Here is a 115,147-nt window from a genome sequence, read left to right on the forward strand (position 1 = left end):
TAAAGAATTTAAAATGTATGTGCCATTATCAATATCAGCAAAGCAAAACATTTACTATCAAGTTCATATAGGAAACTGTAGATTTGTTGAGCAGACCAAAGCAAAAGAGTTGGTTATTAAACCGCCCTGAATAAACGACTTTAGACGTTGCAGAGTCACTCACCTGTTTTTTGTTTTAGCGGGTCAGCAAGGATGTCATCGGCATAATCTGTGCAAGACAGAAAATTTAATTTATTTTTTAAACCCCAACTTAAACACTGCCTTACAAGAAAACCGAAATGTTTTGAGATTGATTAAGACAAGAAATGCTTACTCAATGCTGAAGCAGCATGTCTCTTTCCCAAAAGACCCACAAAGTTGTCATAGTCAGTGGGATAAAATCTCTTGAGTATTTTGTTTTCACTTCTCTGAAAGCGAAGAGGAAAAGTGCTGAGTGAGGTAAAACATTTTGAGGGAACAGCTTAGGAAGGAAATAATACATTTACCTCTCTTTGTGGTTTATATGTGTCTCCTGTACTCAAACACGTCACAGGAAATATAAGAAAGACCAACACAACCAGGGAAGCAAGATTTACCTCCATTTCTCTGAAAATAAATCATACAATTTTAAATGGTAGCAAACAATCAAGGGATTTATCATAATTGCTTTAATTTTAAAACAAACTATATATTTAAAATATTTGTCAATCAAGAATGAGAATATTATTACATTTGATTTGGTGTTTCAGGAAAGATGCATTAAAATGTTTTAAATTGTTTAAAATTTAAATAAAATATCTAAAGGAATTGTCCAGTTTACTTCTAAAAATACAAAAAATAATCTTGATTGTTATGTTAATAGCTACAACCTGATGAAATAAGTTTAATATTTGTGTTTGAGCTCAAAGGCGATAATGCTAATGCTAACCCATTTCCTATATTTTTAATGGTTCTAGGTTCTAGATTCAAGAACTTAGCCCGAAAAATCTGGTTCTGGTTCAGTTTTTCCCAGGAGTAACATGAGTATTTAAAATAAACCCCTTTCACAGAAACCATCATGAGAATATTGAACTACTTTGGAAAACATAAAAGCTGTTGAATTAATATTTTATGTATGAGGACATCAATTATTTGTCTGAAAGATAAATTTTATGGTTGAAGAAAGTAAAAACAAAGCGCCTGCTTGGATATTTAATTTCTAACCAATAAGCAGTCTGGCTTTGTAACATGAAATAATTCATATGTTTGAGATGGGCATGTAATTAATTGATTGATTTATATCTTAGGTTTTCCACAGAAACTATTATTAAAGATTTTCTCTAATATCTGAAACATGACAAAACCCTATGGTTGAACCTTCAAAAAAAAAAAAAAAAACTCATTTAAAAATCTATTTTAAGTTATAAAATGCATCTTAAGAGTTTGATCAATTATTCAGCTTTTAGTCATTCATTATTTGTTATCTTTTCTGTAAATGACTCCCACAAGAATGACAACAAGAGCTACAGAGCACACAGTATATGACTTTTGCTTGAGACACAAAATAATCACAATTAAAATACCAAACTATTCTAATATGTGCAAGAACTTGTTATATTATTATAAAAATATTACACTAGTTGTGTGATTCATTGAAGCAATAAACCAAAACAGCTACAGGATTTTTCTCTCTCCATATTATGAAAATGTGGAAAATGTGTTGATATTGTTCTAAAATAATAGAATAAAAAATATATAATGTTTACCTTGTTGGAGTTCTCCAGCATAAACCGATCAGCTTTGCTTCTCTTGAGTTCAAGCTAAGCGACTCTTTGGGTTGAGGATCTCAGTTAATATAGTTCTTCTGAGCTCACAAGTAATCCGATTAACACTCCACCCCCTCCCAAAGAAATGCTGCGCTTCTCTGTCATCAGACATGTTTAATTAAATAACTTACTTCATGCGACATTTTGATGGAGTATTATTATCTTTCAAAATGTGTGTCAGTCATTAGTACTTATTTGAATTATATGAAATACATTGAAATTATACACTGATTATTATCGATCATCTCTGTGAACCCATTACTGGCGACCTCGTGAGGATGTCTATTAAGTTAATATGAAAACAGGGAGCCGCCCAAACAAAGCTGCCACTGCACCAACATCAGCAGGTCAGGCAAAGATCACAACAATGATAGGTCACTGTGTTATTTTCTCATTTGTCTTTCGGGGTATTTGTTTGAAAAATATTCAAACTTCCTCGTTGTTTCACATTTTCATGAAAAATTATTGTAGTCGTATTGTGATTTGCTTAACCAACAACTTGAGGTTTACAGTAATTCATTGCTTAGAAGAGGCCATACATTCACCAAATGTTATTTCATTATCTTATTAAGTGGTTTTAAGCAGCATGTTCACAGTTGCCTTTAAAATGTTATTTCTGGTCTAACAACCCAGAACATGAAATGTTTTTGTCTAAACTTACCCAGTACATAGCTGAAATATTTCAAAAATGTAGTGTTGTATTATTGTGAGGGAGAAATAAAAATATATATGGTTTTCATATATATTTTATGTTCCACCTCCGTTTGAGGAAAGCACTTTGAAATGTTTGCTTTGATACGTCAACCTGCTTTTTGTATTTTAAAACCAATTCTGACACGGATTTCAAAGTCTAACTTTGCCTGAATTTCAGTAATCTCATCAGATAGTGTCAAGCTGAATTTAAGTTAGCATTTGTCCACACAGACAAACCAAATACATTTAAGAGAAAGTTTTAGGGTTATTCATACCAGAATCACCCCAGAACCCTGATAATGTCTGCAAAAGATTTATTCAATGTACAATTTGTAAAGGAACATTTATCCAAATAACAGTGAGGCTGTATGTATATACCTTCCCCATTGTTTATTATTCTGACCATTTGTGGATCAGAGAAAACCCACACTGCAGTATGACGTTATGTGGAGCAGCTATTTAAACTACAGTCAAGATTTTTTCCTTTATTGCAACTGTAAAGTATATTAAATGATTAAATAATAGTGGGTGTTGGTTACAGGAAATGGAGCTTGTAATGTGGTTGACTGCAGCTGACCGTACGCCCTGCAGGCGGATGTTTGCTCTTCAGTCTACGCTCTCATTGACTGGTGCGTAAGAGTCCAAATAACTCCCACGCTCTCTGTCCTAATGAAAGGACAAGTGGACACACTTTGACTGGCTTTCTATGAACAAAAACTGAAAACTTTGATTAATCCTCCCTGCCAGTGGTTTATCAGTTTTGAATCATTCTGAATCACAAACAAACATGAATTGCTGCAGCAATATTTCACTTGTTTTAATTTGGTTTGATTCTTGACGATGAACGTAATCTAGAGATCGATCCTTGGTGACTGGCATGAAAGTTTAAGCTTGAAAAACATAAAATAAATCTGGTGACGGCAACTTTTACTGTAATATGGAATTAAAATGACCATAAATTCACTCATTTATTTACTGTGGAAAACACACTCTAAAATGCAAAACCTATTCTTACTTAAATTAGGTTTGTATGCTTTACTTAAGTCTCACTAAAATGTTAATTCAACTCAAGTAATGTGAGTAATGTACATGTTTGGCCTGAGAAAGGTACAAGACTAAGTTATTTTGAGTAAACTGGATTTGAATATTTTTGTTACTGGAGTGAATGCTTCGGACCAGCAGTGCGCATGCGTAGTAAAGTGCGGGAAGCTTCCTGATCGTTCCTGACCAGGAAACTTTTTAACGGTTTTGTTTCTGTGCGTTGATACCCGTCTGCTTCTGAGAGAGCAATTAGAAAAAATACACACAGCGTGAGGCAAATAAAGCTGCAGAAACTGAAGAACTCTTGTCTGTTTCTAGAGTGCAGCATTTAGTAGCAGTGTTAAAATGCTGCTAATGAATTAAAGAGAAATATTTCTCTATTGTGTCTCAAGATAACTTGTCCGGTATTCCCCAGAAGTCCATGGTGAGACCATTGAATGTTTAATGGATGAGGACACTGCAACATAAACTGTATGTCTAAAAGAGGATTTTAATCTTTAGAGAAAGTAAAAAGAAAATGCAGGACAAATAAAAACAACACACATACAGTAGGTGCTTAATGTTACTCTCCTAACATTAAGCAGTAGTTCATTGTAAGCATCTGTGTTAACACTGCCATGGTTATACAAAATCATTCTCCCAATATAAGACGAAACATTTGTCTTGTGATCAAACCAACTTGATAGAGACATTTACTGCAGTTTGCGACCAGTATTTGTTTTACATTAAATCAATGTTTTGCTAGTTTCTCTCAACATGTGACTGCAGCCACATTATTGTTGTTATTTTGCTATTTAAAACTGTAATTTATTCTGCACATTTTACTAGGGGACTAATTGTTAAAAACATAAAGTTTTTGAGTTTTACCTAATGTTTCAAATGTAAGACATGGTTAGAGCAAACAGTGTTGACCTGCATTCAGGGAAGCTCCTAAAATCTCCAACAGCCTCAAGATGACAAGTAGAAAACAAAACATTTTCAGGACATTCAAGAGTTTGAAGGAATTCAGATAGGATCCTGGCTGCTATTGGTTTATGTCCACAGCATGCCAACCCAGCCTAGAACTTAAATGTTTTCCTTTGTATGTATAAAGAATACTTAACGTTCTAATTACAGTGCTTTTAATCAAGTACAACGGTGCTCATAAAGTGCTGGACAAATTACTAGCAGTAAAAGTTGCCAGGAAGGAAGATGACACCCATGTCTTGAGTTTAACATGGGTTCTTGTTACACTTGAACAAGAGGGTAACAAGGAGCTTCTTGTTACTTTTAAAGACAAAGAGGCTTTTAAGATTATTTAACAGTTCTCCCATCAGTTCTTTGAGGAATCCCAGTTAACTAAATTTAGTGGCTCCATTTAAAGAACCAATCAAACCTGGCATAGATGTTTGTGCTCAGGTGGTTTTGACATGCAACATGTTCACAGTCTCATTGCGTCTGGCTATTTGGATAAACCTCAAGCCCTGATTGGCCTCTGGAGAGGAGGGCCGTGTGAACAGCAGTCACCTTTCCTCTGGTTTCTGATTGGACTACTGAGGTTGTTTCTCTTCTACTAACAGGTGTCAACTCACAGCTCCTTACAGAAATAATTGCGTAAGCAGGCCCTCTAGTTAACTTATATTTTTTAGATATTACACAACAAGGAGGTGCTTGATTTTCCACATTAACAGCTGAAACCCATGAGGCTGCTTTCCTGTGCAAAGTCTTGCTGAATTTTAATATTTTTTCCCTTTGTTTCTGCTTTTAAATAAAAAAAATTATTTGCTCTGTTGTGCGTTATTCCAAAGTGATCACTAAATGAAGTGCATGAAAATCATTATTTGGATAAATCTGCTTGCTGATTGAAGTGAAATGCACCTATTTCCTTAAGGGCTGGAAGAAGGTCACAAAGGGTCAATGTAATCATGTTCATTGTCACAATTTTATCTGTATTTACCTGTAATCTTTTGACATTTTCTTTAGGGAGACAAGTAAAGTCTTTTCAGTGAGTAACTACCATTTAAACAGAGAGCTAACACCAAGAATTAGACTTTATAAAAACATTTGTGAGGAAATACTCTCTCTTTTAAATGTGTTTTTATGCCTTAGACCCATTTGTGACAGCATCTATTATCATAGCTATAACTGGCTCTTGTTTAGAAACAGATCGATCACTTCGGGACAAATCAGAACCAGGATTTCACAGAAAACAATCTCAAGTTTTCTTTTGGAGACACATCGCCCCCTAGTGTTGATAATCGAAATAGCTGCTAAACCAAAAATAAATTAGCAAAATTAAAACAAAGCAAATAAACAGAGTAAACAGGCAAAGATACTTAAGATAAATAGAGACATAAATGCACAGGAACAGCTTTGATTCGTGTGAAATCAAACTTGAACCCAGAAGCTGCATCTGTTTTTTTTTTTTTTTTCAAAACAAGAGGGATTTATGTAATTTAATATCTTCTGCACAAGCATAAATTAATAACTTGACAAAATAAAATTTTTTTAGAGCCTGAAAAAGTTATTCAGTATGTGGGTAGAATCAGCTCTCGCTTAATTTAAGCCGCCTCTCAAAAAAAGAAAAAGTTTTAGAAAACTGTGAAAAAGTAAATCTGTATTTTTGTGCCTGAAAATCCCTGAGTAAAAGGAAGATTACAAAGACGAAGGAGGAGAACGACTGAATGTTTTCTATCTAAACAAAGCTGAGGTGGTGTAAAGCAGTAGTTGGTAACAAAGCAAAAGATACAAATAAATAAAACCTTAAAATAGTTTCTGAGAATTAGAGTTGGAGTCCATATGAATTTGATATCATCACAACAAGACTGACATTTTCCAAAATATAGATATTCTTCATTATATTTAGCACAAATCCTATGAAGTCAGTTTATCTCACCGGGAAAATCTGGGTGTTACTTGTGATGTAATTACCAATATTGTGCACAAATGGCATTGTTTATTTTTGCCACACATTTTTACCACTGATAAGTTCTGGGAAAAGTGTTCAAGCTAAATTTATCTTTAGCATCTTTAAAATTGAAAGTAATTTGTAAAAACCTAACTTTTTGCACTGAAACCATCTCATGTCCTAAATTAATTATGGATGATAAAATCACTGCTGAAAACATTGGAGAACATTTAGACTTTTTCTGGAGGTAGGGTGTTGAAGTAGACAAACTTTGCTCTCTGCTTTTTATTTCACCACAGGCTTTTCTTATGATTCTGGTCTGGGGAGCGAGATGGTCCAGTAAGAAGGGTTGATTATGTGTCTCTCATGAACTATTAAAAGTACCTTAAAGCATTTCATGGGAACACTGCAAAAGCATAAGGCACAGAGGATGTTTTTAATTTGGTCTTTACAACCCAAGCAGGAGAAAGGCCTGCATTCTTGGCACAAAGTTGAGCTTGTTCCCCGTGAGGCTGCAGTCAACCAAGGCTGCTCTAGTCAGGTTTTTGGAGTTCATGGAAGGATTTCAGGGTGTAGCTGTGAGGAAGATGGTGATGATGGCGTTCTGCTTACTAATTCAGGCCACAACATTCACTGCAGCGACCGAGATGAAAAGCAGCTAAACTCGAAGTCTGAGCTCAAAACAGAGAAATTGTAGTATTTCACTCATAACTGATGGTAGGATGAAGTAAACTGTTTTACACACTATAAAAAACATAATACAGTAATAAGTTATGAAACAGCAATATTATCTACAAAATCATCAAGGAAATAAATACCAAATATATTGATCAGTGTTAAAATGATTATGAATCAAAGGTGAATCTAAAAAGGTTTTAGTCTTGATTTAAAAGAACTCAGTCTTTCAGCAGTTTTGCAGTTTTCTGGAAGTTTTTTCCAGAGTACAGGAGAATAGAAGCCAAATGCTGCTTCTCTATGTTTGGTTCTGGTTCTGTGGAATACCTGAAGGTCTGGAAGGTTGATACAACAGCAGCAAGTCTTTAATATATTGTGGTGCAAGCATGAATGAGTTTCTCTAGATCAGTCCTCTAATCAGAGAAATATTCTGATAGAAGGCCAACTTTGCAACTGTCTTTATGTGGCTCTGAAGGTTCAGAGTCCAACACTACATCCAGATTTCAGGACTGATCTCTAATTTCAGGCCCGAATGTGACTAAAGTGGGATATAAATGGATGGATAGAGAAATGTAGGTGCAGCCCTTGTCTGTTATGTTGAAGAACAAACTGTGCCTAAGTGTGAGTTCCTAGATTTGGTCTGTCTACATTTTCACCCTCATCTATGGTCATGAGGGATAACCGAATGAGATCACACAAGCAGCTGCAGTGCAAGATGGACTAGAAATGAGAGACAAGTCAAGTAATCAAGTCATCTGAAGGGACCTCAGAGTAGAGCTGCCGCTCTGCCTCAAAAGAAAATCACTTGCTCTGGTTCAGGCATCTGATCTGGATGGAACCTCCCTTTGAATGTTTTCAATTTACTACATTCTTATTTAAAATCTTGCGTCATTCTAAACATTGGGCATGTGGTGCCTTTCCATGGCCAGATCGACCTGAAGCTTATGTTTCAACTAAGCTCAATCTCATCTGACCAAAGCACACTGTTCCAGTTAAAATCCCAGCAGAGCAAACACAACATGTTTGCTTTTGTGATGGAAGGACAGCAAACTCTGTTTCAAACATACAGACTGAGGATTTGGTGACCCTAAATTATGCTCTTTCATTGAACATGTAAGACTTTTTCCATCCTGCTTGCTTTGCCTGGTGGAAAAATAAATATTAATCCTCATCCAGACCTCATTATTAAACCCAAAAGAAACAGAAATGCATGGATTACTTGTCAAGACTGTCTAGAAACTAGTCAACCTGAAAAAGTATAAATTACAGAAACAGTTTTTCTAGATTAAGTTTATATGAATTGTTTGAGGTTGTGGTACCAGTGGTTTTGTAAAATGGTTTACCAGTGAATAAAATATAATGCAATTTCTAAAATTTCTAAAAGGGCTTTTTCGACATTTATACAAAGAGTGGCGACAGATGCTACCACTGCAGACCCCAAGCGATTAAATCGAATGAAGGCAGAAATTAGATCCAAATAGATGCCACTATGTGAAGAAATCCCGTTTTTACTTTCAAAACAAGCTCACTTTCTTTACTCCTCTTGTTGGCAGTGAAAGAGAGAAATTCACTCACAGTGTGAGGAGTGGGGTGGAGTGGGGCATTTTCTTTCAACTATGTGGGTCATAAACAAAACCGAGCGGCTGCGTGAGAGTGAGCAGAAGAACTGTGGGGGATGAGTGGATAACAGGACACACAAACAAAACTGCTTTAGACCACATGGACTTTCCCCACGTGAATCAATATTCAAGCCCTGCGCTCCCTGTTGAGCAATGAGGCCAAATAGAAAAGGCGGCTGAAAGACGGCTGGCAGAGAGGGAGGGCTCTGAGATGCCGTGTTAGAGAAGCAGATTCTCATTGGAGGCAGAAAAAAAGCTGCTGAGAGAACGAGAAGAAACAGCCTCCCACGTCCTGAAGCCATCTGACACGCTGCAGTCTGCAAGACGTGGTTATTGTTAAGGTAGGTGGGATAAAATTATCTAAGATTAAGCAAAAACTTAATTTCATAGCTGTCAGGAACAGGATGAATAATGTAAGTTGTGAGCGAGATGAAATAAGAACCACACATTTAATGTTTTCATTTATTGCCCTGCTGCTGCTTTTGCATTGTAATTTTTTGTAATTTTGTTTTACTGATCTGATTTACTGTTCACCATTAAAAACCCCCATCTTTGTTCATGATGTTCTTACTGTCTGAACAGAACGACGTTTTAAGATGAATAGTTGCTGTGGCCACAAATACAAGCAGGAGGCAGGCAGGTGACAGAATTAGAGGTTGAAGATAATGATAAAAAAAAACCTAATAAATAAATTAATTAAATAAAAAAAAAATAAGATAAACTCAGTTTACAAAGTCACAAAGAGATCAGAAAACAGAAATTCTGACAGTGAACTACTGAATTAAATATTTCATCACACCGTGCTGAAGTATTTGGCACACCGGTGTGCAGTATGCAAAACAACGTAATTAAAAAGTCCAAAAAACTAAGACATAATAAAAATCTAACTTTTGCCACAACAGTATTTACGAATGTGTTACTGGAGCGAGTTGAGTCTGATTGCACACCATAATTAATAAACATAAAAACAGAATTATCCTTTATTTTACTTTGGTAAACACAGCATCCTTGCTGTGTGCAGGACTGCTTGCCGTTCACAGAGGTGTGATTGCAAGTGAACTAAAGCTATAATGGGTACATCAACACACACAAAAAAGGTGGCTAGCGTGAATTGAGTTGGCCTAATTGACATGGAATGAATAAACATAAAGAGAAATTAGACCAGGGAGAAACTGGAGCAAAAATACTAACCATAACAAAACACAAAGGTATATCCATCATTTGTACTGAACCATCAGGAGTCCACTGAATCCTGACAGGTACAGCCACTATAATGGCAAGTCTACAAGATAAACCTGATTAAGAATCACTTAAGATTATTATTTAGGAAATTATAACTTGTTTCTTTAACAACAATATCTGCAAACTTTATTCACTGACAGCTTGCTATGTTTTTTTGAGTATGTATTGTCTTGATCCTGTACTAGTGGCTTTGAGGAAGATCCCTGTGAAGAGAGGGAGGATGTTCTCCAAGTTGAAGTGGCTGTTTCTGATCCAGCTCCTGCTGACCGAACAGAGCCTATGCAGAGTCCCGCCTCCTCCACCCAAAACGGACAACCTGCTCCAAACAACTCCAGCCAGTGAAGATGCTGAGCAGAAACAGGACATTCAGGTTCTCCTTGGTTCCAGTCCACAACCAGACAAATCTGAACCTACGTCGACTCGTTCTCAAAACGTGGAGAAGATCCGATCTGCTCAACTTGCGACATGGTCTATTTCGGCGAAGCTTCAGGGTCAGATTCGAGATCACCTCCAGATTCGAGGAAATGTCAGCTGTGAGGAGCTGCTGTATGCCAGTGCGGTGGATGATCCCTTATCCTCTGTGTTCCCTCAGGAGCTGATGGGACTCTCGTTGGTGCCTGTCCTGGTGGCGTCAGGCTGCCCACAGGAGGCTCAGCTCCTGGTTCTGAAGCTGTACGACCTGCTGGGGAAGGCTGACACTGAGGAGCTGCTGATGGATTTGGTGGCTCTTATAGAGAGGAAGATGAGCAGGTCTACATCAGCATCGACTTCAGCAGCACTGCTTTCCGAGGGAGAAGAAGCAAGTCAGCATATAGATGGAGTGATGTTCAACATTCAGCAGCTGGCTTTAGTGAAAGATGGTGGCCTTGCATCACAGGAGGGACATTGTGATGGTTGGAGCCGAGTGAATGGGACCATGCTACTGGGAACGGCTGTAAGAGGAGCTGCAGGCCGAGTGGAGGACGCTGTCAGAAGCTGTGAAAGACTCGGAGTCCTGTGTGCCGGTGTGACCAGCGGTGGACCTCTCATGCCTGGAATGTACCAAGCTGTGTTAAAGAAAGGTAGCCGCATCTTTCCATCCACATCCCTGGAGTCTGAGTGCTGGATCCGCCAGTGCAACCCCCAGGAAGAGCTTTTTCAATCCTCAGGTCAGCGGATGAAGCGCAGTCCTCAGAGGAGCTGCATCAACAAGGATGAGGAGCGCGTGTACAATGTGGTGGAGTGGATCCCCGCGGTCAGCACCCTCTACAGCCTCGGCACGGCGGTCTACTACGCCTCCATCAATTGCTCGGCAACGGCCAAGGAGAGAGCCATCCTCAGCGCCGTGGACCTGGGTACAGACGCCCTGATGGTGGCCACAGGCGGGACTGTTGGGGTGGCAGGGTACGCTGTGGGGGCAGGAGTGAAGACCGGTGTGAAAGCCGGAGTCAAGTACCTGATGAACTCCATGAAGGCAGAGGACGATGTGCTGGTGAACCAGTCCAGCTTGGAGAGGGGAACCTTTACTGCCGAGTGAACAAGTACACTTCAGGCAATTTTTAATGTAGGAATACCTAATTGTTAAGTTTATTTGGGGGTGAAAAATCCCATGTGTAGAAATAAATATTTTAAACAAAAACATAGGTAGATAAATGATTGGTAGTCATACTGCCGATCTTCTGTTCAACACTATTTCGCCTTTAAAGCTGCATTAGGTAACTTTTATAAAAGAAAAAAGTTTTATAACATATTTTCTCAAACTTTCACTATGTCCTGACATCTGAACAAATCCAACTGCTTGGCCTTCTTTCTGTGGTCCTACTGTCGTCTGCAGAAATACATCACTCAGAAACAACCAATCAAAGCCAGGAGGAAGGCCTTAGCGCTGTCAATCACCTTTATCTCTGCTACTCTATAGCTCCTTCACCACAATGGAGCCTACAGTGAACATAGATAAAAAGATTTCCTGTAGGTTGTTTCTTCAGCATTGGCGCATTGAGCAGCACATACACAAGCTTGATTGGTAGTGCTAAGACCTTCCTCCTGGCTCTGACTGGTTGTTTTTGACTGGGAGGATGTGGAGGGGCTTGAGTTTTTTCACAAGTTGTCTGTTTCATATTAAATTGTCAAGACATTGTGAAAGTTTAAAGAGATATTTAAAAAAACATATTTTTTTATAAAGGTTATTGTCATTAAAAAGAAAAGTGTAAATACTGCTGTAGCTAAGTTTATTTTAAACTCATCAGGAATTTCTTACAGTGGGATTGTTTTCCTTAGGAATAAATGTACTAAAATTAAAGGTTGGAATTTTCAAAACGTTTCACTAATAAAAGAAAAATGAATAATTGAAAGTTTTTCAAGCTTTTGACTTGACAACATTTGAAAATTAAATGTATTAGAAACTAGACTACTTCACATAAAGAAATAAATGTTTTTATTAATAATTGACTCATTTAGTTATAGCAAACTGTGAATATTCATTCTAACTGATGTAATGACAAACTAGACTTCTTAGAGTTATCACCATTTTTTATAAAGTGGATATCAGTTTGAATTATCTGTACATTTTGCAGCAGCACTGAAAGACTGATCTCAGGAAAATAAACCTGCAACTCCTCAAACTTTGATCTTGACTTTCTGTCCTGTTTCCTTAATGTCCCCAATGTGACGTACATGGAGGGAAAGTAAACTGATATGTTGATATTCCTATAATTTGTATGTTTTTTTCTCTTAATAAGTTGTATATTAAGTTCATATTCAGTGTTCTTCATTTTAGTTTAGTTTTATATCCATTTGTTTATTCTAGAGAACTTGCAAACAGGGCATCAGGTCTATGATAACAAAAAAAGATGCTAAAAAAAGCTAACTAATCATCAGTATTAGCTACAAAGCATTCAACTAGTCCCTTGTTGATTCTTCCTAAACAGAAAGCAGACACTGGTGCTCAGCATCTGCTCTAACTAGACAAAAGGAGTCACTACCTCTGCACCTCACAGTAACTCGGTAATCGCCAGCCTTGCTCTGGTGAGCAGGATTGTAACTCTTCAGATAAAATGTTGACCGAAACTAAAACTTGAAGTTTAGGGAGAGCTCTGTCCTTATCTGCATGTGCTGCTTCCTGGCACCTCTGAGCCCTCCCTAAGGCCCAGCAGAGAGAAATACAATGAGCTCAAACATAAATCTGACTCTGCAGCTGCAATAGACGGAGTAAATATTTTTATCAAGTTATTTAAGTGTTAGAGAGAATTTACTTTCTAAAATTCAGCTAGCAGTTTCTCAGAGCAAAACACATGGCATAGCATGTTTTGCTGTTTGTCTGAGCCATACTTTATGACAAGAAATAAAAGTGTGTTGTGTTTGACTTCAGGTGCTGCAGCTTGTAGAAGTTTTCATGCTTCATGAACATTACATTTTGTCTCGTTGCTCCAACAAAATTCTAACATGTTTTGTATAAAGTACAGAAAACATGTTGAAAAAGGTTTCCTGGTCAAATGAGACCAAAACTAAAATCTCTGGGCAACATTTAACACTCTGGGTAAGTTTAAAATCTAAACACCACCCACACCGTTAAACATGGTGGTGGCAGCAAGGAAAAAGAAGTTGACATCAAAAAATCTACTTTGGGTGTTACTTTGGTCAATTCTTTGTCTCCACAATTATGTATTTCTTTGTGTTGGTCTATTGCATAAACACCCATCAAAACACACTGAACTTTTTTGTTGTAAATAAAAGCCACACAAACTGTGGAAAATGTCAATAGAAGGTTGTTCATGATCAGGTATGCACCAAAACAACTTTATGGTCTTTTATTTAATAACAGGATTGGCTTCAGTGTAGGAACACTGAAGATTTCTTTTCCCAGAAATGTTCTTTCACAATCCTCTGAAATGGAAGAACAAAGCAGAGTTCTATTACTCAGCTCCATTACTGCTTTCCTGTAATGGAGCTGACGCACTGCCATACCCAACTGAGATATGTTTAAAACAGCAAGCATTTCCTTATCCAGGAAGAGATATGGCAAATACTTTAAAGAATTTGCCTTTTTGTCTCTTCAAAATGCAAAAAGGTAAAAAAAAAGGGCTAAATAAATAAATAAAAACTAATAAAAATATAGATATTTATTAGAAAACAAGCAAAAACTTAAAGAGGTTTTTAGATGATTGAGAAATGAAAATCGTTATAAAGGAAAATCCAAAGCAAACAAACAAAAACAGAAGCGGAACAGTAAGCAGCCTCATTGTTGTAATCACTTCAAAAACGGGATGCTTGATGAAAGTATTTCCCCACATCATAATGGAGCTGGAAACCATAAACATTAAATGTTTTTCATGTCAGTGAATAACACCTTCTAACCCCTGGAGGTCATTGCAGAGCAAAAAGGATGAAGAGAAGGAGACGACATGGGTTCTCAAGACATTTTTGGCTCTGTACATCATTCGCTTACAGATGCCCTCCTGTGATTAGTTAACTGGAGCCAACATAAGAAGCTTAATTTGGATCAAGGATCAACCTCTGTCTTCCTGGACGTCCTGACGGATCCTTTGCGTCAGTGCAGGTTGATTGTTTTGTCCCACAACCACCAGGATCTTCAATGAAATATAAGATGATGGTCTGGGCTGCACAGTGTGGTTCTACCAACTGCGCCAATAATAATAATAATAATAATAATATTTACTTTATTCATCCCAGCAGAGAACTTATTTCGCAGTTACAGCACACGACAGGAGCTGTGTCTGCAGGCAGCCAGCTGAGCCGGCACCATTTTTTGAAGGAGGACATGCGGCAGAGGTCGTCGGGACCGGGACGTCCGCGGGTCTAAGGCCTCCAAACGTGGGGCGTGCTAACCCGCTGCGCCACCACAGCACGCCCCAAGGTTCTGGGTTCAAATCACAGCCTGGGACACAGAAGGAAAAGTCAAATTTGAATTAACTCTGGTGTGCAGATACCAGTACTCAATAACTAAACAATTTGTTTGCACATCTAAGAGAGGTGCCAGATGTCAAGAGCTGCATAATAAGAGAACCAGAAGTGTTATCAGGCTGTTTGTCTTTGAATGTGGAGATTTGACATGAAGATTCCTTTGAGATGACAGAAAGAGACAATATTAAACATCATCGACAATGTTATCCCCAATGTTTAAAGTTGTCCAGGATGTTTAACGTTGTCCCCAATTTTTTACTTTATCTCCAGTGCTTAACATTGTCCTTGATGTTTAAGGTTATATAAGGTTAAATTGTCATTATTGCTGTGTTTACTGTATCTGGAAGGTTTTACTTTATCTCCAATGTTTAACGCAAAAGGAAACTTTTCTGGAGATGAAATTTTACATCTGATAAACATTGGCAATAATGTTAAACATCAAGGATAACGTTAAGCATTATCCTTGATTAAATAAAAAAGTTGGGGACCATGTTAAATATCCTGGATTTTAAATGCTAAACATCAGAGATAAAGTTAAACATCCCTGATGGCATTAAATGGCCACGATAACACCGAATGTTAAACATCAGACATAAAGAGAACCATTGGTGACAAACGTTTAACACTGAGGACAATGTTAAACTTTGTAGATAAACATTAGGGGCAACTTTATTTTCACACAATTTATTAGTTTGATTTCAAGTCTGCAAATCTTGGAACCTTAAAGTGTTTTTAATTTAAAAAATCTACTTAAGTTCAGTAACAAAGTTCTACTTTTTTCCTTCCTCCATCCATTCCTGAAAATTAGTAATTCATTTATAGTAAGGTATGTATTGTAGTCAGATTCAAGTTACTGTTTCAAAGTAACTATGCCATCACTGATGGCTACATGAGAACACCCAAACATTCTGTGTTTTGTTACACAAGACAGAACACACAGGTGAGATGTGTCTTATTGAATGTCCCTACAAATCAATACAGAATCCCCAAGCTCTCATACATGTCAGGACTTGATTTCTCTTCCATTGTCTCCACCTTAAGGTTCTGTCATAATGTCCATTTGTTGCTAATTTAAACCCAACTACAGAGACCTTTCTACAATTTGCATGATTTAACACCATTCGTTATCAACTTTTTCCATGTAAATTATGTGGTTAGTCCATTTTGACCCTAGCTGTGTTACACCAGTGAAAATGACTCCTGGTGTTCCCTGCCTCTCTGATAACACAAAGATGATAATGTGTATAAAGAAGTATCTTTTCAGATCTGTTTAACAAGTCATTCATGCATATTTTAAGTTTTGTGTCAACATCTCAAGTGAGCAACAGATCTACGTAGGTTACAGACCTGACACTGTAGCGTGAGTTGTTCTGTGATCTTTGCTCTATGTACATGTTTACCAATGTAATAAATCTATGAGCTATAAACCCAAAGGTTTTGTATCTTTTTATGTAAATATGTGAACTTGACACTTTGACAATTACAGCTAAAAGCATGCAAACAATTTATGCTGTTGGAGACAAAGAGAAGGGTTAACCTACCTATGTAAAGAAAACAGACTACATGTGTACACTCTGTAATAGTGCATTTGTGGATTAGAAAGTTTGCTTTCCTTACATCATTTTCAACAAGAAAACATCTAGTGCCATGATACCAACTAAATGTATTGTTCTAAAATAATATCCACTATATGCTAAGAATCATCAAGGAGCAGAAATGCAACAGGAATAAACCAAGAGACGCACCATTTACTTTTCTTTTTCTGTCTAATACAGATTAACGATTTTTTATTTTTTTTTTTTTTAGATCTGACGTGTCTTGGCACTACCCGAGAGTAATTAATATCAGATTTTTACTTTCACAAAAGTAAGAAATAATTTTTAATTAAAAAAAAATCGAAATTATGTAAAATATTGTTGCTTGATTGCTTTAACTTGAACTTTTTTTATATGCACCTATTTCACATAGTAATACCTTACTTTAACGTTATTATGTTATAAATTACATGCAATAGTAAATCAAATAAAAAGGAATGCTGTTTCAACATTCCACTTAAAGTTAATTACGGTTCACAATGCATTTACAACATAAAAGTCACGTATTTACTCTGTTTGTGGTCACATATAAAGCAGCTGAAAGGGAAGCAAGGTGCTGCTTAATTAAATGTTTTTAGTTACCGTTGCATAAATAATCTGGTTTGTGATTTCTGGTGCGTCACATGCTCCGGTTTGGTTAGTCACTTTCTCGACGTAATTTCTGAGAAACGATAATGGCAACAACATCGCCGTAAGTTTCTATTTTGCTGTCTCCTAGCCTCTCTACTGATTGACGTAGAGAATTGACCAATTGAATGCAGCGCTCTCTGAACGATTCGACCAATCAGGTCCTCGCTCTGAGCTGGAACGGAAACTGTGTGACGGCTAACGGCATTTCGGCTCTTGAGTTTCATCCAACGTCTGATACTCATGAGCCAAAATGGCGCCCGAGGGTCTCTCTCGAAAACACACTGGGAGGGGAAAATGCTGTCCAATTAGAGACAGAACGAGAGGAAAAGAAAGAGGAAATGTCATTTTCACGCCTTCTCCGACTCGGCAGTTATTTTAGTAACATACAGCAGCAGTTGTGGCTCTTTGCGAAGCCTAAAGCGTTTGCTAGCTATGCATTTGTCCTAACTTGGCTCATAGTCACTTAGATAATTACGTGGACTGCGACAACTTAACTAAAGGTGAGTAAACATATTGCTACTGCGGTGCTTAACGCGGTTAATGGTGTTGACATGTCCTCGAAAATCCTGCAACTCGGGAAATAAACTGTAGCCAGTATTAGTGGTTTTGTAGCTTGTAGTTGCGGTCATTATATGTTACTGTAAAAAGAAGTTGCAGTCAAGTGTTACTTATTTTGTGTAATATTTGTATTGTGTGAACCTACATGCCTCCCTGCCTTGACACTTTGCTACTGGCACTCTTGAATTTCCGTACTGTGGGACAAATAAGTGAAATAAACTCGCCAGATTGTTCAATACTTTATTCCCTCGCATGTAACTTACAATTTGTCAGGTCTGTCTGAAAGCCATTGCTGACAGTAATAGATCAGTTGCTTGTTTTTCTCAGCATGTGTGTTTCTGTGCATGTTGTTGTAACTCCCAGTGAATCTCAGGATGGCCCAGTGGGACAGACTGAGGCAGCTCTCTGCTATTTACTGGCAGCAGCTTCATGAGCTTTATGACAGGGATGGTTTGCCTATGGATGTTCGCCACTACCTGTCGGCTTGGATAGAGAAGCAGGAGTGGTAAGACACTAATGCCTGTAATGTTATATGGTTATTACTAAACTGCATCTTGCACATAACTTACTCCCCATCTGTATGGTGTGTTAATTCTTAGGCAACGAGCAGCTAGGGACTACGGCCTTGCAATGGTGCTGTACCAGGTTCTGCTGGAGAATCTGGATATCCAGCACAGCCGCTTTGTTCAGGAGGAGTCATTCTTGCAGCAGCACAACATCAGACGCTATAAACAGAGCTTTCAGGTGTGTAAAAATAAACACCACTCAGGTATTTGTTTTTCTTCTGAATTGCTCTCTGTGTCTTTTTAAACATGTTTGCATTATGTTCAAAGGGAACATTGAGTTCCCATTGACGTCACCTCAGGTGTATTTGGTTGTAAAGATAAGCATTAGAAAAGTAATTAACATTGCAGCTCTAATCACATTCATTATGTTGTTTGCGGTAACAGTTCCTCATTCTTTTTTTTTTAAATCCTCACCTGATATGTGGTTCTGATAGAGGTATCAAGATGAGCCCTGTGTTTTGGCAAGCACAATCGAGTGGTTTCTGGAAAAAGAGAAGGAAATCCTGAACAGTGCTGAGCTGAATGAACAGGTTTGGGCAACTCTTATTTTGCTAATGTACTGTACATGCATTGTAAAGGGGACATACAACACCCTGCTGCACATCACAATAATAGAAGCGGCATTCACTGTTTATGTTTCTTTTGATATATGCATGACTGCTCTGTCAGCCTGGTGCTGCACAATACATTAAATTTCAATACCAATATGCACAACATTGCAATCTTGAATTCAAAGACTTTTGATTGCTGCTATTTTTTTTGTACTTTTTAAGGGGACTTTTGTTTATTGATATATTTTTTTACATTAATACTTTAATATACGCAACTGTCTCTCTGTAACTTAATCAACAGAAGAATCACATTGCTGTAGGTTTTCCCAGCCTTTAAATTCCCCGCTCCTTTGTTTCAGGTGCAGCTTTTGCAAGTTGAGCAGGAAGCCATGGAGACGACCTGTCAGCAGGAGCTTCAACGCAAAATGGCTGGACTGAGGAACGATGTGCAGGTGAAGATAGTGTTATTTTGTTTTGTGACTGATTTGCTCTGAATTGATAAACTGTATCATGCTCACCGATTTTTTTCTCATTTTCTGTCTTGTGCTGAATGTTGTGGCACATAGTGTTTGGAACATGCAATTATATGCCTGGAGGAGCAGCAAGATGAGTTTGATTTTAAATATCAAACCCACAAGATGGAAGGTTAGGACTTTAAAGGCTCCTAATTCTATTTTCATTCACTGATACTGAGTAATACTGTGGTCTGAATCACAGCTTCATGCTCTTTTGTCTTACATGGAAACTTTCAACCCACAATGGAAATTCTCATGCAGCTGTGACAGATGAGGCAAAGAAGAATGAACGGAAGAAAATGTTTCAGTCACTAATCAACAAACTGAATGACTATAGAAAGGTACGAAGCTATTACTATTTACTAATTGTGAACTAATTATTAAAAGCACATTAATAAAACACATTAAATGCATCCAAAGTAAGAATTCCTAATGTTTTCAGTCAGTCACTTATACTTTGATGCACTGTTCTTGAATTCATTAAAGTCAGATAAAGGTTAATGGATATGTGGGGTTTATCTTATCATGTTCAATTAAGAGCTATTGCTGATAAGAAATCTACAGCATACGTTTTAGGTTTTAGTTCTGGTGGAATCAGCTGCTAAGACCTCAATAAAAACTTCAATTTGATATCAAACGTCAAAAGCCAGATCAGTGTATCTCTGTTTTTCCCTACATATTGTGTAATTCTTTTTATTTATCTTCTATATTTAATATTTAGAGCACCCTAGCAGACTTGAACAAGCTTTTGGACCGGGCTGAAGACCTGATCAATCTGTTGGTGCGGAAAGAGCTGGTGGACTGGCAGAGGAGGCAGCAGAAATCCTGCATCGGTGCTCCAGACAATGTTTGCCTAGATCAGTTGGAAAAATGGTATACTTATATACTCCCCTTATAAATTAAGTTTTAGAAATGAACTATTTCCACTTACAGCTTTTAAATCTCGATTCTCTTTGTCTTCTAGGTTCACCTGCGTGGCAGTGTGCCTGTTCCAGGTCCGGGAGTTTCTCAATAAGCTGGACGAGTTAGTGGGAAAAATGTCCTATGAAAACGACCCTATAAAGGCCCAAAAACCTGCACTAAATAAGAGAGTTGATGCTCTTCTTAAAGACTTACTCAAGAGGTATGCCATTACAAGGCAGTTTGGTTTGTTCTGCTGATGTTTGGGGTTGTTTTTTGTGAAAATGCACTGATACTTAGTTTTTTTTATGATACTTCCAAGTTCGTTTGTGGTCGAGGCTCAGCCATCCATGCCTCAGGGAAAGGGCCCCCTGGTTTTGCGTACAAATGTCCAGTTCTCTGTTAAGACAAGGTCAGTGTTGCACCATGTGAAGTGCTTTTTAATATTTTTAATATTTATGCATATTAAAAAGAGATTTGAGAGCTATTGGTTGTTTTTCAGAGTTGTAATTATAAAGTTGTGCCAAATGGTTTTCTTTGTGGTCTGGTTTGCCAAAACCATTTTTGATACTTTCTGATTTTTTCCCTAGAGACCATAACAGATAAAAAACTTAAGCAAGTGTTGCAGGTTCCTTGATAGATGTTCTAATTTTGAATTCAGAGAAAATGAACAAATTACAAGATTATTTTTATTAATACTTTATACCAGATCAAAAGTTGTGATCAACAATCCGAGCAGAAAATCATCCTAATCCGATCTCTGACCATTTGATTCGTGTATCTCTATAGACATATAAAACATGCAAATTTACAACTATTTTAATTTTATTGTAGCTTATCACATAATAATAACATTAATTCTGATCAGTGAGTGGTTTGCTGTTTTGTTTTTACAAATATTACTTAGATCTATCACCTTTTTTGTTTTGCACTATAAGCTTCTATCTAAGCCGTTCTTTGTTTTGATACTTCAAATCTTAGACTTCTGGTTAAGTTTGCTGAACTGAACCACTCCATGAAGGTGAATGTATCCATGTCAAGGTAAGATTTCTAGTTTACAGTATTTAATTAGTGCTCACAGAAGTAATCCCCTGCCTTTAGTTTTTTCCTCCATGTGATAACGAATGACATGTTATTTCTTCTCTCTGGTCGCTGCCCTCCTCTCTTCGGTCTTGAATTTAGGGAGACTCCTCAGATCAAAGGGTGAGTTTTGTTTCTTCCCAGCCTCAATGTAACAAGAACAGCTGGGTAGATTTTTTTTGTTTCCACTAATGGCGGGTCTGTTTGTAGATATCGGCGCTTCAATGTGCTGGGAAGTGCAACCAAGGATTTGAACATGGCTGAGAGTCTCAGTGGAGGCATGGTTGCAGACTTCAGACATCTGGTGAGTATTAATGGTTTGAAAAGACTTGGTAAATGCTAACCAGTTAATATTTCTACAGCATTTAAGCAAGTTTAACACAGTGAAACATCCATGTTTAAATTATTCCACATGTTTAACAGTAAATGTCAGATTATCAGAGTAGTCATTGGCAAACTTTCATAGTCAGAATAATTTTAACTTGAAGTGTTTGCTTTTTAGTCTCTGAAGGAGCAGAAGTCTGGAGGGGGTGGAAAAGGAATCAGTGAGGTGAGTTAAATTAAATCAATAAACCCTCAGTTGGTTTTTTTTGTCATGGGTTTGATCTGACGGTGTGTTCTTGGACAGATTTCTCTGAGTGTTACAGAGGAGCTGCACATCATCTACTTCAACACTGTCTTTGAGCTGAAGGGCTTTTCAGTGGAGCTGCAGGTGAGGTTTTGGCTGCTTCTTTTGATTTACAACTCTTAGTAACAAGCAGCAAAGATGTTAATCATCAACACAGCAATGACCTGCACTGAATCTGTCCTTCCCTCACCCCTGCAGGCCTCCTCCCTTCCTGTGGTTATTATCTCAAACTCCAGCCAGCAGCAAAGTGCCTGGGCATCTATCCTCTGGTTCAACATGCTTAGCTTGGATCCAAAGGTGAAAAGTCACACTCTTTACCTCACAACACTTTGCATATTGTTAACAATGTCAACAATGTTAATATTCGCGTCTTTGCCCAGGATATTATGTTCTTCACCACCGTTCCTGCAGCTCCTTGGCCACAGTTTGGAGAGATGTTGAGCTGGCAGTTTCTCTCTGCCACAAAACGTGGTCTGGATGATGATCAGCGCAAAATGATTGCACACAAGCTGTTTGGTAAATGCTTAAAAAGTTAATTAAGAATTTATTCTGAGAGAAATGTGTCGTTTGTATTGTATTGGGCTGCATATGTATTATTATTCCTGTCAGGATAATAACTTTTCTGGAAAATAAATTGTCCCAGGAGTTATTGCAATACACAATCATTTTGTTTTGAGTTGATTTTCAAGGAATATAGAGTAATTACATAATAATGCAAGTATGCCTTCTGAAAGATTAATACACTTCAATTTCTAACAAACATTTAACACTGGAACTGGAAGACATTTTAAATGTCCAAAATAATTAAACAAAACAACTGAAGCAACAAATTAAATGGACACTGAAATCTCTGTAAACCAAATCGTCCTTCAGAAAAAGGGGCTAGTTGCACCAGACTGAGTTTCTCTTCCTAAACCTCTCAGTATTTTGTCCAATTCTTACAATCCTCCCCAGTTGGTGTAACTGAGTCAAGTTTGTAGGTTGCCAGCTCTCTGTTTTCCCTTTGAGATTAAAAAAGGGCTTTTTCGTAGTAAAAACATTGACTTATCTATTCTTTGCAGCTGTATCAGTGATTTTCCTAAAGTCTACTTGAAAGATCCAGGACTGGAAACAATTTTTATGACCTCAGTTGTGTCAATAATAGCTACTATGGATGTTGTACCTGTCTTTAAATACTAGGGAACTAATAAGTTAATATTCTGGTATTTTTCACATCCTATATTTTCAGCATTATCTTTGCTTTGTTTCAGTCTGAGATAAAACTGCTTGCAAATATAAACTTTATTGTTGGGGAAAAAAAAGAAGTGTAGTGTAATTCCTAACAGCTTTATTAGATTTACAGCAACTACATACAGTAAAAATAAAGTACCTTGTTGCTATCTTAAGGTTTTATATAATAGGAAGTAATAAAATACCCAGAGGTGCTCAGGCTACAAATTTAAATATGAACGATACATGGTGCATGACACTTTTAGTTTACCATTAACATCTAATTGCACTGTTATTTAAAAACAACAACAAAAAAATTACAGGACTGTGTTATACACCCGTTGACATAGTCAACAAGTGTATAACAATTTTGTTTCAAAACATTATTTCTCGTCCAAGTAAAGTCCGTCTCCCAAACATTATCCAGTACCATGACTTCATGAAATAAGCATTTGCCCCTGCAGCTTTTTTTGTCCTCCGTTAAGTAAATCAGTTCATTAAGCCATGCGTCAATGCTCATCTAAAGCTATAATTTTGTCATTTAAAGACATTAAAATGTCTAAAGGGCGGGCTAATGTTTTTCACGTGGCTGTCTGAAGACTGTAAAAACCTGCCTGCACTTCTACAGGAATTCATAATGATGAGGGTTGTGCAGCATAGTTCAGTGTTTTCGCTTTCAGACATGTTTTCTAAGAGCTAGTGGACCTGAATGGACATGAATAATGCAGCTTTCTCTCTGTGCTCTGCCAGGGAAGCAGCAGAACTACGACATCTGCCAAGTGACATGGTCAAAGTTTTCAAAGGTGAGAATGGAAAGTAGATCATTTGTTGTAAAATAATGTTTTGCGATGTTCAACGTCACCATTTAATGCAACATTTGCGTATATGCACCTAAACTCTAATTTGTCTTTCAGTTTTTCCTGTATAATTATAGTTACAGTGGTTCTTGTGAAAATGTTAAGAACTTTTTACATTTACACAACTTGTATTATTATTCTGTTATATTGATATATATTTTTTTCTGTTCATTTCAGGAAAGTGGTCCTGAGACTTTCTGGGTGTGGTTTGATGGCATCCTGGTGATGGTGAAATCCTACCTGGAAAACATCTGGAGGGAAGGGTGAGTGCTCTGAATTTCATACCCCGCAGCAACTTGGGCCTCACATATATCCCAACCATCTAACACTGTTACACTACAATGATTTTATCATGCATTTATGATAATATCATAAATGCATGATTTATGATTTCATCATAAATGAAATCATAAATCATTTCATTAATGTGTTTAACGATGAACACATTAAGGTGTGCTTATCGTGAAGCATTTAGTAATATTTCTACACACTTAAATGCTAACATTTATGGTATTCCACTTACATATGTGTGGGATTTTACAGGACAAATCAACACAAACTAGCACATCAAGCGACAATGGAAGCAAACTGATATGTAGTTCGCAAATTAATTTACACAAAAAATCTGAAAAATGTGGCATGCATTGGTATAAAACCTCAGTTTGTATTTTACCACAAACTTTGAATCAACAGTATGTTGTGGTGGTGGGGAAAATTGCAAGAGAGAGCCTGTTAGAGACCCTAAACATACAGCAGAGATACAATGGCATCATTTAAATGAAAGATTTTATGTACTGGAATGGCCTAGTCAAAATTAAGAGAACACTTAAAATGATCAGTTTCTCTGATTTTACTTTTTGTAGGTATATGTTTGAATAAAGTGAACATTGTTCCTTTATTCTATGAACTACTGACAACACATCTCCGAAATTCCATGTTAAAATGTAGTATTTATTTGCAGGAAATGAGAAATTGTCAAAATAAAACGACGCAGTGCTTTCGGACCTCAAATAATGCAGAGAAAACAAGTTCATATTCATTTAGAAACAACAAAACTAATGTTTTAACTCAGGAAGAGTTCAGAAATCGATATTTGGTGGAATAACCAGGAGGTTTTCAATGGGGTTCAGTGCAGTGGGATATTCATTTTTTTCCAGCTATATATGTATATATTGAAGATTAGGAGGCGTTGAATATAAATTCATGGTACATTTTTTTTTCAGATGTTTATTCGTATAGAAAAACTAAAATACCTGTATCAATTTGATTCCATTTCACAATTAAAACAATTTATATCAATCATATCTGATAGAATCCCAATGAAAAACACAACACTTCTTCATGCTGTGTAGATATGTTTAGAAGTTCTGTAAAGTATGTGGCTGTTTGGTATTTATTTTAAAAAATACAACACAAAATGTTATACAGAACAACCATAATTTTGCAGATCTAGGGTTTTCTTAAAATTAGATTGCAAATGTTTTAGATCAATGACCTGTAGGACGAGCGTGATCTAGTTTGGTGTTATGTAGTAGTAATAATAATAATAATGATAATAATAATACATTTTGTTTGTAGGTGCCTTTCTTCACAATCAAGGCCACCTTACATAATTCAACATGAAAAAATAAACACGTAAGAGTAAAGTGTTTTTTTCTTTCTTTCTAAATGCAGCCTTATTATGGGTTTTGTGAGCAGAGGAAAAGAAAAACTGCTCCTGAAGAAGAAGAAGAGAGGCACTTTCTTGTTGCGCTTCAGTGAAAGTGTGGTGGGAGGAATCACCTTCTCCTGGGTGGAAATAGACTCAACTGGTTTGACATTTTTTATTTCAAAATACATTCAACACCAAATAAAGCTGTTTTATTATTCTTTCTGTTTCATCACTCTTGTATCTTTGTCATTAATTTTAGGTGAGCCTGATATAAAAACGGTCCAGCCCTTCACAAAAACCGATCTCTGCCAGATCCCGTTCCACGAAATCATCAGAAATTTCCAGATCTTGGAAGCCGAAAACATCCCAGAAAGTCCTCTGCTTTTCCTGTATCCCGACACTCCAAAAGATGAAGCTTTTGGAAAGTGGTACTGTGAGAAGAGTGGAGGTATGGGTTTCACATGCCACTGCAAAATTTAATTTACACCCAAATGTTCTTTACACTGCAAAAATACAAAATCTTACCAAGTATTGTTGGACTAGTTTCTATTCCAAATATCGTAGGACACTTGAGATAAAACAAAACTAACTTACAAGTAACCTTTCATCAAGAAATATGAGCTTGTTTTAAGTCACTAATTTATTAATATTGATAAAAATTAACTTGTTCCATGGGCAGATAATTTCACTTATAACATGGGAAAAATGTCTTGTTTCAAGTAAAATGATCTGCCAATTAGTTAGTACTTTTTTGTCAATATTAAGGAATTATTGATTTAAAACAACCTTCTTTATCTTGCTGAAAAGTTTCTTACAAGTTAGCTTTGTCTTATTTCAAGTGTGCTAAAGTTAGACTAAAATTACTTGGTACGGTTTTGTGTTTTTGCAGTGTAGATATTTCTACAAGATGTTATTGTGGCTAAACGCACAAAATCACATGTTTTCTTTGAACCTTTTCAGCTGACAATCCTTACATGAAGTACATCAAAACCAAGCTGATGTTTGTTTCTAAAGAGTAAGTGTCTTTCTTTTCTTGAATGAGGCTGGCTTTTTTGCTTGCCAAAAAAAAAGCAAAAAAATAAAACCCTAACCCTTTTACAACCTTTTATAACAGAAGAAAAACAAAATAAATAGTTTACCCACTTAATTTTTTAATAATATGAGCTACTGGTTGTAATGGCTGTTTGTCATTGGTCATGTAGGAACACACTGGAAGCTAGGTCACCCATGTCCTGTGACATGACACAGGGTGATTGCCTGGAGCCAATGAATGGCCTGTATGGAGAGGCAGCTGGTGAGTCCTGGCTCTCCTTGCTGTCAAATCCAGCTGAAAACCTTCAAACCAATCAACCCCATCATCAGAGAGCTCTGTCACTGCTTTAGTTTGGCTTTGTGGTGTTTGAGAGCAGTGGGGAGCATGCGCTAAGTGATGGCTGTGACACCGCTGAGCATGTCTCCCATTGTGGGTTGTTTCTTCCGCATGTTCATGCCTGTTGTCCTCTGTTCTCACCAAACCTCTCGGGTATCTGGGTTACAAAAGATGGTTACTAACATTTTCATTCAGTCTGGCTGCATTTAGGTTTTGCTTTTTTACATTTCACTTCATGAAAGTAAAAACTGCATTTCATCCAAATGAGCAGAGATTAATTAGGAAAACTAAAGATATTTTAGTCTTTTTTTTTAGCATAATGAAACAATGAACCAAGTATTGACTTAGAAAAATGATTATGTTATAATTAAAACTAGTAGTATACTTCTAATTGTTTTTTTTGCAGAATTATGTTAAATACTCATACTTGTTCCCATTTAGTGTTAAATTGTTTGAAAGGACCACTGTGTGACACCTTCCTAAAATAAAGGCATAAGTTAATTTTTTCCAAAAGTGTTTTTTCTTTGTTTTGCTGGTATCGCTTTTATTTAAAAAAAAGACTTAGTCCATTATTAGGAAGGTGATAATAACACACCTTGCCTGACAGGGAATGTGAGTCCATATGCATTTCAAGAAAATAGGCATTAAAAGTAATTTTTTCAGAAATTCAATTCAAAAGTTAGGTACTTTTGAATCGTAAAAGTAATTTTGCAATTCAGTAATTTAGTTGTAAAAGTAAAAGAACTATAATGCAATTCAAAACTAAATTGAATTACAAATATACAGATTCATTACAAGCAGAGATGTTAAACAAGTGCTTATCTCTGGTGATTTTGATAGTTATGGCTTTCAGCCAATGAAACAAATAAATGTTTCATTTGACTAAAAAATCATACAGTAAGTAATTGTTTTATCTTATTATGGGCCACCCGGATGGGGCAGCAATCAGTACCATATGTAAGAAAAAAGTCTGGTCAAAAAAAGAAATAACTACAGCCTGGAGAGGATTATGAAGCCTGTTAAAGAATTTGCAGGCAATTCACAAGTGGAGGTCTCCAGCTGGTGGAGGCTTTATTGAACCGTCTTATCTGGGCTGAGGAGAAAAAAAACTGGTCCAAAGTCCTCCTTTCAGATGATTGTAAGATTAAAATTTAATTTGGAAATCGATGTCCGAGAGTCTGGAGGAAGAGTGGAGAGCCACAGAATCCACATCGCTTGATTTCCAGCATTAAGTTTCCACAGTCAGTGATGGTTTGGGGAGCTGGTGTTGGTCCACTGGGTTTTCTGAAGTCCACAGTCAGAGCAGCCGTCCAGCAGGACATTTTAGTGAACTTCATGCTTCCTTCTGTTGAGAAGCTTTATGGAGTTTCTGACTTCATTTTCCAGCAGGACTTGGCACCAGCCATATCACCAAATTCCTGCTCTAATAACCACAATAGTACATAGTCAAACCAGTCACTGATTGACTGGTTTGACCTAATCTTTATTCCAAATCTGTGAAGTATTGCCAAGAAGAAGGTATGAGGCAGCAGATCAGACAACACAGGCGAGCCGAATGCCGGTGTCAAACCAGCTAGGGCTTCCTTAACAGACCCAGCAGTGGCGAAGCTTGTCACCTCCATGCCATTCCGCATTAATGCAGTAATTCATGCAAAAGTTATTGAGTCTATAGTGGAGTAAAAAAACTTTTCATAAAGCTTTTATTTCTTTTACAGAATAGTTTTTTAATGCTTTGATTTCAGAGGAACCGAATTTTTGGTTTTCATTAGCTGGAAGTCATAATCATTCAAGTTAACAGTAATAAATACTTTGAAAAAGGCATTGGGGTGTAATAAAAAAATGAATGGCTTGGTTTCACCTTTTCAACTGAAGTACTTCTTATTTACTGCGTCTTTACTTCTTCAAATCTTTTGTTTTGAGTTTTATTAACTCAAAATAAAACGTATGCCTTGCTGCTGCTGCATTACCTCAACTACAGGTGATAAATTATACTTGGTTCAATTTCTTCTCCTCTGTGCTTTCATGCAGAATCAGTCCTTCCTTTTTTATTTTGTGCACATGACCAAATGCCATTTTTAATCACTCTCACTTCCCCTTTAAAATCAGAGTCATAACGACACAAATGCAGCCGCAGAAACCAAAAGCAAAGCAATAACTTTCTCTTTCCTGGTTTTCCTCCCGCCTAGAACAAGAGGATGAACCTCATATTCTGCAGTCACAGCTGGAAACCTTTCAGGATCCCATGCTGAGCAGCTCTCTCGAACCATTGGAGGACGATTGTCTGTTGTACCCGAGCTTCACTGATTCTGACTTCATACAGCCCGACTCATTCCTGACTGATTTCAACATGTTAGCACCCAGCCTCCTGCCTGCACAAACCTGTGGAGGCATTTTCCAGTAGATCTGTGTATGCCGGCCATCACTATACTAATATGCTGACCCCTATTTGCAAAATCCATGTAAAGAACTGTGATGCAGTGAACAAGCTGAATATTAAACACAGCAGTTCATTGATTTTCCTATCATGTTGATAAGTCATTGTCAATCTTCTTCGCCCGTTAATATTTATGCAAACAAAACGTCAAAGACTGAAGGAGCTGGTTTTAAGCCTGGAATTTTATCAATTCATTTTTCAAAGATTAGAAGCAGAAAAATGGTCAAGTGGTGGGAAGTATTGTATAAAGCACTTTGAAGACGCCTTCTTCTTGAAAATGTGGCTCTTAAATTATTTTATTCTTGTTGGGTTGAAACTTGTATTTTATTTTGTTTTGTTGAAATTTTTATGTTTTTAGCTGGACGTCCACGAACCCTGTGAAGAATTGTCCTAAACCAAGGCACTCCTTTGATTATTTTATATGCAGTCTATATAAATTCACTCAATTTAATCAGTGTTGTATCATAAATCAACATAATCTCGGTGAAACTGTGGTAAAAATTTACCCTTTTTTCTTGTGTTACCTTTAACATATTGTTTTCCCAAAGCTTGGCTCTTCCTTCCTTTGCCGTTATAACATTCATTTACCCGTATAAAGTCTTTTTACATATATTATCTATTCTTGCACTTCCAAATAGTTTGTCATTTTGGCTAAAAAGTCTGTTCTACTTTAGTACTCTATTTAATCTCAGTCTTTATATTTTTTTGGTGAAATGGAAATCGTTTCTAATAAGCTGTCTTTTTAGCTGACTTCAGATTTAAATCCAGTTGTTCTCCACTGTTAATTGCACTTCTGGAGAGTTTAATTCACTTGGTTTATGTAATAAAGCTTGTTGAAAGAAAACAATTTGATTTGAATCACGTCTTGATTTACAGACTGAACTAGTCATTTATGATCACAGGTCATACACATTTACTTGGCATAACAACATAAGAATGAAAAATATCCACCTACGTGGCTTCAAACTGGGCAAAGGAATATTCTGCTTAAATGTTTTGGTATAGATGTGGATAACGTTGGTGTGACTATTAAAGACGTGCAGATGATCTTAAACTCGCTGTTAATTTTTGTAATGTTAACGGCGATTGAATAATTGAATAATTTTCAAAAACCTGCTTTCAGGATTCAGCTGAAGACCTAATAAACCATTGTGAGTTTTTCTAGAGAGTTTATAATATGCATTACATCAAGGTTCTCAATCCATTTGCTAGATATACATGACAGAAAGTCATGGATTACTAATTAAAACTATGATTATCTCAAAAACAGACAATACATTTAGGAATGCTTCACTTACATAATTTTTTTTAGCTTGATATGAACATTTGCATCACAAAATGAACAAAATGAATGTGACTTTTTTATACCCTGCTGAATAAATGTATATTTAATAGTATAATACTCCTTAATTCTGCTTCTGCGGGAAATAGACTTGTACTGTCACATAATTATTTTGTAGAAAAATGACATTATTCAAAATTAAAAGAATAAAATGTTAACTCAGAACTTTAAGTATATTTAGATTGCTACTTTATGGATGCTAAAAAAGTACAAATATTGTACTTTGCAACAGCATGTTTTCATCTAATCCAGCAGTGCTAAACAAATAGCCTTTGTTCACCTTTTTGACTTTTGCACATCTTGTTGCTTCATGGCTTAAAGTGGAAGTTTGGTTCACCAAAACTTTCCTGTTTTGAAATGTGTAACAGCAATCTAGCTTATTGCACACTGTCAAGTTAAAACAGCAAATGGTGTAGTTGTGTGAGTGCAATACCATCTCCACCCAGCTGGCACGTGGCTCACAGAAAATCAAGCACACCCGTCTCTCCCACTCAGGCCTTCAGGAGCCTATAAAGCAACTCAGCACACCTGTGTTTGAGATAATCTCTACAAACAAAGACCTCATCTTCAAGCTCCTGCAGAACACCACTGGTAGGAACTGAACTTTAAATCTGTATTCAGAGGACCTTGCTGGCTTTACAAAATGGATTTATGAAAGTAGTTCATTTTGTTTATTTTCTTTTGATGACTCAAAAAGTAATTTGTACTTTGTGTGTTTGTAGGTTTTCAACCTGCTCAGGTGTCATGAAAGAACAGTGATTTAAAGAAAAGAAAAGAGAAATAAAATAAAAAGATGACACTGAGAAGAGTTGGTCCGGGTTGTCTTTGATGGGAGCAAGCCTTGTCAAGTTTGGGCAGAAGCTAAGGTGTTTTGTAGAGACTAAAAACTTGACACACACAAGGAGACATGAAAAGACCAAAGTTGAAACTGGGGCTACAGGTGGTTGATGTTTTATCATCTCTCAATAATTAATTAATATAACAAAAAAAAAAAGGCAAAACCATTTATAGGTCCTCCAGCGTCTAAATGTCAAATTCTTGGTCTTTTTTTGTGATGTTCTGCTTTTGTGTGGGTGGTGGACAGTAACTTAAAAGAAATTTACCTTTGACGTCATCAGCTCTGCCACAGCCAAACTCCAGACTCAACAACCGGACGTTGTTATTGTGTCTTGTCTCTTGTCTTGTCTCTATGCTGTAACTGCGAAGTAATTTCCCTGCTGGGATGAATAAAGTACTTCTATTCTATTCTATTCTATTCTATTTAGAGTAGTTTTATAACATCATGCTTTTTACTATTTTAGACATGGGCAGAGTGTCTATTCATTTTAGGGTTTTAAAAGTCCCAGAATTGACACATAACTCTATATTTGTGTCTGTATGATGACATCATTTTACAATATTAAATTTGATGTTCTGATCAAATTACTCAGTACAGATCAGTCCTTCCTGTGGACTGTGGTGTATCACTCAGGATAATAATTCATGACACTGTTACACATATTGGAAACATCACTCAACTACGGACTGAAAATGGTTTAAATTTTAAAAGTAATTTACATTGAGAGGAAATAAAAATGAATGCCCTGATCGTTGGGTGGCTCTAAACTGACAACTAATTATTGCACATTTAGTGTTGAAAATATTTAAACAGAAATTGATTTTTCTGCAGTAAAAAATTATTTTTGTTAAAAGACTGCAACTTTGTTTCTTTAGCTTTTTTTTTTACCCAGCCATATTCTTTGTGAATCAGTTCGGTTGTGAGTTACAGTTTGTGGTTTTTAATTTTGTGAGACCTACATGCAGTACCTCATAAAGACATGCAGGGGGGGCAGTAGAGCCAACATCTAAGTCCAAAGAGGTTGATATTGACAGGCTCAATGAATTTCCCCTCTAATAACAATAATATCCTATAGATATAATTTTGACAATAATTTTGAAAATAATTTTGAGCTGAGCATATGTTGGTCAGAACCCTGTGTTTGAAAAATTAAAAGTCAGCAAAATATCATTAAGCTAAATAATTACATTATTTCAGTGTGGAGTTCTTAACTTGCACCAACAGATGCTTAAGTTTATGAACTTTTTTTTCCTTTTTTGTTGTTGCCGATCAACTAGAATAATCTAGATAATTATTTATTAACGTGAGGGACAATACAGGAACATGTAACGCAAAGACTGACTGTCAAAGCATTTTATTTTTTTTTGCTACTACCCCCAACATTTGAAAATGGGAAAATATTAGGTCACTTTATTTATGTTATTTTTCTGGTTTTAACTCAAAATTATTGATAATTAGCCAGATAGTCCAAACATATGTTGTCTGCTTGAGATGACGTGTCAAAAACTTGAAAAGGACGTTTAAGTAAAGTAACCTTGAATATGTTTCAGAGGGGATGTTATAATTCCTGCATGTATGTGTTTATGTTTTCTTACAGAGGTTACCACTGTGTGCATGAATCACTTAGTCAACAGACAGAAGTAAATTAGAAAGAGTGTCTAAGTATTACCCTTATGAGTCACATAGTGCTTTGCTGCTGTTAAAGTGTTTTAAACAAAACTGGGTCAAGAAAAAAATCAGACTCCCCAAGCTTCAAAACAGCCATAGACAATGCCATCTGTGTTCCCAGATGGAGGCTTCAATAAATTGCTAGCATGTCTGCACACGCATATTCCACCCATTTTACATCATCATAAAGGCCAAATCACCTGAGCCCTTAGCTTTAGTCATGCCGTGTCAGCACAAATAAGACAGCGTTGAGACAGAGCAAGTTCCTGAATTATTGGAGTGTTGTGTTAGCTGGGACTGTCCTGATCTAGTTAAGCAATGAGGGCTCTTTCTGGTGTGATGTAATGAACACTTCCACAATCTGTAATGACAAAGCACCCTGCTTTTCCTTCTTATCCCGAATGACGTCACGACACAGTTAACCTCTTAAAAAAATACAATTTATTGCACAATAAACAACATTTATCTGCATATTGAATTACAAAGTGTGAATTAAATTTATACTTCAAAATAGATGTAAATATCTATGAGATATAAGAATATAAGAGAAGGAGCTGTGATTTAAAATCAGATTTTTTTTTTACCTGATCAAAAGAGCTCCGATCCAGAACCGCACAGCATTCTGGGAAATATGAGCAAACCTCTCAAAATTGGTGGAATCAACCGTATCAACTAACTCAGTCTTTGGTTACCTAGCAACAACCAGTTTCAAATTCTTTCCAACTTTAGTTACCTAGCAACAACCTGTTGAGTAACTGGAAGTTTAAGGTTTCTCATAACTGTTTAAAAATAAAAACCAATGGCGTGGAGTAGAAACTGCAGATAAAACAGGAAAGGTTATGCCACCACATTGACAGTATTTCAGATATTTAAAACAAAAACCTAATTAATAATTATCTATATTGACAATTACTGACATCGACTTCATGCTAAGTTTTTTTGGTCATGTAGTCCAGTTCTAATAGACACAATAAAAAGTCAACCCTGGTAGCTTTCAGGGGATGTTTTCCCTGAGAGGAAGAGCCCTGCTGCATGACCCAGAGAAGACATGAAACCGGGAAGCCTGAAATGGACACTATGGACTCGTGGATCAGTCAAAATAGGTTCTATGAAATCAAACTTTGTGGGTCTGACGCCAGCTGCAGAGGCGGGTGAAAGGAGCAGCAGCTTGGCTGAGCAGCTCGCTGTAGGCCTGCCGAAACTGTCTGTTCATGAGCGCATACAGAATAGGGTTAATGCAGCTGTTGAGCCAGGTGAGGTTGGCACAGAACATGTGCAACATCTGTGGGGCGCGGTTTTCTTTGTCGGCTATGTTTAGTAGCATAAATGGGACAAAGCAGCACACAAAGCAGAGAAACACAGCAAAACACATGCGGGTCACACGCTTGAATTCGTTATCCTCTGGAGTCGCAGACTGCAAAGCGGGAGCAGTGCTTTGGGTCACTAGCTTGTCGTCTGATGACTTTAAGGGTAGAGCTGAGCTCTGAGGTGGGAGAATAGCCTTTTCATAAGCTTGTGTGTTTTGGTCCGGTTCTGCTTGGCTGCTCATCTCTGAGCTACATGTCTTCCCCACACCACTTTCCACTCCGCTATCGTCCGTCCCCTGAGCTGAAGGAGCAGGTTTCTTCCTAGAAGAGAGTTTACTCAGCCTGTAGCGGCGCAGAGCTTTTGACGCAAGCCTGACTTTTTTGTAGATGAGCATGTAGAAGAGTCCAACACATCCTAGACCGATGAAGAAATAGAAGAAAAGCAGGATGGTGGTGTAGGGGCGGCCTTTGGTGCGATGGAAGCTGCAGGTGCACACCTGAGGCACAAACACGTAAACAGACCAGAGTGGGCCGTAGCTGGCCAGACCCAGACCCCAAGCTGAGACCACGAGTAAAGTAAGTCCAAGATTGGAAAACACGCGGACGAAAACAGCTCTTTTTGCAACCAGGAGGTATCGGCTCATCGCCACCAGGCAGAGGGTAATGATGGAGACGGAGTTTGAGAGGAAGAGGAGCAGCCCAAAGAACTGGCACCAGGCCTGACCAGTACGCCATCTGAGGTGCAGGTAGGAGTCTACAGAGATGGGCTGCAGGATGGTGCAGTAGAGAAGGTCAGCCACCGCCAGGTTAACAATGAGGACGTTGAAGCGAGTCTGGAGACGGGAGTCCAGGGCGAAGGCCAGGACGGTCATCAGGTTCCCCACAGTTCCAGTGATGGTTACACAACATCCCCACAGCACGGCAAAGTACCGGTACTCCACCACCGAGGAGCTGTAGCAGGAGAAGTTACTGTCCTCTATTTGGTTTGTGTAATTCATCTTTATGCTGTGAAAATAACAGAGAAGTTGGTTTCCGTTAACTGAAAAGGAAGTTATACAGCAGGTAGACAAAATTAGTTCGCCACTTCCCTCTGCTGCTCTGCCTGAAACCACTAATGTGGATTTTAGCTTTGACAAAATTTGGTTTCTTTTTAGCTGAGTGGAGGAACATAGTCGTCTAATTTTGTTGCGTAATGTAAAAATATTTACATAAATGTGGTTCATAATTCACAGCAGAAGAAACTATTGCCGTTTTCTATACTTTTATAATACGACCACCATATACATATATATACAGCCCTGTAAAAAATTAAGAGACTACTTAAAATGATCAGTTTCTCTGATTTTACTTTTTATATATTTACATATATACGATGGTTATTTCCCAACATATACTGGAAGACTAATGGTAGGAAGGATGGAGCAAACTGCAGGTCAATCCTGGAATAAAACCACTTACTAATAGAGGAGTTTAGATCAGTGTGTGAAAATATAATAATATAATATTCCTGACTTTCAAATATATTTAAGATTTGAAAGTCAATGTCTCCCCAAAATCTGATTGAGTGAACAAATTTTCAAAAATCTCACTCTCTAAAATTGCTTATTTGGTAGAACCAAACCCCAAAAGACCTACAGCTGTCATCACAACAACAGCTGACTCTACAAAGGATTCACTCAGGGGAGCTGAATGCAAAACAATGCAACATTTTTTTAAGATTTATATCTGTAGTACTGTTGAAAACCATGCACCATTTGCTTTCCTCTTCAAAACTATTCACTGTTTTCATTTGGACCTGAATAAAACTCAACATTTAAGGTTGTTACTTAGCAAAATGTGAAAAGGAATACAATAAGGAATAAAATACATACTAAAACACACAGGGTGCAGTACATGTTACACTGAACAGACTCCAATATAATTTGAAATGTTTAAATGACATCTGTGGTTGATAAAACCAACATTATCAGATGAGATAAAAGCCAGATTGCACCTAATGATGATGAATAGATCGTTTCTACATCCTGAAGGAAAGGAGTGGGAATGATCACACAACACAAGCCTCTCTACATAAATAAAAGCACTTTTGCTCATTAAAATTCACTCTGACTAGTGAACAAATTACCCTCGAAATAGGTCACAAGTCAATGAAAGCGTAATGGTTTTAAAATTAAAACGGCAGCTTTCTTGAAAAAGAGCATTGAAATAAAACATTCTGTAAACATCACATCTATGTTTTCAGAAAAACTCCTGAGTTGTTGATAATGAGGCATCTGACCTAAATATGACGGAAAATTAAGCATATTGAAAGGAAATGAGACGCAGCTCTTACCTTTACGCTGCTCTGTGTCTGTCTAGTAGTTGCTGTGTCTGCTAGTGATTCTTCAGCTCTTCTGACGGGCTGCGTGTTTCTCTTCCTGCTGAGATTACCGCTCTTCTGGATCCTCTTTATTAGGCTGCGATGCTGCAATAAGCTTGTTTTTTTGCTGCAGGCGGAAATTCTTGTTTTCTCAAGCAGAACCTTGTATTATAAAAGAAAGAAGTCAATATAGACCTTAATACACAATGAAAAAGCAGAAGATTAATAAGAGGGATCCTATCTGAGAAAAGAAATCCTCAGATGGTTAATGTTTCAAAACCTTTATAACCACTGGAACCCACACCCTAAACTACAGTCCAAAGTAAAACACAAACCATGTTATACTACTGCTGCCAATAACTTTACAGTCACATTTTTTATTATTTCCATTTAAGCTACAAAATTACTTTTGCAATGAAAAATAAATAAAAGTAACAAGGAAGCATTTTTAAAATAGAAACTGTATGTTTGATTTTAAGTTTCATGCAGAAAAACAGTATAATTCTGGTTTCTTTGAATTTCTGGTTGCCACTTAAGGACAAAGTTTACAGAAAGAGCTGTTCTCCTGCTCGCTTGAAGTTTATAAGAAGTGGCAAGAAGTTTATAACTTTAATGACTAGTGTTACAGGTCCTTGGTACACTATGGTCAGGTCTCCCTTACAAAACTATCTGTTGAGCCTCAGCTTAGCTAAAGTAGGACTTGGATTAGTCCTTCTAACTCTGGCTCTGCTGACAGCCATTACTTCCTGTTAACCCTTTATGTCCTAAATTTAAAATCTCTGCCTGGATATTTTTGCTTATTTTAATTGTACGCAGTTCTTTAAATGTCCTGTGAGCAAATACATTTGCCCATTTATCCATAACAGCTGGAACTTTTAATATCTAGCAAGTTATTTTAGCAATTTATCATCTATTAAAAAATTGCCCCTCAGATTCAGAAACTGTTGGAATCTTTCAGATAGCGCCAAGTGTGGCAGGATTACGGTACTGCAACTTTGGCTGGACTGTTGCCGCTACGTTTAAGACTTAAAGGTTAAAAGGCAGTCATTCCTTTCTACTGTCGCCACATGCTTCCTGAGTAGTAGTGCTTGTTTAAGGGTCAATGACTCAGTTCAATCTGCTGGACTTCTATTGATAGATCACTTCTTCCAGTGATATAATCGTGTTATTAAATAGTCATGTTTTCTATGTGCCTTGAGATAATTGCTGTGAATTGGCATCATGTAAATGAATTAAATTGAAGGGAGCTAAAAGGTGACATGATTCACTGAACCATTCGTTTGTTCTGTGAGTCACTGTCGGTCATTCCCTCCTGAAGGTGCGTCTTTAGGAGAGCAATGCATGAAGAGTTTCTGTCACTTGGTTGAATAACAGGGAAACCACTTGGTGTTTTCTTCTGGCTGAGGATGTTAAATTGATGGAGCCTCAGGCCATCTATGTTTAAGTCTGCCTCCTGTTTCCGACAAAACAACATCCCCTGTCTTTGAGACGTAGACGAACTGCTGAGTCCTGATATGTGTTCATGTAGCTGCTGCGTAGTTTTATAAATATGGAGGTCAGAATATCTGCACCACTAAGCTTGAGATTCCCAGAAACTCCAATGTAAGAAGTCCAGGAGTCTTCCATGAAATCGCTTGCTGTTCATGTTGTGGATGAATCAAAGTCTAGACACTATAATTGAACTCTGACCTCAAAAAAGGCTTCTGAACTCTTGCCATGGAATAACTTAGCAAAGACCCAACATTTGTAAATGTTTTTCCATTTTGTCTGACGTAGACCATCACACTGACTCGTAAACTTGGTAAGTCCAACTCAGATACTTCACAATACAGAAGTGACCCAACAAGAGGAAATGATTAAAGGGGTTTTTTTTTACTTCCGCCCTAAATTTAGGAGAGAAATCTAAATTTCCCAACAATATATATGTATATATAGTTCAGAGATGATTTTAACATGTCATCAAAATATAATATCTTTGTGCATTCTTCTTTAGCCTTTAATACTAGTAAACAATAATATTAGATATTTGATCAAACCTTACTGATTCACAGTCTAAAAAAAATAGATGTACACAACAAATAGGATTGTTGAACTGGAAATTAAATTAATAAAACACTTAAAGTCCATACAAAGGACTCAAAATACCAAATCTGCTTTATATAGCAGAGAAAAGTGAGGAGTGATGATTATACAAGGGAAAGAGAGACACAATAAGAGACTTTAAAATGATCAGAACAGCAAGAATACAAATTATAATACCAAGGAGCGAACATTCAGGATCTCAAAACTGCTGTCAGAAAAAAATCTCAAGTACAACTTGTATTTTGTTTTCAGTGATGGAGTTTCAAATAATTGTTATAATTAAACCCAAAATACTTTACCTTGCAGGTCAAAGAGCACAAATTTATATCAAATGGAGACCAAACCGCTGGAATCTGATTGTACACATTTCAGGTTTAGACTAGTTATTATAAACTACAAGACCTTCCTGTTTCTGTCATTGTGTGGTTAAAACAGTCCTTCCTGTAAAGACACGGGTCAAAAATAAAAATAGACAGCAAAGCAAATGTAGCAAATGAAGTTCATAGTTACCACAATGGCTGCAAACTAGACAACGTTTTATGAAGTTCAACACATTTAAACGTTTAAACGTTTAAATGTTTAAACGTAAACATTTAAACGTTTAAACGTTTAAACGTTTAAACATTTAAACGTTTAAACGTTTAAATTTTAGCTATTTAGCTGCATAGTATTTAGCTGCATAGTATTTAGCTGCATAGTATTTAGCTATGCAGCTATGCTGGACATAGCTGCATAGCAGCAGCTATGTCCAGCAGCTGCTGGACATAGAATAAAATGAAACCAGTTTCATCCAGTCTTACAGCAAACCTGTGATCACATCAGTAGTTTTATAAAGTCATAGTAATGATTCACTATGACGATCAAATCAAACTCTGACGCGCGCCACGTTGTGGTGGTTTAACTTTACGACCACAAAACCTCTACTGTCTTACTGTTTTGCTAAGACTTTTTGAAAATTATTTGTCATTAAATGCTTTAGTGCACAATGTGTAGAGATTAACAGAGCCTCTTTAAAAAAAAAAAAAAAAAAAAAGAGGCTCTGTTTTTTTTTTTTGTAAATTTTTTTTGTTCAGTTCTCGAAAACGACACCCCCAAAATGAATTTCATATATCTCAGGAAGAACAAGGTGTATTTGACTGGTTCAGGTATCAGAATAAAGGTAATATTCCAGAGAATACTCTAGCGGTGTAAATATCTGCATTTGAGTAACAGCAAATACATATGGCACACAGTGTTTGCATCAGACACAGTGATTATTTACTTATTTACTTTAGCCTGAATTTTACTCAACAGAATGTAAACTTATCAAGCAGCAGTATTACATAAAACGTTTGGTGAGCATTCAAAATTAAATTAAAGTTCACCTACTCTTTCTTTTTCTGTTCTGCAGAGCAAACCTGATTCCAGGTTGAACGGAAAACTAAAGCAAACAACTCAACATTTATTCTTGTTCGATTTGAACGATACAACAAAGTACTAAAAAAATCTAAAGTATTTAGCTGTCAAAAGACGCGTCTGGAGAAAAACCTTTTACAAACTTAGAAACTGAAAAAAATGCATATATGCATAAAAATACTTTTTTTCTGGGAGAGGCACGGTGATAAAAATCAGAAATTAAATATTACATCCAATAATATTAAGAAGAGTCAAAGACCTATTAATCCGATTCACAATAAATAAATAAAAACAATATCAACCACCAGATGGAGGCAAAGACCTCTACAAGTTTTAATAGCAAGTTGTGTTTCAACTGCGGTTTTACATTCAAGAGTTTACAGGTTTATTTTGTTCCCCAGAACAAGAGTTCGCCATCCGTTTGTTTGATTAATCAGGATTTTAAAAAAGTCCAGAACAAATTTACTGTCTTTAGCACATGCTCAGCTTTTCAGAGGTCAAAGTGTTTGAACTACTATTGTCCATTTCTCTAAAGCCATATTTTGCAGAGAGAATACAAATTATAAATGATATAAAACGACCTTATTTACAAGTCAAGAGATGTCACAAAATGCATCTGGGAAAAAGTAATATGGAGTCCCATATTATTAGGACTATTAGGACACTTATTTCACTACTTCTGCAAACTTTATGTTTTTTTTTAACAATTACACTTTTACCATTTTCTGCTCATTCAGGATATTATAACCATGTCTTGTGTTGTTGAAATCTTCTACAGTATAAAATATTCAGTTTTTTGTGATCATCTTGGGTATTATTGAAATTAATCAAATATCCAATCATTCCTGAGAAATTCTGCTAAAAACTTTGCGCTCTTTTACATATTTTCAACTTGAAATGCCATTCAAACTTTAAATTGCAGTCAAATCCTTCAACTACTTTTGCTCATTTCAAATTTTGCATGTTTTTTTAATTTTTTTTTTTTTTACAGATTTCAAAAAATCCCTCTGGGAATATTTGCTTGCATTATGCTCAGTCTGCAAAAAAACCCCCAACTTAAACCCTAATGCCAAACCTTATTCCATCCATCCTTCAAACCATAACTCCGACACTCCATACATCCCTCCTTTCTGAAAAATGTACGTATTAAATTATCCAGACCAACCCTAAATCTAAACCTAAATCCAACTTTGACTCCAACTCTCCTTCCCGGTGCAGGACGCTGCCCAGAGAATAATCATAACATGAAGAAGCTGCAGAAATTTCCCATTACTGGTTGAGAGTCGTCTTTCTCCAGCTTCCAGTCTGTTTATTGGTCTATCCTCCTTCTGTCCTCCAAACTCACTCGTCTCCTGTGAACATGTCCCCACCTGTTGGTGATTTTCACTGTTTCTACTTCGGCAACAACTCCTCCTATTTTTTTTTTTTTACCCTCCCAAGTTGTTTTATTTTACATTTTTTGCTTTATTGGCTGATTCTTTTTAACAGCATGGCTTTCAGAGTCAACTGAGACAAGATTTGAATTTTTGCTGTTTTTGCAGTGTCTTTGTTTTATTTGTTTAGCTTTTAGTTCCCATTAAAACCATCCTGATGGGGCCTCTTGTAGTGTTGCAAAAAAAGGCAGAAAGTTTGTTTTTCTTGCTATGTTGTCAAGAAAAACGTTGCCAACATAGCAGAAATATTAAAAATAAATAAGACAAGGTAAGAGGGAGTAAATGTCTACCGCCTTGGGTTGCACAAACATTTATTTAATTGTTCAGTTGACGGATGTCATGCAGCGTTAACCAATCCTGGTCCTCTAAACTGTTCTGCATATTTGTACTCTGCACACTCCTTTATTTCTTTACACAACAAATATTGTCGTAGAGCAAAATAAATACTTTTTTAAACAATGCACAATGCAGGACGTTTATTTGAGTATTTACAATACACACACAAACTCACTGTTCTACATACATACAGTGGATTGCTAGATTATTTATACTGCTTTATGTTTTTGCATTTTGTGACTTTGTTGCCCAGCAAAGTTTTGACTGATGATCAGCAGGCAGAGAAGAGAACGTCCTTCCTCTGTTTGGCTGCCTGATTCATTTATGACAAATCCCAGGTACCACTGGAGCTGCTTCCTGAGTCAACTGTACATTTATGACTGACTACAATCCATTGACACATGTTGTAACTTGTCATGAATCATAAAAAGGAAAAAAAAAAATAAATCAAAATGCTTGTTGAAAAGAGCAAAAAAGGAGAAGTATAATCATGCAATCTTATCTCCTGCCTGTGGTTAAATTGTAGAAATTGCAATTTAATGTAATACTATCAAGGAACTGTATGCCACAGAAGTTATTTTTTATTGTTTTAATGTTCTTTACTGACAGCTTGGACAAACAGTGCGGTGGGTCTGACTGCCTTACAGTGTCAGAAGATGAACAGCTTTCTACAAGTAGTTTCATTCATTGAAAATATTTCATCCTCTGATAATGCGACTTCTTCAAATATTATATACAGTTTTCATGATATAGTTTTCTAACTTCTTATCAATTTTATTTTTTCAAATGTTTTGTCTACTCCACTGACCTATGTAAACTTATTTAACGCCTTGCTGCCCCTCAACAATTACTAATAGAAATATGAACAAAAAACATAGTACAACTCAATTCACCAATTCAGTTAGCACAGAAATATTTTATAGTTAGTGATGTCACAAAATAACAATGTCAATAAAATATTAAACCTTAAATGTGAATCTTTTTTTTCAATAACCATAATTATAAGTTTGAAACTATGAAAACAGAATTTTGGCTGGAGTAACAATGATTGAAATTTTTCCTCTATTTCAGTCTAAATAGTTTTTTTTTGTCAAATGTGACATTGTTTTCACATTAATTATTATTAATAGCCTGCCTCTGATTGGCCGGTCGGTTCTTCCTGATGTCTCCTCCTCCAGAAATGCTTTGAGGCAATTAAATTAGACTGTGACTCAAAGAAGAAAATAAATAAAAACTTGACTAAAATAGATATATTAACTTTTCAAAACTGATGCTCCTTCACATTGTTTCATTTTTTGAGTAATTTATCTGTTATTTAATCTCACTTCTTCTCTCAGGAGTTTGAATAATTTAGGGCTTAAATCACAACTTAGAGCAATTAAATATTAATTTATTTTAAGACTTTTTGAAACATCTTTTAAAGGAGAGCATAAAATACAGAGAGCACTGGTACGAGATTAATGGATTTCCTTTGAGTTTTCATTTAAATTAGTCTGTTACTTTATATATAATGATTTATATGTGTTACATTAAGCACTTGCATAAAAATGTTTAGAAATGAAATATAAGTCAGAAATCAACACTTCTTATAACCATAAACTCAGTTTAATGATTTCATAGTTTAAATCTAACAATAAGGAAGCCCCAACATGAACAGTTCATCGTTTTTTTTTTTTGTTTTCTTTTAAATAACCTACATTTACAGTAAAGTTTCAATACACTTCTCCTAAGGAACATTTATTACATTTCTCTACATCTTTTTTATTGCAGTTGACAAGAAAAAAGTAACAGAAGTGCTTACGGTATTGCTACGTTTCCCGTTTCCTAAACTTTTCTTCCAATGATTCCCAATTCCTTACTGAGAGCTTCTGATAGTTACTTTTGGTGATCAGAGTACACAGAAAAAAATACTGCTACCCAAGTCCAATACGATCCGAAAATGTGACCGTTTTTGGTTTCTTTAGTTGTCTTTGCATACATCTTCTCTTCAGTGTTTGTGGTCCTGGGTGTGTCCCTAGCTGCTGGTGTCTTTGCTCCTACTGGTTCCTGTGTCCTCCACTGCCGTTTCTGGTGAAAGGTGGTTCTGTGTTTGTGTGCCCACGTTAGAAAGCCCGGCGATTGAAGTCATGAATGAGTTGTCGTCCTGCTGCGCTCACAGTGTGAAACTTATTTCAAGAAGCTTCTGTGCGGAGTGGATGAGAAAACGACACCAGAAATGCGCCCCTGTGCGCTCAGCAAGATTTCTGACAGAATGGTTTGAGGAAGAGTTCATTGGTAGTACAACGTCTTCATTGAGTAAAAAAAAAAAAAAAAAAAATTATTGACTTTCTTTTAGCAATTTCTCCAGCCTTACTGCATTGTACACATAACACAAAAAACAAATACTGACATCTGCATAGTGCAACAGCAGTTTCTTCTTTACAAATTCCTATGTATATCACTTCAGCTTTAAAATGCAATATAAAGTCCTACCATTTGCTATTTCCCCTTTCCTTCTTTTTTGTGTCCCGCAGAGGCAAATACAGGTCAGCCATTAACAGGTGACTAGACAGAAACCACAGAGTCATCTGCTAATTGTATGAGCCACAAGAGCAGAACGTTACAGTGGTATAATCCAACCTATGATGACAGCTATGGCATGAGTCCAGCTAACTCCAGACGCATGTACTAGATCTAATTCTGTGTTTTTATTATATAATTGCTGTAAAACTGTAATGCAGAGAGATGAACATAATAAACAAAAGAGAGGTAGGGTTTTAAGTCCGCCACATGGGTTCTTAGTGCCTCAAAAATATTAATACCTCTTGAACTTCTTTGAACATTATGTGTGTTTTTTTCTTGGGTTTATAAGTGATAGACCAACACAAAGTGGTTATTCAGATTATTTAAGTTTTTAAAACTTGTTTATGCAAAAGATTTCTAAAAAAAAAAAAAGAAGATGGTGCGTTTGTCTTTGAGCCACTTTACCCCGATACTCCTAAAGAAAGTTAAGAGCGACCAATTGCCTTAATAAGTTCTGTTAGAGAGCGTCAACTGAGAAATTTTGCTGAAAGAAAGTCAAAAGAAGTCAAATTTGTAGTCTGCTAAAAATCTACATAGGTGACACAATAAGCACAGTGAAGAAGGCGCTCTGATCTGATGAGGCCAAATTGAACTTTGTGTGGAAGAAAATGACTGATCCAAATTATATGATCCAGATTACATCATCACCACTGTGAAACATGGTGGTGGCAGCATCATTGTGTGTGAACAATTTTCTTGGGAAGAGACTGAAAATCTGGCCAGAGTTGCTGAATACTGTACAGGTGGGTGTAAAATATTGATAATATCAATACCAAAGTGGTATGAGTATTGGATTGATACATGCAGGATAAGATTGATCCTTTAGTTTCAGATTCCCTCTTGAAATTTTATTTTATTTTTGTGCTGTAGATTCTCAATTCTACCTTAATTTATTTTTCTTCAATTTGCTCTCAATTGATATTTTTTTTGCACTTTATTTAGAAAACTGCACACAAATTTGTTTTGATTTTTCAATGTTTCTTCTCATCACGTAAATATGTTATTAAAGTATTTTGTAGACACCAACATACTTTATCTAAATTCTGTCCTAGAATTGTTTGTTTTGAATTAACAAAATAATTCAAAGGAAAAACCACAAAAGTTTGATGTTGTCATGCTTAAATAATTAATATCGGTATTTGTATCAGCGGTACTGGCCCTGTATTTACCTGGTATCAGATTGATGCCAAAATACAGCAAAATAACAGCGAGTGGTGATGGTGCAAAGTCCAGAACTAAATCTGACCGACTCAGATTTAGTTTTAGTTTCTTTAGTTTCAAATTTCATTTCTGCAGTGAGAAACGTACAGCTGCTCCAGTCTGACTGAGATTGGGCTCTATAAGATCGAGCAAAGATTTGAGTTTCTTTATTTAAAAAGTTGATAGAAAAACGGCGACAGAATGTAGTTCTGGACATTTTTACTTTGAGGGGCTGAAAACAAATGAACACTACCGTTTTCAGATTTCTTTTTTGTGATATTTTGTGAACGTTGTGTTGGTCCGTCACATAAAATCCCAGTGAAACGGTTAAAAAACTTCAAGAAGCATGAATGTATTTGGACACTTGTGTAAGAGTTGAAGACATCTAGCTGCAGACTCGAAGACGTCCTCTTCAAACGATCGGCTCGTAGATTTTGATCACCAGCTGATACTCAGGTGTTAAAGGAAAACTCGAGAGGATAGAAACATCTCAACACAATGAGGAGTAATATTTATATCTTCTATAAATAAAAAAAGTGCAGCCAGACCAGCCAGTTTGGCTCTCAATGGCACATGATTGCCTCCAGTTCACAGTGTGCTTCTTGCTGATTCTTCTCCATTCGTTCACCGTTAGTACGGAGTGAAGAGGATGGGCCCGTGTGTGGTGCGGATGGGACCCGGGGCTGGCCTCAGCAGGCTGAGGGGCGTTCCCTGTAGCAGGTGTGGGTGAGGGTGGGAAGTCGGCCCAGGAGGCCGTAGGGCCAGTTGGTTTGACGACGCTGCTGCCGCCATCACTGCGGCGACAGCCAGAGGACTGGGTAAAAGTCCAGGCCCTAGAGTTTTTGGAAGTTCCTTTGAGAAAGTTCAGAAAAAAGGAGGATGACTCGTTAACTACATTTGAAAATAAACCCCGATCAGCAGCAGGAACATTATAAGACACCATAAACATTTACCATAAAGTCTGTGCGCTTCTTGTGCCGACTGAGAAGAGGATTAGGTTTACCCGCAACTCCGTCCCGATGCCTTCTGCTCGATATATGCTGCAACACCACAGACCAAAGAACACGGATACGTTTTTATGAAGCCATCTCTCATCATGAGCTCTTCGTTTTGAGTGTTTTTACCTGTTTAAGCTGCAGCTCAGAGTTGACTCTGACGTTGCATATCTCACAGTGGAAGGTGCGTTCCTGAGTGTTTGGATCAGAGGAGAGCTCGCCTCCCTGATCAGGGCTGGGTTTGGGACCCAGGCGAGGGTATGCTTTGATGGGTCCCAGTCCACTTCGAGCCTCCAGGATAGTTTTGTGTTTGGTTCCTGTTAAAGAAGAGATCATTTGGCTGAAAGGTCATACGTAGCAATGCTTTCAACTTAGAGCAACATAATTTAGTTTTAGAATGATCTTGTTTTTTATAACAATCTCAGAAATGTGATAATTTCTTAAAACATCTTTGCTTTTTTCAGCAAAATTATTTATCTTTAATTTCACTGAAATAGCTAGAAATTTCCAGGATATATTTTGTACATTTATTCGGTGAGGGAAAAACACAAACATGTCTGGAGCTACAACTATTTTTTACCCCAATAATATCTATAAAATTAATTTGAGGAAATTGATCTTTTACTGTTTGGTTTATGACTCTTTTTCTTTTGACTTAATCTTTATCAGGAGTGCCAATAATTTTGAAGAACAGTATGAAATACTTATAGAGAAAAATTGTTTCACTTTTCTATTGTGAAACAATTTGTTTACAGATTGTTTTTTAAGAGAAATAAAACTCAGAAGTTAAATTCACACTAATAGTAAAAGTTGCAAACAAACCCTGGATTTTGTACTCCATGCCACTTGTCCTTGCTTTCCATTTATAATGAAACATTACAGTTTTGACTCCTGCAATAATTTCTTAAACTCATGAGATTAAAAAGCCCTTCAAGTGGTACGAGGTTAAATTGTTTCTATTATAGCTGAGGAAACCTCGAGGGTTACAGCTGAAATGAATGAAACTGCAGAGGATGGAAGAGTCGGGTTTTAGATGTGAGATTGTTCGTCTCAATATGCCAAGTGACTGAGTTTAGTTTTAAATTTTAATGTTCAATAGATCAGAATATTATTGAAAAATTAACTTTATTCCCAAAAGAAAATTCACAAAGTGCAACACTTTGTATAGATAGACAGAAAAACTGAAATTTTCAAGCCTTTCTTTCTGTTAATTGTGGTGATTTTCTAAGGTGGCCAACGTCCAGCACAAACTGAAACCCACAGCGAACAGCTGTAAATGCAAAGCAGATGGCAAAATGAGCTGCAAACACATGAATGATACAAAAACAGATGCAACAGAAAAATGCTGCAAACAAAAAACGATGCAATCACAAACAAAATGTTGCAACATACGAAATAAGAGGAAGAGCAGAAAGGCTGCAATTAGTAAAAACAACAGCAGGTATGAAATCCTGCAAAGTACTCCAGACCTGAAGAAGCATTTTTCATTTGTGTTTGTTTCTATTGTAGGTTTTTGATTCTGTTTTGTCTGCTTACAACATTTTTGTGTGCAGCGTTTTTCTTTTTGCCTTGTGGTTTTGTGTTTTAACGAATAAGAACAAAAACGTTGTAAATTTTTTCACACTGTACCTTTAATACATAAATGTAGGATTGATCAAAGTATGCTTAATATGTGATTAATGGTTGTTGTTTTTTTTCTTCCAAAAGGCAGGTTTGGGTTGAACTGAGCCTCACCAGGACACATCTTATTTATTGAGTGTGTTATGGGATTTTTATTCATTTCGGAATTTCACATCAAGAGGCACTGAAACACTTTTATCGGTTTTCTATTTGCTTCTAAGAGCTCTGAACTTGCATTTTGAAGAGGTTAAGTTCCCACAGTTTTCTCTGTGATCTACTCAAGTTCCTGCAGATTGGACCAACCTTTGTTATGCGCCTCCAGCTGTGAAAGGGAATTAACAGCTACTTTGCAGAGAGAGCAGTAGAGCAGCTTTTTGGCTTTTTCTTCCTCTGACTCTCCTGAAGACGGGCTTGGTGCTGGGGAGGGGGTGTCAGGTAGAGCGGCCGCTGCTGGGTCCCCAGTGGAGCTGCTGAGTGTTGCCGAGGAGGAGGGAGAGGATGGCAGAGGTGTGCCGACAGACGACTCTGCGTCTGCTGAGTTCATCTGAGTTGTTGGGAGGTGGTTAGGGGTCAAGGGTGAATCTTTCAGGCTGGGGCAGGACTGAGGATCATCTGTAAGCAACAGAAATATTTCTGGTCAATGAATTATTTATCGAAAACCAAGCATGAGTCATACGGCGATGATCCAGACGTGATATAAAAGTCTAAAATAAAACACGCAATGCCTCCAGTAGCAGTGCTGCGCTTGCCGTTTCCCTGAGGTCAAACAGACTGCAGTGAGACTCCAGCTGGATATGCAAACAGCAGGTCTGACCAACCCACTGTGACAGGACATGTTTACATGATGGAGCTTGGCGGGGTTTGTTTCCGGGACTCATTGCGTAACCAAAGATTTCTATGGCAGGTAAAAATAAAACCAATAACATAAATTATTTGTAAAACAAATAGCCACTGAGCTGAATTTTTAAAATGAGTGACATAAATATTCACTTCGTTCAACAGATTATTTGATTTTTGACCAATTTTTCTATCACTTTCCATGATTTAGGTGACAGTCTTACCCCGCTTGTTGGGATTAGGATCAGATATCGGGCTGGACGGCGTGAGGCCGGGTGGGGAGGGCGAGGATGGAGGCTGAGGTTGCTGTTTGTCTCCGTCATGGAGACGTGATGTCTTAGACGTCTCAATGCCCTTCACCCTTCGAGCATGGCGGTTCCCTTTATAGTGCGCCTCTGCTTGACTCTGGGCAAATACATATACAGTACATGACATTATTGCATTACGTATTTTAATTATTATTTAGCTTCTTTTTTTGACATCAACATTCACCAGACACACAGATTGAACTGGATTACACCTCAGCCAAAAGTTATGGTTGTAAAAACTAAAGACTTTCCATCATACTACTATGATGCACCTAAATTCATTCTTAATGACACTGCTGCACTCTTCTGGTCAGCTGGCTGAAAGAAGGTTGCAACTCTCTTGTCACTTTTGATGTAGATTAGTGAGAAATTATTGGCAATTTATTAATATTTTTAGATGATAAAATGATCAAATAAAACTGATAAAAGCACAAAGGTTGAAGACACTTTTGTACACATACATACAAAAACACATATAAGTAGCAATCTAGAATATAAAAAACTATATAATTGTACTCACCATGAGCACTAATAGTCTAAACAGCAATAAAATAAAATGTAAAAAGAGCATGTAAAAGTTTGTAATGGTAAGATTAGAAGTAAAAATCTTTAAACAATAAAAATGTGAACTCCATTTAGAACCCAGGCTGAATAGACACATCTGCTTTTAGTTTTGAAAACATCTGGTCCACAGACAGCCTGATTAATTAACCAGCTGTTACACTCAATAAAGTTCAGAATGACAAAAAGATAATATTCTGCTAAAATAAAATTTTAGTGTTTATTTTATTATGCTGATTAAGTCTATCCATAATGATTTACAGTATTGTTATTACTGTAAAAGTCAATATGGTTTGTTTCTTTAGAAATATGAATAATAAATAATAAGAAGAAATGTTTGCATTATTTTATATTTCTCCACCTGTGACTGTTTTCCACACATTTTGCAAAATCGAAACATTGCATTTTTTACTCTTAAGAAAAAGCAGCCGTCAGGATTATACACACCATAATTACTAATTTTATGAAATTCAAAATAACAAAAAATTATTTAAGGGTAAAAATAATCAGTTGTATTCAAAATATATTTGCTTTAAAAGAGGGATAATTACAATTGAATTCGTTTATAATGAACAGCTGGATTGTGTTTCTCTGCATGAGACTCAAACAAAAGGCTCAGAAACAGGTAGAAATATGTGGTCTTCATAAAATACAAATAAATTTAAAACCTTTGGTTCAGAAAATGAAATTGCACTAAAGAAGACATGTGAGGTCTTAGTCAGGAACAAGGAGAGGAACCACCAGAAACAATCCTGTCCAAAAAACAGTTTCAGTCACGATGATACAGAACAAAACAAAACAAAACAAAAAAATTGCTGCATGACTGTAGAGATAATGCAATATGTCTGCAAAAAACAGATTGGCTGAAAAACTGGAGGCAGAAACACAAGGAAAATCAAGACATGAGAAATAAAACTGCAACAATGTGGAGGTGTGAAGATTTGATACAAACATTTGATTTTAAAACAAATAAAAACGTGGAAATCTAATCGTCTTCTACTAATCAAAGTGTTTCTATTTTCCAACTAAAGATGTACCGATCAACACCAGTTCTTCTAGATACTATTACTAGAGAAAAAAAAATAGGTTTTAGCTTATTTTTTCTCTGTTTCAGCTGTAGCTCTTTGTTTGAGGTAATAGTTTTAAATCTCACAGAAAAGGAAGGAATCAAAACACTCTTCTGTTTTATGGTTCACAATCTTTGTTTGTAACCTTTATCAAATTTTTGTTAAACTCAACAAAGTGCTTCAAAGTGCCTGCTGTGGGTTGATGCTTTTGTGCACTGAAAATGGTGGGAGTTTGATGCATTTAAACAACAGGGGGAAGAAAATCAGATTTTTCATTGTGACCTCCTGTGAACCCTGTTTTTGTCCACTGCAGGCACCGAGTTATTCCTCGGTTTGAGCGTCCCTCTGGTGACGGCGCAGCCAAGCTGGCATGATGTGCTGATGAGGCTGCCAGTGAGGATCAGCTTCTGAATTTTTATGTCCTCCTTTGCCACCAAACCACAGTTAATGATTATTATTGAGTGCCGAGATTATCTAAAATGGGTTCTGCCAGCAGCAGTCGGAATCCGACTGCCAGTGCAAAAGATGCAAAAGAGGTTCATGCCAAAACGTAAAAAAACAACAACAAAAAAACTGGTGATAATATGAAAGTTTGTGAAGTGGAAATTGGTTTTTGTCATAAATGATTTGTTTGTTTCATACAGCAACACTGTTACATAAAGTTCACGTTTTTTCAATTCAATGTTCTGGAAAGTAAAGTTTTCGTAGTGCTTACACTTTTTCAAAATTTTCCACATTATTTCCACAAGCTTTAAAGTATTTTGATGGGATTTTATGTAAGAAAACAATACAAGGTAGTGCATAAATATTTCATAAAAAGAAACATTATTTTCAACAGATCTTATAAATACAAATTTAGAGTCTGAATCTGTATTCAGAAAACTTGAATAAATACTTTTAGAAACATCACTTGCTGCAACTAGAGAATTGTTTTGACAAAGGAACAAATCTTAAATATATTTCCTATGCTTGTTGCATGGATGTAAGGTGGGTGTTTTTGCAGACAGTTCTGGTCTGAATAGGAACTAATTCTTTCTACATACTGTAAATGATGCAATGTATAAGTTTCACATCAATCATCAATATGTAACATTATTCTGAAAATAGACTATGTATAGAAAAACAAGGTCAAAAACAGATAAATCAAACCAACATAATCAAATAAACATTTTTCCAACGTAGTACATATTTGAAACATTTATGTTTGTGGTTGTAACCTGACAAAATGTCAAGAAGTTCAAGAGTATGTGACTAGCTTTACTTTCAACCATATCCCGTCATGATGGCATAAGAAAATGTATTTGTTGTGGCAAATAAGTTGAAGTTGTGGTTTCTGTAGTGCCTCACAGTTGTGCTGCGGTTAGTAGAGCTTCTTCACAGTAAGCCGGTTTCTGGTTAAAATTAGAGTGTCTCTGGTTTCCTCCTACGGCGTGATTGTGTTCGTCTGTCTGTCTGGTGAGAATGGCGATCTGTTCTGGCCTGACAGCGTGACTTGAATCGATGGAAGTCACTAAAGTCTAAGAAACCTTTAGTGAGTTTTTAGTCAAAAAACAAATCACTGTTGTTTGGTGAGTTTAAAGTAAGGCTTATTTTGTTCTGACTTAAATCTCAATTCTGTCACACAGCAGAATCACACACCTTCACACTCTCACTTTCTGCCTGACAACACATACAGTTATACTTGTTTCCTATTTTATCCATTACACAAGTCAGGGACCCAAATAAAACATGTCAAAGGTGTTGGGGACTCTAAGGAAGGAGGACATGTGGGATGTGTCCAAGATGCCTCCGTAAGTCTGAGGTATTAACTACCAGTGATGGCTACCAATGTAGCCTTCATCCTGATTGGCGATGACAGATAGGCAGATATAGCTCTGCTAGAGTAACTCTACTCCCCCCAGCTTCTGTTCGCTGAAGCCCTGCAATTAGCCAAACCCACGAAGGCCTGCGTCTCAACATGCAAAATCTACAGAGGAGAAAATAACCGATATTCATTTTCTCCTGCATTTAAAGCGTTGTGTTTTTTTGTGTTAGTTCACATTCTGCAGCCAGGTAAGCGTATTTTTTCCTTAACATGAAGCCAGCATTATCCACCAATGTGCAATTATTAGGGCAAAATATGATTCTGACACTTATTGAACAGATTCAGTTCACCGTTCACAGCATTTTGAAATAATGAATTAGTCAAATCCCAGCAAGTTGAGCTTCTGCTCATCCATATTTAAACAGATTTTCAGACCAAAACAAATAATCAGATGACGCTCTGCAGTCAGACCAATTGAAAAGGTCTCCTTCTAATTTTTATGGCATAATATTATTCCCTAATTTTAGTCTCATCCAGCTTCTCCTCTGAGTTGTTTCAATCTAACTGAGCCTGTGGCACACAGGCTGATTTGGGAACGAAATTTGCTTCATCCTAGCATGATCTGCTTAGTCAGACAGTTCATGGCCACGGAGAGGACAGGTGAAGCTGCTGAGTCTGAATCAGCTCTTTAGGTGGCATAACAGCACTGGAGCTCACTCACACATCATGAATCTTTAATGACCTTTAGTGACTGGAAAAAAAGATTGAAAAGCAGAGTACTGTCCTTCCACATATATTGTACAACGTATGAAGAAACTAACACTGACCTTTGCTCAAGCAACCATTTTTGATGATGAATAAAACCTTGGCAGATAAATTAGAAGTTTTTTGATGTTTTTGTTGATGCAAAGAGATTACAAGCGAGTCAAATTTAATTACATTTCTAAAATATCTAACCTTAAACTTGGTAAAAAGCTTGAGTATTCACTTTGCTTCAGATAAATTGTATTGTTGAAAACTTTTGCAAATCGGTTCTAGAGGTTTTCAGTAAGTACTGAGTTATCCAGCACTGAAAAGCACTTTTTAATTTGTGAACAAGGCCATTAATTGTTGCATGGAGAACTGAATGGGGACAAGGTAAAGTCAAGCTGTACAATAACACCAGATTTTATTTCCACAAATGAGTCAAATTCAAGCAGAGCAATATGAGGATGTTTGCACACATAAATAATTTGTTTTTGAAGATGGCAGATTCAGTCCTGCTCTTACTAATGACCTTCATTTGCAGGTTAATGAAATCATACATTAGAAATTAGATGCAACGTAATCAACTGATGTCCTCAGTGACGATGTTAATAAAATCTAAATGGGACAAAATATGACATTATTTTCCAGCTCTGTCACATGCCAGACAGAGCCATGCAAAGGAATATTTAAACGACTCAGGAACAAGAAAAGGGATTTAAGGAGAAAATGAGAGCGAGAAAATGTTACTAAAATCCTTTTTCTTGCTAAGCAGGATGTGCTTTGATGTTTTATCTCCAAAGCGACAAAAGCGCAGAAAGCAGATAGAGCCGGCTGAGGAGCCAAATCTACTGCGCTGAAGACGAGCAGCGGCGACAGGAAGAGGGGGTGGAAAGCAGCTCAAGAGCGGGAGAGACGGAGATGGTGCACAATGCGGACCCTCACAAAGGGAGAGGCAGTAAGACGAAAACTGATGAGGGAAATTAAAACATTATCAAACAGGCAGTGAAACATGGCAGCCGGAGCAGACCGGGAAGAGAGCAGAAGGGATGAGAGAGAGGAGTCCGGCGTGGCACGGCGGCGGTGACGATGGCTAATGCAGCACACTGTGACGTCAACCTTGCAGCAGAGCTGAGCTCAACACTAGCAGGCTAATCTGTCCTCTGTGGCCTGCAATGAATTGCAGTGTTATAATTACAACACATGCGGGTAAAGCACCTGCCTCTCAAATGCCTCGCTTAAGCAATTGACCTCTTGCAGCCAATACTTCTGTTTACATCAACACAACATGTGAATACACATCAAAGAGCAGGCATTACCAGTTGTGCAAGTTTTGTTTTTCAGCCGCTCAGCAATGTCTCTTCTAATATTTATATTAATTGTTATGAATTTGGTCATAAGCACAAAGGAGCCAAGTTGATAAGAAGTGGTGTTATGTTTGAAACCTCACAATCGAATGAATTAACAAAAGGGAAATATAGTGGTCGCTTGGAGATCTATCAAACCAGCACCTTGCTGATTTAGCAGAGCTCCATCTGACTGACGCCTTGTGACAAAAACTAATTTAAAATAATAAAAGTCTGGCAGCATTCTGGTCAGTGTTGTAATTTGTGCTAAGGACTGAGATGCATGTTTCATCTAAAGGCAGTCCGGCTTCAGCTCTTTAATTTCTACAAACAACTGATTAGCCTCTTCAGCCAAAAGGCTAATCAGTCCAAGTTTTACTCACCAGGGTTTATTTCCAGTGTAGCAGCTGTCAGTATTGCCAATGACTAGGAAATATTCTGTCACACCACCCCAAGTCCAACAGGTTTTATTTTTACTGTAACTTGTCATTTCAAGCTAATGGTGCATGAATGTGGGAATGATGGTGCTGCATATGGCAGACAGACGAGAAGGAGAAATGTTTTGACTGCATTGTCTGATATTCTCTCTATCACTTTAGAAAAACACAGAGAAAAAGTGAGTTATAACTGCAGGTAATACTTGCATTTAGAGAAATCAGATATCGATTGGTTTAATAAGGCAGTCTGCATTAATCAGCAGCTGTTTTGTACTGACAAAGGAAACAGAAACGGTAAAGCATTTTCTTATCTGATTGAGTTTATACTTTATAAACAACAGGTTTTGTCACTTCATAGTCTGGCTGTTGACTTCCTGCCCAACCTGTAGTAGCCATAGCACAAACTATTACTTTAGTTTTTTTGTTACACTTACATCCAACATACCAACTGAGGAGAAATCATCCTCCCTGTACTTCAACAAAGGTCACAAACTTTTCCAGAAGAACTAATCTTTGCTGCAAAAATTCTTCCTATATCCTTTTTCTGTGCCAAAAATAAACAGACATGCATCAATTTTATATATTCCCATTTGAAAAACTTTTAGGTTTAGAAAACAGTCAGACATCTGTTTGCGGTTATAGTCTTTAGTGATGCAGTGTTAAGATCAACGTGCTTTCTTGGTGTGACTCAAAAGCCCATCCTGTGTCAGAAGGAAAGTGGGTTTTAAACTAAATTATGCCCCTAAGCATCTAAGTGAGTTCTGATTATTTATTTATGTTTCAAACTCAAAAATATCTTCATGTTTTGTATTCAATATTTAACGCCATGAAGATGCCCTGATGAAAAATAAGGCGTGTATCTGCTTTTAAACTGCTGCAAACACCCACCACAGTGAGCAAGCCAAGAACTGCACTGAAAGCAGAGCGTCCGTTCATTATTAAAGAATGTCCACAGTGCTTTAAGTTCCCAGTCTCTCAGGTTACTGTGGAAGGAGCTGTAGAGCTGCAGCAGAGCAGATGCTGCACGCAGCGTTACGAGAGCAGCGTGGACGAACAGGTGCTCTGCTTTAAGACTTCACACACAGCCATCAAGAGAGCAGAAAAGCCCCCACAAGGTTTTATACATGAGTACTAAGTGAACTCAATGGATAAGAATGTAAATATAAAAGTGCTGGTGTGAATAAAAATACTCTCCTGTCAAGAACACCAGACTCTTGTAGATTATGTGAGATCATGCAGGTCTGCACAAGAGGGAAACATAATTGATGGCTCCTTAAAGAGAGAACAGGGCTAAGCTTCATTTTACACACAACTGAGTTTAGAGGACAAATTCTTCACATTTGACCCCAAGAAAAGAGTCCTATTTCTAGCCAGAGCTGTATTTTAGGTTTGATCCCTGTTCATGCTAAGGTTAAATGTTACTGTAACAAATAATAAACACAAGATGTTTCCATCTCTTAAAGTCGTAGTTGTCAAACCAAGACAGAAGAGCCTTTACCTTACTTCTAGTGGTATTTTTGGTAAAGAACCATTGACACGGAGAACAAAAAACTAACTCTCTGTTATGATGATTCAAATATTTTACTTCTAGGTGAAGCCAAGGTGTTGAGGGAATCTGTTTTTGTGATCTTTTAATGGCGTCTGTGCTTCTTTTGTCCTATTGATTTCAGCAGACTGGGAACCAAATACAAATGTGGTAATGATTTCACAAAATAACGTTTAGATAAACCGCCATGTTGTTCTTGAAACTGGACCGATCAGTCTACTTTGGTCTTGGTCCCAATCAGACTAGCTATATGCTTCTGCATTTGGCGCCAACAAATCTGGATCTATACTAAGTAAAGACCCTAAAAGAGTTACTGCAGGTAAGATACTTACTGCTTAGAACCTCACATTAGAAAATCTTAACTATTCCCTTATAGGTCTTAAAGGTGCGTTATTATGCTTCCTTGAACAGGTTATATTGAGGGCTGAACAAATCATGTTCATCACATTTGAAATTTCATAATGAACTATTTTAGGACCTCTTATTACTTTAAATCAAAATAACATGCAACTGGCCACACCCCGGACTCAACGTTTACACTCACACATGGAAATAGTTGCAATTAGATGCACAATTAAACAGCCGTACATCTTTGAAAAGCAGAAGTACAGCCTCCTGCACAACCAACATGAATGCAGCAAGTGGTTTCTGGATGGTAGGTCACCAACAAAACACTTGTCTTTTCCAACAGCTTTTGTACAGAGGTAAAACCAGCTCATCAAATGTCTTGGAGCTCTGCTTGGGTTGCTAGGTGACAGGCTGGGCTCAGCTGGGGTTGCTAAGTAACGGCACAGCGCCTGTCGATTGTGACTTAATAAAACGTTTTGGAAAAGACAAATTTTTTCCAGATATAACTTAATTCCTAAAAATGACTGAGTGTTGATTTTAAGCACTTGGGTTGTTTTTGGAAGCAGTCGAGACCCAAACAAAAGTATACAAACATGCAAAATGTCATAGGTCCCCTTTAAAGGTACTGTCACATTCAAATCTTTAGAGCATGTTAAATTACAGTATTGTCTTCTGAAAGAAACATGAAGACTTTGATCAAAAGTTCTGTGCTAATCAAGAATTTGCTTTTACAAAATCAGTTTTTGTCATGTAAAGAAGTGCAGTGAAGAACATGAAGCGTCCCCTCTTTACATGTGACCACTAACATTACGCTCTATAAACAGTACAGTGGACTCAGCTCATGTCAGTCATGTCAAGCAGTAGGTTTTGGAGCCTTGCGTTACGAGTTATTTGCTTTTCATCTTCAGTTAACGCTGCTGCCTCCTTAATGGGGATACTCGGATCTTTCATCTAAAGTTTCATGACTTCAGGCCTCTTTAGTTTCAGTGCCTCTGCCTCGTGTTAGCAAAGCCCTGCCTGTCAAAACTGAAAGGCAGAAAATGTGCTTGATCAGCACCGGGGTGACCTAGAGGACGAGCTGTGGTTCCTCCTCCTGCTTCACACCAACCCTCAAACATCTTACAGTCCATTAAAATCCCATCATAACATCCCACAAATACTGTCATATTCACACATTTGAAATGAACTCTTTAGGAAATGTTTCTAAAGTCAAGCGCCGCTGGAGATACTCTAATGTAGAGCCTCTGAAATATGTAAACCAATCAGTTCCTTGTTTGCCTAACTATATCTCCCTCTACATTACATGCTGATGCCACTTGTCGACCAAAGGAAAGCTCCTCCCAGACGTTGGAGTAAGTTAAGCAAGCATGGATTTCTGTCCTTCTACTCTCCCCAACGCAACAAGCTAAAATTAGAACTGAGAAAGACTTTTCACTTTCCCCGTCTGTGCTGTCAGTCAGCGACCTACACAGGATTATGAGAATTCATGCTTTAGGTCAACATTTAAAAAAATGGAGCTCTGGTGCAGTGACCCTAAAAGGATTTGGAAAAATATTGGTTTTCATGGCATCCTTACATGTTGGCCCACCTGTGAATGTTCAGCAACTCTTCTTCCTTCAAGTACAGCTAACCATTTTCAAAAAATAAACATCCTGACAACTAAAAATTAAATTGAATGCCTTGAATCATTGTTTCATACAGGACAAATTCTCGTCATCCTGTCTTCTCTAAATGCAAATGATTTCAGCACTTCTGAGATATTGTTTTAATTATTATTTTTAGCCATTTACAAATGTGACGTAATGTTTATTTTGAAAACAACTTCTCTTTTTCATGCAGCAATGCCATCTGGATATTATTAATTATTCCAAACTCTTAGCCTGATGTCCTCAGATATCTGAAGTTAGCCAAGCATTTGGTGAGCATAAGCAAACAATAAATATAGCATCACCTCATGCACGTAAATATAGACCCCATAATGAAAAAAACGTATTTTAAGAACTTTTAAATTAAGTTTTTATTGCCAGTTTGCATGGTTTTTATAGGCCTCGTTAAAACATAATAGCCTACATGCAAAATACCGTTTGTGTCACAACCAATCCTATAGTCCAACCACGCATGAGGTAAAACATGGAAGGTAATGCTGTGAGAATGCTTTTCTTCAACAAACCTCTGAAATAAAGTCTACAAAAAAACCTTCTAGCGTGGAAAATACCCTGAACATACAGGGTATTTGTGTGTTCAGGGATGGATGCTGAACACACAGGATGTGTGTTGACGTGGATGGATCAAAACTTTCAACAGGAAAGTTTTGATCCAGTCCAGAACTAAATCCAATACAGGCAATGTGGAAAGAGTTGAATTTAAGGGAATCCAATCTAATGTAGCTTCAGCTATTTTGCAAATGAGAGTGAATTAAAGTTTCAGTCCCTAGATGTGGTAGAGATGCAGTAAAAAGTTCTGCAGTTTGTTTTTTTTTTTAACTGAGGAACATTTGAGTGCAAATGCATTTCATACTTTTTCTTTTGCATACAAGATAACTAAAAAATTATGCACTACTTTGGCTTGGTCTTCCAGATAAAATCATTATTAAACATACGTTTGTGGTTTTATTGTGACAAAGTTAGAAAAGCTTAAACAGTGTGAATACTTCTGCAGGGCTCTGTGGACAGTGCAAACTTTCATACCTCTGAGTTGAAGCGTATTTGACAAACGTTGCAGGAGATTATCGGCCTCTTTGTTTTCACAATAGGCGGCCCGAAGGTGTGCGTCATCACAGCCTTCTGGACCGGGTCCATCTGAGGAGAGACGAGCCAGAGGTCGCATCAAACATTCAGCAGCACATGGCAAATTCAGACGGCGGCGTTGTTCATCCCTCCTATGGAGCATGCAAGGCTTCCACTGAGGAAATGTGGATGGGAGTTGAAAGAGTGAAGGTGAATGACAGGGGAAGCTGCAGCAAGACAACGTCTAACAGAGAGCTGGAGATCGATCCGTGATTTAACGTCAACAATCTTTTTCATTCACATCAGGGTCAGAGAGCCCTGATTACAAGCTCCTGACCACAAACAGTTCTTGGTGATATTGATTTATGTACCAAACATTTAATTTTCATTTTATTGTCAAAATCAAATCCAAAACCTAATTTTATTTGTATAGCACATTTCAGCAAGGAAGCATTTCATAGTGCTTTGCATCATAAAAATACAAAGATACAAAGTAATAGAGCACACAACATGTGTGAATTCTTCTTAAAAAAAATAGAGTTGAACAATAGTCAAATAAAATGCAGTTTTGTGACTGAAATTATGAGAAAAGTGGATAGAAAGTGCAAAAAATCAACAGTGGAATGAAAAAAAATCTAAAAATGTAAAGACATGCACATTTTTTATATATTCCATATTTAAAACATTGTGCTATAACCTCAAATTAAAGCATCTAACCCAGTCATTTCTAAATGAAGCACATACTGTACATGTGACCTGTTATTTTCATTGAAGGGTTTTCCTGCCATTCTTTTTCAGTCGACTCATTTGAGCTCCCTGACCTGTTGGTGGGGTTTGAACACCACAGCGCTGGGTGTTGCCTTGGTCAAACAGCCAAAAGTACACTGAGGTTTTACTCAGCCTATCATCTCCGGCTCACTCTGACTGCATGTTGCTATATTAGATCGTTTACACCACGAAGCCTCAGGCAGCATCAGGAGCTCTGTAATTCGTCTGAAATCTTGAACATTGGTTCAGTAAACTGCAGATACCTTCAAGGTATCTATTGATGTAGTTGTTATTTATGGAAGACTAGTTAATTCATGTAGCACATTTCAGCAGCAACTCAAAGTGCTTCACAGGATAAAAACATGAAAAGGGAAAATAAGAACATTGCTGTGGCATAGTAAAGGAAAATAAAGACAAGTTACTACAGACAAAATCATTCCAGTTCCAGTTATTAATCAAAGCCAACTCTAAACAAAGGATATATAAAGGAATTCAGGTGTTTAAACATTTTTGCAGTTTTCTGGAAGTTTCTTTCAGATTACAGGTGCATAGAAGCTGAATGCTGCTTCTCCATGTTTGGTTCTGGTTCTGGATGCAGAGCAGACCTGTTTTGTTCTGTTTTTGCCCATTTTTTCCTGGGCCAAACTCAATCAGACTGAACACTGAGCATCCATGAATAGTAATTTTACAAGAAACATTCGTGTTACCATTTCAAGTATTTATCTGAACATCAGGATGCTGACGCCACCCTGTTCCACTGTGGGGACGATGCAACCATGTCGATCTGCACCAAAAAGTTAAATTCACTCTGAACACTTTTGTAAGAAATTGCTGCTGCATTCATGTTCTTTATGCAGGTTTTGTAGGTGCAAGCGGGGAACAATGAAACACATACTCTGTTTCTTACTTTTGTCCACAGTCTGATTGATGTTTCCCGCGTTGCATCTCTTCACTGCACTTCTTTGGCCACCTGTTCTCGTCAGAATCTCCATCTGTGCACCTGTCCCCACTGTTACGACCTCATTAACTTATTTTATCTACTCCCTGTCTCCTCTTTCACTCTCTCATACACTGGAGCTTTTGTTGCACCTGCACTCTGTGCTGTTCGCTTTGTTTCGTATTTTTCACTACGTGGTGCTTGGATTGGTTGACATTACTTAGCTTTAATTGTTGTAAATTCTAAATTAAAGGTTAAAGATTTAGTCATCCTCAGCCTGTTCTTTAGGTAACAATCCAGATTTTTGGCATTTTGCCTTATTCTCCTCTTTGATCTCTTTAGAAAAAACTCTAGAGTAATTCAGTTTGTGAGATCATCGAAAAATGTCGCATTTTAGGATTACATTTTCATTGTGTCATCTTGAGATTAGTTGCTTTCTAATTGAAGTAGTGAAACTCATTTGGATGACAATTAAGAAAGTCAGTTTCCTTTTAATTAGAAGCTAAAATAAGAGTATTTAGTTGCATACATCTGTGTGTTTTTTAATGACAGTTTCTGTTTATTTCTAAATCACCCAAAAATCAAAAGAAATAACATTCTGTCATAGTAACGACAGTATGATTCAAGCAGAAATTATGAAGTTAAGAAACATTCTTTATTGATCAGTGCATTAATGTTAAAGATCATGAGCAAGTGTCGTAAAATTGATAATGAACAAAAAGGCTGTGTAATTTTATCGATTCTACGATATTTCTTGTGACTTCTTTACGCGTATTTAAGTATAATTTGCATGATTAGTGACTGATTTACAATTATATGGTAAGCATAATTTACATGATAATTATTATTAATCGAATTTTACATGATTGTATATAATTACAAAAGCTGAAGTGAAACATATTTAAGTGCGAGGCATGATTTATTTGGATAGAGGAAGTCTTTTATTTTGAAGAATGCTTAACAGGATCTGGTTCTGTCTTTTGTGATTGTCTTACTTCTGTTGATTTTGGTTGCTAGGTAACAAACAGCTGTTGCTGTTATTGCTGTTCAATAACTGTTCAAACAGTTATTGAACAGTTTTTTCTTCTGTTCAATAAAAACTGAACAGAAATGTTCAGTAAAAGATATCTGAGCCTCCGTCTTGATTGAAGAAGTTTTCACTCCGTAATAATATTTGTCGATATTTAAGTATCGATTTTTCATCGGCAAGTATCGATACATTAAATCCTACTTTCAGTTTTATGTCAAATCCAGATGAATTAAATGACAGCTATCACACATGACATTTTTTACCCAGTTGCACAGGTACATTAAAAATGACATGTAACAAAACAACAAGTTACAATAAATTAAATTATGAAATGAAATAGATAAGTTACATTATCTAATATAAGTGAATAAAACAAAACATGTTCTTTTTCTGTATAACCAAATACACATAGCAACACAATTAACATTTAAAGAAAGCAAATGTATAACAAAAAACATTTATTACACCAGTATAACACCATCAGTTCAATTAATTTAATCCAAGTCTATGAATCAGTCACAAAATGTCATCAAGATCATTCTGTCCCTCTAAAATCTTTCAGAAAATCTTTAAAATATATCTAATTGTATCATTTGCTGAATTTTGTGATTTATATCGTATTGTGAGCAGAATATCATGTGCCATATTGTATCGTGAGATTAGTGTATCGCTACAGCTCTAATGAACTATGAAATTGGCAAATCATTTTTATAAAATTTGTAATAAATTGTTTTTTTTTTTATTTTGTCTTAAGTTAACTTGATAAAAAAATTTTGAGAACGCAGATTTGCCATCTAATGATTTCAAAAAGACAGAAATACTTTACGTTTGTCTCCATACAAACACCAAGTATTTTCTGTAACCTCTAAAGCCAACCCTCAGACTAGATGTTAGGTTTTAAATATATAGCCGAGGACGACAAAATCATAGACTTTGCAAATTTTTCCAGCACAAAAAGAGAGTGATTTGAATTAAGGTGCATTGACGCTAGTGGTCACCCTAAATGTCGTCAGCCTAGCAGGATGAATCACAAAGCTTTGCAGGGGAGAGTCTGTGTGAGTGCATGCAGATGAGAACACTGATATTGTGTTTATGCATCTCTGTTTGCGACCAGCTTGACCTTCACATGAAACCCAATCTGGAAATGAAAAGGAGCCGCAGAAAATGCTGACTGCGGAGAACACAGCCTGTGCCTCTTATTCGATTGATTAGCTGTAACTCATTTTATTGCAGCAAACCACTTGGCTGTGCTTCTTTTCAATCACGCTGAAACCGGCTGTGCTGAATAGAAAAACAGCTGTCACCCCCATCATTTCAGATGACACAATGTACAATAAGATACGATGGGCTTTATTGTCCCGCTGGGAAAAATCTGCCTTGGTATAAATAAAAAAACAAACAATGGACAACACTGTAAATCGTGCAACCACCTCTAGGACGTTATTATGGAGTGAAAATAGTGTCAAAATATATGTGCGTGTGTAAAAATACCTGTGCGTGTATAATACTGGATTTGTAAACCTTACAAATAAAATAAACCTTCTCCTACCCCTACAAATGTTGAAAAAAGTATCCACAAGTTACACACACACAAAACTGCATTTACGCACCAATCCGGTTACGAGTGCGCGCATATTTTTGAGACTCATTTCACGCTTCAGGAGCTTCCAGATTTGTGTAGATGGTGTGTTTACATGCTAGTAGTAGAAAGCTGGGTCATCTGAGTTTTGCTCTGAGTCTAGTGTTTTTATTCTCTAAACGTTTCTCACTGTGCTTGTGCCGAATTGGCAAATACGTTAGTTCGGTGGAAACGGTATATCTCAGCACTTCCTTATAATATCCCAAAATTGTTTATAGACATATTGTGCATTTTTGAGCGGTACAGGAGACTAAGTGGTCTGAAAAACGACCACTGGGTGGCGGAATGGTTGGCCGGAACCAGGAAGTCCCGGTGGTCTGCCCTCTGAAGTAAGTAGAAGCTAAACTTGCAGGCTTTGCTCTCTGATTATAATGAGACATGCAATAATTATAAATAATTTCAGATTACGTTTTATATGTCTGGTATTTTGATACTCTGCCCTCCTCATATGTTTCTGTTAGCAGGAGCTAATGTTTATGTGAGCTATGCTACTTTTAGTTCAGTCTTAACTTTAACCCAGGTTGATCTAGTTTTATGATGCCGAAGTCGGCAAGCATCTTCAGGAGATTATGGCAGTTATGGATGTTGGTCACTATCACTGAAACCGTATTTGTTGTTTCTGCAGTATTGAAGGTAGATCTGCTCCTGCAGGAACATCGTCTGCTGCTAGACTTTATTCACCAGAACAAACTGAAAGGTACTTCATTTATGTTGACTTCTCGACATATTAAAGGATTTAGTCTAATGTTCACACATAGGCCTGTCACCATAATCAATAAATCAGTTAATCGGATGATAAATTAAAACAAACTCAATCATTTCTATTAGCCTGATTTATGGTTTCTCTTTTCTTCTCTCTTTCTATCAAAAACTGGATGATAAAACTCTTCAGTTTGGTACTTTGATCTCGACTAGCCCTTATTTTGAAAGGCAATTTTGTTTACAAAGACTTCAAAATTCATTTGTTGTTTTATTTATTTTGGATATTAAAAATGTCTTCCAGTTCCAGTGTTAAATGTTTATTAGAATTTAAAGTTTAATGACCTCTGAGGATGTGTTCTTGCATTATTATTTTGTCATTACCATTATATTACTTAAAAAGTGATCTGAAAAGAACAATATTATCGTTTATTGAGAACTTCTGGAACAATTTATCATACAGTAAAATCTTTCATTGTGGCAGACCTATTCACACATCCTCCAGGATCTTCAGATTAAACCGTGTTTGTGTCTGGATCTCTGAAATCCACAGAGACCCCATTTCATCGGCCCTTAAACAAATATAAACCTGATCTGCAAACGAGGACAAACTGCTGTTCCTGTTTGTCTTCATTTCAAGTCGATTAATGTAGATGGTAAAATGTATTCAGATGGTTTAGATTTTCACAAGCAGTAAATTTCTTTTTCAGTTGATATTTTGACACAATTAACAGACAATAAACACATACTTAAGAAAATAAATATTTTATGCATTTATTTAAAGCACCATTGCAAAATTATCCTCCACAGCAAAACATTTAATGTATAAACATTTAATCAACATAAAAAGAAAAATTTCTACGTACGTACATTGTGATGATTCACGTAATTTTCAGGTTCAGTAATGTTCTGTCAAAGTCAGGTTTGTTGGTGCATCAGCTGTTCAGGAAAATTGTGGGCTCAATGTTGGCGCACAAGACGTAACCGACAGAATCCGGTTAAAGGATTTTCAAAATAAAAGATCATCCAGACTCAACACATAAAACGGAAGTATTTAATCATTTCTTGCGAGGCCCGGTACCAATTGGTCCATGGACCGGTACCGCGGCCCGGGGGTTGGGGACCACTGCGTTAGAGGATCAGTGTGTTTCTGCAGCAGCTCCATCGGATCAGAGGGTAGATGAGATCTGAAAGGACCTGATCCACGCACAGATACTTTGAGACTATTTTCACTCCATAGTTTGCCCTTCTGAGCAAGTGAAGAGTTAATGACCCAAACAGAAGGGGACAGACTCACTGTATATATTTTAACCTAAGTGCAGAGGGACAAGGGAAAGCTTGAAGCAATTACTGCGTCTCTGGGGAGCCTTTTACTGCCAGCCTAAAGCATGAATCTCATACTCTAAATTCAACCACATGGCTAGGAACTAATATTATGCTATAAACTTGTCTAATTATGGCTTGTGAAAAAATGACCTAAAGACTCAAACATTGGCAAAGTTGCAAGTTAGTTTTTTGGGGGATCAACAAATCTCTCTAAGTCTGACTTTTTGGTTGCTAGGAGTGTGATGGTATTTCTAAGGCGTTTTTGTTGCTATGTTAGTTCAGCCTATACTAATATGAAGCTGAGTGCTTTTAGTTGTATCTATGTTGAGTCTCTTGAGGACAGGAAGGATTTTTTCAGCCCAAATATTTAGTCAAAGTTGGATAATATCAATTTCTAGCAAAATGTAGTATTTATTTGCAGAAAATTAGAAATGGTCAAAATAATGAAAAAGATGCAGAGCTTTCAGACCTCAAATAAAGCAAAGAAAACAAGTTCATGTTTATTTGGAAACAACTAAACTAAAGTTTTAATTGAGGAAGAGTTCAGAAATCAATATTTGGAGAAAAAACCAGGAAGTTTTCAATGGGGTTCAGTGCAGCGGGATCTTCATTTTTTCCGGAGCTGTTTATGCACACTAAAAGTCTGAATAAATGGTTTTAAAATGTCTGTCTCGTCCTCTGCTTGTCTCTGAACTGGCTTCCAGATTTTCTTCATGAAAACACGATTACATTCAGTCTACAGTAGAGGTGATGTGAATTGAACCTTTAAAAATTATTTGTAGTAGGCAACCAGGAGCATATTTATAGTGTTAATTGGATGGTTTATTGTTTTTTTCACATTCTCATAGTCTCCTAAAAAACAATTTATGTGTTTTCCTCTATAAATATTGCAAAAGTAATTTCTACTGTGATCAAAAGTACCAAAAGTTGTTGCTGTCCATTTTATCAACATCCAAACTTTAAATTCTCGTCTATTCTCGCCTTTTGAGGTAAATGGTAGTGATTTAAAGATGCATCGCTGTGTTCACAAGCTGGTGTGTGAGAACTCACAGCGTTAAAGTTGTGGAAGAGGCCGATGCCGGCTGGATGAGGCGACTCCAGGGGAAACTGGAGGAAAGGCTTCATGTCCAGAGGCGGCGGGAGGACAGGTGGGTTCCTGAGGAAGGCAGGGACCGGCGCCGGTCGGTTTACACTTCCTGTTGTAGATAGAGAAGAAAACAAAACATTACATGTTTAGATGATGTAAATCAAGTCCGTATATATTACTATGGAAACAGAAAACAAGAGTATAGAAAAGTACTTGCATTTATTTCCTATCTAAATCATCCCGTTTGTTTCCAAAAGAAACTTTTGTCACACGAGCCAAAATCATCAAGTCAAAAGTACTCATGGACCAAGAATAAAAAATTACTAATTACAGTAGTATTTTTTTTTTGTAGGAAAGGAATGTTATTCATCACAGATCCAAAACTTGAAAAGGAATTTGCTGTATTAAAAGAAATGCATGTGGTTTTAATATTTCTTTAAACTTAATTGAACAAATTTAATCTCTGGTTTAACTATGCAGTTTGGGTCACTTTTCTTTCAAAGCACTTGCTTTATTTATTCAAATTTAAGAAATCAAGTAGAAGGCGATTTGGGTGCAGAGGTCAGCTTTTCAGTAAAACTGTAAATAAATGTGCTATAAAAGTTTCATTGTAAAAATATGAATATTTTGTGCTGTTCATAGCATTCTCCACTGTAAGGAAACTGTGTTGGTAATAATTTTACCCTGATTAAAAACAAAACGTTTAATAAACAAATCTGTATCATTGTTGAATTGCAGAAGGGGGGCACAAATAAATCAGTCCCAGGGCCACAAATGGCCCCCAGACCAAACTTTGGGAACCCCTGAACTAAGCTTTATTGGCTTTATAAAAACTGATGCTGAATGCAAAACAACATGTGAGTCAGTTTTTCTCCTTCGGTGTTTAAAAGGGAACTCCACTCCTCCACTTTGTTCTAAACCCACTCCATCATCTTCTCCACCTCTTCCCACCCTCACCTCTCCTCTCCTCGCTTCTTGCTCACTTTACTCTCAGTAGCTCAGCGGCAGTGAACGCTGCTCTTGAGGAGTCTGCTGTGATGGGCAGGAGGGCTAAGCTCCTTAAGCCTTGCAGCTGGGCCGCTGCAGATATCAGTCTATACTCAAATTCTCTCTCTCTCTTTCTCTCCAAGCTCTGTTTTCTGTTTCCATTTCATGGTCGCTTACTCCGCCTGCCTCTGGCTCCCTTGTTCACCCTCTCAGCCCAGCACCAATTCTTGTGTTTTGTTCATCTACATTTTCCACAGCTGTTCCAATGTTTCTTTCCTGGATTTTGAAGATAATCAGTCAAAGAACTTGGTGTAACGTTTTCTGTGGTCATTGTAGACAGTCAGCATTGCTTAACTCTGCCGTTTTATGATGAACGCTCAACATTTTGAGTTCAGGTAATTTTGATGACAAAAGAGGATGCTCCTTGTTTTGGCAACAATAAAGACTTAAAGGAATTAGAGGGAAAACCCTTCTTGCTGTTTTGTATCTCATCCTATTTCCATTTTGTTCCAATGTACTTAACCATTGCAAATAATTTTATTTCTCCTGGTGGTTTGGATATTGATACACTATGATCATAAAGAATCATGGAAATTAATATAGATCTCATTTATAATTTATTAGTTATTGTATATTTGTGTTGTATCTCATTTTTAGTTGATATTAAACATCCCTGATGCAGGTATGAATTGATGCCAAATCTGCTAAAGTATGAAATGTTTAGTCGCCACATTGACCAAAGTGCTTCACAATGCAATTTGTGGATTTTTCTGTGGAACAAAATTGTCAAATTAATGCCCACCATTTTTTACGTGGCCCTCTTGACCTTTTATGTGGCCACATAAAAGGTTTGTGTGGCTGAAAATTAATTTTATCAATCAAATCAAAGTCTAGTTTACTGCCAAATTATATCAATGTGAAAAGATGTACAGTGTTATTAATTTTAAGAAGTATTCATCAAATGCAGAGATAATTCATTCATATATTAACAGTTTGTTAATGGGTAATTTTATCAATACGTTTTGATACATCTGGTCCTTTGAGGATTCATGATCTTGTTATGAACCAAAATGAAAATGAGTTTGAAAGTCTGCTGTAAATGTTCAAACTCAGGAAGGGAACATCACTGTTTGACTGTGCAATATATCAGGATGTTAGAAAACACTCAGTACTTAGAGCTTTGACCATAATGGGGAAATAAATACAAAATTCAAAGTGTCTGGGATCATGCGAGTCAAAAGGTTAGAAGTCATCACGTTCCCAGAAAGGAACGTCGTTTTTGCACCACAGAGCACTGCGTGATTTTATATGCAACAATAACTAATGTTACAGGCATTTTTAAAGAGTAATAACTCTTGAACTTTGACAAATCTGTTCAGATCTGCAGAACCAGAAATGCCAGCAGGTGAATCAATACCAGTGATGGATGTTGACAGGCTTAAGTAAAGTGTAAGAGTAACACATTATTCTGTGGAGTGTGGCAGATTTAATATGTAATATTCAGCGTGACGCAGGGCAATTTAATGGTGTCCGGCTTCGGTCAGTCTCTGTGTGTCCCTCACTCTGCTGTCCATAACTGGGACCTTATCTTTTAAAAATATTACACACACAGTTCAATCATCACCAGCAGGTAAGGAAGATTAATTTTGGCCTTTTTAACATTTGTACAAACATGCCTTTTTTCGAAATGGGATGACCCACTACATGCAGCTTAAAACTTAAAGCAAGATCTGAAGTTAAGTGTTCTGATTGAACTAAATTTAAGAGTAAAAGTGTGAAGCTTGCAAGCCTGAGATCATCATCCTAGCTGTGAAGTCAGTCTCATGGTGTGTGGATGTTTTACTACAGAAAGCTGTACAGGTCATTGTGTGAAACTGTTTAGGCAACATCTCAAGACATTCATGGTAATCCTAACTACCCTAAAATGAGAAAGTTTAGTCTTTTATAATGTTGTGTCTCTTCTTACAGAGTATGCACAGGTACATCTCAAATACTTTTAAAGTCGTGAGAAGATTTATTTTGAGTCAAATATTTCAGATAACAAAGCATACAAGTGCAATTTGATGGTAATGATAAAAACCCAACATTCAGTGTCTCAGAAAATTAGAATATTGTGAAAGAGTAACATTTTGTAAGATCATGGTGTCACACCCTAATCAGCAAATAATCTCAAAGGTTTCCTGAGCCTCTATGGTCCCTCAGTCTGGGTCAGTAGGACACCACCATGGTTGAAGACAGATGTTTGAAAGATGTCCAGAAGGCAGGAACTGACAGCCTCCACATGGAGGGTAAATCACAAGAGGTCAGAGCTGCTGCATCCAAACATATTGATAGAAAGTTGAGTGGAAGGAAAAAGTGCACAGGGATAACCATTCCTAAAGTCAAGGCACTCCTCATCTACATACAACATTATAAGCATCAATATCATAAATGTTACAAGAAATACTATTGTTGAAATATTTCTCTATACATGTGATGAATTTATTTAATACATGAATTTCCCTCTCTGAAATGAGTGAAAAAATATACAATTTTTTTAGAGATACATTTGTAAGTATCTCTTTTTAGCACATTTTCTAAGTGTGAGCATAAATATACAAGGATATTTTGTATTTACCTAAAACAGAACTTCCCAAATTGTTTTCCTAAATATGTTTTGCTCAGCAGAATCGAGAAATCTACAGTCGGCTGTGTTTAGATTAGCTTACAGTGTATTTAAAACAGCAGTTCATCCAGGTGGTTGTTTAATCTAAACTGTATTCAGGCGGTTAGTCTGTAATGTTTCAGCTGTGAGTTTTAATACCGGCATCATCACTGTTTCCTTTCAGGTTAATGAAGCTTATTCCTGACACGCTTCTGGTAAATCTGAAGCTCATTTAACGCTACATTACAAGTGAAAGGTCACAGCCCGTCTTCTATAATAAATCTCTATTTAAGATGCAGACACTTACACTGGAGGGAGGTTCTTTACAGTTCTGCACCATCGCTAAGCCGCTCAGTTTGGTGTGTGTGCGAGCGTGGCAGCGCTGTCCCCCTGACCTACCCTCCTTCTGAGTGATTTACAATGACATCAGATAAGCGAAACGGCATGACTCTTCAGCAGCAAACACGCCGGGAGGGGCGGGAGCATTGATTGGACACATTCTGAGGAGCGTTAAAGTGTTAAAGAGCTGCCAAACTCAATAAATCCAGGCATCACTACCCACAGCTCCTTCACTTCACGAAAATAAATGCCATCTCACTGACTTTCCCTTTTCTAATGCAAATGTTTGGGTGATAAAAAGATCAATGCCTGTGTAATGGCTTATTGAATATTTTTGTGAGTTGTGATCAAAGGGTGTTTGGTCAGAAATGAAGAAAAAACTAAAGAAAGGCAGATTTTTTTTTTAGTTTCCCAAGTCCCATTGCATACACACACACAATCCAATGGATGTGACTGAGGCCTCCTAAATTGGCAATTCATTTAGCCAATTTAGCTTTAATGATCATAGAGGTAATGCCAATGCCAGAGACGTCCTCGGAGCTTTTCTGTATTCCCTGGTTGCGTCCGTCTCTCTGCTCTACGACGGCTTCGGGATGGATGCCAACAGAACTGCCTAAAGAAAATTCGAGTCAGAAACATGGCAGACTTTGCTCCAAAAAAATAGAAGACAAACAGAAAAGATTTTTAGCCACGTTTGGTTACGGGCCTGTCAGCTCAACGATGCCAGCAGTGGCACATCTGCATCTAAATGGCCTGCTGTGCAAAGATGACTCTGAAATGAGCGTCTGCGGTGGATTAGCCTCCCCCCTACAAAATGCCCCGCTTACTGTCACTGCAGCAGGGTGGGAGTGAGTCTGTTAACCAGAAACCCACGTGACGATTCTGTTTGTCTTCCCAAAACGTTTTCATGAAGAAAAAAAAAAATTAACAATTGTGCAAAAAGAGTTGATTGCACATTTTGGTGGCAGATGGCATCATTTGTACGTTTGCGATTTATGACTCTTGATTCTAGTTTTGCTGCAGCAGTGTTGAGCTGTTTGTCGACGGATTTTGACAGCTGACATTTATAACCCCTTGTGAGCAAATCAAGTGCTCTAAACTATTTGTCACACAAACCCGTTTCTAGAGCAAGGTACAAATGCAGTGCAGCTGTGTTTGAGGCTCCTAACCTTTCGCAGTGGAGGATGGTTCTTTCTTAATGTCGCTTGCTGCAACTGCGAAGGACTGAGCATGAAATCCAATTTACTGCAGCTCAGCTTACCCTCAAGTCAAAGGCAGCTATTTCAACCTAGGCGGGGGATGGACGGCCGTGTGTCGGCTCTCTGCACACACAACCACACACAAACCTCTGGAATGTGAATGAAGGGTGCTTTAGAAAGAGTAACTTATGCGCTCTGGGGTGATAAATGTTGAGTTTTGTTCTGTGTGAGATCGAGACGGTGAGGAAAGGACAGAGTGAAGATGGGAGCCGAGTGCCGGTGAAGGAGAACGCGTTTGATTCCAGGCTGCACTTTGTTTTAATGATAGATGCTCTGCACTCCAGTAGCCCAACTTAAATGCCGACTCCCAGGGAACTCGCTCAAGTCGTCCTTCGCTGGAAATGTGTGCTCACAAGATTAGCCAGTCCATTTTCCAGTCGACTTTCTGATTTTATGCAAAATTGGTAATTAAAGAAATGTTTCTATTTGCCCCTGAAGGCTTTTAGCACTGCTCTCATCATCATTTCTAGATTGTCTGTTCTTAATATTCCCCGTTTTTTTTTTATTTATTTTAATCGTTTTCTTGTTCTGAAGCATCATTAGGTTGTAAAAACCGGTCATTCAGAACCTGCAGATGAAAAGCAGGAGCTGGTTGGGACATAATAACGGTATGTTGAGTGGCTGGAATCAACCGAGCGAGAAAAAGAGGTCTGGACGAGGAGGGGGAGATGAGGTGGAACGAGTGGGAAAGCATGCGAAGAGAGAGAGAGTGGGGGAGAGGAGGGAGGCAGCCGCATATTTTGAGGTGAGTCCAAGGTTAGCGGCGAAGGTAAAGCAGGCTGTTAACCTGCAGGTTAATGTACAGAATGGACACCAGCTGCCTTGAAGGCAGTCCTAGTCCCTGGTGTGTCTTTTTAAAGAACAACATGCAGCAGTGTCAAAGCGGAGAAAGCTGTCCAGTCAACACCTCCGTCTAACCTTTGTCATGTCCACTACACAATGTCATGCATGAACTACTTTGTTTCATGTTGGCTTTGTTCCTCGTGGGCAGATCGGATTTCATATTTCCATTAACTGTGACAACCTTTACCACTCTTACAAATTTCTTTTGTTTCTGGATTTAAATATCTTAGATTATAATTTTAATGCCTAACCCTAACCTGAGTGAATACAGAATGCAGTTTTCAAACAGACTGAATTTGTTACAGGTGGAAAGCTATTCAAACCTACCGGCCGGGAAAGGTTAATTATTTTTCTGGTTGAATAATGAATTAACTTTGAATAATCTCCATTTCTTTTAGCTGAGTTCAGTTTCTCTTACCACACAAAAGAGCTGCTTGACTTTAACCTTTAAAAAAATGACTGAAACAGAATTTATCTGAGGGAAATTCAGTGACCTAAACTACCACAAACCGCAGCACATCGTGCTCTGATCTCCACAAATTAGTAGCAGACTATTAACCTTGCCAAAGGTTACAAAATCTTTTTAAGGCTTTGAGACTGAACCAAATGATCAAGAAAGACTTAATAAACAAAGCTTACCGAAGGAAATTCTGTCTTTCTTATGTGAAATTTGAAACTGCTAAAGGCGGAGCCGATTGATTTTTTTTGGGACTAAAATGTTTTTTAAATATTTTTAAATATGGGCACTTTATCCAGCTTTTGTCCTTTAAGTTGATTGATTTTCTTACTTCATAGCAAATTATTATTGCAAACAATTTACATTCAAATGAATAAAAAATCACCCAGAAGAAATAGTCTGATCTAATCTTGTTGCAGGTGATTATGGTTTAGTTGATGGGGTAGTTCTCTGACAATCGAAAAGTTGTGAGTTTGATTCTTGTTCAACAAAACAAGAATCAAACTGACAACCAAATTAAGTCAAAATCAAAATAAGTTTGAGAAGATTTGTATCAATTCTTCACCTAGCTGTTAATCTGTTGAGTCTACAACATTTAAAGTGCATTTAAAGACAGATCTCCACAGAAATGCCTTCCATAAATTCATAGTGAACTTTAAAAATGGACTTCATGAGGAAAGAGAAACCACTGAGAATTGGAATCTGGAAAATCAAGCCATTATGACATTAAATTGGAGTTGGAACCTAGAATGCTTTTAGAGGTCAGGTATAAGTGCAGAACATTTGTTATATTTTGGTAAATATGCCGACCAGCCATTAAGTGGTGCACTTGGCAGGAACCGGTCCTCCTGGATCGCCTGGAGCATAAAACCGTTTGTCAAAAAATACTTAATGAAGGCCGCCAAAAAAAGACGAGGCCTCGTAGACGCATTAGGACGCTTCGGTGCCTTTTGATGGACTTTGTCAGAGGTTACATTTTGAGGCTGTGTGATTGCATGTGGTTTCCCAATCGTTCCAAGATTATTGTGAAACCTACATCCTCCAAATTCCTGGCGTTCCCACTGCAGTACCGCCTGTGTACCAAATTATATAAAAACCAACCATTCTTTCTGGATGCTTAATTTTCCTCTTGTGGAGTATTTTTGTTGCTAATGTTGGTGGTGAATAATGAGTTTAAAGGAGGGAAGGGACCCATATCAAATTATATTTAATGGTCTCATAAGACCTTCAGCCATCTGTGTTTATTGTAGTAATGCAGCATTTTAAGTACATCAGTTTTACTGAGCTCAAGTTGATGGCTTGAACATAAAAAGGCTTGCGTAAGTCTAACATTCTGACATTTTGAAAATGCTGAAACGCCCTGAATCTGGGATGGATTTATTTCTCTGATTTTTAGGTAAAGTTTTGCAGGTTAAAGCAAACAGACGCATCTTTTGTCACACAGCCACATCAAGCAAAAAGAGGATCACCAAGAGCTCCACCGTGTCAACACAACTACCAGCACTGCATTATTGCTTCTTTTGTCAAACAATCCACACACCTGCTGGGAACAGCAGGGCAGCACTTATCTGTAGATGTGAGCCTATAGGAACCGGGGAGTGTAAGCTAGAGAGGTTATACAAGAATGATGAACACAAAAGAAATCGTGTGCCAAAAGAGCAAACAGTGGCCTTGGATAAACAGAGAACATACAATAGCAATAAGAAATAAGCAATCCAGTAAATATATTTTTACTGGAGCGTATTTTTAAAGCTGACCTGGGTATAAATTTTGAGCATGAAGTTTTGAAGCAAGACGAAAGGCTTTGCATACTTTCTAACTAAAAAATGTCAACACTGGTGTCCTCCAGCTACCTTTAACATCCAGACGAGTCAAGACTTGTTGTCTCCAGACGTGTTTAAATGTTCAGGCAGTTAAATGAATAAATAAAATCCTCACGACAATTTTCTCAGCTATCTTGCTTGCGTTTGCAAATATAAAACATTAATCAACTTTTGCACCACTTATACTTGAATATTCAAAAGTGACTCAATCCATATTAACTCTCGTCCTAAAAGTGATAAATAAAGGTGGAGGTTTCCCTTCTGGCTCCAGCAGAGCTGCAGCAGCAGCTTTTTTTTTTTTTTTTTCTTGCTGCCTTTACAGGTGTGTAAACATGGCGCCACATGACACCTTGTCAGAGTCAGCATACAAAAAAAGGATGTTGACAAGCGTTTTGGCAGTGACAACACAGCGACAGGGTGCACGTGATAAAACGATCAGCTTCTTCACTCAAAGTCATTTTCACATCCATTTATCCACAAGCCTAACTGGTTTGCACATTTTCTTTGAGCGGTTAAAAAAAAAAAAAATCATTTGTAAAAAAATCCTTACAAAATTTATAAGGAATTCAGTTCTTAACTTTGCATTATTGGGCTGCAAATGTAAAAGAAAACAAATCTTTTTTTTCTAATTTCCAGTTGATTTCTTGTACTTGACCTTGAAATCACACTCTCTCTAGAAAACAAGGAAAGCAGACGAGTGGAGAGCAAAATAAGAGTGAATCTAATGTGACATCAGATGTGCATAAAAAATTACATCCCTAACACTTTCTCTGAAACAATCCACCCAGCCATCATTTCCACACCGTTTTATTCAGTAGCGTTGGTGCTGGGTATGCTGTAGCTCCGGCCGTGTGTTTAGTTTTACACTGTTCTTGCTGGAAAATTAAGGTCCACCCCAGATTTAAGTCTTCTGCAGCTTCTAACAGGTTTTATTCCAGTGTTTCTTCTTCCACAAGTTTCTTGTGTCCTCTACCCGATTTGCTTCAAACTGCAAAAAGGTCTTGGTATTGCTTGTCTTTAAAAAATGTTTTCTTTCTTACAGTCTTTTGTGAAACCAGTTCCTGTTTAGTGACATAACCCTCCTCTGAACGTCTCCAAAACTTCGTCTCCAAACTTTTGTGTGTTCACTTTTTCTAGCCCAAACTTTTGGGCTTAACAGTTCAGCAGCATGTAAACCAGGGGTGTCCAAACTTTTTGCAAAGAGTGCCAGATTTGATAAAGTGAAGATGCCCGGGGGCCAATAGTTTGTTCGGACATTTTTTAACTACAAACGTTTCATGCAAATACACACCGTTATAAAACAATTTTCATTGTCACAATTATCTTTATTTTTCAAATGACAAAAAAAAAACAAATATAAGCCACTCAGGCAGATGAGAACAACTCTAAAAACCCAAATTCTGCCTTTCATTCATATCTGGAGAGTCAGATAACATTGAACAAACTGTATGAAATACCTTAAATTTACATGAGTTTAAAAATATCTTTGCCTCAAGAACATTTTAAACAGGAGTTATAAGTAATGCAAAGTTGTCTATTATTATTAAATCTTAAAACAAGTGAATTTTGCTCTTGTCATTTACAATATCTTTCAGAAAGTAATAGTTTGTCACATCTACAGGTTCATAACATCAACAGTAATAACCAAATCTTACTCAAGACTTTAATAAAAATAAGTGCCATAAATGTTCTTTTGGCTCTTCACTGCTGATAGTGACAGACGTTGCCGTTCAAAATACTCAGTTTCATGTCCTCAGCTCTCAGTGCCACACTGTTACTGCCAGGCAAACATTCTCAAATTCTTGCTTCTTCTCAGGGCAAAATGTTCTCCACCATTTTCATAACACAGTCTTTGATAAATGTATCTTCAGTAGAAGGTTTGCCATGTTTAGCTATTAACATGGCCACTTCGTAGCTTGCTTTGGTGGTATTTTCTTTTGACTCACAGACCCGCGTGAAGAATCGCTGTTGTGATGCCAGTGCAGCTTGGAGTTGCTTTAGTTTTTCAGCACGGTCACTTCCTGTTAGCTTGTTGTATGTGTTAGCATGTTTAGTCTGGTAGTGTCTCTTTACGTTGAAATCCTTAAACAAGGCAACCGTCTCATTACAAATTAGACAAGTACAATTGGCTTGATTTTCAGTGAAGAAGTATTATAATTCCCATCTCTCTTGAAAGCGGCGGCCCTCACTGTAAACTTGTTTTCTTTGCAGTGGCCATGGCAGAAATGAGTGGAGAGGGGTTCGCTGCACGGAGGCAGACTGATAGTATTAAAGTGGTGCTGAATTTGGTGAAAGGAGGAATTACAGTTTCAAGTTTTACGATTTATTTATTCTGTTTGACAGTGCAGGCGGGCCATAAATAATACATTATAAGACTGAAGCTGCGGGCCGTATGAAATCTGACCGCGGGCCGTGATTGGCCCTCGGGCCGGACTTTGGACATGCCTGATGTAAACTGAGATTAAATGACACACGTCACTTCTATGTACTAACGAGGAAACGTATATTTAAGAGATTGCTCTAGATTTAGATTTGTGGCATCAGAATTAGCGTAAGATTCTGATACCTGTATTTTGTTTGTATGTTCGGCGTTTTGATTTGATCTTCCCTTATCTGACGTATTTGAACAGTTTGTCACGGTTTGCACAAGTTTCAAGCTTCCCAGACGCCTGAAATGTTCACCGGTTTGTCAGACATGCAGAGCAACGGGCGCATTTCTCCAATTTAAATGTCAATACTTTTCACCCTTCGTTGCATCGCCCTGATCTAAAGGTCATACTGTTCGTCAGGGACAACGTGTACCTGTGATTTCTTCAGAGGACATTTACAAGACGAGGACATATTTGTTTGAAATGCCTGTGTGTCTGTGCACCGGTTGTAAATAAACAAACATACAGAAACACAGATTTTATGCAATCTGTGATGTGTTAATATCTACAGTATGTGTGTGTGTATGACAGAGAGAGAGATACACTGGTTCAGCAAGCCGTGATGCAAGCAGTGAAGTTTCACATACTGCTGAGTGGGGTCTTTGCATCAGACTGGAGGAAGCCTCGGCTCACTTTTAAATAAATAAAAACCCATGGGTCTGAAATATTCATCATAAAAAAATCACACAAGAGTTACTAAACTGCGCTCCACTCTTCTTTGCATCAAGGGAGACAGCTTCGGCACAAATTTCTCAGTCTCAACCATTTTTATATTTTCCTTTCATCAAAGAAATAGATGGATGAGGAAGGATTAGCAAAACGCGAGGAATGATAAAACGGTGGTGTGAAGAGAGGTGCTCATCCCTCCATCTTTGCAGTCAATGTCAGTGATGCTATTTTGGTGCCTGCGTCTAACTCTAAAAGGAAAGTAATACAGTGCATGGACTTCCACCTACCCACGTTGTCAGGTTCATGAGTTTGTCTGTTCAGTGTTTATAATACACGTAGCGTTAAAGCCTCCGCACCGGGAAAGGGATTACCGCGAGCTGGAGCTTAAAGCCAGATCACAGGAAGACCCGAGTGGGGCTGAGAATAAAGCAAATATTTAGTCAGCGAACACCTACGCGGAACAAGGTCACTGCAGTTAATCAAATTTACTGAGAAGCTACATGCTGGACTCATTATTATTATGATTATTATTAATACACTGACGAGATGAGATGTTGGAAGTGAACTGCTCCACTGTGATCACAAGGATATGGATTATAAATTAGAGATGCTACTGGTTCACATTAAATGCTGTCGATGCAATGATGAGGACAATCATGGTTGACTCTACTACTCAAAACCCAACTTATCTGCATTTATATGTGTATAATGTTAAATTGCTTCCCTCTTTATCGCAAGGTTTATTTCCTCGTTTCCATGTTTAAACAGTGAATGTAAAAGTTTACGTAACCCATTTGAAATACCAGGTTTTGTGATGTACCACACCAAAATCAGCCATGATGTGACTCTATAATTCAACATAAATGTGTTGGTGAGAAAAATGGGAAAAAATAAAAGCTGCAATCGCCTGTTTGCCTAAACTAATACTTGGCTTAAATCAATTTCCAGATGAACTTTCAGCTTTCAATTTTATTGAGTTTTAATCTGCAAACAATTGCAGAGAATCTGATCAACCTTGAATGAAGTTCAGCTGTCCTGATACAATTTCCTCAACATTTTCTCATTTGCATCCTTTACTTATTTTGAAAAACTGACTTTTTTTTAACTGTGCATCATGTTATAGTGAAGTGTTGCTTTGATTCTTCTATGCATGTTTGAGGAATCCTTGAATCTCCCAGATAATCTTGGGATGAGAGTTTAAAACTCTGATTAAAGTCCTCTTGTGTTCAAATCATAATTATGTAAAATATTCAGAAAATATATTGAAGGAGCCCAAGAATAATTTTGGATGTCGGGGTCAATAAATCCTGCTCGGTGCAAACAGAGAGTCTGCATAAGGCAACATTAGATTATGTCATGGTATCATTTAGTTATAAATTGCATCTACATTGTCATGGGACTGTAGCATAAAAATGGAAGAAAGAAATGCTGTAATAGCTAGTCTTTGTAGGTGGCCATTAAGTTGACGACATCAATACGTGAGCATAGGTGAAGCTGTTCTTGACTCAATATTTAAAAGATTCTCCCCAAAAGTTTCTGGAGCTTGCATCTAAAGTTTATTTACATATATATATAAAGAAACACAGTTTAAAGGGACTAAACTGTGGAAAAATCACACAAGTTTGTGTTTGTAACACAGAAAGTATGGTGGGTCATTTTAACTCTTTCATATTTTTGTAGTTTTGGTAATTTTTTTCACCCCTTTTCAGAAATAATTATGTTCCACTCATTGTCTACCGTAACACCATTTGGTTACATAATGCTGGTAAATATTGTTAAACAGCAGAACCTCACATAACATTGTTATGGATTCATAAGGGTTCATAATCTGACATATTTTCTGAGAATCGGATGGGGATCAGAATTAAAACAAATAGTAATTCAGTTTAACACTTCAGATTAAAAGAAACAATTGAACAAAATTTAGCATTTTATTTAGCATCTATCTCCATATTTAATAAATATTATGAACTACACATTCCCTGATGCATCATGTTTTAAAAACATGGGTATGAAGTGGTTGGTTTAAGCTACAAAATGAAAACAGGAAGTAGAATGTCATTGCTGACGCTATTGACATTTCTTCATGCCTAATTAAAATGCGATGCTGATGTTCAACGGATGTGACGGGGGTCTAAAAATTAAACTGCCTGACCGCTGACAGGAAATGAGGCTGCATGTCATCATTTAACCTTCTTTCATCAACAATCTTCATTTGAGTCCTTGCTAATTAAATGTGACGCATTGACTGTCCGTGTGACTACTGAGGTAACATTTTCTTCAAGATTTTATGACTTTAGCAGCCTATCGTGTCTAAAAATGTCTGACTTCAACATGTTTCTTCTGCAGAAAAGAATCAGGGCCAGCTTCACTTGTACTTTGTTGAAGCAGATTTTCATTCACATTCAGTTTTTATTCTTCTTAAGATATTGGCAGCATCCCACCTTTCACACAGAGTGAGCAACTCTTGTCCTCCTCACTCACAAATGATTTGTTGGATTTAGATTCAAGTCATTCCAAAACCTAAATTCACCGATTCTTTTCAGTGTAAGACTAAAGTCACATTACATGATAAAAACTACAAGTCGTCTTCTTCTTTAGACTGAAAGGTTGAACTATTTGTGATTTTTCTACCAATGAGGAAAAAGTAAATCACATTTAGTCAATCACAAACCAATCAGCTACAAAAACGCTGCATATATCAAACATGACTTATAAGAAATTTTACTTTGCAAATTGATTCCTTGAAATTAGGCCTCCAAAACCTTTAGAAGCTCCTGATCTTTACAAAACATAATCTCAACAATGCTACTCCATGATGCCGTTAATAACCGTTCTCAGAAGCGTTGGACTGAGAAGTAGTTTGTACGATAAGCTCAGCTAATTGCTGCTGCCGCTAGTCTGGAGGAGCTGAGTTGAGAGGCTCTGTGAGGTCGAAGCTCAGCTGGAGACTGCAACTCCAAGGAGGAGATTGGGGGAAATAGGCGGCGCTTTGTGAGAGTAAGAGTTTAAGCACCTCGAATGGTTGCCATAGAAAACTCCAGGTATGTTTTTGATGAAGAGATAACATTAAAACATGATATAAAAATGATATTTCATGTGACATCCCTCTTTTAATAGACATAATGAGATTATGTCTACAAAACGGGACGTTCTTGACATGAAGACCCATCGGAAATGGGTTTCTAGTTATAGTTCCATATGTGGTAACATAAGGAAACCATTTCACAGCAGGCTCGGCATTAAAATATGAAACAGTTCATCAAAAGTGAAGACAGAACAAAAGAGGTCACTCAGATAAAGGGCATCTTGTTGAAATGAACCTATTTGACTCATATGTGGAAAAACTAAATTTGGTATAATGCCGGTTTTAATAGGTTTAATGGGTTTGATGTATTTTGATAACTGGAGAAACTTCAGATTATAACCCAACCTATAAGAAAACAATGCCCACATTCTCCAAAGACTCCACAATCTTGAAACCATGCAGTTCATAGAAGGTAAAAATTCCTAAAAATGTTATAAAATGAGCTGGATAGAACAGCCAAAACTTTAAGTGACCATTCTGAAAGAAAGCTGTGTGCCAGCGAGAAGCCAGTCAATCAGATCAATAGCAGTAAAAAGAAGCAGGAGCTCTCAAATGCGGTCTTACCCAGGATCATCCTGAATCCTTCCACTTCTGTTTCCCACGTTGTCTTCCCGTTTCACTCCTCTACTCCTCAGTCAGCTGAAGGGATGACTCAAATCTTTGGCGTCCTACATTTCTGACTCGTAAAACTCAAGGTGGAAAAACCCAATCACCATCACAACTTTCACTTTTTCTAGCCCCTAACCTCGTTCCCCTCTTCGTCCTCCTCGTCCTTGCAAAAAGCTTGCTCTGCCTCTGAACTCGACACTCGGCTCAGCCAGCTGTTGACAGAGGAGAAAGCCCAGCAGCCTGAGCTGCAACACAACATGCACTCAAGCTGCTGCAAGGAAGCCTGTAATTTATTCTCTGTGATGCAGGAGGAACACCAGAGACAAGGAGGCTCGCCTCACAGGAGGAACCTCTGCACTACAGCATGCCTCTCTCTGTCTCTCCCTCATATTTTGGGGTTGGGTATAACCTAAAGGCACCTTGCATTCCCGAGCTATGATTGGCTGGAGGTGCAGCCAATGAGACGAGCCAGAGCAGAGCGTTTACTTGTGGTGTTTGAATCAGGAGGCAGAGTGATAATGCGGCTGTCATTTCTGCTCTCCTTTTCTCTCTGTCACCGTTTCTTTTCTGTTTACTACCGGTCATTTTTCAGTCATGCTTCCTTGTCTTGCTGCACACCCATCCTCCTTTCACTCGTCTCTCAGGTGCATTAAAGCCGGCTCTGACAACATCTTCTCTCTCTCTATAATCCTGGATGTTTCCACTGGTGTCCACCTGTCTTTAGACTTTTAGGTTGGAGGCATATTCTTCCCCACTCCAAAAAAATAAAAGAAAACACTGACAGTGTTCACTGAAAGCTTTGCGAGGAGAACAAAAAATGGAGGCAGACACAAAGGTGCAGCGCAGACTGACAGCTTCAGAGACTCAATGAAACAGTGTGTGGAGGTGAGGAGAGATTGAGGTTAATGTGAACTGACTCCTGCTTGGACGTTTAGGGCGAGGAAATGTGGAAGATGTGGTGAAACAGCAAGATGAAGAGAAATGCTGACAGCTGCTTGACAGTCATAGGCAAAGGCTGTTGAATGAGCTCAAATACTCTTTGCATGCACATCTTTTGCAACGTAAAGCAGAACAATGCAGTCTAATAAAAGCACAACTCTGTGCTAGTGGATGTTTTATAAACCACATTAGACTGTCACAAAAGCCTCAGCTTTCAGTAATATAAGAGTTATGCTGACAGCAAGTATGTCCATAAAATAATGAGGCAGTGCCAAAACAATTTGATCACATTATAACTACATTACTGTATTTTGTAAAGATTTTATGAGATAAACAAACACAAATTAATGCATATTTTTCACAAATAAAATCCCAAAAGTGTGAAGTCCATTTGTATTCAGCCCCACCGACATCGCTAAGTACAAAAGCTAACATAACCTTTTTAGTTAATATAGCCACTTGTGTGTAAGTTAATCTCAGTATGAAGTTATTCTTTAAATACCTCAGAAGCTTGTTAGCAAATATCAGTGAACAGGCATCATTAAGAAGACAGAAATACAACAGAGAGGTCAAAGATAAAGTTGTGGAGAAATTTAAATCAGAATTAGAGTTTAAAACAATTTTCCAAGCGTTTAATATCTCAAAGCCAAGTTCAATCCATCATCTGAAAGAGCCTGACAGAAATACAAAGACATGGCTGTCCACTTGAACCAGGCTGGGAAGAGACAGCATTAATCGGAGAATCAACCACGAGGTCCGGAATAAATCTGGAGCCAAGCCAAATTTATCCATAAGCATTTTTAAAACAACAAAACTGACCAAAGTGCTGAACAGTCTTCATATGCAAACAGCAAACTGAGACTAAAAATGTGTTTTGTAGAAGATTTACAGTCATGTTGAACACATCATCCCCTCTGTGAAACGTTGGTGGCAGCAGCATCATGCTGTGGGAATGCTTGTCAGGGAAGCAACAAAATACAGAGCAATCCTAAAATAATCAGTCCTGCAGGAATTTACAGCTAGAGTTAAAACTGAAGCACTGCAGCTGAAGGAAGGTGTCTTTAAAATGTTGGCTCAGTGAGACTGAAGATTAAAGCTGCAGTTTGTAACTTTTACAAAAAACTTTAATTTAAAACTGTCACCAAGTTGTGACAGTATAATATGAGAGAGATTATCTCCTCCCCAACCTACTACTGCAGTCTGCACCGCTCCCGGTCAAAAACGACCAATCAGAGTCAGGGGGAGGGCTTTAGCGCTGTCAATCAACTCCTGTATGATGCTGAATGAGTGAATGGTGGAAAAACATCTTACTCTGACAGGAAAACTGTTTGGTGGCTATGCTAACTGGCCTTAGCATTTGTGGCAGGCTATGTTGTGGTGAACCAGTTTAGCTTAGTATAGAGCAAGCGGGATGGGGTGAGAGCATGAGGGTGATTGACAGCGCTAAAAAAAACCCTCCTCACTCTGATTGGTTGTTCCTGACTGAGTGGTGTATTTCTGCAGTTAGCACTGGGAGCACTGGGAGAAAGCAGAGGAGCTAGATTTTTTACTAAATATCTGTTTTATATTACACTATCACCACATAATGATAACTTTAATAAATATGTATAAAAAAAACATATTTTTAGTAAAAGTTACGTACTGCAGCTTTAATTCTTATTTTAAAAAACTTATTTTTCTCCCAGCTCACAATTATACACTACTTTGTGTTTTCGTATTATATAAATCAAATTTTAAAAAACCTTTTACGTGAATGAGGACATCTGAAAGGCCTGCAGCAGCTCGACGTCAGCCCATCTGTTTAAGCCTGGGCCGACGCTCATGCCTTAGTGTGATAAGGTTTCCTCATTAGTAGAGTCGGCCTGAATAATGCAGACAGGTGTATTGTTGTAGCCAATAGGCCAGGTGCTAATATGGCTGTCTGAGGGTGCAGGGTCAGACGCAGCATGACTTTAATGGATGTCACCACGGGAGGATGAAACCAGACCACTGGGCTCATGTTGCAAACCATCCTGCATGTCTGCGGGAGAGTTTGGGTGTTGCTCCATTGGGGATTTATAGCAAAGTTTTGAGATGTTTACAAGGCTGTTAATTATAAAAATTTATTGCAAGCCTTTAATTTACACAGCTCACGACACTGTGGTCTTTGAAGCTTTAATAAGCTTTTATTATTCAAATATATGCAAAGGGGAAAGTCATGGTCTGAGGGCTTCATCAAAGTCATAATGAAAGGCTCTTCATTTTCTGGACTTCACTTCCTGTGTTCCTAAAGAGGTCTTGAGTCAAATAAATATTATCAAAATATATGTTAGTTATTGTGCCTAAATTTTAGAATATTGTGAAGTTAGGAAGATAATTGAGGGAACAACATTAAATCAATAAACAGCTGGTTTGTTATATAACTCAAGGAGAAAAAGAAGAAGTTTTATTTATATAGCAGTTTTTCAGCAACAAGGCCGTTTAAAGTGCTTTGCATGAATTAGAAGAAAAACAACAACATAAGCACAATAAAAGAAAAACAAGCACAGCAAAGGAAAAACTACATTTTAAAATGTTTCAGGTGTTGCTAGTCTGAAAGTCTTGTGAGCCATATAGATGTTTTATAGATAATTGTGAAGCTATTGTTGTTCCCATTTCTTTTTCTTAATTAAGAATCATGAACTCTGACCTTAAGTTGTGACCTCCTCGGCAAATTGTTGTTACGCTCTAGGAGTAATTTTGGTTGGCTGTGCATTTCTGGGAAGATTCATCACTTTTCCATGATTTCTCTATTTGAGGTGAACGGATCCACTTTTCTTTGAATTCCAAAGCTTCTGAAATATATTTTTTAACACTTTACAGACTAATTGATGTTAGTAACATTATTTTTCTTGAATCTCATCTTTTAACCTACTTCATGTACAAGTTTATGATGCCTTAATAAATGAAATCATTTTGAAACTGCTTCTGTATTATTTATCAGACTATATTTAGATCTGACAAATAAGCAGAAACATTAGAAATTTGTAACAGGGCAATTACTTCTTCATATTATTCACTATGTCTGAACATTGTTGGGTGTTCTCAAATTATCAGGTATGAGGATTGCACACAAAAAAATGCCAAAGAAACAGAAACATGCTGGATTGTGAAAAACATCCAACATGTTGAGTGCAAACATTTTGAGTCAGAGTGTAATGACTAATTTTTGGCTGTGAGCTGTGCAGTCAGGATTACTTTATTGTGACCTCTGCCATCCTCTCACTCCCTCAATCTGCCCCAAGAGGCCATAACTGTGTCGACAGCCTTGTTAAACTAAAATTAGCTTCAGCCGCTAGCAGAGAGTCCAGATGAGAGTCCTGCCAAAGTTAAATGATGTCTTCATTCGATGTGTAACTCCCAAGGAAATAGCTTTAAGCATGTGTTATAATCAGCTACTAACAAGTTAAAAAGCTTTAATATGAGGAGACTAAAGGATCGTGTTTTACTTTTATCATTTACCAGGCATCTCAGATTTAGTCTATATGTTTTGTTTTCTTTAGCAAAGTAAACTGCTTCACAGTTTTCAATGGGGTTTAATTTTTGATTCTGAAATGATCATTTGTGTGTCTCATGTTTTTACACATACAAGAAATTGTGTGGTTGTTTAGTTGGGGAGCGTTGCTTTGATAACTGGTGGAGAAAAATACGTAAAATAATAAACAGAAATTTTCCAATAGTACATGTAGAAAATATATCTATAAATATATCACCTTGTAAGCTCATAGAAACAAAAACGGACTGTAGAAGTAATGACAACTACATGCATCCAAAAGATTATATTTAAACCCCAAAATATTCAAATACTAGCAGACTTAAATCTAAGTAATACAAAGACACATGCTGCTTAGATATATTTATTTTTACCAACATGTTTCATCTTAATGGAAAGCATTTTGTAGATATAAAGTTCGTGGAAGGAGCTAAGGATTATGGTGATGGCCTGAAGATCTTCAAACCTCAAACACTTGGAGGTCATTGTCAAATAATCAATGGAAACAATCAATTAAAATGCTGCTGAGAAAATATAAGATGGCTTCTGTTGGTAATTATCAAGAAACGTATAACGTGTTTTTGTAAATAAAAACAATAAGCAACACCTTTTTTTATTGTGCAGTGTTATTGTGAATTTTATCTAAAACTAATACCGAGACTTTAAATTTCTAAAAGAATAAACTAATTCAGCTCTGACTACCATCCCATCCTAAAAAATCTTCTGATTAAATGATTTTACTTTGATACGTGAAGTTGGCTCACAAATCACATTTACAGCAGGAAAGAAAACCCCAATGCTGACATAAAAATCTTAAATAAATCTTAAGGTTTCCATATTTTAGTTCTAAAATCTTAAATCTTGCTTTTTTAAACTTCTCTTAGCTCTGTGTCACCAGACATCTTTTCAACAACAGAAGGAAAACACACAGACTGAAATTCTTGTTGTTTTGGAGATTTCAGCTACATGTCCTCCTCAGGCAGAATGCAATCACTGAATTGCAGTTTTATTGACTTTTTGCTTCCACCACCTGGGGCTTTTTATGTGTGCATGATATTTCTGTTGTAAAGCTGCAGGAGGGACAGCTTGAATGTCAGGAAATTCAGTAGCTTGAAATAATATTAATACTCCTTCATGTTTGTCACAGTCTGTGGAATTTCAATGGATTGTATTGGGATTTTCTGTGATAGACCAACACAAAAAAAACATATTTTTAAAGTGTAAGTATGATTTTATTTTTTTTTTTCCAGATAATGTCCATTCATTTGCTTTAAGCCTTGCTGAGTAAATATTTTGTAGAACTGCCTTTTGCTGCTATTTCAGCGAGAATTTTTTGGGGTTTTGTCTCTACCAGATCTGCAGATCTAAAGACTAACCAATATTCTTGTGCAATATTTTCTCAGAATAACTCAAGCTCAGACAGAATGGCTGAAGAGAGTCAACACACATCACTTTTCCGGTCTTGCAACAGATTAAGTGTAGCTCTGGACTTTAACAGGACCATTATAGCGCATTTGATTCAAACTGTTTGTGGTTCGATATTCTCTGACCATCCTCCCAGTACCTGGTGAAGAAAAGCATCCTCACAGCATGACTCTGCCACCACCAATTTACACCATGGAGCCAATCGTTGTGTACAGATGATACCTGCCTCCCTGAATCCCCCTCCTTCTCTCTGTCGCTCTTTGTACTGCATCCAACCCGCTGACCAGAACAAGATTAAGTGGACAGACGTGTTACGTGCCGATGTTTGCTGACTTTCATCAAAGCATAAAACCCCTCAGAGCCTCGTAATATGTCACTTGCTCTTTGGTTCTGTTCAGAAAAAGGCAGTTATGAGCGGACCCCAGCTGATATAGCCTCTCAGCTCTTTTTAAAGTGATCAAAGGACAGGTACTGCTACCTGAAGGTGCTTTCTTAGCCTTACCTGAGCCCCACATCTGCTGCCTCAGGTTTTCACGTTGTTCAGACTGATTTAGATCCGTTCTCCCCAGCTCCAGAACTCAGTGCGTCAGCCAGCATAAAGTAGTATGGATACGTCCGCGTAGAGTGGAGCAAAGAAAGTATTCTCACGTTATTTGGATAAATCACGTAGCACTCAGCCACATGAATGCAGATCTTCCGCCAGTCGGCTGGAGAGTGTGGAGGGAAACACTGTGTGCAGGCAGCCACATGCCTTCAATGAAGCCGCATCAAACAACAAGCATCTGCATGTTCATCTTCCTTTCACACAGTTTATCCTCCTTTCTTAAGTTTGTCTCAAAGCCTCTTAAGAGTCTGTATTTCCCTCTTGTTTTCCCTTTATGCCGTCACCTCCTTCCTAGGATTGAAGGAAACAAGTGCACAAGATTCCAGGCTAATTCTGCTTCTTAGGACAGGGGAACCTAATATGTGAGGACAACTGTGGAAGGGGGGAGATACAGGCAGAGCGAGAGAGAGGGAATGTAAGGGGAAGGAGGGGCTGAACGGAGGAGGGAAAACCCAGCAACGGATGGCAGATCAAAGAAAATAGGGATTGCAGACTGGGTGCAGGAGGATGTTGAGTCACTGAAACTAGACTTAAAGATTCCAGTTGAAGAAGGAAATGGAAAAATGACTTGGTAGACACAGAGATGAACTACAGACTGTAATTCTTCTATGAGTTTCTAGGTACATTCTGCAGCCTAACAAGTTTTTATCATCTGATTTAATGAATTTTTAATGACTAAAAAGGCGAGGAGACTTTCTGCAGGACCATACAGAGTTTACTAAATGTGAACATGGAGCAAAAGATCAGCACCCAAAGCATGTGTGTAAGCGAAACTAACACACACAAAGCAATGCTGAAAATTAAATAAACAACTTTGACATTAAAACAGTCCCCCAAACCTTGTAAACTTGATACTGTGGGAGTTCTCCGTCCCCACATGTCAATTCCTCCTCGCTGCCAGTTAAGGTGTAGATTCAGATCAGATATCTGAAATGTGCTGGCATGTGTCATTTTAAAGAGGTACGTAAGGAGAGAGTGAAGGAGCAGAAGATGAGCGCCGAGGTGAAACCGACGAGTAAATGTCAATCTAACTCTGATATATAGGACTGTCTCAGCTCCTCTAAGCTTTGACGCAAAGTGGGAAATAAATGTGTGGTTGGGTTTAATCTTACAGAAATATAAACATGTGATAGTGGCCTTTTGTGTAAATGGCGATAAAAAGATTGTCCTGTTGGATATCCCGGGCTCCCATTGCACTTTTAACGACGCATCCATTTAAACTCATATTCCCCTTTTATTTCAGGCACACACCCTGACTTTTATTCCATTTGAATAATGCGAACTCCCAGAAAACAGATGCACCAGCTCCGTCTGGCAACGTGCCGCATAGAGGTTAGGTTCAGGGACAGCAAGGAAGGACGGCAAACTGGAGCTGTAAGCACATTTCGTCAGGGGACACAGTTACACACTAACACACAGACACACAAAGATGTGTCTCCATCACTTAAAAACAAATTACACACACTTGCATAAATTTCCTAGTCTTACCCAACCATTTGCAAAGCTCTATCTCTTAACCACATCTTATTGTAATGCTCCACGGACCAATTTTTTCTAGCTAAAATGGAGAAGGGCTTAAAATAGGCCTGTAAACATGTTTATGTCCTGACAGCATTGTTGGTGTAAAGACAGCTGACCACGCTGCTCTCTCCAAGCAATTTTGTCTCTCTCTCAGTCATAAAACTTTTACATGAACACTCAACATAACATCTGCAAGGCTTTGCAGGAAGCTACATACCTCTGTGTCTCTGATCTATATGTGGCTCGGCAGTGTTTACGCCCTTCAAATGCAGAGCCGTGACATAACTTCTGTCATATATATGACAGATGAATACACAAAGTATACTGATAAATCGTTATTATTCTGCCTACTTTGGGTTATATATATAGATCGGCCTTTATATTTGAATCATAATCCATTTAAACTGGTGATTAAGGTAATTTGAATCACAGTCCCTTTCCAGGAACTGTTTTTGTCACTTACTGTAGCTGTTGTTTTAAGCAATACTGAAAAACAGTGAATCTTCCCACAATATATTTCTAATAATTATCTGTCTGACTCTTTTCCGTATGACAAATCTTTATTAAGAGTTCCCAAACAGTCCCATAACTTTTAAATAATGGCTCATTAGTTTTAGGCAGCGGCTTTTCTTCCTGGGAGAAACAGATGTGCTGCAGTGTTTTTTGTTTTTTAATGAACAGTAACAAAAAGTTTCCGTTTCAGTTTTCTCCTCTAATCATGATATTACAGATACAAAGAATTTGTTAGCATCTCTGAAACAGCAGATGTCCTTTGTAGCTTCTGTAAAGTCCAATACATTTTCTGTAAGAACAGAGAAATGTATTCATTTTCTTTTTATCTATAAGATTAATTTATTCATTCCCACTGAGTGAGCTATTTCATAAATTTAAAAAGGAATTGAGAAAGGAAATGAAAACTCACCTAATTAAGATTTACTTTCAAAGTTCACTGACTTTATTATCACCCCTGTAGGGAAATTTGTCTTACCACCAGAAGAAATCATGGAAAATCACAGAAAAATCAAACAGTTTAGACACAGAGAAAAACAGTGTTTTAACTATATGTAATCAAGGATTTACTGTATTAATGACACAAAGGTCTGATTCCTAATAATTTATTTTAGTAAGAGACAAAAACACAAAGATGATATCTAGTTTTTGTCATGTTGCATTCTTGTTGAGTGGACCCAAATACAGCAGGCGGAAGCGTCACGTTTTAATTTAATTTTAAAAATAAACAAACTTACAAAACTCACAGGCAGCCAGGGCAGAACAAGGGAATAAATCAGCAAGGAGACTCAAGGAGAACACAGGGTGGAGCAGGGAAATGGAGGAGAAAAGATGGGAGGAACCAGCGAGGAGGGACTGAGAAAGAGGTGCTTATGTACTGGGAGCTTGAATGCTGAAACAATGGACCTGGGCTGATTAGTTAACAGGTTGCAGGTGTGAGGGGAGAGAAAGCAGAATCAGACTGAGGAGAGGGAGAGAGAAAGAGAAAGTGGCACATGGAGAGGAGGAAGAGTACACAGGAGACTAGAAAATTAATCTAGCAGTAAAGCAAATTAAACATAATAAAACTAGAGTCACCAGGAAAGGACTGAACTAAAGAAAACAGGAAACAAGACTGATCTAACCAAAATAAGAAACTAAAACAATAATAATGAATCAAATCAAACTACAAAACAACCTAATGTCCTAGCAATTCTAGTTGAATTATTGTAGATAAAATAACATTTCATGCCTAGAGCTGCGTCACATTTCCAATATTAATATTACCTGAATATTAACCCATGGGTAATTACTTAAAGTTAATTAGTTCATTTTATTTATCTTGTTGATATATATATATATATATATATATATATATACCCTCTCCTCTCCTCTTCTCTCTCTCTCTCTCTGTATATGTATACAGTATATTTCTTTGAGAATAACTTTTCAGGGTGACAAAAATACAAATAATTTGAAGAAGGATCCCTTTCAGCTCAGACTGGTTCTGATCTACAAGGTCCAAAGGGAAAAGCAGACTCAAATCCTGTACTCGTGTGAACTATTAAGTAGTAACCATTATATTTTTGCATACCTCTTACACTTGTTCAAACTATGTTTTTCAACAACTCTATTTTTACAATAGTCACAGTATATTCTTTTAGCTGTTGCATACTTAAAGCTAATAACCAAAATATTATATTTGTCTCCAGTATCTCTCATAATTCCAGTTATCAGCTACATTCAACTCAAATGGCCCGTTCTCCCTCAAACTGTGGCTGTGTTTTTTCTGAAAGCACAAAAACAACCTCCTGCTTACTCTCATCCCTATTTTCCACGTCAAGGATAAAAGCGCCGACTACATCCCTCTTTCCCTGGTAGCCCTTGCGCATCACTGCTGCCTTTGAAGATTTAATCAGTCAGATTTCCTTGATTAATCCCGCTTCATGTACTTTCACAGTAAATAATTACAGATATGATTGCTCGCAGGATAGAGAGGGCAGCATGGAGATTTCTGATGAAGCGGAGTCCCCAGGTATCTTCATTAGCCTGATTATTCCAATCCAAACAAACTCCATCAGCCAGTTTACATGCAAATAGGTTAATTTTATTCCAAAATTCCCCCCTCGCTCTGCAGGCATGTGGTGTTTAAAAGATGATTTCCCACCTAATGTGTCTTTTTTGAATCTGTGTTTGTGTGAATATGTTTCTGGAGATATAAAAACATCTTACTGGAATATTCAATTTGCACATTTAGATTTTTCAGCTGACCATGTTTAATAGATGATATACCATCTATACCTCAATGTTTTCAGAAGCAGACGTCAGCGCTTCAAGAAGTGGTCTAACAGCGACATCTAGTGGTCAAACTCCTAAACTACTCTGCATTTACAGCACTCACCACTTGGTGGCGGTGTTTGTCTTCCTCTGTGTTCGACAACTACCCTTCTTGACATCGTTTCCCCCCGGTGTTTTTATGAAATGAAATTGTTGCTCTGTCAGACACTGCAGTGTTGTGCATCAGTAAACACGAAGAGAGGCAGCACTGACTGCCCCTCTTCATCAGGATTAGTGAATTAATGGAAACGTTCAGACACTGATCCCTGATCATCAGCTTAGCAGTGTTTTATCCCAAACAGCACATCCGGCAGCGTGAGCATGTAAGATGAACATGATGCCAGACAAACCTGTGCAGACTGCAGCAAATACGACTGACATGCAGACGCTTCAAGAACAGTAAACACGTTTTAAAATAATTGGTGGCACATGTGCTGGTATCCATAAAAACCCTGGTAAAATGAATCTAATTGAAGCATTTTTATACTTTCTTATATCAGTTTTTTTTTTACTTTTTAAAAAAGGAATAGATTACAATTTGTTTCTATTGGAGAAAATGTTGATGTGACACAGAGATTTGCTTCTTTTAGACATTAACAAGACTTAATGAGGGCCCATATTTAACCATGCAGAGTACACAGGATGGTAAGGGATGCAAGAAAATTAAGCTCAATGTTAAAAAACTGCAGCAAAGACATATTCTGGAATAAAAAACAGGAAAATGAGAACAGAGGAATAAACTGACTGGAAACAGCAAATCAACAGATGCACGAGAAAAACTGACACTGAGGACACAGACAATGGTCAACCAGGAGAGATTTATGAGGAGAATGTAGAGCAGCTGATGAAGGATATGAGCAATAAAGGTCTTCAATGCAACCAAAACATTTTATGTTCCTTCATCAAACTGTGTTAGACGTCGGTGCTCAAAAAGGTTTATTGGGACTCCAGCTGATTCTTTGTCTTCTTTCTTTTTAAATGTTTTCTGCTCTAAAGACAGCGCTTTATCAAATCCATCATTTATCATGTGAGAGCTAAACGTCCTGTCTGTGAGTGTCTGCATGTCTGTTGACCGGAGAGATGCCCTTCTTTTGTTATTCATCCCCTCCCTTCATCACAGTCCCTGCTTTCTTTTGCTTTACAAATACACTCTTACACACAGAGGCTTATACTAATCCTTGTGAAAACAAAGCGATATATTTCTCCCCACACGGATCAGGAGTGGGATGTTCATCAGGGTGTTTTTCGGGATTAGGAAAATGTCTCCCATAATGCAACCTCTAACATCATACTTCCAAATATCTGGTCTAAAATGACGAGCTGCTGCAACTCTGTGCAGAAATAGAGTAAACGATGAGGAAAAGTAACGATGTAATGAGTGACCATTCTCACCACTGAGCCCTGACCTGGTGTGGCCTTGTGACCTCTTTCATTGACCTCTCTGTGGGTGGTCATTGATACTGACCAAAACCACCGCTCTCAGATCAGGTCTGTTATTTCTGTCATCCTTTTTATGTTTTCCTCTCTTTTTCTGGCTTTAACTCCAGCTCTCTCTGTGTGAATTCAATTGTATTTATGTGAGTATTTAGTTTGTGGTCTGATGTCAGGACGGGATTATGCTGACCCGGAGTCGGTGAGGAGAAAAGTCTCCACAGGCGGGTAGACACGTTAATCATAAAATCTTTATCTTACAATCCAGCCTCACGCATCCAGGCTTCATTAAGAGACAACCCTGGGATTAGGGCAGCTAAACCACAGAGCTGCGGAGAAAAATGAGAGGAGAGGGATATATCTCTGTCTGTCTGACTGTCTGTCTGTCTGTCTATTTTTCTAGGCCTTGACTCTCCACATCTTCTATATCCTCCTCATCTTTCTACTTCTTAATATTGCTGTTGATTTTAATTGCTATCTGTCTGTCTGTCTGTCTGTCTGTCTGTCTGTCTGTCTGTCTGTCTGTCTGTCTGTCTGTCTGTCTGTCTGTCTGTCTGTCTGTCTGTCTGTCTGTCTGTCTGTCTGTCTATCTATCTATCTATCTATCTATCTATCTATCTATCTATCTATCTATCTATCTATCTATCTATCTTTGCTGTTTTCATCCTGGATTATGGCTCCTCCCAAGTCTTCTGACTCCCTCCATGTCCATGTATGAATGTGTGAATATTCATAAGTAACAGTGAGACTTGACATGTAAGTATTTTGAGTTATGACTAAAAAGCGCTGCACAGGTTGCAATTTTCTCAGTCGCTTTGATGAACTTCTCATGAGTTGAAACTCTCAAAACTACTCGTTCAATCTTCAAATCCTTTTGTCACCTGTGAACATCATAAAAGAAGTTTCTCATTCCTTGAACAAGTTGCAAATATAATTTTTTAAAATCCGTATATATGGAATAGGAAATGTACAATTCTTTGCTTTCTCCTACATTTTCGATTCCATAAATCATGTTCGATTCCATCAATCATAATTTATATAGGTCTCTGTTGAATAGTCTCAACCTCCACAACATTTAAGCAAACGTTTGCTGTATAAATCTTAACATGGAATCTGAATGAACAAGTTGTCACAATATGTCAAGCATGTCAAGTATATTTCGATATGTTTATTTAGACTTTTTTCTAAATATGTCTTGAATTGGTAAATTACTGCCAAGTGAATCCTGAATTTCTCTTATGTAGGTAAATGTGTGAATCATTTAATCCACCAATGATCAACCAGTTTTATGAATAAGCTCAAATTACATCTGATAAAACATAAACTGACAAGTAAATAATATGAAGCCAGAGCAAAACATATAAGTAGATATTCTAAAACCCAAATATGGAAGAGATTAATGTGTGCATATCTACCCATGAAAGATGCAGTTGAAAAATTTTTCAAAAATATTTTAATGATACATTTTCCAAAATAGAAACAAGAGTGAATAAGTCTAATACATTACACAAATCCAATGGAAAAATGGCTACTTTGTCAACCTGAGAATAGTATGCTTTTCCTCTTCTAGTATCCAAAAAAGTACATCATGTTGAGAAATTTACCTTTTGATGTGTTTCAGTGCAAAACATCAAAACAGAACACAAAAAAAGGAAACTGGACACAAAAACAACCTAACAGGATCAACTAAGCAAACAAATAAAAGCATTGACAAAACATATGCAAGTAAAAAACAAACTTCATATACACTGTATTAAATTAAACAATAAATAAACGTACTTTATGCAGCAGATCTCATGTCACCAAAGCAAAAATTAGAAGTGCTTACTGTACAGTACCAGAACATCTGGCCAAAATGGCTGAAGCATCAGCTGAGGACCTGAGCACTCCTTTGATAATTTGGTAATCAGTTTGGAAGATAATGTATTGGTTTCAGTCAAGTATTTTCTAATCATACTTAGCAGTGCTAATCTACTGTGCAAATGCACCTTGTGTTTGTAAAAACCTAAAGTTACCCTAGTAGTTTTTCATGAAGAGATCAGTCAGTGTAAAGGTGATCTATTATGCTTCCTTGAACAGGATGAGAAAGGCCTATGGGTTATATAAAATATGTTCATAACATGTTCTGAACAAAATCATTCTTCGGTAATGAAACTTTAATCTGGCTTGTTCTACTTTCCTTTCAGAATGAGGTGGTTTAGGATGTCTTGCTGCTGACCTCCTTCCCCACACCACCAAATCAATGTTTACTCTCACATGTGAAAATGGCTGCAAACATATTAATAACTATACAACTGTACAACTTTGAAAAGCATTGGTAGAGGCTTCTGCATAATCAACAAGGATGCAACAAGTGGCTGATGAACGGTAAGTCAACCACAAAGCACTTGTCTTTTCCAGCAGCCATTGTACAGCCGTGAAACCAGCAGAGCTCCGCTTGGGTTGCTAGGTGATGGACTTTACTCGGCTGGAGTTGCTAGCTAACGATGCACTGTAAGTCAAAAATGGGAAGATTTTTGAAGCAGCTCATTTTCCAGTCACCAAAAAACATTATTGTCAAAAACTGTATCAGTGTTTTGTTTTTTAAGCGCTCTGGCTGTTTTTAGAAACAGTTGAGATTCAAACGAAAGTATAAAAATATTCAAAAAGTGAATTTTGCATAACAGATCCCTTTTTAAGAGGTCATGAAGGGTTCATTGCTTGGAATCAGTCAGGTTGGAGTGATTCATGAAATGGTGTATTGGATTCGTCTCAGTCTCTGTAGACTGAGGTTATTTGTCTTGGGACCATGCGCGGTGGATGGTAGGAGTCATATGGACCCTCCAAGTGAACATCATAGCTGGTCTGAGTCTGATAGAGAACCTGGTCCACGTTGGAGGGGGAGTACTGGTGTGGAGGCGGTGGGTAGTGGGGGGAAGGCTCCTGTTTGGGCACCATGTTGCTGCTGATGCTCAGAGGCGGTGTGGGGGGGCCGTCATATGGAGGGGTTCCCACACTTCCAGCATTATACTCCGGCGGAGAATGGTTCTCGCTCTGCCTTCCTTTCATGGCTCTCAGGTGAAGCATGTGAGCCGTGTCGTAGGTGCCGTACGGGGGGCTCGGCAGGCCTGGAGAGGTATATCCCACCATGCCTCCCAGAGGATTAGGTGGTGGACAAACTCCAAGTCTGTCCTCAGGTCTCATCCCAGCACCGGGACCTGATCCAATCTGTAAACATCCGGCAACCAGGTTGGTTGTGGGCTGAGAAAGCCCCTTGCAGAGTGTCTCCATGAAAGCCCTGCTCTCGGTGGAAAGCCCTGCCTCCAGGGCCTCGGACAGAGCACAGATGTAGTTGCGGGCCAGTCGCAGCGTCTCAATCTTGGACAGTTTCTGCGTTTTGGAGTGACAGGGCATGATGCTGCGCAGGTTCTCCAAAGCATCATTTAGGCCGTGCATGCGCGAGCGTTCCCGGGCGTTTGCTTTTATACGTCTGGCACGGAAGCGCTCCTGCCGGGCTTTGGTCATTCGCTTTTTCTTGGGCCCACGTCTCCTGGATTCATTTTCATCCTCCAGTCCTTCATCTGCATCCTCCTCATCCTCCTCTGCATCTTCACTTCCCATCTCTCTGTTCTGCTGGGACGCTCCACTGGCACCATAGTGGTGTGCTGGGACGGAGGCGCTCCCATCCGGTGAGCTCACATCTCCATCCATCCACTGCAGGGGGCTGATGACCTCCTCTCCCTCTGCTAGTCTCACATATGGTTTAATCATCATGATGTTCTGCAAACAAGAGCTTTGTCAACCACATATGCTTTTGCAAAGGTTTACAAATATTCAAACATTTTAAACCATTCATGTACTTTAAATTTTACCAAACTTTTAATGTTATAAATAAGTTTAGGGAGTGGGGTGTATTCATTGTACTGTTTATCATTTATCGTGATAATTTTTTTATTATGATAATAATTCTGATTTATCATTGTCATGATAAGTTCCAATTATTGATATATAAAACCATCCAAAATTGTTCATAATATCATGATTGTTATTTTTGATGATTTTCTCCACCATTTGTTCAATGAGAATTTCAGAAAATGTAAAAATTACTCCCATTACTGTGAGCAGCTTAGAGATAGAAATCAAACTTTTGAAATGTAACTTGTGTCCTAAAGAAGCTCTTTACAAATAGATATGTTTCTCAAGAGATTATTGTTGTGCCGTGCAGTCAAAGCCAAACAATAAAAAAAAACGTCAAAAATTGTTTTTATGTCAACATTTTTATCCTTATCACAATAGTACCACAAAATATTTTGATAAAACTTAAAATCGATATCATCTACCCCTTACCAAAATAAATCATGCTTACTGAATGCCTTGAATACAGACAGATATATTTTTGTGAGATGCAACTAACTTCAAGCTCAAAAGTTTACAGACACTTCCTTCTTGCCATTTAGACTTTAGGACTTTGAGTATCCATCCTCACAATAATTTGCTGTAATTTTGGTCAATTCCTCCTGACAGAACGACTCTAACTCTTAGTTTTGTAGACTCTTCCTCACACTGATCTTTTCAACAATGTACATAACTTTTCTTTGGGAATAAGATTTGAGATTGCTACTCTGATACATGGATTACCTAAAGCTATTGGTGATTTTAAATACCAATTTGTTCCAATTTCAACATGTGGTATTTCTTTATGTCTACAAAAATTAGGGTCTTTATCTCTGACTGCATTTGTATTATTACTTTTGTAATAAAAGCTTTTCTCACACTTTTGTTAATGAAATAATATTCAGACATATTCTTGGCCTTGCAAACCCGTTAAACCGTGATAAAGGCTTTTCCAAATTACTTAAAGGCATCTTAGTGTATGCAATCTTCTGAATTTGAAAAAGTGAAACAAAAGCTTTTTTTTGTTTGGTTTTTGTTTGTCTTTTTAAATCTGTCTCATTATCCTGGCATTTAGTAAATAAAATCAATGCTGTTAATCCTAACTGGCCTGAAAAAGCAAAAGATTATTATGATTTAATGTCAGACAGTAAGAAAATAAATTGCTGTTTTTTGATGAAGTTCATGGATATTTATGGTTTTGTCTGTGTTTATTGGTAAAACTCTTTTTTGTTGTTGTTTGTTTTTGAGGGAGAATGTCCCATGCAAAGCCAGATTATTGTAATTTCTAACTTGTGCAGTTAGAGCAGCTCTACATGGGTCTGTTCCTGGGCCTGTTTTTATGCATCATGTTATATTTTTTTCTTAGAGCTCAACAACTACTAAGTTAATACCATGAGCTTATGTAGTTCATGTTGATGGTTTTTCCAAGAAAAAGATTTTCAGTGCACAATTTTGCTTTCATATCCAAATAGCAAAATTACTCATGTCAACAGATCGGAAACTGAAATTGCTTTTGCAGAGAATTTAATTTCTCGTGCATTTTCTAGAACTCAAAAGCAATGCATGGAAATCGGGTTTGCTTGCACAGATTGTACATAATAAAAGAAGTACTGTTTATAAGATATCATATATTGTTACACAACAAAGTTAAAATGCGACATTTCCTTAGATTTTTTAAAAACACGAATGTCTTGGTGGATGTTTTGTAAAAATAAATGTAGCTAAACAAAATCACAAGTGACAAAACGATCTTAAAAGTTTATAGTTTGGAGTTTTATATAGTATTATATTTAATACATAAAATAATTTTAATATAAGTGATTATAAGAATGTGGGATGTTATTATTTGAGAAAGATGATGTGTGATTTAGTTGTTTTTTGGGTTCACTACATGAATATTTTAAATAGTGATGGGCTCCCATTCAGACGTTTTCATCCTGCTCCCTTTTACTCAACTCACCAGATTTTGGTCATCATTATGCAAATTTAGTTTTAATGATTTGTGGAGTGACATGATGTATTGATATATGTAGACTGAAATGAGCTCAGTAAAACAAAACAAAACCGAACTGACAGGAACAATCTCTGCCTTTATTTTGAAATTATTTGCATTATAATTCATAGCTTTTGCTGGCATATCAAACTGTTTGGAATAATAAATGTCAGGTTTATATTTAAGTTTACAAATGCTGAATTTTTTAAACAGAAATTAAGTTTGAAGTATTTAAAACAACTATAAATTATCCTGTGTTGAGATAACAAGGATGATCTTTTCAGTTTATTTATACGCCAATTAAAGGAACAGCATCGGTAGGTAGATGAATATTCGTTTACTAAGCATTATCTTTTGTCTAATAACTTCATTTTATTTAGAACAGATTAATGAGAATTTGATTTTTTTACAGGTCATAGGCCAATGTCTATGTTTGTGAAATATCTAAAGAAGGGTGTATTCCTTTAGAAGTAGCCTAAATCCTAAATTATTAACATAATTAATAATTTCAATCATTATTATTAACTATTCATTGCGTAAAAGATGACATTTAGTCTGTAATGGCCTGTTTCAGCACCGGACAGCTCCTCCCTCCCTGTCCATAGGTGCTTCTGGTTATCCGAAACTTAATTTGAAACCTAAAAATAAAATAAATATTCTCGAGATTAGTAGATTATGTGTGTTTTTAAGTGAATCTATTGTCTGCTGTGCGCGCACTGTCACACTCTGCACCCCCCCATCCTGCTCGGGGTCAGCCTAATCCCGGTCATTTTGTGAACTGGTAATGCTGCAGCGAGATAAAGTCACTGACAGGACTTCAAACTGGGGCAGCGCAGGATTTACTCAGTGGATGAAGCGGCGACCACGAGGATTAAGCGAAACATTGACATCCTCCAGATCACTGGCCTAACAGAGGGCTCCGGCTGAATTAAAACAGGCATTTTGGCTATTATGTGTCGTGTTTGGTAAATGCGAAATAACAAAACCTTAAATACAGATTTTCCCTTGATTTTACTAAAGCTTCTTGCCTCCTATTTCTTTTTTTCCCCCTGCATATTGTTAGTGCAAATTCAAACGAAAACAAACATTCTAATTATGATAGAAACTCTATAAATTCTGAGTGTTTTAAAAGTATTATTTTAAAGCCTACCTGCACTTTTGGTTCCCTCTTAAGGAAGTTTTTCGGGCCCTTTTTGCTCTGAACCCGGATCACAGTTTGCTGTCTGCGCACATCAATCAGCGCTAAAGTTGTGACCTGAAGCAGAGCAGTCCTTCACTGTGCGGGTCACTCCACAGGGGCTCCTGGTTTTAGCTTCCACGTCAAGCTCCTCCTCCCACTCCCACCCAACTCCTATTGACGCGCTGAAGATCGCGCGTGTCCGGCCCGTGGCTCAACGCGCCCCCATCGCCCACCCGCCCCTCTGGCGCTCCACTCGTCGTCCATGCGTGTGTCGGTTTATGTGCTTGTGTCTTTGGGAGTTGCGCAAAAGCTCTCCGAGGTTGTGCAGACAGACAAACAGGAGAGGCCCAGGCTTTTGTTGCCTTGCGAGGGCGGCCGCTAAATCCGCAGCGCGGCCGCATTGAGCGGAGGGGAGACGCGCTCAGCAGTCTGAGCCTAACTGTATGTGACAGCTTGAAGTTGCGTGTGAGCAGGTGTTTGCTCCATCCATCCCAATGCAGTGCGGAGATAGACTGTCGAACAAGTTCATTTCTCTCCCTGAGGGGTTGCTCTGACCAGAAGGGCCACATAGGCGCATGAGACGCGCAATTATGGCCGATATGACTTAAGGGATCTCCGACTCTCTGCAGTGAAGGAGATGAGATCTGTGGGAAGGGTTGGAGCGTTATAACATTGTCAATAAAAGGGGTCCGGTCCTTGCTTTAGTTGAGAAATTGTTTACTCTTTGAGAAACTCTAAAGCAAAGAAATCTACTTTCAAAAACGTGGAACATGCATACCCACAATTTACATTCATATGGATTCCTGAAAGCTCCATTTTACTATATTAAAACATAAACTAAATATAAATAAGCATTCTGCTCCTAAGCTTTTTTCTCAGTTTTTGTGCGCCAATCAAACTATTAAAAACTGGGATGAAAGGGAATAAAATGTCTCCTGTAGTGGAGAAACTTGTGGCATGTATTGCTCAGGTGTGAGTTTCACTCACCTACCTTAAAGTATTGAAGGTTCTTGGGCTCCTTTCTCTGGATGTTCAGTTTATGTGACATTAACATTCTAGCAGTTTGTTTACATTATTTCTTTGAAAGGAATCAAATGTTTTCTCCGCTGTGTTTGGGGCTATTTTTCTCCATCAATTCTCCATCCAGATTTCCTTCAGCTCTGTGAAGTCTGTCAGGACTAAATGCTGTAAGACAACCCAGATCATAATGCTCCCACCTGCAAACGTCCCTTCTGGCAACGTGTTTTGGGGTCAGAGTGCAGAACCGTTTTTCAAGACATTGAAGTTCCAAACCTGTACACACAATACCTACAAGAATAATCCAACATATTCAAACAAGCATCATTCAACTATATATTAGAAATATGTTATAAGTGATGTATGTTTCATGACATGTGATTTAAAAAAAAAAGGTTTGTGTGATCCAAATTTCTTGCATTGGTGATTATCCTGATTGTTTTTTAAGAAGCTATAAAAACTGTAACTTTAGTTAAAATCAGCTGTTTACCTAACATTATTTATCTCTACTTGCAGTTAGAACAAGATGGCGCTAGCTGTTCAACATTCACACTTTGACTAAAGAAATGGTTATCATGTGAATATGGACAGGAGAAATATTTAATACAGCCTTAAACAAAATTGTTGTTCCAAATTCAATTGGTTTTCAGTGAACATCTTATTGAGTGGATTTACAATGCATGATCAGTTGATAAAAATTGACTGAATAGAACAAAGAAAATTATAAATACTTTATAAAAGTCCTTTTTTTAACTCCCAAACATTCAGTTTTTTTTTAACCAAATGGCTCATTTTTTTTAAACATCAAATGACTTTTATTCATGAAATTAATGTATAACCTCATTGACGCTGAGAAATGTACAAATAATTGTATATTTTGTGGGCAAACAATTTACAATAGAAATATTTCCATGATAGAAATAAGAAATTGTTTCGACTGCTTCAAGTTTTTGAATGTTTGGTAAAACATTTGAAACCTTCAATGTTTTTGAATGTTTTTTTTTTCTTAGTTTTCAGGAAATTGTTTAATGAGTAAAACATCTTTGGGTTTGAAATACTGATTCCAAGTCAAAACTGTGACTGTGTGCGCCAGACGCAAAAGCACAGAAATGCGTGACAGGCTAGCCGGGTAATAATTTGGTCCACAAATGAAAACTATGCTCTCCTACTCCTGTCTCATTCCCCAGCCGACCACCTTCCCCACCGCTCCTCCCCCTGCATCCTTTCCTGTCGTACTCCACACCTGCAGCCTGAGATGGGAATAGCAGAGCCCGGCGTCTGCATCCCCAGAGACGAAGCAGCAGGGGAGCATGATGGCTGAGGCTCAGTGCCTCCACCGCACATGCTTGCTTCATGGCTTTTAATATTAATTTTTATTTGCATCAGAAAATATATATTTACTAGCTTTTCAAAACTTACCTTTGTTTATTTATTATTTTTTTCGAGGTAGACCCACTTTAGGGTTTAGTCATCATGCTCCACAGGTGCTGCTTGAGAGCAGAGCTGTAACCGTGCCGTGAAGTCCCCTGGTTCTTCCTCAGTGTCCACACATGATGAAGTTCTGCTGCAGATGGCCGTCTCTGTCTGTGGCTCAGATGCCCATCCGCTCTCCCTCGGCTGCTTCGTCCTTTCCTTACCTTTCTCAGGATATGAATTTAGTTTGTCTCCTAAAATTGAATGACATATAAAACTTCACTTCAGTACACACACAAACATGACCCTCCTGTTAATTCCCAGAGTGTTTGAGTGTGACAGTGGGGGGAAAGTGGGTTTTGTCCATCTGTCATACTGGAAATCCTCTGAGAGAAGCCAGACAAACTGTGTGGAGGGTACAGCAGTGTGCAGATATGACTGCTCTCAATAAAAAAGTATCGCAGAAGTATCTATGCCCCTCAAACTATTAGGGAAATATATGAATTTATATGATAAACATAAAACAGAATGAAAATAATACATTTTCCACACATTAAAAGTAAAAAGATTTGCATGTATATCCATCTCTCTTTACTATGATACCTCTAAATATGTAAAATATAAGTAAACTTTGCAGCGGCACCACCATGCAGAGGGAATTATTTTCTTCAGTAGCTTCAAGGAAACTGGTAAGATTTCATTGGAACAATGCATCATCTATTGTTAGAAAAACTTTGGCAAAAGTATGAACCACACTAAGATATGACCATCCACTTGAACTGACAAGGATGGATTAAACAGACAAGAGGCTCATAGTAACTCTGGAGGAGCTGCAAATGTCCACAGCCCAGGTGGGACAATTTGTTGACAGGATATTCGTTTGTTATGCTTTCCACAAACTTGGCTTTTATGGAAAAGAGAGATATGTTGACAACATCATCAACACTTAAGTAAGGGACACAGCAACATGGGAAAGAAGATTGTGTTTGAGATGATAGGAAAACTACAGCAGACACTGACCCTCCAAAATAAAAAAAACAGAGGTGTCCAACTCCAGTCCACAACAATCCTGCATGCTTTTAGATGTATCCCTGCCCCAGGAAAGTCGATTTAATTCTTTAATTTCCTCCTGAGTATGTGATGAAGTTATGCAAAGGCCTGGTAATGAGTGATAATTTGATTCAGGAAACATGCAGAACCCTGAGGACTGACTTTAGAGTTGCCTATGATTAATAACAACTGGAATGTCGACCAATATATTTGATGGTTATTTGCTTGATGATTATTGTGAAAGCATTTGACAAAATGTAATGTTTATTCCTGTTTCATAATTAGTTTCTACATTATATTTTTTATGATGTAAAAGACTTCAGACGTCCTTGTTGCTAAATTTAACTATGCAGATAAACTTAACTGGACTTGACTACTGCACTAAATATTCACTAAACTAAACAAAGAAAAGGTCCAGATCAACATCCTCTATCTAACTTTGAGGTTTAAATGTTTCACAAAAAGAAAATGACCAAAAATGTTGCCCCTAACCTTCGTCTAAAAGATGTGCAGCTATAATTTCAAGGTTGTTCAACATGTTGATTCAAAGAGCCAAAAACAAATGCAAAATTTTTATCTTTTAAAAAGAAAGTCTTTCCTTCCATTCCACAATTATTTAAAGATATAAGCTATTTTCCCCATATAAATACTTATTTATTTTTATTTATTTCGAACATGATAGTAGTATAAAATCATGCACAAGAACAAGGAATGCAAAAGACACATATTTTGTACCACAGTAATCTTGACATGTTCGAAAAGGAGTAGGTAGAAGTAAGAAACTTATGAACACCTACCCCATAAACTCATACAATATTTTCTGTTAAACTGTTAAAATACATTTAGACTTGAAGCTGTAACATAACAAACTATGGTTTGTGGTCTTAAAGAAGTATGAAAACATTTTCAACGGCTCTGTAAGCAGTCGAGGATATGCTATACGAGCAGCAGTTTGAAAGGTTTTGCGACATAAGAGCAGCAGCCTCAAATGACAGTCCGAGATCATCTCAGCAGACCAATCGCATCTCTCTCCGTCTCTCTGCATATGTCTGTGTCCACTGGTGAGAGCAATGACAATATGGTCAGCTCAGCCAAATTGTTTGGAAAGCTCACAAAACACCAGCAGAGAATGAACGTTGCTCTGTATTTCATGGTCTCTCATCAACTTTAGAAATGGCCAGCATCTAAGCCAAACTTGAACCAGCCTCCAGCCAAGCGCCGACCCTGGGGAGACAGAGGTGATGTTGACCATGTGTCCCTCCACTAACCATCTCATTGAAGGCCCCCCGACTCCTGGGTTAAACTGACACCCTCCTCTGCGATCACCCCTGAAAACCCTCTTAACCCTTTCCTAAACCCTCTGCGAGCCCCCCTGTTGTGCGTGCTCATTGGATGACCGCCTTCAGGCGTCCCTGTTCCATGGCTCCATTGTCTGGCCCCATAAGCAGCTTTGTTTCTGCATGTGCAGCTGGGATAGCCCGCTCAGCCATTAGCCACAACACGCTAAAAAAGAGTGCGGGATAATATAATTACAAAACAAAAGTCAGGTGGTTCACGAGATCTGCAGGGAGAATACCCGTTGGGGGAGATGCGAGGACACGCTGGCGGGTGGCCAGCTATAATTTGATTATAAAGTTGTGTGAGCGACAAAGGACACAATTGAATCTTTTTTTTCCCCTTTTATTTACCACTCCATGATTTAATTTGATTCCATTGGGGCTCTAAAAGGAGTCTAGTGTGAAAAGAGAGAAGATTTACTCTTCCAATTTCCAGCCACCAGCTCAGAAAATGTAATATTCTCTGACAAAATATCAAAACTGACTTAAAAGTCCTGCTGCCTGTGAGGCCTGACCGGCTGAATCACCGTTGGTTTGAGTTTTTCTCCAAAATAACTGCTCTTGTGCTCTTTTTCTTTTTATTTTGCGTGAATGCACACAGACCGGCGGACAATAGGATCAGTGGCAGATCCATCTCCTGTAATACTTTCTTTAAACAGGCCAGCAAGTGTGTCCCCCTGTTCTGTCGGCAGACCAGAATTTATCCTGTTAGTCACCCTAGATGAGTGAAAGAGCAAAATCAACCCCCAGTCCAGCTGGTCATGCACACAGAGATGCACCCATTCCCACACACGCACACACACACGCACACACACCCCCACGCACACACACACATAGCTTCGTGGACAGCTGATAAGAACAGGTTTGTGCTGGTGCTACTGTTCAGAGTAGGTCAAGCAGAATAAAGTCTGTTAATGTCTTTTTGTCTCTTCATTTCATAGCACAAGTACAGCTTTTTTATGCTTTGTTTCGCTCTTACATAAGACAATGAGAAGCTGCACAATACACACATGCCCCTGCCACTGCAGGGCTGGTGTCAGCTTTGTGCCCTCTCTGGGTGTGTAAACGCCCATTTTTTGCCCCATTAGGCACTGAAAGATTGTACCACTGGGAGAGAACCGCATTCTCATGCAGCGCCGAACTACTCTAAAGGATTTCACTGCAGGTTTATTCTCACATTGTGCATCAGAAAAACATACAGAAGGCATCAGATTTTCAGATTATTTTTGCTTTATTGCAGCATATAGAGAATGAAATGGTAAAGTTGTGGTAATTTCCACTTCAGTTCTTTTCTCTTTACATCGATACGGGATAGGCTGAGCCGATGTACTTCTTTCCATCTCCATAGAAAGAGTTTTCCCAGGTATAAGTTTGTATGATGAGCTGTTTTCCTCCCAGACTGAGGTAACAACTGAGAAGGAAAAATATGAAAACCATCAGAAAATGTCCACATGTAAAGAAATTGCAAATTTTGTATGACTTTCTTATTTTTATTTAGTTGTAATTTAACTGGATGAACAAAATTTCTTAGGTAATCTTAATGCAGCTTATAAAGGAGCCCAAAATACTTTCAAATTATGTTGTGATTTGAGTTTTCTCACATCCTAAAATCACTCCCCGCTCTGCTGGTACAACTGGTTCTGATATCTGCATTTTCCCTTCACTAGTACTGAGTCTTGGAAAATTCCTAATATCAATAGATTTCTTACACATCTTGTCCATTTTGATGAGATTTTATGTGATAAACAAACACAATTATACCTTCACAATTTCACAGCAATTTTGTGTTAGTTAATCAAACAAAATCCCAGTAAAACATAAAGTTTCTGCCTGATAAATTATAAAACGTAGTCGAGTCTGAAGGATACCGATGTGTTTGCAAAGCTACTCACTATTTCCCAGGCCGAGCGATGTAGCAAAGGCTATAGAGGGCAAAATCGAACTCAGGGCTGCTGCCAATCACTGCAGAGCCCACCTGCTTGTAGTAGCCGTCCCAGTGGAACTGCAGTCCCAAAACATCAGGATAATCAGACCACTGAAAGGAAAAGAAATGGACAGATTTCTGTTCAGTATGTGACACACAGCTTAACTCTGTCACTGATAGTGGAGGATGCTCACAGGCCCGTCGAAGCTGTGGCTGTAGTAGTTCAGCTCCCCTCGTTTCTCAAGAAGATAAAACTGGATCCAGTTGTGGAAACCAGACACCTTTCCTCCCTTGATTTCACCTGCAGACATTTTACTTTTTGTAAAAAGATTTTTAAAAGAACTCTAATTGCAGCATTCAAATGAGGTCTGTTTCATTCAAACCTGCAAAGATGTGTTCAAAACCGCTGGAGTCCATAGCGCCATTCAAGCGGGAGTAGAGACCAAACCACATGTTCTTCAGGTCCTCAATGAACTCTGCCTCAGATTTATAAACACCTTCAAATGCAGAGAGACCCCATGTGTCATAAAAACTGTACCATGACATTTTTAAAACAGAATTAATTAGATTAATTACAGCTCAGACTGTGAAGGAAGAGTGGCAAGCAAAAATGTTCATAATGTTTAAGCATTTTTAACATAACAATCATTAATCCCAGTGTGTCTTATTGAACTTAGTTTATTTACCTCCAGGCTTCATATGTTTGGAGTTTAATTTGATTCCAAATATCAGGAGTATTGATTAATATAGTTGATGTGTATTTGCTTGATGGTTTTGATGATGGCATTAGACAAAATGTTTATTGATTGTTTGATAATTGCTAACTTTATTGTGTTTTATGGTGCAAAGTATTAACAATTACCCTTTTGCTGAGATGTGTTATACGGATTGGTGTATTATCTAAAAACAATTCTAAGTTGCCTATAGTGAAGAAGCAGCACTCTGCTTCTTCACTATAGGCAACTTAGAATTGTTTTTAGATAATACACCAATGTGAAGAAGCAGCACTCTGCTTCTTCACACTACAAATCTGGAGCAAACTTCCAGATAACTGTAAAACGGCCGAAACACTGAGTGCCCTTAAAAACCCACCTGTTTAAAGTTGCTTTTGAAACATAATCAATTAAACATCAATCAACAATCTGATGTGTAATGATGGTAAAATGTATCGTTTCAGTTGTTGACTGTTTTTATGACTTTGTATTTTCGTGTATTTATGAAGTAAAGCACTTTGAAATGCCTTGTTGCTGGAGTTGCTATACAAATAAAATCTGATTTGATAGTTGTGAAGGGGAAGGAAAAGTTTTTCAAACATACTCAGTTACCCTTAAAAACACATTTGTTCTCATTTGCACCATCATGTAGAGAGACTTTTCTTCAGCAGAGAGTTTTATGTGCTAGTCAGAATTTGTGGGAAGGTGAATAGAGTCTGATAGTGTTAGATAAAACCTGCATGTCAAGGGATGTGAATACTTCTGCAAGGTACTGTAATTTAAATACACGACCACATTACCCTTGGTGTAAAGGAAAGCAAACAGCTCTCTGCCCAGCTCGGTGTTCAACATTGTCTCCTTGAGGAACGTCTCCTGCTCGGTCAGCTGCTGAGAGGTGAAGCTCTCCGCCTGTCCGGTGATCCTCTTGTAGTTGTCGAGAACATTCAAAAGGGCTGCATAGGTTGGGCGGGAGAACAGGGTGCTTTCATCCACGTACTTGTACAACCTGAAAGCACAAAAACCAAAATAGCCACACTTTAAAACACAGAGATATCCAGAAGGACTTCTACGAGTTTGCTGAGATGCATAAAGGTCCTCACGGTCTGGAGGAGAGATCCGACTGGGAGCCGGTCTGTGAGTCTGCCACCAGGGCTTGAGTGTCGAGGGTCAGCTGAGAGGCTGAGGCCTTGTTTCTGTCCAGGACGTAAAGCGTCTCAGACAGAGACTTGATCTCAGCATCAGTGATGGCAGCAACATCAGCTGGACATGACAAACACAAAAGTTTTCACTTTCATTATTTATCCAGCTACTTACAAACAGCACAATCCTCAAAGCTCCAGAATATTTAGATCAAAGTTATTTTTATTCAATTAAAATGTTGTTTCTAAAATTAGATGGTCAAAAGATAATAATATCATACATAAGGGGTGCTATTATTACATAGAATAATTTTTGTGTTTTTATTTGCATTTTGACTAAAAACAACATGTCAAATGTCATTTAAACTGTTCTCAATGAAGCCTTTATTGGTATTGCAGCAATCTAATGCTTCTAATATTTGCTGACAAGCTTTAACATTTTTCCACTGAGATATACAGTATATACCGTTCTTTGCAATTAACGCCGAGTATTTGCCATCACATCTAAATCTACCCTGGGGTATAAATAATTTCAAACAAAAGAGGTCACTGTAAGGTTTACATAATGATAAAAAATTATTAAATATTTTTGGGTAACTGAGGGAAGTGTTTGAGTTTTGGAAAGGAAAATATTGTCTTTCAAAGGATCTTTTTTCACTTGGGCCAAAATTGCTAAGTAAATGCTAACTATTGCACATTTTAAAAATTGAAAATATAAAAACTATTTTATTCTGAAAGCTTAAAAATCTCCTGCTCAACAATCAACCACAAAATAATTTTAACTCAAGCAAAGTGTACAAAGAAAAAGAATAAAAAATAATAATAATTGTGGATCTGAACAATAATAAAGGCTTTGCATACTTGACTTTTTGAAAGAAAGGCATATTGTGTCCAAAATGTTTTGGGTTTGCTATTATAAAAAGTTTTCAGTTTATTTTTTATCGTCTCCTAGACTGAACTTTCTACACGACCGATGTGTTGAACAGGTAAAGATCACAAGGTGAATTTAGAGCTCAAAGAAGACTGAACACTGACCCCTACTGGTCAGTTCTGAGAAAAACGAATGAAGAGGCCTACCGGGAAATATTCATATAAATAATGGTGAAAAAAAACTATGTGGATCCACAAATTATTGGAGATAAAACCAATTATTTGTCCTATCAACTAACTTTAAGGATTTTCTTTTTATTCTGGAGAAATTTCACTTCTTATCTACATTGTATTTCACATTTCACCATGGACAGATCTATAAATCAAGTCAACAGTGACCCAAAGGATATCAGCATATTATATTTATTTAGGTTTATATTTGATTGACCTGCAATATTTAAATTTGACAAAAAATTGTTAACTATGTAAAAAAGTACATACTTTTTCACACTAATATATTTAGTTTTTTGGGGGGTGTTTTTGCTGTTTTGTTTTATTTTTGGACATAAAGAAAGGACAGGTTGTCATTTCTTTATGTCCTCATGTATGTTATAGGAAGTAGGGATTAATTCTATGCAAAGCCTTAGAACCAACCTATGAGTTTCCAATAATTTGATAATAATAATATTCAAACTTAAATAGCTTTTTAGGGTACTCAAAGACGATCACCTTAATCTTAATTTAGTAAACTGTAAATAACAAGTGCCACTAACAACCAATAAATGATCTATTTCTGATATTTTACCCAAATTTTCCCCAAACTGAAAAACTTTGTCTTGCAGTTTTGTGCAACAGATGTTGAGCCTCAATGTATCTGCTATGATGATCTGCTAAAAAAAGCATCTTGTAGTTGACAGGTGAACTAAAGATACTGCGAGGCATGTGTGTGCTCTGAACAGCAAATCATAAATGCACCGACAAACTGCTGAGGAACAGGTTTAGCTGAAGTCATGGGGAAACAACCAGGTGTCACAGAGAGCCAGAAACTGTTCGAGTAAAACAGCGAAGAGCCTTTAACAGCTAGGTGAAACACTGCTGGTCTTACTTGAACAGTAGTCTGAATAGTCGCTGCAGCAGTTGTTATACTGGGTGCACAGGGAGTTGCAGTGGCACGGGTTCTGAGAGTTGTAGCTTTCGCCACACCTGCCATTACAAGACAGAGCTGCCTCTGGGAGCAGAGGAAAGGTTCGCATAGAAATGTACATTTTACAAAAATAGTGTTATATTTTAATAAGCTTTACCTGGTTTTGCTACTTACCTTGGCATAGTGTGTAATAGTCGGAACAGCAGTCGTTGTACCTCTCACAAGCGGTGTTGCACTGACAGGAGTAACTACTGTCTACTCCAAGCCCGCATCGGCCCTGACATGAGTCTGAAATCACACCAGAAGCTTTTACATCACCAAGTACAAAATTTCACTCATGTGCTACTTGCTCATTGTAAAGTGGTGCTGTGACGACTGAAAGAAGAAAAGAGTCTTACTGCTGTGTCCCTGGTGGAACAGGGTCATGCAAAGGAGAAGGACAGCAGCGACTTTCATCTTGGATCGGCAGCCCCCTAAAACAAGGTGACCAAGTTGTTACCACATCCATCTTTTTATAGCAGTTTTATCTCAGCCAATCCAGAGGGAGCCTCATGAACCCAACCCAATCACAATCATGTCGATCTAGATATGGTTGTATGAAAACTTTTTCTGATGAGTCATGGATGCTATTTATATTCTGTAGATTGTATGTTAAAACATATAAAAAAGACAAAACTATTGAATGTTTCAAAAATGGTAACAGTAGGAAATATGTAAAATTCATATATTATTCTCATGTGTGAAAGTGTATACCTTACTATCAGATTTCAAAAACATTTTAATAAAAATGATTGTTCAAATTATTGATCAACCATCTTATGGCAGCATATTCAGTATGAAGTAGAGCGAAATCAATATCTGTCATGAGCCTTTTTCTATTTTTATCAAATCAATTTGATCAGATGTTTTACTTCTCAGGGCCCATCCAACATGAAAACATGGAGTTGTCGGATCAGCGTCCCTGATCACGTTGAGGTTAGCTGGCCCTTTGGATGTGTAAACATCATGAAGCAAACATGTTCTACACACAGAGTTTCAGATCGCTGGAACATTTTAGTGTTTACATAATGAAATATTTGCGCAAATGTCAACAAAAGAAATTTTCCATTAGGTGTGGGCAAAAAACATTCATGTTTTGATTATTACTGCAGCGTCAAAAGAAAAAATTATATTTCATTCATTTTAAATAACACATTTTACATGTTGATTATTATTATTATTGTAGTTTTTAGTTTATTATCATAAACTATAGTATTATTAGTTTTAGTGTAACTATCTGTTTATTCTCTTCTATTTGCTTTTTTTTTACTTTATTCATTCAGAATGGGTGGGAAGAAAGGTTAAGTAAACTACATCTCATTTAGAAGATGTAAGCTTGTAAAGTCCCATTTATATTCATTTATATGACCTGTAACAACTCTGAAAGGTTAAATGGCTTCAATTGAAAGCCATTTAACCTCTAAAAAAGTTTTTTTTTTCTTTTGATTGTATAATGTTGTGGGAAGTATTTCTTTTAGATAAGAAATAACGTGAATAAATGTGTTGATGGCACAAGAAACATACAATGATTGTTTAAATGAGATTGATTGGAGGAGAGACTCATTGTGAAGCCGGCTGGACCAGGACTTCAAAACACAGAGGCGACAGCTTCTCTGCTTGGGTTAAAATCGATTCGAGTCATGAAAACTATTTTAGACCTCTGGCTTGAAAAATTTACTTTGGATGAAAAGCAGATGTTGGTGGATTTTTTTAATGGAGAAGAACTCCCTGATTCTACAGATCCGTTTCCAGAAATGGGACTGAATATTGATTTCTCAGAATTGAGGGGTTCTCTTTTGATCACTCAAAAAAAAAGTAAACTTTTGTATGTTGAATGGAAAATTTTGGTATAAATTGGTTGTTCAAGGGTTGAATAAGAAACAGTTAAGTGGAAGAACTGATACTGTTTGGAGAGACAGGTTTAAAGTCGGAGAAAATCAGGAACCTTTATGGAGGGTTTTTTATAAACTCCCTTGAGTAAGAGGGCAAACGACCTTCAGTGGAGGATTGTGCACTGTGCTTTAACAGTTTTGTGTCTAAATTTATAAAGGATACAAATGAATTATGTCCTTTTGTGAAGAAATAGAAACTACTTTTCACATGTTTCTTGAATGTAAACCTCTTTCACTATTGTTTTTTTTGTTGGAAGATGTTTTTAAAAAATGTGGTGTTTATTGGTCTGAAGTAGCTTTTATATTTGGTGCAGGTTATACAAAAAATAATCTAGTAAGTGGAATTTGTTCAATTTTCTTATTGGACAGGCGAAATGTTCCATTTATATTAATAGAAGAAATAATTTAAATGGTGTTTTGGGGGAAAAG

General features: G+C 37.5%; 6 protein-coding genes and 1 long non-coding RNA gene across 9 annotated transcripts; 3 read left to right on the forward strand and 4 right to left on the reverse strand.

Annotated features, from left to right (window-relative positions):
• Positions 1–8,806: 8,806 nt before the first annotated feature.
• Positions 8,807–12,553, forward strand: apof (apolipoprotein F). The gene is made up of 2 exons (XM_005799843.3): positions 8,807–9,040; positions 10,127–12,553. The coding sequence occupies exon 2, from the start codon at positions 10,162–10,164 to the stop codon at positions 11,455–11,457; it is 1,296 nt and encodes a 431-aa protein (XP_005799900.1). The 5' UTR covers positions 8,807–9,040; positions 10,127–10,161; the 3' UTR covers positions 11,458–12,553.
• Positions 12,554–17,376: 4,823 nt separating this feature from the next.
• LOC102236235 (signal transducer and activator of transcription 1-alpha/beta) lies at positions 17,377–30,230 on the forward strand. Its single transcript, XM_005799845.3, has 24 exons — positions 17,377–17,565; positions 17,987–18,128; positions 18,223–18,367; positions 18,624–18,719; positions 19,100–19,192; positions 19,307–19,385; positions 19,517–19,596; positions 19,977–20,128; positions 20,220–20,378; positions 20,478–20,567; positions 21,137–21,196; positions 21,338–21,358; positions 21,446–21,539; positions 21,738–21,785; positions 21,864–21,947; positions 22,062–22,160; positions 22,244–22,379; positions 23,823–23,875; positions 24,107–24,192; positions 25,604–25,740; positions 25,840–26,028; positions 26,541–26,595; positions 26,783–26,874; positions 29,136–30,230. Exons 2-24 carry the CDS (start codon positions 17,998–18,000, stop codon positions 29,348–29,350), a joined length of 2,394 nt encoding a protein of 797 aa, XP_005799902.1. The 5' UTR covers positions 17,377–17,565; positions 17,987–17,997; the 3' UTR covers positions 29,351–30,230.
• An 889-nt stretch (positions 30,231–31,119) lies between these two features.
• Positions 31,120–31,528, forward strand: LOC111605919. The gene is made up of 2 exons (XR_002751901.1): positions 31,120–31,316; positions 31,448–31,528. It is a non-coding gene; the product is annotated as an uncharacterized LOC111605919 (long non-coding RNA).
• A 2,124-nt stretch (positions 31,529–33,652) lies between these two features.
• Positions 33,653–37,175, reverse strand: gpr84 (G protein-coupled receptor 84). Its single transcript, XM_005799908.2, has 2 exons — positions 36,871–37,175; positions 33,653–35,543 (listed from the first exon to the last, which is right to left on the reverse strand). Exon 2 carries the CDS (start codon positions 35,534–35,536, stop codon positions 34,346–34,348), a length of 1,191 nt encoding a protein of 396 aa, XP_005799965.1. The 5' UTR covers positions 35,537–35,543; positions 36,871–37,175; the 3' UTR covers positions 33,653–34,345.
• Positions 37,176–45,651: 8,476 nt separating this feature from the next.
• On the reverse strand, positions 45,652–89,700 carry LOC102236485 (zinc finger protein 385A). 2 transcript variants are annotated; one of them, XM_023325582.1, is made up of 8 exons: positions 89,255–89,700; positions 67,694–67,839; positions 60,206–60,316; positions 49,582–49,762; positions 48,824–49,132; positions 47,030–47,217; positions 46,859–46,945; positions 45,652–46,757 (listed from the first exon to the last, which is right to left on the reverse strand). In XM_023325582.1, exons 1-8 carry the CDS (start codon positions 89,265–89,267, stop codon positions 46,536–46,538), a joined length of 1,257 nt encoding a protein of 418 aa, XP_023181350.1. In that variant the 5' UTR covers positions 89,268–89,700; the 3' UTR covers positions 45,652–46,535. The 2 variants fall into 2 exon arrangements, with proteins under 2 accessions (XP_023181350.1, XP_014324547.1); XM_014469061.2 differs by lacking the exon at positions 89,255–89,700 and adding an exon at positions 82,833–84,175.
• Positions 89,701–97,757: 8,057 nt separating this feature from the next.
• On the reverse strand, positions 97,758–102,325 carry LOC102231499 (neurogenic differentiation factor 4-like). The gene is made up of 2 exons (XM_005799909.3): positions 102,151–102,325; positions 97,758–98,893 (listed from the first exon to the last, which is right to left on the reverse strand). The coding sequence occupies exon 2, from the start codon at positions 98,885–98,887 to the stop codon at positions 97,886–97,888; it is 1,002 nt and encodes a 333-aa protein (XP_005799966.2). The 5' UTR covers positions 98,888–98,893; positions 102,151–102,325; the 3' UTR covers positions 97,758–97,885.
• Positions 102,326–108,204: 5,879 nt separating this feature from the next.
• Positions 108,205–113,271, reverse strand: endou (endonuclease, poly(U) specific). Of its 2 annotated transcripts, XM_023324617.1 has the most exons (9): positions 113,186–113,271; positions 112,962–113,075; positions 112,749–112,871; positions 110,735–110,894; positions 110,435–110,640; positions 109,305–109,418; positions 109,116–109,222; positions 108,890–109,032; positions 108,205–108,408 (listed from the first exon to the last, which is right to left on the reverse strand). In XM_023324617.1, the coding sequence occupies exons 1-9, from the start codon at positions 113,241–113,243 to the stop codon at positions 108,294–108,296; spliced, it is 1,140 nt and encodes a 379-aa protein (XP_023180385.1). In that variant the 5' UTR covers positions 113,244–113,271; the 3' UTR covers positions 108,205–108,293. The 2 variants fall into 2 exon arrangements, with proteins under 2 accessions (XP_023180385.1, XP_023180386.1); XM_023324618.1 differs by lacking the exon at positions 112,749–112,871.
• Positions 113,272–115,147: the final 1,876 nt, after the last annotated feature.

Source organism: Xiphophorus maculatus, chromosome 20 (genome assembly GCF_002775205.1).
Source record: "Xiphophorus maculatus strain JP 163 A chromosome 20, X_maculatus-5.0-male, whole genome shotgun sequence".
NCBI lineage: Eukaryota > Metazoa > Chordata > Actinopteri > Cyprinodontiformes > Poeciliidae > Xiphophorus > Xiphophorus maculatus.

Coding starts and splice junctions, on each gene's coding strand:
- apof (XM_005799843.3), top strand. CDS start 10,162: ATGTTCTCCAAGTTGAAGTGGCTGTTTCTGATCCAGCTCCTGCTGACC.
- LOC102236235 (XM_005799845.3), top strand. CDS start 17,998: ATGGCCCAGTGGGACAGACTGAGGCAGCTCTCTGCTATTTACTGGCAG. Junction 23,876..24,106: donor CATGGTCAAAGTTTTCAAAG/GTGAGAATGGAA, acceptor TGTTCATTTCAG/GAAAGTGGTCCTGAGACTTT. Junction 26,875..29,135: donor CCTGTATGGAGAGGCAGCTG/GTGAGTCCTGGC, acceptor CCTCCCGCCTAG/AACAAGAGGATGAACCTCAT.
- gpr84 (XM_005799908.2), bottom strand. CDS start 35,536: ATGAATTACACAAACCAAATAGAGGACAGTAACTTCTCCTGCTACAGC.
- LOC102236485 (XM_023325582.1), bottom strand. Junction 49,763..60,205: donor AAATACGCTTCAACTCAGAG/GTATGAAAGTTT, acceptor GTATTTGCCCAG/AGTCAAGCAGAGGCGCACTA. Junction 46,946..47,029: donor CTGAGCTGCAGCTTAAACAG/GTAAAAACACTC, acceptor GTGGTGTTGCAG/CATATATCGAGCAGAAGGCA.
- LOC102231499 (XM_005799909.3), bottom strand. CDS start 98,887: ATGATGATTAAACCATATGTGAGACTAGCAGAGGGAGAGGAGGTCATC.
- endou (XM_023324617.1), bottom strand. CDS start 113,243: ATGAAAGTCGCTGCTGTCCTTCTCCTTTGCATGACCCTGTTCCACCAG. Junction 112,872..112,961: donor CTATTACACACTATGCCAAG/GTAAGTAGCAAA, acceptor CTCTGCTCCCAG/AGGCAGCTCTGTCTTGTAAT. Junction 109,223..109,304: donor TTTTGAACACATCTTTGCAG/GTTTGAATGAAA, acceptor AAATGTCTGCAG/GTGAAATCAAGGGAGGAAAG.